Consider the following 124,905-nt stretch of genomic DNA (forward strand, 5'->3'; position numbering starts at 1 on the left):
TCTGATAACCTTTGGCCTCAGGCTACTTCCTAATGATCTCTGATCCCTCAGGGTCGCACAAACTCCTTCATTACTCTTAAGCTACTCAAAGTAAAATCAGTTGCTGGATCCACATTTAATCTGTAAATATCTCCCATATTTCTGAGAGCTCTTTCACTTCACATGGCGAAAAGCCAAGTTAACCCTGCACTCAATAAAACAAATGCAGGTTTGATTTCCCACTAGAAAATGTTTTTGTTGTATATTCATGCATCATCAGCCTACTGGCAGCATAAGAACAGTCATGGACACTCCTTCAAGGTAAACTGTATAGATGCAGATAAACAGATTAGAAAGGAAAACATTTGAGTATAAAATGAACAATATCACAGACCACTTGTCATTGATTGTAAACATCAAGACATTTGAGAAGAGTTTCCACTTGAGAAGAAAATAATACAATTAAATGTTCACTTTTCCAATCTGACAAGCAGGGTTTTTATACAGCGAGATGTAAGAGCTTTATAAAAAGATCGGACCTCTAAGCAGACATTGTTTTTCTCTTTTGGGTGAAAGTAACGTGTTTGACTCCATTTGGTCCGGTTCCAACTGAGTGTCCAAGATTTCCCTGTTCACCCGTCAACACTTAAGCCGTGCAACGCACCCAGAGGGAAATATTTTCCAAGAGGCCTTACCCGATGAATTCAGTACCGTGAGTTTCATTAAAAAAAACAGCTAGCTTATTATTTATAGATGAAGGGTTACAACATGCAGATCCTTTAATGCAGCAGCTGAGCAACCGTAAACTCACTCTTTTTGCAATTTTCCCTCTACTCTACCTTTGCATTTGTATTTCTGTATCCCTAGCACGCCTAATTAAAATTGTGGAGCCGAGCGCGGAAGGAAATTACACTGATAAGCCTCTAATGGGCACGCAAGCAGCATGTTAGTACAAAGATACATCTCCCCAGATTATAATGTGCTTCTGGGAACCACAGCGTGGCATTTAAAATAGACTCAGAGTGTGTATTCACTAGAGGTCCCTTTGTGCAATGTGGTGGAGCGCAATCCACTGACAAAGTCCCTTCCAAATCCTCTAATTTTGTTGGCTTTATTGTAGATTGAGCAGTATTTAACCTCCCTGATATAATCTATGCATTGTGTGTGTGTGTGTTTGTGTGTGTGCTGATGACAGCTCGGATGCTTAGACTGCGCATTCTTTCCTTTTACTGTGACAACCCATTAATTCTTCTGTGTATTTATAACGTTTAATTTAAGCATATCAGCCTTCTCATCAAATATTAATTTGAGGGGCGATTGCCTGTTTCTCCCCCTCCATTCTCCCCTCCTTCATCCCATCACCCCTTCCTTTTTTAATGTGTGTCTTTAAATGCAACTTTGCAGTGGGACACTAATTATTATCTTTTGTTTAGTCCCTAACAGCCAGTGCCAGCTCACCTGTGCTTCTGTGTGTGTGTGTGTTATCACCGCTCCACACGCGCATAACTACAGGCATCAATCACAGCTCCTTATTGGTTATCTGTCGGCTACACTTCCCTCCCTGCAGCCACGGTAAACTTCTTTGTGAACCCCCGAGAGATAAACACCATCAATACTGTGAGATTTAGCCGTCCCAAGGCAGGCGATATATTCAAATACCTCTCCACTGCGTTCCATCTGTCTTCTCTTTCCCTTCTGAGTTTATTTCCCTTTCAGATGCACCACCATCCCTCTTTGATTTTTCGCACTTCGCTGGGCCTCTTTTGGTGTTCTCGTTCGCCTTTTTTCTCTCCTCTTCATCGGTCTCCTGAGAGACAACGTGATCATCCCTCACTCGCCTGCCGGTCTTAAAGAAAGCTCCATCACACTGTTTGTCCCCCAACAAACACCATTTAACTCCTCTGGGCAGAAGGAGTTCTGGATTTTTCCGATAACATTTGATGAGAGTTAACGTTTGTTGGCGCCCACACAATGATTCTGATTATTTTGGGTTTTATTGTCAATCCGTCCAAAATTGTGGGATAAAAATGGAATTCTTAAAAAAAGATTAGCAATAAAAAGTCTGTATTGGATTTTGAAGTGGGATTAGAGGGGGGTATTAGACTGATTTTACATGTCAAAAATCATTTTTTCTAATCATGAGATTTTTAGAACCAGCTGTATTATAATATAATAACTCCTGTGGCTCTAATGGAGATTTGTAAAGCCTGAGAAATCACATCATTTGTGTAATCCCATGTTTGGCTTGGAGCAGTTTAAAAGAATACTTGTGTGTCTGTACTGGTGGCACCGGGCCTCTGTGGGTGGCAGGTTGGTCAGACTGAAAAGTCTCCACAACTATCGGATGGATTCCCCTGACATTTCCTACAGATGTTCATGGTCCCCAGAGAAGGAATCCTGACTCTACTGCTCTCCTGGTTTTTCCTAAAACTCAACCAGCAGCTCAAAGCTTTCACTAAGAACTTTTCACTAATAACTCGACATGAATTAGCCAAACATTTTAAGTACACATTCATGTTCCCCAGATGATTAATCCCAAAGGCTTTGGTGATCTTCTGATGTTTGAACGTCTTCCAGGCTTTTATTTATTTACTTAAAATCGCTTCAATGACTAAATAAAATATAAAATAATATATATATATATATTTCTGTGTATTTTTATTCCATCTCTAATCTTTGTAATGTTTCTGTGTAATACACAGACACACATGTGCCTCTGCTTGCTTTTTTTTTTTCCATCACCACACTTCCACTGCTAACCCCGTTAATAACATTTCAGTAAATTATGAGTTATTCCCTCTGGCAATGTTTGCATCTAATGCTGACTTACGGAAGGATTCAGGGCTAATCAAAACACTTGATGATTCGAGAGTGGGACAGAACCAAACCCTCACCCTAACCCCCCCTCAAGTTATTTCAGCTTGTGATTCTTGTGAGTTTTCCATTTCACTAAAACATGTTTTCTTTCATAAAAAATCTAGAGTAAGATCATGGTCATTAACCCCACCTCCTGGACCCCCTGCAGTTCGCCTAGAGAGCCAACAGGTCTGTAGGCGATGCTGTCAACATGGCCCTCCACTTCATCCTCCCCAGGAACCTACGCCAGGAGGTTTGTGGACTTCTGCTCTGCCTTCAACACCATCACCCCATCTCTGCTGCAGGACAAACTCGGCCAACTCCACCTGCAAGTGGATCACTGACTTCCTGTCTGACAGGAAGCAGCACGCAAAGCTGGGGAAACACGTCTCTGCCTCTCGGTCCATCAGCACCGGTTCCCCCCAAGGCTGCGTTCTTTCCCCTTTGCTCTTCTCCCTGTACACCAACAGCTGCACCTCCAGCCATCAGTCCGTCAAGCTCCTGAATTTTGCGGTTGACACCACCCTCATTGGACTGGTGGGGACGAGTCTGCCTACAGGTGGGAGTCTGACCACCTGGTGACGTAGTGCAGCCAGAACAACCTGGAGCTTAACGCCCTAAAGACAGTGGAGATGGTCGTGGACTTCAGGAAGAACGCAACCCCACCTTCCCCCCTCACCTTGTGTGACTCCCACGTCACCACTGTGGACTCCTTCCGTTTCCTGGGCGCCATCATCACCCAGGACCTCAAGTGGGAGCTGAACATAAGCAGCTGAAGAAATTCAACCTGCCAAAGACGATGATTGTGCACTTCTACACGGCCATCAACCATGAAACCTACTAGTCTTCATTACCGTTAATTTTCTCTGCATCTTGAGACGTTATGAGCTTCAAAGAAATATGTAGAAACTTCAATGGAATTCTTAAGCGAATTCAACATTTGACTAAAAAGTTGGTGATGCCCAGAGGCTCAAAGTATTATATCACAGGCTCTAAATAGTTTTGTGATGATGGGAAACAAAGCAGTGGATGTGAAGTTTATCTCATAAATCCACTTGGCTTACACTGTGTATTCATGGATTTAATATTTAAATGATTTTGCTTCGCCCTACCGAGCCAGAGATGCTCAAATCCAGAGTCAAGGTGAGGACATCATCAAAAGGGCACAGAACCTATCCCCCACAGGACAGACGCTCCAGCTGACAGTCGACCCTCTTTGTCCTCTCGACAATCAGCTCGAGTAGAGCCATCACACTTGACCTTTGAACCCACATTAACTGATGCTGAGCAGTAGACTTTGGATAGAGAGGCACACCCCCCCCCCCCCTTCCCTCTGTCAGCGAGCAGTTGGCACCACACACACACACACACACACACACACACACACACACACACACACACACACACACACACACACACACACGCACGCACACACAGACCCGCACGCACGCACACGTGCAGAAACGCTCGTGGAGGCGGGACATGCAAACAGGAGGTCGCAGATGAGCGGCTGCTGCGACGCACGCACAGATCCTGCGGGTCCGGATCGGCGGTTCCGGTAAAAACGGAGGAGAAGCATGAAGTCCAGGAGTCAGGACCAGAGTCTGTCTGACTCCAGGGAACTGGACCGTTCTTACGACCCGCTGACAGGTATGAGTCTTCGTCATCTTTTTTTCTTCTTCCGGGAAACATGAATCTATTGGTTCATGCTGAGCTGCTGAGCTTTCCACGGACGTGCGCTCGTGAAAGTTTGCTTTGTTTTTTCTAAAGTAGTAAACCAATGGAATGTTATCTATGGCTGAAAGACAAACAAACTCATGTTTCATCATTTGCTACCAGCTGCTGCGTGAATGTGACCATCAAGTTGCCGCATTTTCAGAGCTCAGTGAATCTATTGTTTATGAGGCTTCATCTCCAGATGGAATGTACAGTGATGCCAGTCGGTCATATTTTGCACGACTCCTCCTCCGTATTGATCATGGATAATAACGCGGACATGAACTGATTGGAAGTTCATCAAGAAATACAAAAACAAATCACTTCCAGTTCAAGATGATCAAATCTGAGTATCAATCTTTTTCAGTGCAGTTTGCATAAATTGTGTCCTACAAATTTTCAGAATTTCCAACCAAATTACTGAAGTAGTTTGAAAAACAATTCAACAGATTGATCGAAGAAAGAGAATAATTGTCCCAGGCCTTAATAATCCATACATGCTATTCATGTTGTTTATTTTTTATTCACATGTCTTGATTTCATGAAATGTCCTAAAAATGCAGCACAAGGGATTATTGATGATGTCATTTTAATGCGCTCTCTCAAATTAAAGATGAACATCAATAGTGTCCGGTGGTGGCAAAACCATGGAAATATATCAGATAAACGCACTGATGAGTTCTGAAGTAGAGCGGAGAGAGAACAAAAAGAAAAAGTTGGTTTCTTGTCATCTAAAATTACACTTGTGAGTATGTTTGTGTGTAATAAGATTAGTGAAGCTCCTCTGTTTGTCAGCTTTAATCTTCCTTGTGAGAGCTTGCAAAGACAAATGTCTCTAGAGATTAGAAAGCACATCGCTGTTAGTTTCTTGCTCACACACAGACACACACAAACACAGACACACACGATTGTTGCTGTCTTTCTTGTGACAACTTTCCCAAAATAGCCTTTGTCTTTAAAACTATTTTCTTTGCCTCCAAAGGGGCAGATGGTAGGAATACGAATGTTTATTCACTGGCTGATAGTTGTAGCCGGCACAATAGCCAGTGTGGTATCCATTCAGCAGCAGGTAAACCAAACAGTGAACAGGTGCATGAACACAGAGGCTGTGAGGGGCGTTCACGACACACACGAACCAGCGTTTTTTAAAAGGAAGACTGGAGCGTATGATGCACACACTGTGTGACTGCAACCATTACGGTTCAACTCTATTGAGTCTGTCAAGTAAGAGGCACAGGTGTAAACTCCACAAATGCATTCAAAGGACTTAGGTTATTTCAAAGACTGTTCAAATGTAGCTGCTCGACACATTGAAATATGCTTATTTGTCATTCTTGCAGAGAAAGATGTTGAATCTGCATTGTTTATACAAAGCTTGAGTGAGCAGCAAGTAAGCTTAGCTTAGCATCACAGCCTAGGAGCAGGGAAGCAGGAATTGGTCCCCGTCCACCTAAAAGTCTCCTGCTAAAAATTTGTAAAGATAATTTATTATTATTCACCTCATTGTCAACAAGAAAACAAAGTGTTAATGCACTTCCTAAAAACTGTCCCTTTAAGATCACATGACTAAATTTGGAACACATCAATGAATCTGTTGGCTTGGTTAATGGAATAACATTGCATTGTGTGTTTTGTCAGTTCCAACATATTTCTTTTTCATAATGAAGAAGCTTGATTTATTTTCTACACTCATACGATCAATGATAAAAGACATTTCGCATTTTCATAACATAGTTACATCGCAGATTTATGATGAGTATTAAGATCCACGTTGTATAACAAAAATTCAAAGCTGATCCTGCGTAACTGAAGGGGACGTGTGCTTCTGTGTGAGGACACGTGGTAAAATGATTAGACAAAAAACCTCTGTTACAACCACTGGGGAGCTCAAGATGTGAGTGGAAGAGAAAGAGTGTGCATGTGATTGTTTGTGTCTGTGTGTATGTGTATCCATAGTATGTATTAGAGGAATGTTCATAAGCTGAACCATGTCCTTTCTACGGATTATGTTAAGCTTTCCATGCCCAGGCAACATTTGGGGTATGAACGTCCGTTGAGTGCTTCATGGACCTACTGGAGCTGCCGCAACCATCTAAGTGACCTTAGGAGTTTAGGTCTACGTCCCCAGTATTTTAAATGTATTTATTCATTCACTCCTTTTACAAATCACCTAATCATTAAAAATGAAGTATCAATATTACGTGGCCTTCCCACTTATTCTTTGCTCACAGTTGCTTACTTGAAGAAAAATAATTGTTTGGTTGTTCACATGGCCATGTAGACATAACCTGTATGTGTGTATTTGGGTCATTTTTAAAGAAAATTCCATCATAAAATGAAGATTAATTAATTCATATTGTTTTTTTTCCCCTCCCACTTAACTATTATGAACTTCTTATTGACAGAAACTTAACTGATTGAAACCAATTGATTAAAACTACTTCAAAGTTTTGGGAATACCGGCAAATATTCAGACTTATTCTCTCTGACCTTAATATAAAGTGAAATTAAGGCTGTGGTAAGAAAAGGACTTTACAAGTTCTCAACAAACCACGTTCAATTTCTTTAAACGTACAAGTTGTTCTAATGATGAAAGAAAAGAGGTGATTACTTATCTTCAAAGCTTCGCTGTCGTCCCTATTTTATGAAGTCTCTTAATTTCCTTTAGTGTCGCTTAATAATAGTTTGTAAAAGGCTCTTTAGATGGGTTGAATCTTTAAAACATACAGCAGGAAAGCGTTCACTGGTCTGTCAGAAGCCTGTTTTTGTTTGATTTGAAGTGATTTACAGCATTAAAGTCAAAACTGAGGAAAGGCTCCAAGGATCCAAGCACATCCAGAAGTATCTGAGTCAGGCTCAAACAGGTCCAGTTTTTGTCTCCGAATAGCAGTGGGAGTGAAGGTGTATCATCTTTTCTACTTTAAAACCTGTGGTCTCCTGCAGGGCTCACAGTCCCCTCCTGTCTGGGGTTTTCCTTTCTCTGACTTTCTGGCCTTAAACGTTTGTGTATAATCTGGATGTAGTTCAACACTTCCCTCTAGTGGCAGGAACAACAGGGCTGGAGATGCAAAGTCAACAATTGTTTGTGTGAGCTTCTGTCATCATAGTTGCTCGTCAGTATCTCTCTACTCGGGTTTGGTGACTGATTTGGGAAGAGAAAGTCTCCGAGATGCCCTCAGACACCGAGAGACAAGCAAGAGAGACCATTAAAGGCAACACAAGGAATTTGGAAGCAGACAAAGCTGCAGAACAGAAGCTCGGATAAATATGATGTTTTTGGCAGGTGCATCAACCATTTGGTGCTCCTGGGATGGGAAAAGGAAGGCATACAAATGTTCTGTTCAATGATCAGCTTAATGAAGATGATTGCTGTTCATTGAATCACATGAAGCTTCGGAGCAAGTTATCAGATGAGTACAATTATTACTTGGGTTTAAAAAAGTGAGGAAGACAGCAAACAACAAACAGAGCTCAAAGTCACTGCGAGTGTGAACATTTTGCAGGTTCTCGATACAACATTAAGACATTAACACGTCAGTAAAGTCAAGCGCCCTCGGTGTGTGTTGTAATCTGACCTTCTGTGCGTTGACCTGCCCGGCCTAGCCACGCAGGTCTTTCAGTGCACATGACGGTTGCCTTTGTCAGCGGCGTTAGCTTATCTGGCGCATCATGTTGGGAGCTCTGTGGAGGCACCAGGTATCCTCTGATTTTTAATTTCATCCCCTTTGAATGAATGCACTGAGTTCTGATGTGTCCATGTGACATGTGTAGTATGTGTTGTGGACTCAAATGTTTGATTTTAACATCTCAGCAAAGAGAACACCATACCTGCCATTCATCGGCACGTTTTGTCATTTATTTATCAGTAACCAGGTCCTTCGTGTTTAAGATTTCATATTATATACACTATATAGAATAGAATAGTTTTGGACATTTCGAACACTCTCTGTATGACCTCTGTGCATCAGACCCCAGCTTTGATCCGTCACACTGGTTCAAAGGCAGGTCAGCAGACTAACTTGTGCGCTCTGAGTTCTATGAAAAAGTGATTGAACGAATTTGAGCATAATTATGTCTGTGGCTTAGCTGTCTCACACGGTGTTCCCGAAGCGCCTCTAATCTCCGCTGTGATTGGTTGTTTCCAGGTAATCCTCCATCCAAACCCAATAAAAAGACCATAAAGCAGCGGCTTCTCAAACTTCTCCCCTGCTTCCGCTCCGGCTCCAGCCTCTCGGTGGCTCAAAGCAAGTGTCAGGACACACAGTCCGTCTTCACTCGGACTTCATGTCAGGTTACTCGTTGTGAAGACAACACTCTGGTGTGTTTTAGGGAGTAACTTCTTCCCGTTTCTCTGCATCCGTACACGCAGGTAGCATAGCTGATGATGAGGAACTGTCGACGGTGCGTTACCGACCGGAGGGACTCGAACCCCTCGTACAAAAGACCAACTTCAGCAAGAGAGAGCTGCAGGTCCTCTACCGCGGATTCAAAAATGTCAGTCGAAGAGCCCTCTGTTCAATTTGTCAACTCTCTTTCTAATGTTTTCACTGACCAAATCTAATTGAATGTGGGATCTGCGTCCCTGTGTGTTTTTTAAATGTCCTCAGGAGTGTCCCAGTGGTGTGGTGAACGAGGAGACCTTTAAAAGCATTTACTCCCAGTTCTTTCCTCATGGAGGTCAGTCAGATGCTCGTTCAACTCATCCAGAATATTAACATCTTGTGCTTTTCTTCTTTATTGTCGAGGAGTTTGCAGGTTCTGGAACCACATTATATCCCTGATTCAGTTCATACTCTCAACTTTATCATCATAAAAATATGAACAACATTGAGCTTAATCTGTCATTTTAAATGATTTAAAACATTTAAAAAAGGGTGACATGAAACAAGAAGCTTTAAGATTATATCTGTTCATAGTTTCACTAAAACCTTCTGACTCTTCTGTAATTTGAGTGGTCACTTCATTTTTCTTTTCTCCAGATTCAAGTATGTACGCACATTTCCTCTTTGAAGCATTTGACACCCGAAACAATGGCTCGGTCACCTTTGAGGTGATTTTTTTTGTCCTTCCCTTCTGTCTTCTCACATTCACTCTATACATTTCCTTCCCTTGTGCTCCATTGTGGCAACTCAGTAAAAGACACAAATATATACAGTCAGTACTAGTAAACTACTCATTAATCCTGACTACCATCTTAGTCATTTCTTTGTTTTCTTCTTATTGCTGTAGGACTTTGTTGTAAGTTTGTCCATCATCTTGAGAGGCTCCATAACTGATAAACTCAACTGGGCCTTCAATCTGTACGACCTTAACAAAGACGGCTGCATCACCAGAGAGGTGCTTGATTCGTTCTCTCTATCTCTCCGTCTTTGTGTCTTTAGTCGTCTCGGCAGCTGTTGGTGGCGCTTCATTTGCCTTTAATTATTTTCCTTTTCCTTCGGTCTGTTCAGGAGATGACGGAAATCATGCACTCCATATACGACATGATGGGAAAGTATACCAACCCCTGCATGGGGGACAATGCTCCCAAGGAGCATGTGGACAACTTCTTCCAGGTAAAACACTGAAATATTCAAAATAATCAACCCCACAGGCTACAAAACTCAACTTCACTTGTTTTATCTTTGTTTTTTTAAACAATTATATATCTCGCCAGAACTATAATGTACTGGTATAAAATGTTTTGTGTGCAATGCATTGGGAAGTCCAGCTCATTTAGAGCACAGGACACGTGTAGATAGAAAACAGAAACCTAAAGAAATTAAGGTTTATTTGTTTTTCTTCTCTAAAGGTTCACTGTAGGGTTTTTAACCCAAGTAGTGCTAGAGAGCATCATGCACAAGCTGTATCGATGCAATACACTTCTCCTGCCACCAGTTTCAGGTGGTTCCACTGATCTTTTTACACGCTGATGTTAACACGCCAAGAAAACTCCTTCTCCTTTATTTCCAACTTTTACACATCCTTGTGTGTTGCATTTCCCAGAAAATGGACAAGAACAACGACGGCGTCGTCACCATCGAGGAGTTCCTGGAGACATGCCAAAAGGTATTTGTCTAATTGAATTAACAAAATAACCTTTTCCATCCGCGGCTTCTTCAGTAACCTGTTTTCGTGTGTCCCTCCAGGATGAGAGCATCATGCAGTCGATGCACATGTTTGATAGTGTGATCTAAAGCTTGGTGGACACGGATATTAAATGTCTGCCGCCTTCCTGGAGCAGCGAGGGTGGACGGGGATTCTGCCCCCCCGACCGGAGAGGAGCAGGATGCAAACAGCCTCCCCCCCCCCCCAAAACCACCTCTTCTTGTAAAATGCTTTTATTTTATTAAGAGTGTTCAGACATTAAAAGCAGCATTCATGGTTTAGATCTTCTGCGCAAACCAAATTGAAGAATCTAGTAAATGCCATTGAAAATAAGCTTTGATGAACAGCAGCAACCAACTGTCGTGACCTCAACCTTTAACTTTTGTCTGTTGCATGAATGAATGTGCAGACTAACAGAACAATGCTCATGAAGTTGGAGCGTTTCACTCATTGTCTGAACTCACAAATACACTTCAATGAAGGACGGACGAAATGAATGGACCAAGTTTGAACCCAAGCAATAATCTTAAAACAGGTTTTCAATTTTGTTCTCATGAAGCCAACCAGTATACATATACTATAATATGTTGTGACTGCATGATGTGTCCCGTTTTGCCACTGGAATATTTAAGTGTTGATATATTTTCTATATGGACGTGGCAACAACAGCGATGAAGTTGAATAAAAGAACACAACTGTTATGCAGAATTGGGAATATTACATCTAGTAAATGACTGATCTGGAACTTCTTTGTTGCAGGTTTTCAGAAGTAATCTAATTAAACAGTTTTCTCTTTTGCAAAATGGGGGATAGAAAGATTTAGAGAAGCATTTGAATAATAAATAAATTTAAAAACACACCCAGAGGACACAGCAGCAGTGACCGGAACACTTTCACAACGTGAAAATGAACTGCCATTAGAGAAATATACTAGTTTGACTTTCTCCAAAGAAATATTAATGCTCAGCATTTCTGTGGTTTTACATGTGACTATATACACAGGTCCAAAGAAGCCATTGTGACCCTGATTGATCAGATGAATTTTTTAAGTGTACGACGGGCACAATGAGTCCAGCAGGTGTCCCCCTTCTGCTTTGATGTTGGTAGGAACTTTCTGCTAATGGACCTCTATGTTTGTTTTCATGGTGAATAGTTTGGCCGTAAAGAGATTTCTGCATTATAGTTCTGCATGTGGTTGAAAACCTTGTGCAGTGACCAACTTGAAAATCAAGAATTTTCACAACTGAGCTTTTCAGCTTCAAAGAATTGGATAACATTGCAAACCATTTGGGGTTTAATATATCCTTTATTTTTATTAAACAAAATTTCAGTAAAAACTCTTATTAAGTAGAAAGACAAATTTCCCTGTCAGTAGTTTGCTCCAGCTGTGGGGCGGCCCCCAACTATACCATCACACCTGTTGAATCTGTTAAACTACTAGATCCCTGTCATTTCTGAAATGATTCCACAGTCAATCTTTCCTCTAAACTCCATTCTTAACAAAATACATCGTCGCTGATATTCTGGTTGTGAATAACTTGTAAATGAGGCACAACCATCTGGTTCACCTACCATGATTACATGGCTGGGGTGGGGTGGGGGGGGGTGGGCGGTCAGCCCTGCACTGCTCTCAGGGGTCCGTCAAAGAACCTCCATCTCTCCTCGTTCGCTCACACCTACTAAATTAGCGCTACGAGAGCAACTCCTCTAAACGGAAGGACTGACAGCGTATATTGTCCGAGCTAGATGGCAGACAGCAGTGACAGTTACAAAGGCGTTAAGAAAGAAACGAGCGGCGAGCAGGTGCACCGAGCACGTTGAGCCTCCTCTGGCAGTGTTTAACTATTACTCTCGTCGGGGTTTTTTTTTCCCCCCATTCTTCTTTAGAAAATAAAAATAAAAGAAAGAAAAAGAAAATAAGGAAGCTACACGATTATCATCACAAAATAAAATCTCTTTGGCATAGAATACCCACCCAAAAGCGTAAACACACAGACCACACGCATACGCACACACATACACTCCTAAAAAGGTTTTCTAACAGAAACCTACAAGCATCGTCAAAGTTATAATCAGTAAAATTATGCTTTAAAACAAAGTTGAGCCCTGTTAAGATTATGAGTCCCGTACTCAGTGATAATTGCATATATTACATCAGGCAGAGAGCAGAGGGAATAATCTCTACCCACGCCTTTATTCTCTTCTTTGTCCCAGTACGTCCTGTGTCAGCTCCTTTTCCACATGTGTCTCCTCTAGTTCTTTAAGAGAAAAAAAAGTCACAATATCAGGCTTAGTTGCTTCTTCTACAGACGTGTTGTTGAAGTTATGTTGTAGAGCCACAAAATAGTCAGCCCATGTTCACAAGAGAGATCTCTGTATTCAGGTGCAGGAAGCATTTGTTACGACTATTAGCAACACGTATCATTTTTCAAATGATATTTTAAGGGATCAAATCCGATTGAAATGATCTCACACACACTAACAGGTTCTTAAAAAAATCAAGTCATGTTAAACCTTTCATTAAAGGATACCTACGGTTTTATTCTTTAGTTTTTAATGTTAATGGGAAAAAGGTAAAATGCAAATGCAAGACGACTGAGCCAGATTGGCTACGGTAACGTTTGCACATACCGACCTTTGATATTCAGTATGCTTGTCTGTCGTAGGTCACGCTGCCCGGGTAATTGTCCTGCATCAGTACGCCATCCATGCCGTCCATGGGCATGTCAGCGGCATACCCTCCATAGCCTGCGAATCCAGCATCCAGCTCTGCAAAGAGATTACAACGTTCATGGCTGTCGTTTTTACCTTTTCCACACTGGACTAACATCTTATGACAATCAGATCAGTCTTGTCAAAAAAAAGTTCCATCTCCTGTCACGACAGCAGGATCAGCAGCACAGATAATACGAGCTAGTGGAAAATGATTTAATGTTTTCCACATTTGGCAGTCTTTCAGCTCTGAGAGGACACAGAAAAATACCACAGCCAAACAAGGAGAAGTAAAAGGATGGGAATTAAGAGAAAAGACCCAAACATATATATAAGGAAACACTGGGAAGGAGAAAATATTTTAAACTGAAAAGATGTGGTTCAAGTAGATGTGTATTAATAGAAAGCCTCCAGTCCCTTTAACTTCTACTAAAGTAAATGGAATCTGTTAACTGCAGCAGGGGAAGCAACCTGTTAGCAGATTTCAGTATTTTAACGCTTTGGTTGCTGCCTGTGGTGGACTGACCCGGCGCTGAGGAATGTGCTGCACGTGCACATTTCAGAAATAGTTACTCACCATCTGCATAGGGTCCTTCCATGGGGACGCTGTTGTGGGCCTGCAGAGTTCACGAGAAGGCAAATTTAAAATAAAATCAACACTTACATATATTATTAAAGTGGCTTTAACCCTGGCAACCAAGGGTGCCAGACACTCACCATCTCCCAGGAAGTGGGGTCGTGTTTGAACAGAGAGTGAGTCAGCTCCACAGACACTCGCTTCTTGTAGTCGGAGTTCTTGTCCTCGGAGATGCGGAAGAGCACAGCTGCAGCGTAGGTTGCTGTGGGGGGAGAGACAATTGGGACAGAAAACGGTTTAGGACAACGCAATCCTAATCAATAATGTTTTATCTCGATTGTTTAAGCCGTAAATATTTGTCTAAATCAAGCTGAGCTGACTAGTTTCTGGCGAGCGCTTTCAATTGATCATACAAAAAGAGAACACTCCTCTCATCCAACTCCTGGCAAGAAACAAACCGTATCACAAGATAATATCATCAGGTTAACAATAAATACCTTTCTGAAAGATACTTATGCACCAACTTAAGAATCCTAAAGATATTCTTACACAACCCTATGGGTCGTAAATATATAACGTTTTCTTTCTTGCTTTCTGCAGATGTGTTTAGGTATATTCATTTTTACCATATGACCACTTTATGAAATGCAGTGGCGTAAAAGGTGTACAGGCACCAAAATGGACAGGGGCATGGAGAGTTAAGTACCAGGAAATGGCACCTCGAGTACAGCACTTGAGTAAATTGCCTTTGTTCCTTTGTCTAAATGCCACATTACGGTAAGCTAATGGTGGTGCATTATCCGTCCTACCGATGCCCTCGTTGTTGGAGTGCAGCAGGTCCATCAGCGGTGCAGACGCTCCCTCGCTGTCGATGTGCTCTGCTGACGGTTTGTCCAGTGCCAGCTCGCACAGGACACCCGCCGCCACGCGCTTTACGTTGTCCACGGGAGAGTAGAGCAGCTGAGGGAAGAAGAGCGAGCGAGGAGACACAAATGAGGAAGATAAAAACATACCAAACAAAGTAAATGAATCATCACAATAGCGGTGCGAGAGAGCTCAAGGTTCCTTTGCTACCTGAACAAACAGAGGGATGGTCTGCAGGTTGGCGATCTCTGCTCTGTTGATGGGATCTCTTGCCAGGATGTGCAGAGCTCCTGTGGAGCCCTCCACAATCTCCTCCATTCTCACTCCATCCTGAAGAGCACAGTGAAGAGAAGACACGTTACTCAGGGATAAAAGAAATTTAAAAAAAAAAATAGATTTCCACAACCCCTTAAAAGGCACACGTAGTTGACCAGTACCTGGTAGGACTGTTGGGAGGATGAACCATGTTTCTGGGCGTCCTGGTGGGCTTTGAGCAGCAGGTTGACCAGGCGGGGGATTGCTCCAGCGTCCCTCAGGGGGGCCTGGTTCTCCTGGCACAGGGCCAGATTGCGGATCAGGCCGACCACGGCCTTAAAGAGGGTGGAAAAGACAACGTCATGATGCTATCCAGAAACACTGGTAAGCAACTAAAACACGACTGACAAAGACTACTTCATTCAAAAGCTACAATCAATTGATCGCGACCCATCCCCCGATAAAGCCTGGTCTCCTACAACACTGTTCCCGCTGTCATGTCATTTCGTACTCGTTCCGGTTGATTGAGACCATCTGTCAGCGTTTCCCACAGGCCTGAACCACCTGCTTTGAGTCAACCCCTCTCAGTGACCAATTTAATGTATAAATAATTATACCACTGCCACTTTCTAGACTGACGTACGGCCTCTAAAAAGGGTTATTTTATTGACCCTCATTTGGGCCCTTTCCGTCCCCTCCAGCCTTCCCTCTGCTCTACCTTGATGACGGGCCAGTAGTAGGGTTGGTTGAGGAGCTTGACGATGGCGGGGATGCCGTAGTGTCTCCTCACAGCATTCTGAGCCACCTCGGCCTGCTGGTGGCGGGATGTCAGGTGGCGCAGAGCGCAAACGGCCGGTTCAGTCACATCCTCCTTCTCACTAGCACGCAATATTGCGTGAATCAGCGCCTCCACACCGTTGCCCTGGGTGACCTGAGTCTTATTGTTGGCGTTGTTGCATGTGAGATTTGACAGGATGCCAGTGGCGCAGGTGAGCATGTTGAGGTCGTCTGAACTGAGCAGGCCCACCAGCACCTGCAGAAGGCTGTCCATGCCCTCCTGGGAACCAGAAGTGAGAGAATTCAGAAAAGGTCCTCGTATGTCAAATGATGTTGAACGGACCGATGGCCACGGAGGGGAGTAGACGAGAGGGAAAGACAGTGGAGACAGACCTGCTTTGTGGCAGCATCAGAGAGGTTCCTCAGGGTCCACAGACAGTTCTGCATCAGACGCTGGCTGGAGCCTGTGAGGTGCTGCCCCAGAGCCTGCATCCCACCTGCAGAGAGATGTTAGATCACTCAACTCATCTCAGTAATTGTGCTGTCATGTAGCACTGTGGAACTAAGAAAGAACATGCATTACATACCGGCCTCTACAATGGCGAGTTTGTTGCTGGGGCACACAGAGAGAACTTTGAGCACACGGCTTGTGGTCCACAGCAGCTTCTCATAGCTGTAGCTTCTCATGATGTGAACAAGTCCCTCGGGACCCCCGTTGGAAAGGATGATCAGCTGCAAGAGAGACGGACTGTGTGAGTATACAACGTGCCGGTGGCGTAAAAATATTTTTTGCAGGATCCCTTTGTAAAAGGGAATTTTTTTGACTGTTTACAAAAAGGACAAATCGTGCAAATTGGTGACGTGGGCTGGCAAATCAAAACCAGTTCAACTGCAACCATTGTACCACTTAATAACCACACCCTCACCGTGTCAGCAGCTGAATAAGCGTGCTCCCACGCCACACCCAAAACAAAAAACATGTGTAAACACAAGCACAATTACAGCAGAGTGCTGGCGTGAGGTGAAGCAGCAATTACATGTACCGACCTTGCTCTCCTGGTTGCCATAAGACAGCAGCTGAAGGCAGTCCGTGGTGATGGCCAGGAACTTGGAGTTGCTCTTCTTCAGCAGGGGAACCATCTTCTGCAGGCCGTCAGCCAGACGAACGGCCATCTTAGCTCCTTCCTGGTGCAGCAGCAGGTTGTGGAGCGTGGTGATGGCGTAGAAGAGCACAGACTCCATGGGAGAGCTGTGGGAGAGAAACAGGTGAACGAAGGGCACAAAAAAGTTGCCATACATTCATGGAAAATGTCTCACCGTGAGATTAAAACATCACATGAAGTGTCCCAGGCAATTGCATGGTTTTCTTCAAAAAGGCAGACGACAATGACTAACGATAAGGTGCACGCATACAGATATGAAAGTGTCCATTTTCCCGATAAATGCAACAAACAGCAGTGGGCGAAGTCTGCCTGACTCTCAGCGAGTGTGTACCTGAGCATGCGGACCAAAGCTGGAATGCCTCCAGACTTGAAGATGGAGAGCAGGCCCTCCCTCTGGTGGGACAGGTTGTGGAGGATGCTGGCCGTGGCCCGTGCCGTCTCCATGTCACTGGTGTTCTGCATCGCCCGCACCACCGCCGCCACCATCTGAGGGGACTGCATCAGCGCACGCCGCGACGCCTCCTTTTTGGTAAGCTGGTTGACAATCTGGGCTGCCTTGCTGACCACCACCTGACGCAAGAAGAAAAGTTCAATTTACTGGTGGAAAATGTAGGGGTTAAAACAAGGAAAAGCAGCACTTTTTTTTTTTCACGCTCCGGCGCCGCTCACCTGGTCTTCGTCATTGAGCAGTTTGGTGAGCTCAGGCACGGCGCGCGTGGCCAGCTCCGCGTCGTCCTGGTAGTTGATCAGATGGACGATTGCGGTCTTTAGCATCTGGGAGGGCTCTGCCAGCCGCTGGACGTTGGTCATCTGGGACGGGTCCGTCTGAGTCGAAATGATGGTGGTGCCGCTCTCCAGCGTCTCTGGGAACATGGCGGCCCGCACCCGCTGGGCTCTGGTGTAGTGGGCGTCCACATCTGCCGAGAAATAATGAAATAGATGACATCACGGGGGGGGGGGGGGGGGTAGTTTGGGTAGTCACGTGATAGTTTGGTCTGGGCTTCGTTGTCTTACCGGGCTGCTCAGACGTCACCGTGGTCACGGTGTAGTGCTTGGAGCTGGTGTATTCGTCGCCGTCGTCTCTGAACGTGGTGGCTCCGGACTGGATGCCCGAGTCGATGCCGTACATCGTCCCTTGCCAGTTTTCAACCTTCACCCTGCCACTTTCGGCCTCAGCCACTGCCAGGCACAAAGAGAAGCGTTACGGGACGTCAAAAGTGTTGAACCAAAGCCATTTAGTTGCCAGCCGACCAGAGTTTTACTCGTGAGAGGAACACTGTTACAGAAATTACCTTTAGTTGTTGAAAGTATCATAAATACATGAAAACAATTGTTGGAAGTAGGAAAGATTGTAATCATATAAACAGTGTCCTTTGAAAGCACAGTGGAACGAGGCTATTAATACAAAAGTGAACCTAAAAATGCAGAAGCTAGTGGCACATTTAGTGATTTATTAATGTGCACTGTACATAATGGTAATTTAATGTTTGAAAACTTAATAACCAAACTTACTTTGCATTGCCATCCTTGCCTCCCGATATGAAAACTACGATGGAGAAAACCTACAAAACAACAACAACAAAAAAGTAAAGATCTACGCTGGAGATAAACTTCCCAGCATGAATTAATATTCTAGTGTGTCTGCTCCGGCCCACAGGACTGTCAGTTTTTATATGCAACACAAATATGACAGTTCACAAGATGACCCCCACCCGTCACCCGCCCAGCCGTGCACCCCGGCCTGAAAACATCAACGCAGAGCCGCAGCAAAGGCTCATGGGGGAGGGAGGGCAAAGAGACAGCTGTAAGTCAGGAATGCTAGCCGGCACATGTGACCTTTCACCCAGGGCCCCCGCCCCATGCTGCTATGGGAGCGGCCTGCTGCTGACACACGGCTATCAACAAACCTGCTCGTCAGGTTTCCATTTGCCATCCCACTCTCACTGAATGTGTTCAGAAATGTATTTTACTATTGTATCAGTGCTCTGGATTGCTTAGCGACCATGCTACTTGTTTGCTATACGCCGACATTACAATACAAAAATACATTTGCTCAGGTAATTCTCAATCCTCATATCTTACTGCATCTCATAGTATATTAAATCATTCTTATACGTGCTTGAATATGGCAGAGTTGTCCATGGGAATTCAACATTTTAAATTATTTTTTAAGACAAAGCACGCAACGTCTCGATTCCTGTCAAAAAACAGTAATAATGCCGCGAATGTCTTCGATGTCAGACAATGCATTGGATGTTTTCCCATCTCTGCAGCTTATAAACCCCCCACCACAGAAACCCTCCTCATCACTGAAGAATCTTCATACGAGCGACACAATGCGTTCACTGTGCTGCTCACAAGGGTTTTCAGATGTTTCGTTTGTTATTGACCAGATTCCTTGCAGAGGACGTTGCAGGAGTGCGTCGGGTATCTGTAAATGAAAGAGGATGGTCGTGCTGTTCTGCAGCAAATATATTTAAAAAAAGCTCTATGTAGTTCCATGTATTGAGCGCCTACACTGATCTTCCATCTTTGCACCTAATAAAACATGTTGGTGCTAAAAGTCAGTACGTAACGCTGCTGTGTCGGCACAGCCTTAATAAACCCCCAAATGACCATTTTCCCCTCTACTTGCATTCAAATTCATGCAACGCAGTCGCACAACGAAACAATCTACTGTGGCGAGTACTGCAGAGTTCAGTGATGGATTGATGATGGACTTGAAGGAAAGGAATTGCTACAGAGCTCATCTACTGTGTCTCTCTGCCTACGACACGGGAGCCGTCCGCGCTGTGAAGCACCACTCCCTCGCCTCCTCGCCCTCGGGCTTTGCATAAGGATGTGTCGTGTTAGGTTTCAGTCCCTTGGCCCACTTTTTCCTCACCCAGGCATCAAACCGTGTTAGTTCTGTGTGTGTTAGCTTAATGTCTGCAGGAGGTTTTGTTTTCCCTTCCAGTTTGTATGATGAAGTAAAACCAACCAAAGTGTGTGTGTGTGTGTGTGGCATGTTCTCGATGGGACCGTCCTCATTTCTCTCTCTGTGGCACTTTAAATGGGCTGGTAACTCCCATGCAAGTCCGCACATGTTTTCTGCACCCTGCATGTGTTAATTCCCATGGATACGCAGGTGCTCACAACACGCCCAACTGAACCTGATGTTCACGTCAACATGTGCCTCCATCTCAGGTTCAGGTGGGCCCGTTTCCCCAGAGGACTGTGTGTGCATGCAGATACATGCTGCCTCACACTCATGCCACAGAAACTAGGAGTACTATTCCAGTGTTTCCTACTGTTCTAACGAACGGTGTGGGCTCTTTTTAAGAAGGAGGACTGCTGCGTCAAGACAATAGAAAACTTCCTGTCAGACACAATGTGGCAACGTATCGGACTGACCCAAGATGTTCCGCCGATGACAAGATTTTTTTTTGTTGGGCCAAAATTTTTTTAATTGATCTACTGCTGGAGACAGATAGACATTTTGTTTTAAGCACAGCTCCAGCTTTTTTTCACCACGTCCACACACAACTTTGCTATTCTCTGTAAATCAGCAACTGTGTTTGTGTAGTCTTTGTTTTCTTGGGCGAGGCAGTGGGTTCAGCCAACTGTTGCAAATGCTGCAACACGCCCCGCACATCTCCTAGGTTACCAAAAATCCTGCTTAGCCACTGTACAGTGGGGGTTTTATCCACTGACCCATCGGATGTTTGAAGCTAGGCTCGCTTGCTGATAAGTGTTGTTCCCTCTTGGGTTTTCTCAATCATTTGTTTGTTTTTTAGCTTTCTTCCCAACGTCGCCCTTGGCGTTGGTGCAAGCCTAAGGAAACCATTTAAAGTTTAGATTTGAAACATGACACGGAATGTAAATTAAAGCTAGGCAACAAAACAAAAACTTTTATATTATGGTGAGTAAAACAGAGTGGCGGCTTATCTGCTGATCCCTCCCCCTTTATCACTTCTGCTGTTTGCATTACGTACTTCTGACTGGACTTTGTGCTTTTCCAGTTAATGAGTGATGGATCTTTACGCTCTCACTGTACCTTGCTCTGTCATTGCCTGTACCACCATCAGGCCGCACATACATCCACCCACACAACAAGGGGCCACATGTTTTGTTTTTTTTCCTCTCAGGAAAGGCACGCCTCACACCCATCACTTCCAGCGATCTTGTGACGCAACGGCCTCCAGGGTGACTTCATTTAGGCCACTAATAACCCATGTGCGCTAAACACAGCCCTCCGTGGTGAGACACTGGTGTGACATTCAACACTATTGTAGTACAATTCAGCCTGGTGTCCTCGTGTGAATCTTGTGCTTTCTGTACTCTTTTAAAACCATTCTAAACTTCTCACTGACCCCCCCCCTAAGGATGGCTGAAACTAACAGACACCATAAAGCATATTGCTGCCGAGACAATGGATCCGTACACCCCCCCCCCCCCCACCCACACACTTGAGCGATGACAGGCTCTGTGGAAGGGTGTGGCAGCAGTGTGTGTGTGTGTGTGTGTGTGGGCGGGGGAGTTTACTGGGTGAGGCTGAACACACCTCATTGCTAAAGGGGATGAACTGCGTATCCTTTATACTGTGCTTTAAAAACCCACGATAATCAAGACGTTATGTGACAAACTCTGTATCGAACCGAAGGACATTCCAGTGCTCCAGATTTTTGACTTGGCTGGCCAAAGCTCCTCTTTGTATCACAGCGGGAATGAATCAGGTCAGGGAAGGAGCCCAGGGGGCTGGAGATGTTCTCTGGTCCTATTCCAGAGGGGCTCCTAATGCATATTACAGAGTTCGCAGGGATTTTGGAGTTTACTCATGCATGTTTGGCAGGCAGGGGTGTGAATAACATGCTACAAAGATTGGGCCGTGTGCTCTTTTGGGCTTTTACACGCATGGTTGAGAAGAGGAAGATAAATGTAGTCTGTTAGACATTTCTGTCAACAGGCTTTTTCACCTTCCTGCGGAAGAGAAAGGTGAGCAGATTATGCCTGTTAATTTGGTATGAAACCAGAGCAATCAGCCAGTGAGCTTCCTCTGAAGACTCGAGGTCGCCTGGCTTTGTGGTCACCTGGCTTTTTGACAAAACAATAGGAAAACTTAATGAGTATTATACAGGCATGAGACAGACAATCTGTTCACTTTCAGTCAAAAGAAATTTTAATCCCTTTAATTCCCTTCTAAAAATGCCTTAAAGGTTGTCAGAACCGTGCAGCTTTGATGTACAATGCTCATCTAATGCAAAGATCATGTTTAGGCTGAAAAGCAAATAAAGCACATTTATGTTCCCACACATCTGTAAAGCTTGCTGTACCATCTGCCAGATCAAATGTTCCACTTGTGGACTGAACGGAGACACGTCCCCTGACATGCGACACACACTCTCTTACATACACCATTTCTCAAATGCCCTTAACACAAAACCCAATCCTCCCGGCCAGCTGAGCCTCCATCATCCCATCTCCACAGAGTTGGTGGGGGGGTGTTCAGATGCCCTGATGGGATACAGCTTAACAACCCCCACTAATCATCCAGGTCACCCCCCTCGTCCAATAATAACCATCATGGCCCTGGGACGGAGGCAGCAGGGGCTAACCGGGGATAGTCGTTTCTTAGAAATCAATACGAGAGGATGTGAAGTCGTGCACAGCTAATTGATGTATTGTGGTGGGTGACAGGAAGTGGTGGTCAACACTATCTGACTCACCAACTGCTGGGCTGTCTGGTCAGAGAGGGGAAGTTCATCTACTTTCCCAACTGTTTGCTCGTACTGTGGATGCAAAACTACGCTGACACACTTCTGCAGGCTGTTATTACGCCAAGCACATAGTTCAGGGGGAACACAGCTTCGTGTTCACATTTCCAGCCGGCGCATTTTGTCAATTGACTGTAACAGGCGGATGATAAAATCCAGACCATACCAGCGCCAGCATGCCAAAGGCCCAAGGAGAAGGAACAGACAACAAAAGATACTGCTGGTGAGCAACACACGAACCGACTCAGAGTGGCAGAGCACAGTCCACTCCCCTTCTTTGTCCAGACTGGAAGCCATTCCCCAACAACACAGTAGACCACAATCAGCACGCCAATGAATTAAAAGGCAGCAGAATGAATAACTGCTTTAGATCCGCCAGCCAAGGCACTGCAGCTACTTCAATGAGTTGAATTAAGCCAGGGGATGCAGTGTGGTGGCTGTAAACTGTTGTTTACTCCCTGTGGGATCCCGCAGCCAATCAAAAGGAAATGTGAGCAGTCTTGGAGGAGGTGCAGAGCAGAGTCAGATTACACAAAGCTGATAAAAAGGGGGGAATAAGTAAGAAGGGAAAATAAGGGGGCGGGGGGGGGGTGCACAGTTAACCATTCCATCCTTGACAAAACGATAAATACTCTATTTTCATAGATTCTATGGCTGGACTTGAAGTCTACTTTCCAGCATTTGAAACTTCAGAAGCCAGGTTGTACCATGATCTTGTCTTTGGTCTAGAGTAAGCAGGATGTGCGGTTTAGTTGGCGGTAGGAAGGAAGAGGATGAACTCTGCCTATGATACAACACAGAGAGCCACTGTTTTACTGGGTTTGGTATAAAGGAGGACAAGATTAGCCGCATTGTCCCACCGAGTGGCGTCACTGTGAAAAGGAAACAGGGTTTGAATGCGGCCAAAAAGACTGAAGCACTTCACGATGGCTGTGTGTGTTCACTGGCCGATGGGGGCTGCATGAGGAAAGCCTGCTCCAAAGGCCTGACGGGGAGCTATTTTCTCTCTTTTCCCTTGGACTGCCAGAGCCACGCATCAGTGTGCGGCTGAGCACTGAGGCGATGTGACAGATGATTAATTTTTCAGGGAGATTAGAGGCACGAGGGAGAGGTTGGTTGCAGAGGAGGGCAAAAGTCTAGAGGGGGCCGTAAAGAATATAACACCGAAGTGAAGTGAAGTTTGTTCTTCTTTAAGAAAACAAAACCATTTAATGGGAATATTTCAAGGTTGAAAAATAACACATTAAAAAAAAAAAAAAACGTAGTGAGTGAAAACAGGAATTTATCAATCTTTAAAAATGTCAATACTTAAAGAAGACATTAAAAAGGAGAGGAACAGCCGTAATCATCTAACCCTTGGGCTCCCCTTGCATTTCTCAGTATTTTGTCAAGTATGCACAGGCCCCAGAGTTGCACAACTTTCTCAACCCAAGAGAGATCCCTCAAAAGAAAAATCACAAAACGAGTTATCACGCAACACTGAGTGACAATATGCACAACAGTGACTAACTTCATGTGAGACACACATGTTCTTCATACTGCATATTTGACAACCCTTGGTTTTAACCACACCCTCACCGTCAGCGCGTTCCTCAATCTCTCGCAGCAGTGTGATCAAGAGACGGGAAAAAAAACAAAAAACGTTATCACAGGACTCAAGAGTCACTATGCTGAGAGGTAACAAGTCATCCAACTGAAAACTTTTGAGTCAGTACTGGAGTCTAGTCCTCCCTTGACGCTTGGCTACGCAGTCAGTAATGAAAAAGAAGTGATCAAAAGTAATGCATGAAGAAACAAGCAGGGTTTCCAGCAGGCTGCTGGACTGATGCGTGGGTGTCTCTGATAGGCGCTGACTTACAACTTGGCAGACATTTAAATAGCTCCTAAGTGTATGTGATGGGGGGCCAGGAGGGGACAGCCATTAGGCCCTTGACATTTTAAGTAAGGGACATTTTCTTGTCCTTGTTTTCCAACCAGGAGAACCGTTGAAGGTCAATTATTATTTTGGGTATGGTTCATCTGGGCACTGCCAGTCCTACTTGCTGAGCTTTAACCCATTGAGCTCCGCTTAAAGCTTCCGTTTTCCCTTTTCATCAATGACAGCAAAAATGACATTGAATGTTTTTTGGCTTAAATGATTCAACCTCATTTTGTGAAGTCTAGTGGTGCGTTGCAGCAGCCTGGTTCACCTGCACAGTTTAAAAGGGGAGCCTCGTTCCGTGGGTAACGAGCACGGCGTCCACAGGGCTCAGCGACAGCGCCACCCGATGAAGATTTACGGAAGTTGATCCGGCCTAAATTTCGATGCCGTCACACTACAAAGACTCCTTTCTTAGCTGGAGGAAGACGTTATCCCTCTGCGTCCCCTTCTCCATGGGAACAGTAAAACACAGAGGCAGGGTGCTGTGAAAAACACACAGCGGGGGGGGAGGCTGTAAAGGAGCCCCCCTGGAAGTACTCTGCCAGGCACCAGTGAGCGCACAGAGATGACACTCCATAGAAAAATAAATCAATAAACAAAAGGTTAGGATATGACATATACAGTAATTCCTTTTGCCATTTGTAAACCTATTCATATGCCGAAGGATCTCGTGGCCTCTTGCTCTGATAATGTAGGACATTAACAGGGAATTAAGCAGGAGGGAGGGTGAAGGGGGGGGGGGGATTAGCATGTGCCACCACAGCTGTAGCAGCAACATCTACAGTAAGTCAGTCCCCCCCCTCCTCCCCATGTCGCAGTCTCCCCCCACCAATACACCCTCTTCCCTGGGGGCAGACAGGAAGAGCTTTCCAACCAGGGTGCTGTGTGACGCTGCACTGCCTGATGACACGGAGCCAGATCATGCCGCTCACGCCTTTGCCAGGCAAAGGGGTCTTCAGCACTGCTGTGTGCTGCGTGGTGTTATGTGTTGATACTTCAAACATCGCAAACGACTCAATGGCCTAAGAAACAAGCGGATAAGACATGTTATTTTACATGTCTTATCCTTATCGGCAAATTTCAGGAGATTTACTCGCTCACTTCTGTTAGAAATGCAATTAAAGCCTGGTGTGCTCCCGCGGCCAAAAAGCAGGTCTGACAGCCTGCTGTCTTGTTGAGTCTTGAGCACGATTAGAACTAAGGTTATGAGGGCCAAGGAAGGCTTGGCAACACCTGGAGACGTCACCGCCGGAATGTGAACAGCGGTGTGGGAGAGCATGGGGGCTTTAGAAACAGCACAACACATTTTAGAGATATGATTCATTATTCAATGCAACACATTACTGATGCATGTGACAGACGAGTTAGTCACCCATTCCAAAACTGCCCATTGTGTAATTAACTGTTGGATCAGTGCATTTTAATTCAGGGCCGCAACTAACACTTATTGTCAGGGAATCTGCTGATGCACTTCTTGATTAAAGTCCATTTTGCTGAGCTCACTGAGCAAACAGATTGGACACAAATAGCTGCCATCTCACTTTCCGTGGCTGATTGTCCTCATCTCTAGTAGTTTATATTTAGGAGTTAGCCGGAAGGATAAATACTGTGTTGTTGCAGTCTTGCCACCGTGTTGGACCCGAATTTCCCGTAAAATGCTACGCCGGAGATGGTCACGGATTGCTCGCTTTCTGTAGTAATACATGTCTGACATTAGCTCGGGGAAAGCCTGGTTCTCTTTACCTGCCTCTCTTGCATACCCACAAAGACACGCGCCCCCGCGAGTGTGCGCGTACATGCTCAGCACCAATGACACGTTAGGACACTATTGACAAGTGACTTCGGGCTGATTGATCGATACTGGGGCAAAAGGCGGCGACATAACTAGTCAGAACGAGCTCTTTGCCACTTCGTAAATGTAAACGCATTTAACGTAAGAAGGGAAACTTTTGGGGACCGAGGAGCTCGCGTTTTACTCTACAGAAAGCAGGCGGTTTGAGGCATGCGGAAATGAAACTTCAAACACAAGATTCACACCCAGGTAAGAAGAGAGGAACGATGGGACCAAACATCGACTACACGAACATACACGCGATTTTATAAGGCAGGTGCTACAGGCCACGGTGCGTAGAAAAATACATTAAAAAACGAGAAAGCAAATACGTGTCGGTGACAAAGACATCGAGCAGTTGGAGAAAGTGAACACAACGGTGTATCGATTGAAGTCGTACCTGTCGAGACACGCGGGCGCGTTCTAGATTAATCCAGATCACCGAGGGTTTCTCCGGGATTTCACAGTTCTGCGTTTTTTGTCCTCACTTCTCTCTCCACTTTCTCCGTTGCTGCTGCTGCTGCTGCTGACCGACAGTCCACCGAACAAAAATGAGCAAATGAAGCATCAGCTCGGCACAGGCCCCGCCCCTCTTATCAGGCCCCGCCCCCCCCCCCCTCGACCCCGCCCTGCCACAGCTCAGCATACTGCTACACGCGTCACCGCGTCTCCCATTGTCCATCATACAAACAACGAAATTAAGTTTACTCCTTTTGGAATTGCCTTTGGAAACATTGATTCATGTGGACACAGTAGTAATTAGTTTGTTAACAATTTGTTGTAGTAATTAAAACAAGATTATCTCAAGGTGTTGTATCGTATCGTATTACTACCGAATTGAAGATTTAAAATTCTGTAAACCGTCGTAAATGTGTTTTTTTTCTTCAATAAATTCATAGGTACATGCGTGGAAACCATTTCGATTGAAGGCATTCGCTGAAGAAAGGTCCAGAAGAGCAAAAAACAAAGTTTAGTGCAAACCTTTGACTTACAAGAACGTGCCTGATTACAGCAGACAACACAACAGTTTACGTGTACAGTGGGCTACTATAAAACTTCACTAGAGGCTCTGTGTGCTTTTATTACTCTTTATATGCCCTTGTTTTCATTCGTATTTGTTAGAGACTACAACGACGGCGTGTGCTAGCAGCCGATTTGCGCACCTGCAGGAGAAACTGACCACACCTTGATTACAACACGAAACCAGACGACGCGATGAGTCACTGCGGCTGGGAATCGATGCCCATCAGAGGAGCAGCTCACGCGAATTACACGTGTATTGTTCGTGTGACTGCATCGTGTATCTGACAATAGTTGCATTGGAGGTGTTTGTGTGGAGGAAAAGAAAACGAGGCATTAATAGGAAATTCCTATGACATGAACAGAAGATAGATACAGGTGACTTTTGTTGCATTTTAACCGACTGTGTTATGAAATGTAAAATCAGTGGAATCATACAAATAAAAGACAACATTTATGGGGATCACTTTATTTAATTGGTCTATAAAGAAAATGTCTACTGCGATTGAATGATTAATTAAATCATTACATCATTGAGATACTCCAAATGCTTGTTTTGTCCAATTGTCAGTCCCACAACTGATACATTGATAAGAATCAGTACAACTTGTCCATTTGATCAGTATTGACTGTGAATGTTTCTTGGCACCACTGGGACCATGTCAGTGCACAGTCAATTACGTGAACTAAAAATAACAGTTTCTTTGCCAATTCATTTTAAACAAAACTTCTCCACCTAAAAATACTTATAGCGCATTGAAAGGTCCCCGGCTTTGTGACATCACGCACGCTGGATGCTACACGCAGATAGGTCAGGCTGTATACGATGTGCTGCCACGGGGCAGATTTTTGCTCTCTCCTTTGTGGCCTTTGTGGCAGTCCTCATGTGCGTCCTCAAATGAAAGGGCCCGGGACAGAGGAGGGACATGGCCTGCTCAGCCACTGCTGTTATATAGGCCATTATATCTGTCAGAGTGAATGTGTGGACTGGCCGCCTTCTTTTTAAAAATAGCTTCAGGCCCAATCAACATTCCTGGGTTATCTTGAGCTGCTTGAGGGGCCAAATGTTTATTGGACGGGTTCATTAAATTGGACCGTAGCTTCATAACTTCATACTCTCACAGCTGAAACTCGTCCTCATATGTTCCATGTCTTTGACTTGTTTTGGCTTTCTCCGATATCCCTTAATAGGGCAGCAGTGACATGAATGGAGCCATTGTTCTAAACACAGTAGTCTTCTTTATTTTGAAAGTCAGCCAGGAATTAAAGGAGTGGGACACATGTGAGACTTGAGCTCTTAATTCTGCCAAAGACACCTGGCGTTTAAGTTTTATGCACTAATTAAATATTGAGCTTTTCATGTCCATTTATTTTGTAAAACCGCCTTTCAATATAGAGACATTTTCAACTGTTTGTTAATAATTTGGAGGCGGCCTGCTTCATATGTCAGATGAATATGTCACATGTTAGATCTTAGATGTATTTACAAAGTCAGCCAGTTTCCTGTGTATCCTGTGGGCGGGTTAAAAAGAAATGTCTGTTGGCCATGGCTCAAGGTCGTGCTCTGTGACCTCCGAGACCATGAATCTCACTAGACGCTTGAATCTGTCTGTTTCTCCGAGGGAGACCGGCCCGATATGATGTCCCTGCTTCACAATACTCGCCTGTATCGCTCGCTGTGTTCCTCTCCGTCTCACCCAACAGGAAATGGCCCCATTGTCCTTGGGAGAGGAAGCGGCCTGTAGCAGACCACTAGCTTGTTGGATTGATGGAGACTCTGGTAATTTATTAATCATCCCTTGCTGCAGATAGTGTAGCGCTGGCTGACTACGGAGGAATGTTTGGGAACAATGGACAGTAGAGCTGCAGCTGACCACCTGTACCGGAGAGTTATACTTTGAGTACAAAGACGTGCCTAATGTTAAACTGAGCCCAATAGTTACAGGATTTGCCAGAACTAGAAACATGATGAGCTCATTTTTTATCGTTGAAACAATATGTGACAAAACTAATTTCCCTCAAATTTCTGGAGCCTTTGAACTCGTCAAACATTCTTCAGGAGTTTGCTCACCCCTGATGGAACTGAAGAAACACTTCAAGGACTTCTTGTTTTTGGGACTTCTTGTTTAAAAGTAAAGCTTAGAGTCAACAAGCAGAACGATTTCCACTCAAGATCTACTTTTTAGTTTGTTTATTAGTTGGCAACCGAAACAGGCAACCATGTTTTGTCTGTGGTGTACACATTTTTTGTTACTCTGTGAAAAAGTCCTATTAACTTGATTTTAAATGTGCACTAGAAAAAAGCTGAAAGAATCACAATCAATTTTAATGAATGATTTGTTTGGAGATCCACACAAAAATATAAATTGGAGCAAGAGGTCTTTCAACCACATGTTTATTAAACTAACTTGTTGTTCACTCGTTTTACCACTAGAGGTAGACAGAGAACCACACAATCACAATGTCATCACATTTCCAACCATAGGCCCAATCCAAATCCCTATCCCCACAGTCATGGACTCAGGCTTTAATGAATGTTTCCCCTCATGATCCCTGAGGGGTCAGGGTATGAGGCTTTAGGGGTGGGGGGGTCATTGGGATTGTGCCTTAGTGTGAATGTCTGAGGGTGCTGCTGCATGTCTGCACATTCTCATTGAGGGGCTCTCAGGGTTAAAATAGCTCAGCGTTGAGAGTTCTTTGTAGTTTAGCAAAAATAAATGAAGGGAGGCAGCTGAAAATAACCACGAATGTTTTTTTAATGGTACACATAATCAGACAGATGTGAAGCTTAGGCAGCTTGTTGCTGGTGATGATGGTTGCAGGGGGAGCCGCTCGATGTAAGCGTGTCATAAACACTTCTATCTGGCACGGGTGCTGCATCGTGTAAATGTTGGCTGTTTATTTATTTGCAGAGCAGCCATCAATCTACTGATAGTGGCTAGGTATTTGCACAGCGGCTAGCATCACTTGTCGCAACTATGGAAGTAAATCTGTGCCATCGGGGGTTGAAATAAAAAGGTGATTGAATTTCTAGCACTGAATATTTAGGGCCTGAGCTGACTGAAAGTCGGGCGAAAGCCCTATTGATATTGCAAGAATTATTATTATTATTATTTCGCCACTTCGATCGGACTTTTGGGGACTTCATGTTCAAAAACTCTTGAATTTTTGCACGTGCTTCAGATGTGCGAAAAATTTAGATATTTTGAATTTTGTGAAAAACACGTTTTTGCAAACTCCTCCCAGACGCTTGGTCCGATTCTTACGAAATCTTCGGCAAAATGATCATTGGCTCAATGCCATCAAAAGTTATTGAAAGAATGTTGATATCTCATTTTTCAATAAAGTTATGGACCAATGAAGTTTGTAGGGGTGTGTCCTGAAAATTGAAAGGCCTATAACTTTTTTTTTTCTAACGTCGATTCTCACTAAATCTTTAGGACATGTTCACATTGAGTCTTAGAACATCCCCAAATTTTCTCAGAATATTTGAACATTAGGGGGCGCTATAGTGGTTCTCTGTATTTTTGGCACTTTCCTTCATTTTTTGCATTTACAAACGAACGTTTGAGAGTTTAAATCCGATCCATTTCAAAATCTGGCAAGTTGATCCTGACAACCGTGGGGTCAAAAGTTATTAAAATCAAGAGTTTTCATAAAACTACCTGGGCGTGACTGTGCGTCCAGTTTGGACAATATTGGACATAATGTAAAATGATATAACTCCAAGGAACATTGATATTTCTGGCTAGAAATGTTTATTCATGATGCTTGTGTAGGCCTATACGTATTTCCATGCAGTAATTTTCGAAAAAGTATAGCGCCACCCATTGGCTTAGGTCAATGTAAATTTCTACAGTTAGATGTTCCTCTCCTCGCCCTTTAATCTGATCCACTTCAAATCTGGGAATATAAGCCGTAAGACTGTGACGATAGGTTACAGTGAATATTGGGAGTTTTGGACCAACTTTGTTGCCGTGACGACGCCATATTTGCATGAAAGTTCAAGCACATCTTCTGAGCCTCGGCACACTCCAAAACTCTTGAAAACCTCTGTGAGTGTCCTGCGTGATGACCCTTAAAGACCTGATGTGGGGTTTTGGATCAAAAGTGAAAAATTGCCCTCACAGCGCCCCCTGGAAGATTTTGACGAAGCGGCGCCGGCACCCTGTTTGACCTACAAGTATGGAGATTTTTTTAACAAATGTATTACAGGGAGACTTAAAAAAGTCTCTGAGGACTATGCTCTAAAACAAGGAAGTCAATTTTTTTAGTGTGAATATTCCCTGTAATACGCAACCCCTCTGTGCAGGATCAGTCAGATAGGGCGCTATGAATATCAACAGGATGTGATTTGAGTTCTCTGGCTTAAAATACTTTGCATTGCACCGGCTGTTAATAATAAAGAGCATTGCTTTATTCCCTCATAAGTCCGTCACCCTTACTTATATAACACAACAGGTTAAAAGGTCAGCCATATCTTCTGTTCATGTCATAAGAATATATACATGTGTTAAAATAGCTAGATAGGAAATAGGAGGAGGAGATAAGAGTAAATACATATCTGCCTGTAAACCTGAAATTTGTGTCACATATTTTGTGGATTAAAAAAACGGTTTTAGTGGTAAGCTTTCGTAAATTATTCAACTCTGGAAAATGTAAACGTAGTTGAAAAAAACCGTGTTTCGCCGAAGAACTACATGTCCCATGATGCCTCGCGCTCTAGATGACCAAATGGAACACGGAGCGGACCAGACGTTGTGACAGCTGAGGGAAACTTTAACGCCTCTTCGACCTCGTTCAGACACGAATGAAATGAGCCTGTGAGTTGAATCTGGTCCCCTTACACCTTCTGTTGTGGTTCCTTACACATGTTTGTTGTCCACTTGTCGCGTTGCTGTGGGTTTCTTAAACTGTCAAAACTTATTAGGAGGAAATTACGGTAACGGAGGGTGGGATCACAGTTTACATTTTCCTGCTTTTTACATTTTTAAACACCCCCCGTATTTTAACGCTTAACTATCTTTTGACAGACTCTTAAACAATTTGAGAGGTTTTCGTCCGTCGCGATGAAGCAGTTAACGGGTGTAATTCACTTTATTTGAAGCTACGCTGGCTAACGTTCTATGCTAATGTCTGTCTGTGATATCGCATCTACGAATCAGCTGTCCACGCTCTGCCCTTTTTAAATATAGTTCTAGTTACTTTATAGCAATCTGTGCAACACAGTTACTTTATATAGCAACCCATACAGGACCACCGGACCCCTGTGTGAGGCGGGGAAACTCTAAAGGGGTCCTTTGTAATCCTTCAGGTGGAGAGCTTCCAGTAATGATGTCTTCTGTATACCTTTAGCTTGAAGCTTAACCTGTAGACTCTAAGAAGGTGCAGCCTCTCTGCACATGTGCACAGGTGCGATATGAATGGCACCTTTGTGTGTACACCACACATTATTCACTGTATGCACAGTGAGGCGGGTTAGGAATCAATCTGTCTGTCACCGTCACACAAAAAAAAATGAATTGATGACATCAAAATGCAATGCACCATACTTGGAAGTACTTTAACTAATTTGATTGTTATCAACAGAACTTGATATTGAACAGTGTGTATAAAAAAATCAAATACTGTGCTGTCTCCAGCACAGCTCATTCATTCATCTCTTACCTTTGCTGATGTTAGACTGTGTTATATTTATGGAAAGTTTGTTCTTTTATGAGGACATTAAATAATGTTTTTGTTTTGAAACCTGTTAATATTCCTCAAGTATAAATTAATGTATTAAAAACAGAATCATTAGGCATTCGCTACAAAGGGCAGAAAAACGTATTTTATTATAAACGTATAATATCTATTTCAGGTTTGTTTGACTAATTACTATAAAAGCTGCTCAAATGGCATATTTTACCTTTAAATGGCACTTAAAAAACAGAGAGCATCATAGTTGATTGATTTAAGCTTCTTCATATTCCCTCCTAACCTTGTGTGATGTAATTGAATACTTTACATGTTAGATAACACAGTTTGGAGGGTTTGCAGCTGTTTTTGAACCCACTACAATACCCTTTTTTGGTAAACATGAAATCCTTAAATAAGACTCTACTAAATGAAAACAATTTGACCAGAATCCACCAACAACTATTCAGGGTTGAAAAGTATTTAGATCAAATTTTCCCACAATCAATGTTTAATTGTTATGATGCTCAGAGCACAGAAGAAGGTAAAGTAGTAGGAACAGTTTTTTTTCTTTAACTTGTCTGTACACTATACTTTGTGTTTTTGTTATCTGAACTAGTATAGTAGTAGAATATTATGTTAGATTTGATGAACAATTACGCTGTATGAACTTCATGTTAAACAGCATTACTAATGTTATCCAAAAGTAAGCGCCTTTGGATTTAACCTAAACCTTTCCTGAAGGTTCATCTTACTTAAAAAATAACATGCAAGATAATTTCAGGTCCTTATCCGATAAAGGAAGACCGTATGATGCAGTTTAATGTTGAACAGAAGAAACCCATTTACAAAGAGGGTAAAGCATCCACCTTTCAGTCTTACACAGCTAGTAACTAATCACGGTTTATTGCCTGTAAATCATTGATCAGTACTGCTGGGAACCGACATTGTGTTATCGCTGAACTACCAGCGCACATCTAGTTTGGATAGCAAAAGCTTTTCAGGGTTTGGCTCATGCAAATGACTTCAACTATGACGAGGTGGGACCTGCTGACCTGCGCAGTGGTACAATAATGTGGACCTTTTTGGTCTTCTTTAGGTTCCCCTGTCCATCTGCCAGCCGTGTCTCAGGCACAAACGTGATTGATACAGCAGCACGCCTTTTCTCTGTGTGTCCCTCCTCCTCCTCGCTCATTTCCCCCCTTCAGCCCCACCTCCACACCCCGCCTCACTGCCTTCCCTCGCCCTCCGACAGGACACACTCGGGACAGGACAGAAGCCGGCCGGTCCAGCAGCCCAGAGAGCCTTTAATTTGATGGACGAGCTGTATAATGAGACGGCACATCGGTGACACACAACAGCACGCGCTCAGCTAACTGGTGCGGAGTCGCTGTAAGTCTTTTGCAGTTCTTCTATACATTCTGTGGCTTACTGGCTTGTCCCAGTGTTGTTAGCATTTAGCTAATTCATTAGCTTTCATCCAGAAGGCGTTCTTTGGTTGGAAGATTGTGTCAATCGGGACAATGCTTTGTGTGTGTAAGTTTATCAGTGATTTACTACCATATGCTATTTTAAAGTCTTCTCTGCACTTTTGAACCGACCATGCTGATTAGATGTAGCCATGAACATATAAATGAACCGGAGTGGTTAGAACTGTTAACTTAAGACACTGACGGTTTACTTCTCTTTGATCCCTTACCAAGTAAAGATGGGAAAGGTGAGAAATGTGTACTGGGCTTTTCTCTATAGTAAAGAGTTATTCATTTTGCGCCCTCCTTTAAGTGACTTTTTGAAGCTAAGATGGAAAATGTTAGGGCGTCTGTTGCATTTCAGCGTCTCAAAGATACTAAACTGTAACACTGCTGAGCAGCGGTTTAATATTGAATATTCAAATGAGACAAATATATATTTGTCTCATTTCATTTTTAAGAAATCTTTTCATCTGACCCCAGCTGCATTTTGTGCTCTACATTGCCCAAAATCTTCTGATCATGTCTGACATAATCTGCTGTTTAAGCAACATAATAGCAGTCTTTCAAGTCTAATTCCTGCTCACCGATCAAGGACACATGTGACCTTTTGATGGTACTAATGGAGATCTGCAGAATGGGATCATCATGTCAACTTTGCTTCTTGATCTGTTATTCACCTGTCTGTTTTAAATGTCAGGGCAGTCAGTAACAGCAGGCTGGCTTCCACTGGCGTAATCTTTAACTCTGAGTAACACAAGTTGGGATTCTTTCCCAAATCACAGTGAGCCAGTTGGAGTGTGGGTCTGATGTTTTGAACCAAAGTTTTGTCTTTAAATCGAGTGAACAGAGCAGATTGCCCTTTGGAGAGTGAGTGATTGGTATTTGGGTTCTCTTCACCACTTTCATTTCTTGTGGATGTGCTGTCCACATATAGCTCTCCCAGTTGTCAGGGTGACATTCTTGCTCACATTAAGGGCCTCTGTGCACCGGCCTGTCGTCTGTTCCACATGCTCTTTTACTCCTCTTTGTCTATTTGATCTCTATGTCTGATGCTGTCCAGCTTTCGAACCATCTTTCTATACTTTCCTCACCCACTCATCTGAAGATAGTAAACAGTCAAATCATTACATGAAATAATCATCAGTTGCTGCCCTTAATCTTGGCAGCCTGTCCATTTCCCAAATCTCTTCCAGCTCTCTCTTCTCGTGACAAACTTCAATATTTGCTTCCTATCATTTCCTGTTTTATGTGATGATGTAGGCTTTGTGTTTGCATTGTGCTCACCGGATACATATAAAATGACGTTAATATCAGTTATAAGCATAGATATTCTACAATATATCTTGTATTCTTATATATAATGTAAAATATAAGATGTATAATATATTGGTGATATACGATATACAATAATGGATGCATGATGCCATTCATGGGGTTATAATGGTCAAGGCCGCATGTAGCTGGTTTGTGTTATCAAGCTTTGTGGTGACGATAACCTGCCCAATGCATCGTTTTTGATTCACAGCTGAAAAATAGACTTGACTATTGCTTGATGGACATTGTGACACTGCTTAGAAATGTTTACGTTTCTGTATTTCAATGTTTTGCTGGAATATAGAACAGAAGATGAAGGAATGCATCTGCAATGAGCTATGTTAGGGGAATGTTTTATTAGATCTAAACATATCAAACATACGGTTTTAAAATAAGTTTCTACACACATTACATTTCACAGAAATAGTTCTGGATATTCGGTAACTGGTCAAATAATGCGTGTGTGATGACCAGTACCAAAGCATTGTTTTAATAACATTTGGAATTATCAGTTTGATGACACACAAAGCTGTTAATTCTGCATCGTTTGTCCATTTCGTTGATTCTGGTCAGCTATATTTTGCCTTATGTGGATTGAAATAGAATAAAGGATCAATGTGATTGTTCAGTCTTGTATGAGCCACAGATCCTGTAACCTGAGCAGCGGAATATCGCACTGGTTGGCGACACGGATGGAGACAATTTACTCGTTAAACATCTGTTTGCTCCATAAACGTCTTGTGATGCAGATTGTGTATGTGCGTGTTAGTTTGTGTGCAAGCAGTTTGCATTGTAAATTTTTTGTGGACTTAATAGTGCGCTCACATCATGAACAAATGCACGTCCGCTTATCTCTGGACTGTAACATACTGATGCACTTCGGCCGTATCTTCGATGATTAGCGTTGAATATCTAATCCAGTGTGATCATTTTCATAGAAGTCACGTGACTGTGCTGAATTACTGGATGTGGAGTTTTTGAAGAACAGTGTGCTGGCTTTTCATTCTCACACAGCATTGTAAGATGGTTAACGTATATTATGCCATGAATTATTCTACTTCATTTATCATAAACTGAAGGTAATCATCCGGGCCATATGTGCATTACTCTGCTAACGTACCAGAGCTTCATGCTGCTGTTAAGCGAGTTAATTTGCCCTGAACGCTTTATAAAGAAACTTTGTTTGTTACTCTTACAGATCTGCTTGAAATCTAATTTTCTCGTTCCCAACTTTCCTATTATATTAATAACCTTTGAGAAGGTATGCAGACTCCTCTGGATAGTTATGAATTCAAGCATTGACTGCTTTTAGAGACAATCTTATTCTATTATTTTGCATCAGGCAGAGCTCACCTTGCTCACCTGTCGTAATTTGGGTCAAAGACTAATAAAAGGTCATTTGAGGCTCGGTCACATGAGCAGGTAAGAACCAAGGTCATGCCAGAGGTATGTTAATGAAAGGTTCCTTGTGATGGCCCTCCCTTTAAACTTATTTTATATTTTTATTTTGTTACAGAAGAGATCAAGAACAAAAGTGCTGTTTTGCTTGTGTGCAGAATGCAACTTGCTACCTGCTGGTGTGCTTTTTACTATCCAAATGTACTCTCATTTGGCCCCTTTAGTGGGGGTGTCCTGTCTCTCTCTCGCTCCCTCTCCCGCTCTCCTGTGTGCCTCTGCTCACGTAGACGCACCCTCCTGGAAGGGCATTGTTTACACAGAGTACCAACGTATAGCTTTTCAAACGTCCTTTACCTCTGTTTGGCACAGGTCAGATCCAAGGCCAAGACTTAAAGCAAGTAAGCAGAACGACAGCCTGTAGTTAACTACTAAAAGAACAGTTTTAATCTACCGGTACTCCATTAATTTAGTTAATGTTCTATTTGATTAATGTAACATTGATTCTGGTTAAAGTTCACTTCCAAGGACCCGTGATGGCTTTTTACATTTGGCTTTGGCCAGTTATTCCGGTTTTGTCCAGTTATTCGTGTTTCCACGAGGCTCTGTTCTTCACTGCAGCTCCATTAAGCTTCGTATGAATGCTGCTCCAGTTTTTTTTCTTCTTCTCTCTGTCATTCCGCCAAGCACACTAAAGGGGATGAGAACACAAAGGAGGGAGAGATAGCTAATAACAATGTTCCCGAGGTTCAAACCCCAAGTGGCTGACAGGGCCTCGCTTGGCTACATTGTTAACAAACCAACAGTGTGTTTCACTGGCTGAGCGCTGATGTGAAAAGCTTGGACGGGCCTGTTTTTATTTCTAGACCTGAGTACATAACTTGTGAAATTACGATGATACTGTTCCCACAGTGTGTCAAATCAAAGTGATTTTGTTGTGGATGAGTGAGGACATTCACTCTACTCACACCACACACACTGCAGATCACAGCCAGTGATGTGGGTTAGTGGCTGAAGTGTGTGCAGGTGGTGGCACTCCTCAGACATCCACATGAGACAGAGGATTGATGAGGACGTGATGGCCACTAACCAAAACCAGCTGGTTGGATGAACCGTGCGTTGGCAACCAGAGGAGGGGAGTAGACCCACAAAGAGAAAGAGCTTCAGGTGGTGGTGTCCCACTGGTCCTACACATACAAGTGTACTGCTGTGTGTGTGTGTGTGTGTCATGTGCACATGATGGCCCTGTACTTGGACTAGTAGTTGTTGCTTTAATTTGGCTCAACCCTCTAGCATATTTTATTGACCGCAATAACTGGGTCGAGGTATCAAGTGACCTTTTGTTATCGATGTGGATAAAGCGTGACACAGTTTAGACCATTGTTCTAGCTTTGTTACGCAGATTTTTAAACTCTATGATACTTTTTAAAATATCTATAGAAAAATATGTCTGGTTCCTCTTATAAAAATCTGTGTCATTAACACAACCTTGTATATTTTGACTTTTTATACACACTATGTGGTACAGGAGCACTTCTTATTTGAAACATTAGGTTGGGGCTGCTTTTCAGACAGTGTGGACCCGTACAGTGCTGTGCTGGCACTGGCAGATGATATATAACCGAAAGTTAAAGAAGCAACTACATACGTTATACAGTCAGTTGCTAGATCATTATGCATAGCTAGTTAAACCTAATGCCCTTAAGTAAAACAGTCCAATAATTCATTCTATTCTCATTTTTGGAGGAAGTGGCTTGAATGTTTCTAATATTTAATTGGATTGCAATAGTTAAAGTTGTAAAGGGCCAACTGATGACGCAGAGATAAACCGTAGTCAAATAGGTGGCAGATCATATCAGAGACAATATTGAATCAGTCTCAGATCAATAAGACTCCAGTCCTTAGAGGTTCTGTTCTGTGTGTGATGCACAGAGCGTGTACTCCCTCATGCTGTGTGTGTGTGTGTGTGTGTGTGTGTTTTTGAAAGAGGGGTTTTACTTATGAGGAACCTGATCAGTGTGTAGCTCCAGGCACAGGGTAACTCTATCTTTTTGACCCTTTAACACAGACGGAAGTCCGGGCACATTTTGGCTTCTACTGAAAAGCTCTTTGAATCACACGGAAGGTTTGATGCCCGGAAAGTTCACAGCTTTTGAAAAAAATATGAGTCTCAGTCACTCACTTAATTAGAAGTATTAGATGTTGATGAAAGTGATGAAAGTATTTCATGATTTATTGATTAATCCTTCGCTGGTTACTGTTTCATACCACAGATGTGTAGTATTTAGATTAGCTGCTGAAAAAAAGGTTATTCAAGGTATATTCAAAACATACCTGCACTTGGTTCCTTTTAACATTCTGAGGTTTTTCGGCTCTTTTTGTCCCGCTCTCTTTGTGTTTTCTCTCTCTCTCGTCAGTACCTCCTCAGCCCGTCGGAGCCCGATGCCGCGGCAGCCTGTGCCGTCTCCCTGAGACACCAGAGGGCCTCAGTCCCACCGCGGGGCACCAAGCGCTGGGTTCACTTTCACCCTGAACCCTCCGGCTCCAGTCAAGCTGTCCCACCCTGCCTCCTCCTCCTCCTCCTCCAATCATCCTGCTACTCCTCTCTCCTGGTCCCCACAGGCCCACCTGGCCTCCCCTTCAGCTTTCTCCCTCGATGAGGGGTGGGGGCAGGCAACGGGGGGCCTGGATGTGGACCCCCACACCCTTCATTTTGATTCAACCGAAAACCTAAGATACTTGGGAAAAAGATTCCACGATGTGTCGACTTTGACGGGTGAGTCAAAAGGAGGAATATCATCTCATCATTCTGCAAATTTGTTAAATATTTTGATGATAGCACGCACCAACAGTTATTAAATTATATTTGAAACAGTGTAATCTTAAATTAACAATATGAGTTCATAGATTCATCACTAGAGGGCAGTGTGCCACTGTAGGTGACGCTTCATGTAAAGTGCTGCTTCCTTAATGTGTCTTTCTATTCTTCTCCTCATAAATAAATCCATTCACTCACAAATCTTTACACAATCACCCATGTACAAACCAACAATTCCTCCCCTCACTCAGACCTTTCTTCAGACCTGCCTGAGTTGGAGATAGTGAGCCTCCTATCAGAGGGTCGGCCCAACTACACTCTTCGAGCAGACGGTGTGTTTGGATACGACAATGACGACTGGCTGCACACCCCTCTGCTGCCGCCGGCCGTCGTTTTGGGGCTCACCCACGAGCAGATCGAAGAGACTCTCAAGTACTTCTGTGAGTGCTGCTTTGTGTACACTTTGCACCGTTTAGTGAGGGTTTTGCCAGCGACCGGCTCCGCTTCAGTGAAGTATTTTGAGATGGCATGGTGTATTGTTTTTAAAAGTTAACATCCATATTATTCACCCCGCATCCTATATTCTCACGATGTCCAAGTGAAACCGCAAAATTGGTTAATTACTGAGGTTGTAAGCTGCAGGCGGTCGCTGATTTAGTGACTCCTCCTTCAATGTGCTTTTTTTGCCTATGACCGGCTGCGACGGTTTATGCCAGTGTGTCTAACAGCATTACACATTATGACACACATTATGAAAGTGCTCTGCACAGATGTAAAAATGTCTTTTTTACTGCATTGTCTAACACTGCATGTCTTATTCTGCATTGTCTTTGGGAGCCAGAGGGAGCCCACGCTGCCAAATGAAGAACATGCAAACTCCACTTTACAGTCCCATGCAGCCATTGGAACACAATTTAAAAACCTAATATGGTTTTGATTATGACCTGGATTAACATCTGGTAATATTTTATTGGAAGACAAAACCAGAATAAACAAGGAAGCACTTGACTGAAATGTTTTACCTAACATTAATGTCATGTAAACCAGGGAAAACACCCATGGATCAGCTGAGACACGAGGTGCAGCAGAGGGGGGGGGGGTCACTTGTCTGCTTAAATGATAAACCTTCAGCAACCTTCAACATGTAGTTAGGCATGGGCAGACTGTGAGGGCATTCTGGATTTTTAATACGTTTTGATTGTTGATATATTAGAGCAGACATTTTAGTTCTCTGTGATAGTTGTGCAGTTTTGCTTTGAATCAAATTAATGTGGCAAATGACCTTGTGGTGTGTTTCCTTGTGCACATATTGACTAGTGATATCAGCTCTAAGTTTGCAGAGACTTGTACCGGTGCTTTTGATATACTCCCATTGAATTATAGCATTGTGCTGAGCTGACTTAATGAAGATTTTATTCTATTGTCTTGTTAATTCCCTGGTTTCTCAAAAATTTATAAAATATGGTTATTCTCTCACTTGTCATGCTGATACAATGACTGTAGATCGTTGAATAAAAGTTCATTGTTACTTTATTAGAGAAAGGCGACTCCAGGAAGAAAAATGTAATCCACAAGCCATTCCTTTCCTTGTGCCTCTGTGGGCAAAGTACTGGAAACCTTACTTCCTTATGACCCATGTTCTATCGCAGCTTTTTTAGTTGTGTTGTTGTTGCACTGGCCTGTTAAATGCAACCAGTTGAGCGATTCTTGTGGAGAGCGGCCCACTTAAACCGTACACATTTCAGTTAGATGTGCTACCCTTGTAGATTTGACTTTGCAAAGAAAGAGTGCATGGATAGGATATCACAGGTCGTGAAATGTGTGTCTCTATGGCCCCCGGGTGCTGCTTTTGACCTGGAAAAAGCAGGTTTGAGTTTGAAAAATGTATGAGTTGGTTAATATTTGATTGAAGTGTCTTGGGTAGTAACTGAAGGGCATGCTGCCGAGAGTGATGAAGCAGTGAAGATAAGTGACTGTGGATCAATGAAGCACAATGGGGAGCATGAGAAAACAAACTTTGGTTTGCATTCCATCTTGTATCAGATGAAACAAAATCTGATACAAGATGGAAAGTTATCTTTGTGGTTCCCTTAATAATCTTTCCAACCAAAGCTTTCTCACTATCTGCTCATAAAAAAACAACGCTCTAACGCTCAGTATGACATATCAATTGGGATTTTTCTATTGAATGTATTATTATTTATTACTCAAATAGTATATTGCTCATATCATTGTTTTAATATTGGGAGAAATAGATATCTTAACAGAATAACCAAATGCATATTTAGTCTCTGTACATCACCGTTGGAAGCCCTTACATCTCAGGCTCTATTCACTCTGCTGCTCCCATCGGACCCCTGTGGGGGGCGTTTTACGCAGATTTACGCCAGAGCCCTCTCTGCATCTGGTATTACGTATGTGTACTGAACATCCATTGGCAGGGGCGGAACCTACCATCTCGCTCAATGCCACAGGGGTGGGTGGGATTAATACTGCATCCTTTTAACGGCATGAGCATCCCCATCCTGAATTATCTTTTTAATAATAGCTAACAATCCTGATCTTTTTGTGCTTGGAGAAGGTCGACGTGACCGCTTTCAGATTTTGGGGCTTGTGGTTCAGATTCCTCTTCCTCCTTCATCCCTCCTTCTCTTCCTCCCCTCTTTTCCTACCCGGTAGTCCAACGTGGCCAGGTGTACGGAGGCACGCGTGACGACAGAAGGCTCTTACAGTCTGAGGGATTATTTATTAACACCAAGCAGCTCAGATTCTCTTGCGCACACAGGAACACAGACAGGTGGATACACCCACTCACGTAGGCTGGTGGCTGTTTTTTTTCCAATCACACAGGCCAGCAGAATGAAGCCAGACGCACATTTGAGGTTTTACAGCAGAGCACCCCCACAGTAGGATCAGAAGAAGAAGAAGGTAGAGGAGGGCTTTAACCGAGGGGCCAAGGACGGTTTTCCTCCGGTTACCATGGAGGTGTGGAGCTTCTCTGCATCTGAGGAGGAGGAAGAAGAGAAGAGCTCTTCGAGTCTTGTGATGGATGAAGTGGTGAAGGAGGAAAAGAAATGCCTCAACTGCAATAACAATAATAATAATAATAACAACAACAACCCCAAGAAGGAAAGCCTTTGCCAGGAGGTGACACAAGGTGAGATGAGTGTGGGGAGGCAGAGGATAGGACAACGCAGGAGCATGCACAGGAGGCTGCTCCATGTTTTGGAGAGTTGAGACAAATTGCATGAAGCATGAAGTTGCGCTTAATGGTTACTCTGCCCTGCAAATATTGTCGTCTGTGTGTTTTGTTGCACATTGTGTCTCAAAGGTCTTATCTCACAGCTCGTATACTTTACAGTGCGATTCGGGTACTGCAGGGTTCAGTGATGTCACTGCATCATATACAATGATTATTACCAGTCAACAAAATGCTGCTTGATCTTGAAGATGTTGTCATTAAACTCCTTCAGTTCAACCTGATTGTGGCCCGAGGCGTGTAAAGTTTTGTAAATATATTTAGTTTTCTCTTATTGGTGTGAAGGTCATTGTGTGCGTGCGTCACTGCACACTGCAGCGGTGTATCAGGCCCTGTGTTTATCATCGGCTGCACTCTGAGTCAGTGTTTTATTAAATGGACGTCAGAGCCATAGAATTAGGTAATAGTAATTCAATTTAACTGTTAACATTTTCTTTGTCCACGATTGCTTCTTCTCTACCGTGGTTTGATTCATAGAGTGGAGTTTTTTTTCAGAAACAGACTTAAATATGTGGAATGAGATTCTGGGAATGTCCTGAATGCTCCTCCTGAGACTTCCGTTACCTTTTTGTCTGTGTTCCACGGACTACGGGTGTATTAACTGTGTCGCTGCTTCGGCTTCCGTTCAGTATTGGCAGCCGCCTTCACATTTTATGTGACGCGTGCCAAAAATAATATCATTTGAGGAGGTTTGCTTGGCTGGTAGTGAAGAGAAGTTTGTATTGGCATAAGCTGTTTGTGTTACAGTGTTTTTAAAATAGGTGCCGGTTGTGCATCTGAGATTAAAAAATGTGATTTCTGCTTAAACGGATCAGTGAATGCAAGCAGGAACTCTCCTCTAGTCCTCCGCTGTCGGGCGTTCTTTGTCTTAATGGACATGTGACTGGCACCACGCTGCGACACGGATACCCTTCCAAAAAAACAGGCACTCAAACAAATGCATTTCTAGCCACTCTTTAATTTAACAGTATAAACCAGATTGCTATTTTTTGGGTGCATGTACAAAAACGTTTTTATTGAACACATTATGGGTGTGAAGTGTATTATTGATATTTCTTTATATATATATATATATTAGGGCCGGGACTCAATTAAAAATATTAATCTAATTAATTAGAGGCTTTGTAATTAATTAATCGAAATGAATCGCATTTCAATTGCATAAATATTTGACCTGAGAACAGTGAGAAGTAATTTTTTTCACATGGATTTTTATTTTTGTATATATATATATATTAGGGCCGGGACTCAATTAAAAATATTAATCTAATTAATTAGAGGCTTTGTAATTAATTAATCGAAATGAATCGCATTTCAATTGCATAAATATTTGACCTGAGAACAGTGAGAAGTAATTTTTTTCACATGGATTTTTATTTTTGTTCAACCAATTCCAGCAGACAAGTGTAGCAATAGCATATTTAGATATATAGTACTTTCAGAAATTCAGGTAGCCTAAAGGTAAGTAGACCTTCTGTAAACTATGTTTTTTTAAATAGACCAATACTTTCAAGTACATTCAGAACATTGGTTATTTTTTCAGACGTGGACTTAGTTACCCTGGTCCTTAATTCATTCAAGTCATCTGGTGCAGTGTGGGTTGGGTGTGGGTCCTTGTTCTCGGAGTCGGGCTAACGTCTACGCCAGCTGCTAATTGTTTTGCATTGTTTTAAGTTGATACTTAAGGCTCGATGTGCTGCGGTGATATGCAAATTCCTTGTTGCATAGCTTGCACACAACCATGCTGTAATCCACGCTTCCATCCATGTGTTTATTATAATAAGATTTCCCATTCACTCGACACGGTCTCGTCAGCTTCTTCGTTCATGTTCACTGTGGTTTGTTGTTGTCTGAAGTCATGAACGCTAGTTGGTGCTCCAGTATAATCGGTTTGCCGAAACTCATCCAGTGAGAAACTTTCCGCGGTGCAAATAATAAGTGTAAAAATGCGTGAAAAATGTTTAATGTGTTATTTTTTGTGTAATTAATTAATCTTAATTCACATTGTAATTAATTAATCGTAATTAACGCGCTAAAGTCCCGGCCCTAATATATATATATATATTTTAGGCTAAATCCAGCTGTAGTTTTTAATCTGATAGTATCTAATTGTGTTGTTTTTACGTTCAATTCTCCATAGCGAGGGTGTTGTTACTCTTCCATCAATCGAGGATAAATGATTGTTATCTTTTGGTGCTCATTCAGGCCTGTCTGACCCCCACAGCATGACAGACATCACAAGCATAAGTTTGCAACGTTCATCCATTAGATACAGCATTAGCACGCAAGCAGCAGGTCAGGTCGGCTGCCTGGATTTAAGTCTACACAAACCCTAAAACCTCCAGCTGGCAGCAGCATATCTTTCCTTGATCTGTTCCACGCCGCGGCCGTCAGGTCAAGCTGAAACGGAGCCAACACGTGAGACGTTATCGGAGTACAGTTCGCTCGCTTGCTGAAGGATGCATTCGTTCAAATAAGCCATTAAATGAACTTCATTTGACATTCTGGAGATAGATTGATGTGAAATAATGAAAGTACTGCAGATGAAAATGCCTGCAGAAGCCTCATTGCCTTCTTTTGTGCATGTGCACACGGGACAGTATCTGAAGCCCACTTACACTCCGGCTGCAGACTTATCTTTTAGCACAAGGGTTGCAATCCATTCCTAAGTACATTAGGATTTGAGGAAGTTGAACTATTATGGGATTAACCCTTGTTAATTTACTGAATACATTTAGGTAATTACATGATTAATGGAATCAATCATTACATGATCAATGTAATTGTGCGCAATTTAGGCAGAAGTTTAGTAAATTGATTATTTAGTGAACCCGCAGATTCAAAGTAATATAGTAAGTGCTGTACTGACCAGGCAGCAACATCTTGTTATCAGACATGTTGACAATGTTGTGGAAGAGTATGGCTTCTAAGGTGGATGTGAGTACTGTATTTCTGTTTCTCTAGGCGTTTTTCCGAGCAACACCCTCAAACCTCTTTCAGAGGATAAGGGCCCTCTCTCATTCTGACCAATAAGACCAGCAGGGTGCAGATGTTGATCTTCAGACTGCTGTGTGAGTCACGCCGTCGCTCCGTTCCACAGAACTCGGGTGTTTTCCTCGCAGCGCCGCGTGTCGGGAGGCTCGTACACGCCTCATTCCTTGGGATTCTAAAGACGCTTCATTCTTCTTGCGCTGGTTTGTCGACAGCTCTCCTGCATGCCGCATCCAACGTAGTCTGCTGAAGTGCGCAGTAGTGTTAATGCGAAAGAAAATTGTGTTAACAGCATTTAGTGTACATATGTATATAGCCCTAGTATATGTATATATATGTGTGTATACGTGTTTGTGTGTGTATATCAGATAGAGGACTAGTGCTCAGAGTATTTACGTGCTTATATGTGCTATGTGCCCTACCTACTTAGCATCCCAAATTAGATTACATTCTACTTCTGCAGGTGTGGCTTTGACACATTATTTCCTTATCCTTTGTCTGGTAAAGCTTTGTTATTTTTCTAGGTAAAATGGCATCCAGTTTCCCGGCGCAGAACCTTTTCATCTGTTGTGTTTGCACTACTCTTCAATCTACTTGGTTAACTGGAAAACATGACCTCTATTTTACAATGAATCAGCTCAGACTGATGAATTCACATGAATTATAATAAATAAGTCACAGTTCTTTGCATTAGCCTCATTAGACACTGATAACGCTGCCACATTCTGCAACCTCTATCTAATTGCTTTGCTGTTGGCAACTTCTCATCTCTATGATCACACGACTGACTTTGTTTTTGAGTTATGCAGTTTCATTTAGAAACCTTCAACAGGCGAGTCACGTGTTGAAAGATGGTTTCTAAAGAAGTTCTGCTACAAAAGCACAAAGCCGAAAAGGGCCGTTCAAAGGAAACACCAACTTTTACAGTGTTTGGCTCACCACCAGAATACTAATTATGTCAATTAATAACCACATCGATGACTCAAGTGACTCTTTCCCCGCACACACTGCGACACCCGTATTATCTTTTAACTCAGAACACAAACAAAGAATTCCTTGGGATGTAAACAAAGTTTCAGGTCAATAGGCAGTCAGTCTTATCCCTCCCATCCTGCACATGTCCTGTTGGTCTGACCGCTTTGTCAGTTTAGCCCTGGCCATCTCTCCCCATGAGCTATATTGGTGTCCGGGAGAACGAGGTCTTTACAGCCGTCTTATCTGGGCTGAAAAGGATCAAGCTAAGAGGATCAGTATCTAGACGTTGGGGTCTGTAGCTGTGGAGACTTCAAGAAGAAAATAGGTGGACTCGAGTATCTCATTCTCACTAAGACAACTGTCGGCGGTCTGGCTTTGCCCACTGCTGTTTTCTCAGGTCAATATTTAATAATGAAAAATGTAACCAGGATTTGTTCATGTGTGCCTTTCCCTCATTTTATTTCACACTCCAATGATCCATTTCCTCCTGAGAAGTGTCTCCAGAAAGGCCAAAGAAAAGCAGAACCTCAAATAGAAAGTAACTAAACAGTACTGGACATTTTATTTAGTGGCCAAGAAGCAACATTATCACCAGGGCTGTCTCTATTGCCGCTCTCTTCCCTTTTACCTCTTCCTTCCTGCCTAGTTAACACAAATGTTCGGTTTTTACTTGATACACATTTACTGTGGTCCTTAATACTGTTTTTTTCCTTGTAATTTGTCCACTCCAGGCGTTTTGTATCTTCTTCTTGGTTGGTTGGTTCCTTTTTGGGTGGGGGGTAGTTCTAATACATACACACAATACAATTTTGTAGGTGAAATAAGTTTACCCGAAGACCTAGAAACATTTAGCAATCCCTCCGTTGGAGGATCAGGGTTTTCTCATCTACCGACTACTTGAAGCCTTTTTCGCTGTCGTCATTCACACATTCACACGCATTCGTACACTGATCGCAGAGGCCACAGTGGAGGCCCATCAGGGCTCTGACTGACGTTCACCCTGCTCTGCCACTGAGTCTTCATTAATTAAACCATTCTCTCCTTCCTCCCTCAGTGCTGTGTTCAGACAGAGTGGGCCAGGTCACCAAGACGTATCATGACATCAAGGCAGTCACCCACCTTCTGGAGGAGGTGAGAGACACGCAGCAGATGAGCCTTACTGAACATTCCTGTTTGTAAACCTTGACGGCATTAGTATTTCATTATATTTGGTAAAAAGACATACCAGCAGTTTCATTTAAATTGTGATTATATAATATTTTTACAACATATAGCTAACTATACTACATAATTATGCATATTCCTATATAAATGTAAAATGTTTGCCTTTACTTTGCAGAAAGAGCGGGATCTGGAGTTAGCAGCGCGAATCGGTCAATCTCTCCTGAAGCAGAACCAAGAAATAACCGCACGCAATGAGATGCTGGATGAGCAGCTTGAGATTGCAAAGGAAGAGGTACAAAAAAGCCCCATGTCACCGTTGTCTCACTGAAATAACTTGTCTGTGTTTCATTGTCCATGTGTTGCTAAAGAGATGTTGTTCACTGCATCTTCCAGATTGCTCAACTACGTCATGAGCTCTCAATGCGAGACGACCTCCTTCAGTTCTACGCCAGCACCGAGGAGATCGAGAACGCTGAATCACAATCCCCGTGGGTTTGCACAAACAAACACGCACGCATCAACACACACACACACACACACACACACACACACACACACACACACACACACACACACACACACACACACACACACACACCCATGGACACTAGCCCACAGACACTGGCTGTTTCAAAAAGGCCTAATGTACCTAATATCTGTTGTATCACCACAAATGAAGAGAAAACACACATTTTGTTTACGGTTAATCTGATGTGGAGCAAAATCTTAGCATTACGTACTTTACTACATGATCCCATAGTACCACTCAATTAGTTAGAAAGTAGTTTGATGAAATAAACATGTTGTTTGGTTCTGCAAGCTCAGTTTTGTTTTGTCTTAGTGAGAGAAACATTTCTAATGCTAACAATTCATCTTCACTTGTAGAATAAAAAGGAACGAATCATGCAGTTCACTCCTCAACTTCGTCCATCACGACTTCATGCAGCAGAAACTCAAGGGTTTAGAGGACGAGAACCGCAAACTGCGTTTAGAGGTACGCAACACGTGAAATTAACGGAATGTTTATCATAATTATTGGATGAAATGAGACACATCACTTTCTTTAAAAAACAATCAAGCTCTTGATATTGTACTGTACCCTCAAATACCATTTTAATTTTTTTAATGCCTCCAGCACTAAAAGTGTGACATTTTGACATTGCTTCTGCAGGCCAATGACCTCACAACAGAGACGGCCAATTACGAGGAGCAAGAGCAGGAGCTTATGATGGTGTGTGTGGAAGAACTCTGTAAGTTGTACAGTCAAATGTCAGTATATGAAAGCAACGCAGAGATGATCGGCCACAGGTGTATTTACCACGACTCTTGTGTCTCAGCGTCTGTGAATAAGCGGGTCGTCGACCTGTCAGATGAGCTGGCGCGAAAAATAGAAGACTGTCTCCGGCAACAGGAGGAGATCAGCTCACTGCTCGCACAGATTGTTGACCTGCAGGCCCGTTGCAAAGGGGTGAGAAAACGTTTGCATGATGTCTTCAAAAGGACACTCTGCGAGTGCCGCAGTGAAACGCTTCTCACGGTCTTCTCACAGTCTTCTCACGGTCTTCTCCCGATCTTCTCCCTGTCCCCTCTAGCTCACACATGAGAACGAGGAGCTGAACCAACACCTGAGTGCCTCCCGTGAGAGCCAGCTAAATCTTCAGTCAGAGGCAAGACAAGTACAATTCATTTGACAAAATATACTCACTTGGAATCAATATGAGATTCTTTCGCATCCAGCACCTGTGGATGTGTAGCGGATGCTTTTCTGCTTGTGGCCTTCATTAGTTTAATTTTTACTTGGGTAATAACTGCTTCTGGATTAAAATTATATTAAATTATTTTAATCCACACAGCACTGCACCTACAATCAATATTTTCTTAAAATGCATATATAATTTTCTACCCTAAGTCGCTTCTCTTCTCGCCTTACACACACAGTTTATATATGTCTTTGCAAATGCTTATACAATTTATTCTTTATTTAATACAATTTGACGGGTATGTCCCCCTTTGTCTGCAGCTGAAGGACCTGCGGGACAAGTACTCTCAGTGTGAGGACATGCTCCGTGAGGCCCGAGAGGACATTAAGAACTTGCGTAATAAGAGCCTTCCCAACAGCACGGTGCAGCGCTACACTGCGCTAGCCTCTGTCCTCCCCATGGACTCGCTGGCAGCCGAGATAGAGGGCACCTTCCGCAAAGGCCGGGACAACTCGGCACCCTCAGAGTACAAGTGAGTCCGTGGTTTTGTTCTTCTGTGCTGCTGCAACTGCTTTAATAAGTAAAGATTATGATTCATATATATAGATTTTTTTTGTAGAATTTTAAATAAAAACCAAAGTTTCATACTTTCCGCCACTGTACACCAAGCATTCAAAAGACATTTGTGTCCATCCATCATCTATTAGCGCTAGCTTACAAATAAATAAACGTAAATCTACAGTGTCACTTCAGCCAGGTTTCTGTTGCTCTAAAGATCCACTGCAACAAATATATGGAGATATTTTAAAAGACAGATTTGAATGATTGTATGCAGGGGTCCAAAAGGGTTGATAGCGTACGTTCCGTCCCTCCTATATCTTGTGTTGAGCTGGGATTCAGTAGTTTTTAATTGAAAGACGCTACATTACAATTGACCATTTCTAGCTCCTAGATAATTTATACAATTTGCTTCATCTTCAAAAATCCAGTGATTGGATTTTGGGTTGTACTTTTTTCTATTTTGCAAAGAGGCCTGCAACCGAGGCGAATAATGTAAATTGCGTGTCGGCTATTTATGTCCACTCACGACCCGGCTCTCCCTGCAGGAACCATCCCTGGCGTGTGTTTGAAACGGTGAAGGTGGTGAACAAGGCTGTGAGGCTGCGGTCCGGGTGTCACTCCCCCGGGCTGCCAGGCTCCAGCCCAGCGTCAACTCAATCCAGTTGCACGAGTACCCCCCGAACCAGCTACTATGGCTCAGACAATGCTAGCCTTACTTTGGAGGACAAGCCCAGCTTCAATAATGCTCAGAAAGAAGACAACAGGTGTGTTTGAGTGTGCATCCTTTCACATACAGTACGTGCAGTATAAAAACAAAAAGAAATTTGCAGATCTATTTTTTTAGGCATCGTTTAAAGTTAAAATGTTTTTGCAACATGATCAACCCATTACAGTTTTGACACCGCTAAATCCACATCTATTCACCACAGGCTCAGTGGGCCGAAGCGTCTGGGCCAGCCAGGCACACCAGGGGGCCAGGACCTGGAAGCCGCCTTGCACAGCCTGTCAGCCCGCCAGCAGAACCATTCCTCCGAGCGGCCTTTCTTCGAGGTTGAGCGCGAGCGTAAACTTCACGCCTTGGCAGCAGACTGCGAAGAGGGCGAGGGCTCCAGTGGCTTCCTGACGCCAAATGACAGCCTGGTCTCCAGCGCGGCAGCATCAACGGGGACCAACTACTCCAACGCCAGCTCGCGGGCCTCCTGTGGCTCCTCAGGGGGATCCAGGTCCTACCTGCCCGACCGCCTGCAGATTGTCAAACCTCTGGAAGGTAGGAGTCTCACTGCATGCCGTGTCTCATCAATTCACAGGCGCTTGTCCAAGTTGAAGTGCCCTCACAAACAGCACAATTGTGCAGATCCATGTTGACAGCAGTCTGTGATCCTAATTAAATAGAACTGCTGCTTTTGTTTTTGGGACAAATTCTTTTACCGCAATTGTAAGTCAACTGTTTAATTTTCACCTTTATTGTCTGCAATGTCCCTTTTTTGTGGGCACAAGCAGCTGTATCATTCCTTTTTGTGGAGAAATTAGATCACATGTTAATGAATCAAATAACTTCATACCATACTTGGTTTGAGAGAAAAAACTTGTCATTTTGCACTGTATGAATACCAAGTAACTGCATCGTATTTCTGTAACCTGAGTTCCCTCCGACCCGTCAGGCTCTGTGACTCTGCACCAGTGGCAGCAGTTGGCCAAACCCAACCTGGGAGGCATCCTGCATCCACGTCCAGGCGTCCTGACTAAAGACTTCAGGGAGCTCGAGGTCGACTTACAGCACGTCTACAGTCTGAACGACCTGGAGGAGGACGAGCCTGACCTGTCTGGAGCACATGGCATGGGTAGGAGACACACTGACCTCATGCCACACACTTCCAGTAGCGTCGTCCTTTTCTTCCTCTAAAATCCACGTTACCTCTTTTTTTCTCTCCTCGGTGTTACTCCTGTTAGCAGCTTCATTAGGTCTTGTAGGTCCTCATTGAATATAACTTTTAGTTTAATGTGCGTTTTTCTCCGTCCGTGATCTTGCAGTCTCTCCACCTGGTCCCAAACTCCCTCAGACCTCTCCCATTAAAACCTGCCAGGTCCTGCAACCCTCCCTTCTCATCCCATCCTTATCCACTAGGTAAGAATGTACATGTTGTGTTTTAGCAGGCTGTTTGTGTTTACTGATATTGTTGTGATGTACATGAGTTACTGCAAACTCCTGTAAAAAGTTGGTTCATTTATCCACAAGTTAGGATGTTCCAGATTTCTTGTCTTCCGTGATCTTTTTCTCTCTTAATCTTCGACTCTTTACGCTTTACAGTGGAAGAAAACGTCTGTCGAGGCTCTTCCTCCAACTCTAGTAGGCTCCTTCGGGGCAAAGTAAGAGTCGAGGGTTATGGATACATTATGAATGCTGGATTTTATTGTTAATGACAGAGGCACGGGACTAATGTTCGTTAACCAAGTGACACCCTGGTTAATCACTTCAGAAGAGGATCGTAGAGATATTGTACATTCGCTGTGACCCAACTGAAAAGATCATCACAACTAAAGGGGGAATCCTGCATTGTGCTTCAGTCCCCTCCTAACCACACTAACTTGTTTGTACTCCGCCACACACTCTCGGTTTGCTATGTTTTATGTCTCTTGACCTTTCTAGGTTTTCATCTTGGCAAACCACCAGATCCTGTTTTATCTCTGCTGCCCCATCAACATCTTGTTCATTCATCTTGAGCAGAAATGATGACACTAACAAATTAACCAACTCTAACTGTTTCATTGTTGTTTTCCATTATTTGTAAATGAGCTTGCATGTTCGTTTGAGAAGAAACCTCTTTGTTTTATTCTATTTTGTGTTTTTATTTTTAATAGTTGTATTTTCTTTCCATTAGCAGCCTGCAGTCTTTCGGCCTGCCATCTTGTCGGAACTGTGAGCTCATGAACACTTCATCGCCATCCAACCAGTGGCCCTTTGGCCAAGAAGGCCGGGCCCCCACCACCCCCACCTCAAATGTAAACACTTCCTCACTGGGTCTTGTGCAGCTGCTTCAAGAGCGCGGCATCTCAGCCTCTGCTGTTCCACACGACCACCTGCACCACAACCGTAGTAATAAACATTCACCCTCCAAAATAAAAGACAATTGTGGGGTCTCCCCACTGGAAAAAGAGGGTCGACGGTACATTTTCAGTTTAAACTTGGTTGAGAAGCTTCAAGGTCTGGGGCTGCACAGAGTGGCAGCCTGGGGTATGAAGCGCCGCGTGGAAGAGAGAAGCGGTCGGACATCCTCCGAAAGTGTGATGAGGACATTTCATCCGTCCGTGGTGACTTGACCTCCAACCATGTGATCCATCCTGTGCAGTACAGGGCCCCACAGCTCCGCTGTCTTGGAAGCATACGCCACAGAATGTGCTAGAGCCATCTTTAAGTTGGTAGTGGCCAGTGATGTTCTTTTTTTAAGTCAGTAGGTGTGTGTTTTTGTGTGCGTGAGTGACATCTTCATCTTATGAAAACCACCTAATTATCAACAGTTTGTTAGACTTTTTACACAAAAAAGAAACATTTTTTTTACCGTGTTACCTTTCTCACATTTGCTTGTTTAGAAAAAAAACAATCCTGCAGTTTCCCAAGCGGAACATCACTTATGTGTATATAAAAATGTTGTCTTTTAGGGGAAAAAAGAGACTACTAAGTAAATTATTGTTAGTTGGAACCACAAACTGAACCTATGCTGTCACACTGAAGAACTTTCAAATGCACTAAAACGCACTCTGGTCTTGCTGCTTATTAGCTGCTAAATTGAGATTATCATTTTGTAAATAAGATGGTCAGTTATACGAAGTGAAACACTTGAGACGTTGATCTAGGAGCACAGCACGATGCGTGACTAAATGCGGATGGCATTGACATCCTGCAGCTGTCTACCCTGAAGATCCCCTCTTTCAGGGAAAACAGGGGGTTTGGGCTGTATTTCTGTATTTTGCCCTCATTGGTTTTCCATGTTGCATCAAGAAGATGAATAGGCTTTTTACAAGTCATATGTAAATTTACTGCACTGTTTTCACTGAAAATCATGCTTGTATAAAATCTGCTGAATTTTACTTCAATCAGGAGTTTTTCAATTGCTGGGAGGTTAATTAAATCAAAATAGTTTTAGACATGCAAAGTGAGTCTGCATTCATGCACGAGCAGAAGAGGTCCTAATTATTTAAACAGCATGTTTCCTTGAAATTTGTTGAGCCAATCAACTGTAGCAAAAAGGCATAGGATACTGTGGATTAAAAAGGGAATATGTCATAAACACAGGTTTCCTCATTTGTGTTTTGACTTAAATCAACCAAACAACTGTTTCTCTGCACCGCTGTTTGCTCTGTTCTGTGTTTAAATTGTACCACCTGTCAATAAAACGTTGCATTTCCATCCAGCACAGTCTTACATTTATTTTATTTCCCTCATGGCAGCGAAGAAGAAGAATATTACTACCGTGATGGTTCTGCAAAATAGTTTTATTTATAAAGTACACATGGGAGGAACATGGGCTTTCAATAAAACGTGAGCAAAAAGCAGGAATCCTGAGCTCTCAGGTCGCTGTGACTCATTCTGCGTCCCGGCGTCCAAAGTCCACCCAGCCCTGGTAGTCCCGATCTGACATGCACTCCGAGTTCCTCATCTCTGTGAACAAACCATTCCTATGAACATGAAGCACACACACAAGTGTTCAGCACACAGATCTGAGCGTCTCCTTGGATCCCTGCCGACTCAAATCACTCATTGCACTTTCGCGTCAACAATCATAGCCTTTTCACACGCCAACCCACATCATACCTGAGATTGCTTGCATTATTTGTTTTGTCATAATCTCCCGTTCGTCCTCCGATAGGTGTGCCCGTCTCTCCGTCCGTGCCAAAGGGGCCCGAGGCACCGCCTCCATTCCGCCTGCCGAGCCTCTCGCCGTCTCCGTCTTGGCTAGAAGCTGCCGCAGTAGATGAGTGTCTGTGGCGTCTCCGGCTGCAGAGGGTGGCAGCAGTGCAACCAGCAGTGCAAACACCACAATAACTTTCCTTGACATGACTTTGAAAAAGGAGACAAAAACAGTTCTATTTAATTGAAGGGACAAAATAATTCTGTAACAGAACAATAAAGAAGTTACCTGTTACCTGTGAAAACTTTTTCAACCACGTGTACAACAAAATCCAACAAGTGTTTTGCTTCTGGTCCAAAAGGAGCCGATCGTCTCCTTTTATACCACAAGTATGGTGTCCACGATTGATTTGTAGACAGATGCATTGGGAGGATGTGCGTAGAGGAAACCATCCACCACGACTTCCACAAATCCATTATCATGCTTTTCACTCTCCTGGGAAGGTCTAATTTGCACTGCAATAACAGTAAAACGAGTCAATGTGTTTACAGAAAAAATCCAATGCTCCCATAGCTCTATTTTTTTGTTACCTACATAGGATCCGATGTTAACATGTAGTCGCTGAAAACGTGTTTCTGGTGTTCTTACCTAGCTTCCTTTTTTAAGATATTTTTGGTCTAAACATTTATAGTTAATTTTATTCCAACTGTTGGAAGGAAAGACAGACAAATGTATTATTTACTATTCTTATGTATCATCTAAGTGCCTAATTTTCTGTATGGGCTGTCGACAGATGTTTTTACATTTCATTTTACGTAACGCTGGATGATGTGTTTCAAAATTGACAAAAAAAAGTAGTATGTAGGATCTATTGATTTCTCGGCGGTATTGATTCCCATCACCGTGTCACGTTGTGGCCTGGACTTTCCAGATGACGTACACTCGACCCTTTTAGTGAAAAAACTACAAGGCGCGTTTACAGGCTTCACTCGGTTATTGTGTTTGCAAACAAAACCTCGGGATGTAAATCTAAGCAGCCTTACAGTAAATTAAACTGAGATATCATCCTATTTAGTATACTAAATAGTTGGAAAGGGGTTTGTGAACGTTGTTAGATATCAGTCAATATTTCTAATAATCCAATCCAATAAACATTTACTAGTCTTGTATCTGGCATTAATGCACGCAGTGCACCGGCGGAACACACCTACTGAAATATGATAGACAAATAACACATACTTGAAACACCTCGTGCCTTTGACTTGATCCCAAGATTGGACTCCACGTTGTGAGGCGTGGCTGCAGCAGATACTCATCACGGTAAAAGGTTATGCTGAATAAATTACTTAGTGAGAATACATTCTTGGCCGTGTAATAGTGTCAGTCAGACCACAATTTAATCATTTTAGGTGCTACTTTGGGCTGCTAAGCTCTCTGGCATGACTTTAGTTAAAAAGAAATTACATGTTTTTCATTCTAAGTTGGAAAATCCACAATATTGCCCTCAAAAGTGAAATGGATTAAATGAATACACATAACCTACTGAGCATGTGATAAATCCTTGTTAATCATACAGATGTATAATTTATATTTGCCTAACTTAGTGTCATTTTAACTGGTATCGTAGTTGTATTTGTAATGGAGTGTTTTTTACCGTAATGGTTTGTAATGAATGTGAAAGTAACAAAAGTCATTAAATAGTGCTGTGCAAAGTGTCACCTGTTACTTCAACCGAGAGGGCGTGGGCAACAGCAGATTAAATAGTTTTTCAGATTCTCATGTCAAACTGTTCAGATCATTTCCTTCTCACCTGATGGTAGATAACTCGAAAAGGTGTGACACAGCATTGCATCTTTGGGTTTGTGTATTTTGGGCATTGATCTCAAAGTTATGCTTGAAAAGACGTATAGTTCATGAGAAAGACCTACCAATTAACTGGTTTGTCCACCCCCTTCTTAGACAAAGATTCAAATATGGTGCAGGTACAGGTAACTGCAGACAGAGGCTGTTATGAAGCCGTCATTGTCTGTCTCTTTAATCATGTTGTTCATGCTGCTTACAGTACAGTATATCAACTGTGTACACTCTCACAGTAGTTGAAATGCAGTCAGAAAACTGTAATAGAACATGTTATTACTGCTCCTCGTACAATTGATTAATGGATTTACATGTAGTTGCATATTTGCAATTCATGTAAAAACATAGCAGTAGCAAACCAGACTTGCTACTGGGGTGATGCTGCAGCAAAATCCATTACAGCAGGACAGTGCATTACAGTGAGGCTTAGTTTTCTTTATTTTAACTTCAACACTTCATTTGTAAAAGGTGGATTATGTGTCTTCTATATCAAAAGGGACAGTTGTGAACACTCTGCCTGTTCCAAATACCTGAGCAGATTTTCTGAAACAGCTTAACTATTTTTGACAGCTGAAGAAAAACAATTATCTTCATGCCTCGCTTACTGTCAGTCTGCTTATCAGCCATCCATCAAGTTGCCTAACTTGACGTTCAACCCATCTTTTACACCACACCTTAACACATGTATGATGCGATTTGCATGCCACACACTATTGTGGCGGGGACCAGTTTGCGCTTCCTCCTTCCAGACTATAAAATGTCCCGCTGTCTCAGGTAGAGTTACTCCTCGCTGGACTCTCCATCCCTACTCGTCGCCTCTAGGCCACCTCACCTCCGCCTGTCATCATGTCCACCGCCGTCATGCGCCAAAGCCGCAGCTTCGGCTCCCGCAGCATCTCCAGCAGCAGCACCACCAGCAGCGTGAGCAGAGAGATGCAGCTTGTCGCAAGCGGCAAGACCAGAGTGTCCGTGGCGGCCCCGTGGAGCCGTGCGCCCAGCGTGTACGGGGCCCGGGGGGGTTCGGGACTCGCATCTCGGAGTCAGTCTACTCCTCCGGTGGCCTGGCCCAATTCGGCGGGACTGCCATGGTCCACGATGAGAAGCTGACCATGCAGAACCTCAACGACCGCTTGGCCAGCTACCTGGAGAAGGTAAGAACGGACGAGCACAATGCTTTCTGTCTAAGACCTGCATTTTGACTATGGACAAAAACCCTATACATGGGGGTTTTATCAGAAATGAATTATGTTTATATGTGATCAACTTATTTGAGAATATTAGAATAATAACATTGTGTTGAAGATTCTCTCTGATTCATCATACAGTTTATATGATAAAAGTGGTCTCTTTTCTTCATACAATCACAGAATGGAGCATTTTTTGAACATATTCATAAAATTCCATCTCATCACCGATCTCTACTGACACCAAGAATAAGCTGAATCCTCACAGCGGCATGCTGTGCACCTTAAACTCATCCATGGGAATGTTTATATGTCACATTTAAAGCATGATAGATTTTATAAACAGGATAATTTGTGCACTGCATGTGTGCTCTAACACTGGATGAGAATGAATGCATCACTTATACATGTACGCTTTTACATTCTGTTGATTTGAAATACTTTGACAACTAAAGAATTAAAAAGCATTTGAATAATTGTTTCATCAATTCATGAAAATACATGTGATGATTATTTAGTTTGAGTAGGTCTACAAATTGCCTTTTTGATGCATCTTTAACCACAACAAACCCAGGAAACAGGCTCCAAGCCCCAACCAGGAGTTACGAAGCGTTTCATAAATAGACGTATCTGTCATGTCTAATATGTTCTGGCATGATGTGTCACCCTGCGGTTGTGTGTGCAGGTGCGCTCACTGGAGTCAGCCAACGGGAAGCTGGAGCTGCAGATCAGAGAGTTCTATGAGAAGAGAAACGTTCTCTCCCATGACTTCACCGACTACTTTGCCACAATCACTAATCTCCGAGCTCAGGTAAACTATTCACATTTTACAGAAACGATATAACACACAACATTGTACTACAACACAATAAACTACAAGCACAGCACGAGTGTAGTGTCCAAACAAGGATGGATCACTAACGCAGGCAGCCAGTGTTATGGCTTTGAGTGAAAAAACATTTAAATATACGATGATATTTTCTTCTCATTTAGATCTCACAGAAACATTCTGAGAATCAACGTGTGGTCCTGCAGTTGGACAATGCTCAACTGGCTGCAGATGACTTTGCAATGAAGTAGGTCTACCTCTCTTTCATGCTAAAATCCAACAATCCAACTCCAATTAATTTCACTTGGATGAACATCAAACACATTTGAAGACCTTATAGAGAAATGATGTGGCCCATTCATACCTCAATACTGTAGGATTATACTTAGTGATTTTTGATGAATTACCATCAGTACTGAGGACATAATTAATCAAAGTGTAAACGCAAATAATAGTCATTATGTTCCGAAAATGACTTACTGTAATGGAGAATTTAATAATAGGTAAAAAAATACACTATTATACAAAGTTCTGATATTAGAAATGTTTCTCATCTGATAGCATGATAGCAATATTATATCCATGTATTGCCCCGCTCATTAGCATTTACATCTAATGGAGAAGACTGGAGACTATAGAAATCATTATTGTTTTCACTCATTTTATTCAACTTCACCTGGCTTCGTCCTGCAGGTTGGAGATGGAGACTAACATGCGTACGACGGCGGAGGCGGACGTGTCGCGTATCCGAGGGGCCAGGGATGTACTAACTCTTTCTATCAGTGACCTGGAGATACAGGTAGAAGGTCTGAACGAAGAGATGATGTTCATGAAGAACAGCCATCAGGAGGTGAGATCCACTCATGTGCTATGGCGCCATCTAGTGGTCGTGACAGCAACAACTCAAACACCTGTAGAGGGGCAAGAGAGCAACATGTCAATGTTACAGGACCTGCGTCTGCTGAGGACCGAGCGGACTGGCGGGGTCCATGTGGAGGTGGACAGCGCAAAGTCCGTCGATCTGAATGTGGTCCTGCAGGAGACGAGGGACCAGTATGAGGCGGTGGTGCTGAAGAACAAGGAGGAGCTCGAGAAATGGTTCAACTCTAAGGTGAGACACCAGAGCCACGTGCCTGAAATGTTACAATGTTGAAACGATGATGCTGATTATAATTTTCTATGTGTGTGTTTAAAAAAAATAAAAGGTGGAGACTCTCCAGACGCAAATTGTGACGTCTTCACAAGAGGTGAAGACATATTACAAAGAGCTTTCAGAGCTGAAGAGGAGCTACCAGAGTTTGGAGATTACTTATCAAAGCATCGTCACAGAGGTAGGCCATAGCCAAATTGACTGGATGTAAAAGCACACCTTCGCTGTGCAGGGGGGTGCATGATCAGCTAACTTTCCTAAAGCATCACTCCCATGTGCATATTTACATGGAAACCGTCCTCTTGATATTAATGGTTATCACAAAGTCCTTTCCTGACGCTCTCCCATTGCTAGTGGCATGGGTGTCCTGAAGGGATAAAAGGCTTGTGCAGTCTGGGTCTAAAACAATGCTGTGTTATTGGGGGCATGTTGTTTAAAACCATGAATTATGATCCAGGAAGTTAGATAGATTATAATAGATAACAGATTAATATAATAGATTTGCTGTTTAAAGGCTCACAAGACTCCAAAACACTGCACAATGGGCTTTAATAGTAACAGACAGGATCTGACCATTTTATCTGTTGCCATGAAGGATATCAAGGTAAACACTACAACGATACATCGTTAAACTGTCATAATAACGTCCGTTTGTGCTGCAGTTTCAGTGCCGGAAACAGAACTTGGAAGAAGTGAATGGCCGATACAGTGCACAGCTCAGCCAGCTGCAGCTGACCATCAACACTCTGGAGATCGAGCTCCAGCAGCTGAAAATCTCCATCGAGCAGCAGCAGGCCGAGTACAACCAGCTGCTCGATATCAAGATGAGGCTGGAGATGGAGATCGCTGAGTACAGGAGACTGCTGGACGGAGACCTGAGTGAGACAAAGACGTGAGTGTTTTATTTGGTCAAAGTGAAAGCAGCGGGCCAACGGATAAATTCATCAGATAGGTTCTAACAATCATCTTTGACTCTCTCCACAGGGTTGTGGTCATCAGCAAGACTGTGGAAGTGGAAGGTACGGATCCAAATCATGACACAAACCAATGTTCTGACCTCGTAGCAGTGCCTCTGACTGAGGCTTGTTTGACGACTGCAGTCTCATGATGTATTATATTTGTTGTCCACCTCTACAGAGCATAAGCCCCACGTGGAGAGAAGAACGAAGATCATCGTGGAAGAGATTGTTGATGGAGAGGTTGTGTCCTCCTCCGTTGACACCAAAGTGGAGGACATTCAGTGATACTGCGGTTCACTTCTGCTGCCAAACTTGTTACTTACTCACAGAATAATTGTGTAGTAAATGATTCAGTGGGTTACTTGAAATTTCCAGTTGACTGTAGACAAAGAAAGTGGTTTAAGGGAGTTAACTTGGGTCTTTTTCCTTCTCCTGGTGCAATGATATAGCAGAGTAGCAGAAAGTGATATTTTGCTGTGAGACTTAAATATGGTTGCAGCAAAAAAAGAGGATACATTTTCCTGATAACAGACATGTATTCAAATCCAGATGGTTTATTATAGTTTATAAATGGGGTCTTTCATTGGAAGAATTTATATATCCGAAAAACAAAGGAGCAGTTAAAGGGTTAATATAATGAAAGTCGTTTTAGGCCATGAAAATAAAATGATAAAAAGTCAATAACTTTTTTGTTGCCTGAGGTCAGCTCTTGTTGTTGCATCCTGTATTTTCTTGGTGTAGACAGTCTGCCAAAAATCACAGCAATACACCAAAATAAAACCAAGTCAGGCATTGATTCTAAGGGAAAATGTGTTGGGTGTAATTTCTCTCTACACCGCTAGATGTCACCTCTGTCTTTCTCTTCTAAGTCCTTTCTCAACTTCAGTAGATTGCTTGATCTTGTTTTTCTCAAGAGAAAACGGATTCTTGGACAACAAACAATAGTGTGAAGATAACAAAAATGTATGTTATTACATAACAATGCTATGTCGCAGATTTTATGAAATATCGAAAAAGAACCCAGAAGCACATTTTGCTTCAATGAGGTTAACATTTGGCTGGGGTAGAATCAAGCAAAGGCTTTATCCAACTTTTGATGTGTCAATCTGTGGTTAAAATGACTCACTATTAACAACTTCCTTCCTTTCACTGCTTTTGTGTGGCAATGTATGAACACATGTAATTGGAGGCATTCATCCTGCAGCTCTGTTCAGCACAACAAGTTCAGGCAGAGAAAGCTGGATTAATGTCTAGACATTACAACTTAAATTATTCTGTATGACTCAACTTCAAAACCAAATCAATTGAAAAAACATCAAATGTGCACTAGAGAGATAAAATTGCCACCAATCTTACATACAGAAATGTTATTCCAAATTTGAGACTAAACGGTTGTTATACCCCGGCACATCTGCCTTTTTCTGGTGTACTAAGTCTATTTACAGAAACTACAATACTACATGTTTGTGTGCCCCTCACGAGGAAGGTTTTTTTTACTGAAATATCTTTAGCAAAAGCATGTATGCACCTCATTTGATGCAGTCAGGCTTTGCAGTTCCCTGACAGTGTGAAAAAGGAAATGTTAAATGACTCTCGCTCATGCTGTTGTAAATTTCCAGAACTCTCAGTGTGTCTGCACACCATGTGCCGTTGCATGCTATACTGCTTTAAAAAGGGTGCGGTTGATACCGGCGGGCTATTGCAAGATGCAACAGAAACCTGTCCGGGCCTGAAGCAGAGTAAACATTGAGACAGAGGAACATTGTTAAAAGACACACCTCAATCTCTCTGCAGCATGACACAGAGAGGCGTACATTGTCTTACTTTTGCTTAAATGAGAGAGTCACACACCCAGGACACAGCGCTACAGGCTCTTCCTCATTTTACAGCACATTTTGAGCATTCTGTTCTTGCACACAACATACTAGTTGCAGGTATTCGTGTCAGGGAAGGGCTCAATGAGTTGAGGTCATTGCAGGTCACATGAAAAGTGGATGGGGTGTGACACACTGACTGTGCCAAAGAGAATTATTGTTGTGTTTTTTGGCAGGAGCCCTGCAGGTCGAAGTCCGAGAACCCGCCACACAAGCATTGCGTAGACAACTGTGAACCACTAGATACAGGGAGTACAAAGCAGTCTGCTTTGAGGTTTAACTATAGTTTCATTTATCTTCTGAAACGCTAAGAAAAAAACTGGAATACGGAGTGCATCAGTTTGCAAGTCTCAATTATAAGCATGTATAACTTTTTGTACTTCACACAGGAATCACACCTTGCCACACCGCCCCACATACCATTGGCATTATTCACTCAGCCTGCAGAAACAACAACTCTCTGTTCTTTGTCACAGTAGAAGAGTCTGATTCTCATGGAACATTGTATTACATTGTCATATCTTACTATTGGTCTCAACTTCAATCTATTACATTCTAATTAAAGAATCATCAGGGTCATTTAATGGTCACAAGTTTTCTGCATATTGGCAGACCACTGCTGCCTAAAAAGCAGCTCAACGTGATATTACCAAACAATCACTAAGTATGGAGCATTGTACAATCCCAGGTACATTCTCCAAATGATCCAACGGCAGAGCAGTGTGTGAATAGTCTCTGATAGTGAACAATATTTGGGTTGCATGACAACAGCAAGATATATCTTCTGTGTGCATATAGTTTTTGATCATATTGATTAATATATTTGCAAGTTGTTAAATGTGTGCCAATATTTTTTATTTTCACAACATTAGTTAATCTAATGAATACAGATTGGTTCACAGATAGAGTCATGCATACCTGTTTATTATAGGGAAGCATATGCCGTAGTGTCAAACACATTCACACACTTTTCATAAACCTGCTCATGCTATTGCTCAACCAGAAAGTTCTCATAGTACGCGGTTTAAAACCTCTGCACTGCCACACCCCGATGTTATTCTAAAAGCAATATGTATATATATCGCTTTTCTTCTGGGCTGTAGAATACTTGCAGGGAAACTCAACAGTTCAAGCTTCTGCAAAGTAGCAGTGAAACCCTGAATGAAGTGCACAGGTTGGTGAGAAAATGCCGTCTCCAGAGAGAGAAATATCTTCAAACATATTTTACTACGGTTTCTATCTACTATACATTGGACATTATTCAAATCCAATCAGCACATGCATGAGATGAGTTTGAAACTTCAAAATGGAAAGCAGTAGTGAAAAGAAACATCTGGCTTTGATTACTTTAAAGATGTAAAAAGTCAACAGTAGGTATTTGTTAAGTAGAAATGCTGTGGTAAAATTGAAAGGAGCAGGCAAGTAACAACTTGTTCTTCTTCTTCTACCACAATGCCAAGAAACAGTCGCATAAGGTTGAATATTAACTTACATCATGGAGTCTATAAAAACTGCTTCTAGCTGGCAAACCTGCAGGCTACTGCAAAAACATTAAAAAAAAAAAAATGTCATTCGTAAAATAAGAATCTAATGCAAGATACAGAAAACACAGAAACAAAAAAGAGGTGTGTGAGAAAAGGTGTGCTGACAGGAAGTCAAGTACTAAAAAAATGACTGAACTGATCTATTTCACAATGTTTGTACGTGCAGTGTTTGTTGCCGTGGTAACATGACAGGTTTGTCCAGCAGTCTTGCTCAAGAATCTGTAAAAAAGTAGAGTCAACTGTTGAAGTTTAACAACAATTTGACAGAATACCCGCTTGAGGCTGACAGTTTTACATTTATAGTAAAAGACAAAACTTCACACAGCTTCATGCATATTAATGTGGTGCATGAGAAACTAGGTTTACCGATGGCTCTGAGGCTTCGATGAATTGAGTCTTTCGTTTTTTCATATTATAGGATTAAGTTTAATCCCCCTTCTCCTTCTTGTCACAATGAACCTGAAGGGTGTGTGTAACCGGTGGGGCAGAGCAACCTTTTTAGGTAATGCTCCTCCCTTCAGTTCTGGACATACCCTCCCACACCGGAGTATAAAAAGGGTACAGAGGAAGGGCTGTGCATCTTGCTCCATCTCATTTTCTCCCAGGCAGACCTCCTGAGCAGTCTTCACAATGTCCAGATCCAGCACCTATTCCAGCTCCAGTTCCTTTGGCGGAGGCTCTGGTAGAGTATCTGGTAGATCCATGGGTGGAGGCTTTTTTGGAAGCCAGCAGCAACGGCCTTCTTATGCTACCAGCATGCATGGCGGTGCAGGTGGCTCCAGAATCTCTGTTTCCTCCAGTCATCTGCTTTCATCCGGTTATGGCGGTGGAAGCGGCTTTGGCATGGGAGGGGGAGCAGGTTCAGGCTTCGGTGGAGGTGCTGGCGGCGGCATGGACCTCCATGTTGGAGCCAACGAGAAGGCCACCATGCAGAACCTGAACGACCGTCTGTCCAACTACCTGGAGAAGGTGCGCAGCCTTGAGCAGGCCAACGCAGACTTGGAGATCAAGATCCGCAAGTTCCTGGAGAGCAAGACCTCCCCTCACGCTCGTGACTACTCTGCTTTTGAGGCCACCATTGCTGACCTGCATGGAAAGGTATGTTACGTGACCTCTAATTCCTGAATGAAAAACTAAAGATTGCCACACTATAATTTATCATGTAATGCAACTAATGGATGAATCTGTAAAAAATGATGCACCGGAGGAGTTTGAAGTTAGAATTGCACTAATTATGTCAAATGAAACCTTGTTTTGTCGCACAGATCCAGGATGCCACCCGTACCAATGGAGGCATCTATCTGTCCATTGACAATGCAAAACTGGCAGCAGACGACTTCAGAACAAAGTAAGTATCAGATATAAGAGACACAAACTGACTAAAACATAGATTGAAAATCACTGTGGACCAATGCATGGTAGACGCTTACGATGATTTTAAATATCCAATCTTTTGCTACCACACAGGTTTGAAAATGAGCTGGCTATGCGTCAATCAGTAGAGGCAGACATCGCCGGTCTCAAGAGACTGTTGGATGAGCTGACACTGGGCAGATCAGACCTGGAGATGCAGATTGAGGGCCTGAGGGAGGAGCTGATCTACCTCAAAAAGAACCACGAGGAGGTTGGTAGCAAATGCATGTCAGCAAGAATCTGAGGGGGTTGCAATTTAATTTTGCTTTATTGAATGTATAAAGAAATCTACTTAAACAAATCAGGAAACCCTTTAACCCGTGTCCTCTTCAACAGGAATTGGCAGCCATGAGAAGCCAGATGAGTGGACAGATCAACGTGGAGGTGGACGCAAAACAACAGCCAGACCTAAGCAGCATTATGGATGAAATGCGCACGCAGTATGAGGCTGTGGCCGCCAAGAACCAAAGAGAGCTTGAGCTCTGGTTCCAAACACAGGTAAGACCAAAACCCCGGTGGTGATATTAATTGCCTAAGTAACCTCTCATTACATGTTTTAACTGGTACATATAAGGTTTTACATGCAACCGATTTTGTCCATTGTCCACTCAAGTCAGAATCGCTGAACAAGGAGGTCGCAGCCAGCACAGAAGGTCTCCAAACATCCAAGTCAGAAATCACAGAGCTCCGTCGCTCCCTGCAGGGCCTGGAGATCGAGCTACAGTCCCAACTTAGCATGGTAACAGGGAGTGATCTCACATACAACTTAATGCAACCACAGTAGTTTTTCGCTTTATTCACGTCTTCATCCCTCTTCTCTTAAACTTCCTCCTCCAGAAAGCGTCCGTGGAAGGCACCATCCATGAAACAGAGCAACGGTACGCCTTCCAGCTCCAGGGTCTCCAGGCGCAGGTGACCAGCCTGGAGGCACAGCTGACGCAGCTGCGCTGTGACATGGAACGACAGGGCCAAGAATACAAAATGCTGCTCGACATCAAGACACGGCTGGAGATGGAGATTGCAGAATACAGGAGGCTGATGGACGGAGAGGCCAGGTAATTTTGTCTGCAAACGGCACTTCAGTCCTTTCATTGTCAATTAATAACTAACTCTGTAAATTGAGGCAATAAACTGATATCAAACGCAATTCTCCACCTCCACAGTTCCAGCATTTCAAAGTCCTCGTCTGGCAAGACTGTAATCATCACACAGGAACTGCACAATGGCAAGGTGGTGTCCTCCTCTAAAAGCTCCACCTAATTGTACTGCTGTCCCTTGACAACCACAAGAAACATATGAAAATAATCTAACTTCATATACACATGTGAATGAAATAAAAGGCTGTGGTTTGCTCACAATCATTTGTCTGAATTTTTTGTGTCTTGGTCCCACCTAGAGTCCCCAGTGGTGTACTTTGTAGAGTTATTTTAAAGTTTAAGATATGATTATTTTAAATGATATGTTTGAAAAATATGAACAATGAAAGCAGTGAGAAATATTATATTAGGGATCTCAAATGAAAGAGAAATTTGGGCTTTGAATATAAAGTTTCCAATATCTCTGCAGAGCGTAGTATGGAAATTCTAAGCAGAGTAGCAACATCTTCTCTTTGTCCAAGACTTTAACCCTAGAAACCACACAACGTACAGCAGTGCAGAACCAGACTCGCAGCTCTACTGCAACATGCTGGACGAGCGTTGGATCTGGTAGTTGATCTGCAGTAGGAGGCATCACCTTGGTGGCCTTGGTTATATAGCTGCCTCAAACGCAGTAAAGTGGGAAGGTCTGGGAGGGTAAATGAAAGGTAAGAATGTGACTTACAGGCAACCCACCCACCTCTTTGCAATCTCCCCATCAGCACGGGTGTGGTTATCGGTGGGCAGGGGTTCCTCCGCTTCCTTTCAGGTCAAACCCGTAGTACCACATTTTATCGTTTTTAATGAAACAGCATTGGATTGTTTTTTTTCAGAATCTTTGTAATCAGTTTGTAATTGCAGCCTTCCCTATATTCAAGGCATATTTTAAAATAGTGCATTCTAACAGAAGAAAAAGATATGGTTAATTATCTTATAAAATATTCACTCAGAGCCGTGACAGAAATGGCACATGCGAGCGACAATTCCACCTCAGTGAAACTTGGGCCAAAAGGTTGAGGCAGGGCAGTTCACAATAATTATTGTGTCCAAAACTTCCTCATTGTTTGACACGCCATAGCAGGTGTATTTAATTGTCAGACAGCATGCATGGTACCATAGATCAATGTTATTAGTTAAACCTCTACTTCTCCTGTTGGGACTCCAGACTCACAGCTCTACTGCAAACAGCATGCAGGCTCCAAAACACTTTTTTTAAGAGGAACAATATAACTAAGTAAATGTATAACTTTAATATTTTAATGGGATTCGATAATATAAGTATATATGTACAGTGTAACGCTCTGAAAATATGGTATAATCATTTGTACCAATAGTACAACAACTGCATATACAATATACATTTATATATACACTCACCTAAAGAATTATTAGGAACACCTGTTCAATTTCTCATTAATGCAATTATCTAATCAACCAATCACATGGCAGTTGCTTCAATGCATTAAGGGGTGTGGTCCTGGTCAAGACAATCTCCTGAATTTCAAACTGAATGTCAGAATGGGAAAGAAAGGTGATTTAATCAATTTTGAGCATGACGTGGTTGTTGGTGCCAAACGGGTCGGTCTGAGTATTTCACAATCTGCTCAGTTACTGGGATTTTCACACACAACCATTTCTAGGGTTTCCAATGAATGGTGTGAAAAGGGAAAAACATCCAGTATGCGGCAGTCCTGTGGGCGAAAATGCCTTGTTGATGCTAGAGGTCAGAGGAGAATGGGCCGACTGATTCAAGCTGATAGAAGAGCAACTTTGTCTGAAATAACCACTCTGTCGGGGTCCCACCATCACAGACACTCACTCCTCCCACTCATTCACATTCCTCATCACCCAACCCTCTCTGCCGTTCACTATCGCCTCAGTACTGATTACACGCACCTGCAGGTCATTACGCCATGTCACCAGTTCACCACCTGCACCTCATCAGTCACCACCTTTATAAACAGCACAGGCACATTCACTCCTTGTCTCGTCTTGTTTGATGCATGGTGCTTAGACTCACGCTCTTCTTTAGAAAGTCTTGGCCTACTCGTTGAACAACCTTCTCACCTGTTGAAGTCCTGCTCTGCTCTCTGTTGGAATTTTGCTAAATAAACTCAGTTCCACTAACTCCAGTTGGTCTCCTGGTCATTGCTTGACACACTTGTTACAACCGAGGTTTGCAGCAAAGCATTTGTGAAGCCACAACACGCAAAACCTTGAGGTGGATGGGCTACAACAGCAGAAGACCCCACCGGGTACCACTTGTTACGTTCTGCCTCCCCAGGAGGGGAGTGGGATCCACGCCACTGCCTGACGGCACCCTGTTTATTGGCCACAGGACGTGGTGTCGAAGGTGTAAGAATTAGACATGGGCTTGAAGTTGAGGTAAACAGGCTGGTTTTTATTTATAGCACTGTTAACAGGGGAAATGAGGAGAGCTGGCGGTACCAAAGAAAAGAAAAGAACAAAATGCTTCCCACCCACTTACCTGTCCTATCTCCCAACGAAAATCACAACCTAACTGGCACACTACCAAGGCGCCCTAACAAAACTTACATTAGGTGGCCCAGCCAGGTGTAGCTAGTGTTGTTAGACAGGGGAGTAACACTACGTGCAGATATGTAAACTCCGGAGCGGGGCTAAACTACTCCTCACCCCCCCCCGTAATAAAGATAACAAAGAAACAAAAAGAACACTTATTAATTGCATACACACTGTACCAAATCATCAGAAATACAAATATTCTACCATACACCAGCACTCACGTATACACAACCAGAGTGCCACCCACCTAGGTGAAACAAACACAGGGGTACATATACTGACAGAAGGGCATGATGGGATTGGAGATGAGTGGAAACAGCTGAACCGGGTAACGAGCGGGGGTGGAGTCAAGATGAATGGAGATCATGGATGATCAGTACCACCTGTATGCACACACACAGAACACAGAACACATACACAAACCTATACACAGAACAGGGGACGTAACACCACTCATCTCCACTACAAATAGGAAAAAGGCTACAATTTTGAGAGCTCACCAAAATTGCACAGTTAAAGACTGGAAAAATGTTGCCTGGTCTGATGAGTCTTGATTTCTGTTGAGACATTCAGATGGTAGAGTCTTTGGCGTAAACAGAATGAGGACATGGATCCATCATGCCTTGTTACCACTGTGCAGGCTGGTGGTGTAATGATGTAGGGGATGTTTTCTTGGCACACTTTAGCATTGTTTCTGACCATGTCCATCCCTTTATGGCCACCATATACCCATCCTCTGATGGCTACTTCCAGCAGGATAATGCACCATGTCACAAAGCTCGAATCATTTCAAATTGGTTTCTTGAACATGACAATGAGTCCACTGTACTAAAATGTCCCCCACAGTCACCAGATCTCAACCCAATAGAGCATCTTTGGGATGTGGTGGAACGGGAGCTTCGTGCCCTGGATGTGCATCCCACAAATCTCCATCAACTGCAAGATGCTATCCTATCAATATAGGCCAACATTTCTAAAGGATGCTTTCAGCACCTTGTTGAATCAATGCGTAGAATTAAGGCAGTTCTGAAGGCGAAAGGGGGTCAAACACAGTATTAGTATGGTGTTCCTAATAATCCTTTAGGTGAGTGTATATACACTCACCGGCCACTTTATTAGGTACACCTGTCCAACTGCTTGTTAACACTTAATTTCTAAGCAGCCAATCACATGGCGGCAACTCAGTGCATTTAGGCATGTAGACATTGTCAAGACAATCTCCTGCAGTTCAAACCGAGCATCAGTATGGGGAAGAAAGGTGATTTGAGTGACTTTGAACGTGGCATGATTGTTGGTGCCAGAAGGGCTGGTCTGAGTATTTCAGAAACTGCTAATCTACTGGGATTTTCACGCACAACCATCTCTAGGGTTTACAGAGAATGGTCCGAAAAAGAAAAAACATCCAGTGAGCGGCAGTTCTGTGGGCGGAAATGCCTTGTTGATGCCAGAGGTCAGAGGAGAATGGCCAGACTGGTTCGAGCTGATAGAAGGGCAACAGTGACTCAAATAACCACCCGTTACAACCAAGGTGGGCATAAGAGCATCTCTGAACGCACAGTACGTCGAACTTTGAGGCAGATGGGCTACAGCAGCAGAAGACCACACCGGGTGCCACTCCTTTCAGCTAAGAACAGGAAACTGAGGCTACAATTTGCACAAGCTCATCGAAATTGGACAATAGAAGATTGGAAAAACGTTGCCTGGTCTGATGAGTCTCGATTTCTGCTGCGACATTCGGATGGTAGGGTCAGAATTTGGCGTCTACAACATGAAAGCATGGATCCATCCTGCCTTGTATCAACGGTTCAGGCTGGTGGTGGTGGTGTCATGGTGTGGGGAATATTTTCTTGGCACTCTTTGGGCCCCTTGGTACCAATTGAGCATCGTTGCAACGCCACAGCCTACCTGAGTATTGTTGCTGACCATGTCCATCCCTTTATGACCACAATGTACCCAACTTCTGATGGCTACTTTCAGCAGGATAAAGCGCCATGTCATAAAGCTGGAATCATCTCAGACTGGTTTCTTGAACATGACAATGAGTTCGCTGTACTCAAATGGCCTCCACAATCACCAGATCTCAATCCAATAGAGCATCTTTGGGATGTGGTGGAACGGGAGATTCGCATCATGGATGTGCAGCCGACAAATCTGCGGCAACTGTGTGATGCCATCATGTCAATATGGACCAAACTCCCTGAGGAATGCTTCCAGCACCTTGTTGAATCTATGCAACGAAGAATTGAGGCAGTTCTGAAGGCAAAAGGGGGTCCAACCCGTTACTAGCATGGGGTACCTAATAAAGTGGCCGGTGAGTGTATATATATGTGTGATTATGGTATTCACCTTCTCTCAACAGTTTCACTTCTGTATCATTTATGATTATGATTGTGGCCTATGGGGACATTTTTAGAGTTGTACTATGACAGTTGACCACTGAAACATACATTGGGTTTACTATAGCTTGTTTGCTAAACATACAACTTGTAGAGAGTTGGGGTACGAAGTCTTAAAACAATTATCCAAAACACTGACTGAATGCTTGGTGAGGTTAAGCTATTAGCAGCCTTATGGGATTTTTAGAAATAAAAAGGTGGAATTCCCATTCATTACAAAATATATGAAATGCAAAGAAACCTTCAATTTCACTTTTTGATCTTTATTGATTTGCAATAATCCATCGTCGTCACTTAATCTCATCCACATCCACACCAACAGTCTTGCTGCTCCCGACCACCCTTCCATCCACAACTGTTTCCACCACTGTGATTGTTTTTGTGACCACTGTTGGAAAATTAGAAGAAACAACAATCACAATCACAACACAGTCCTTCAACCCTGTTAAAACCTATGTCACTTTTAATGGTAAAATAGAAATTGCATTTTTTTTAAATGCTTACCTTTTTTTGAGCTGGTAGTGGAGAGGAAGAGAAAGCATACAACATTAGTCAGGAGAACATGTCTACTCTACATCATGGTATAATCAACCTGGATCAGAATATGTTTCCTATGTAATCTAATTTGGTCCTCTCTCTTAATGGAGTCTCACCTCTCATCCTCCCCATCCAGCAACCTTCTGTACTCTGCGATCTCCATCTCCAGCCGAGTCTTGAGGTCCAGCAGCATGTCGTACTCCTGCTTGTTGCTGGTGATGTTGGCGTGGAGCTGAGACAGCTGAGCCTCCAGGCTTGTGACTGTGTTCTGGAGGCCTGTCAGCTGACAAGCGTAACGCTCCTGGGTCTCTTTCAGGGTGCCCTCCAGAGACCCTTTCTGTTGTGGTTGCGGGAATAAGTTCTTAAGTAAGTCACCAGTCACTGAGATTACGGAATTACGCATAGCAGCATCTTTAAAGCTCCAAAATTCACAAAATAGAGTTTTAGTGCCATTTAAAAGCAACACATTTTGGACCCCCGTCAGCTATTGTCTTTATGCTAACTGCTAAACGGAGCTATAGAGCTCCAAGAGATTTTCTTTAAACATTTACAGTGTTATAATTTGTAGCGTCCATTGGATAATCATATTTGTTGTTAATGTTGACCTACCATGCTCAGACTGGACTGCAGTTCAATCTTAAGCCTCTCGAGGTTGCTCTTCAGTTCTTTAATCTCTGTGCGAGACGTCAACAGAATCTCTGTGTGAGTGACCACGTCCTGCTCCACTGATGTGATCTAGGCAGATGAAAGAAACAACGTTCTTTGTCACTCAACAATTACTGCCAGATTTTGAAGATAAACCACCCCTATTGAATAAAGGTAACCGCAGTATTCTGAGCAGTTGTAACTTTTCACCTTGTTCTGGTACCACGCCTCGAGCTCCTTGCTGTTCTTGATGATCATACTCTCGTAGTGTTCCCTAATCTCTGACATAACCTTGGTCAGGTCTGGAGAGGGAGAAGCGTTCACGGCCACATTGACCTGTCCGCTCATCTGACTCCTTAGCAGGACCAGATCCTGCAGGTGTCAAAGTTTATTAAATTCACATAATTCCTTGTTTTTTATTATGGCAACAGGAGCACACAATGGATTCTTTGTGAGCTGTATTTCCATGGCGGTTTAGGTGGATTTTGATCTGAGTGTGACAAACAATAGCAGTGAACTAATGGAGGGAGAGAAGAATACAAGGAAGTGTGCAGAAGGAAAAGGGGCAGCGCTGGGAGAAGGAAGAGGGCGACAGACCTGTTTATAAAAACACTACCCTAACATGGAATTTCCTTTGTGTTATTAGAGGTAAGACAGAGGTAACATGAGCTTTGCTTAGAGCGTTGCTCAGACCACAGTAGATTTAAAAAAAACGTTCAACTTTGTCTCACAGTGAATGGCTGCTGAATAGATGGTTTAATCAATCACCAGTGTAGTTGGACACTTTCATGCTGTGCACATAGACAGAGGGGGTGTTGGCCCGTGTGCAGGAATGCATCAAGTATGTGGACCTGCATTTGGCTGCATGTGAATCACCAAACCAACCTTTGATCGATTTAAAAACAACCACCTTACCTCTTCGTGATTCTTCTTGAGCTGGATGAGGTCTTCCTTTAGGGCTTCGTACTGGCTCTCAAGGTCCATTCTGGCATAGTTCATCTCATCCAGAACTCTCTTCAGTCCAGCGATGTCCGCCTCCACGGCCAACCTCATGGCCAGCTCGTTCTCATACCTGAAGGAGGCGGGGGGGTCACAGAAGAACAAACAAAACGCTCAGATGGGTTTTATAGGGTAGTTAACATTAGAAGTTTTCAGTGAACCTTCAGTTCACAATTGAATGTGTATGTGAGGTTTCACTTGTGTGCCATTGCAGAGAAGAACAGGGCAATATACTCACTTCATTTTGAAATCGTCGGCAGCCAGTTTTGCATTGTCAATGTCCAGGATTGTCTTGGCATTAAGTCTAGAGGCAACACAAATCTGAGGAGAAAAAACAGGAAATAAGTTAGAAAGAGTACAAACAAGTTTGTACAGTATGCCATCTATTGGAATCATTTTTGGGAAAGGACCCTTGGGCCCTAAAGTACTGGAATGTAAGGGTTTTTAAGCTCACAGTGAGGATAAATGTGTATGCTGCCTGTGCAAAATGTTTTCTGGTCCTCTAACTCACATGTCATCTGTCTCAACCCCACACACAGTTCATTCCAACACACTCCCTGAAAAAGATAAGGAGGGAAAGACAACGGGAAACGCACAGGTCGGATGTCATCTTCATACCTTGTCCTTCAGGTCTTCGATGACGGCAAAGTAGCTGCTGTAGTCGTGGCTGATGACCGTTTTGTTGAGGTACCATTCTCTGATCTGCTTGTCAAGGCGGTCGTTCTCCTTCTCCAGGGTGCGCACCTTCTCCAGGTAGGAGGCCAGGCGGTCGTTCAGGTTCTGCATGGTGGCCTTCTCGTTCGCCCCGACGTGGAGGTCCAGGCCGTCAGCCAGGTGGAAGCCTCCGGAGGACTGTCCATGGTACTGCTGGGCCGAGGAGATGCGCGTGCCACGGCCGCCTGCTCCTCCGTAGACACTCATGGTGTTCTGGCTGTACATTTTGCTGCTGAAAGACATGCTGGACGAGCGTTAGATCTGGATCAGGTAGTTGATCTGCAGTAGGAGGCATCACATTGGTGGCCTTGGTTATATAGCTGCCTCAAACGCAGTAAAGTGGGAAGGGCTGGGAGGGTAAATGAAAGGTAAGAATGTGACTTACAGGCAACCCACCCACCTCATTGCAATCTCCCCATCAGCACGGGTGTGGTTATCGGTGGGCAGGGGTTCCTCCACCTCTTTTCAGGTCAAACCCGTAGTACCACATTTTATCATTTTTAATGAAACAGCATTCTTTGGATTGTTTTTTCCAGAATCTTTGTAATCCGTTTGTAATTGCAGCCTTCCCTATATTCAAGGCATATTTTAAAATAGTGCATTCTAACAGAAGAAAAAGATATAGTTAATTGCCTTGTAAAATATTCACTCACAGCCGTGACAGAAATGGCACATGTGAGCGACAATTCCACCTCAGTCAAACGGGCCAAAAGGTTGAGGCAGGGCAGTTCACAATAATTATTGTGTCCAAAACTTGTAAATCACTTTTATTAGCAAGAGTTGAACATTTCGTCGTGAACATATTTTAAATCACACAATGACACTTTCTATCCTCTGGGACGGCGATTTTGAACAATCTTAAAAATGTACCAGCTAGTTTAATGCGTTTATCACCTTAACAGACGCACATACCCATGTGCCACTTGGAAAGCATCACGTCTTTGTTTTCTTTTGTTATCTCATCAACAGAGAGCCATGCGGCCCGCCTGCATCAATCAGCAGTCACGCTGGGGTTTTCGTAAAACATTGCACAGTGTTGAAAATTAGTATAATGGCACATAATACTCCAGTTACAATGATTAATGTGGGATGATGCCTGGTTTCATTCTTTGAAGACAAGATACCAAATTATCCTTATTTATGGAGAAAAACCCCCCAGCTATTTTGATTGGAAGAGGGGAATTGGACATTCTGACGCTAACACGTTGATAATCCCTCATCTTTTGACACACCATAGCAGGTGTATTTGATTGTCAGACATCATACATGATACCATAGATCAGTGGTATTAGTTAAACCTCTACTTTTCCTGTTGTGACTTGTCAAAGCTCTCTAAGAAATCCCAATTATCTTGTAAAACTAAGCATTGACTCATGTCGAGTTCTCTCAGTCTTCCATTCTTCCCACCCAAGACCAAATCTGATTTCATATCAACAACTATAGCTTAAATCATCCAAGCAATGTGTTTCTTTAGAACTCAATCTTTTCTTTCTTCAATCTCTTTTTGATGATTATTATTTTGTTTTTTAATATTAGAAGCTTTTCAGTGCTAGAATCAACAGGATTGGCTTGTACAACAACTTTTAAATGTCACCTTTACCCACATTTATCATCAATGAAAAGATCTTTTGTTCCTTCAAACACTGGAGACTGAAAAATGTAGCACACCCTAAAGATCTTCCTTCAAGATATTTAACGTTTGCATTAGCTGAAGGCTCACTAAAACACGTTAAGTTACATTTCAGTTGCAGCAGCAACTAAAACACACATGCATGCTTGTGCAAACAGTTTTCTTTGACTAACATATTTCATAGACTTCATAAAAGTGACATGGTAGTTTGATCAATTGACTCAAAGAAACACACATTGACAAAGTAGCAGTATTCACTCTGCTTTTCCTTGTTTTTCATTTTTAACTTTGCACCATAGTCAATAATTGCATTGACTATGGTGCGATTAGGAGCTTTTACACGGACGAGAGAAAGATATACTTTAATGTTAATAAATTAAATCATGTTTACTAATGGACCAAAAGGAATACTATATAGACAGCTTTGCCTTTTACACAAAAGCCATAGTTTTTCCCAAAGCATTAGAGAAATCTCAACTTTGAAAAGTATGAGTCAGAATAATTTCCAAGACATTTGGTACATGGAACACAGTGAAGACAGTCATCATCAAGGGGAGAAAATATGGCACAACAGTGTCATTACAAAGAACTGGACGTCCCTCCAAAATTGATCAAAAGACAAGAAGGAAACTGGTCAGGGAAGAGGCCGACAGCAACATTCAAGGAGCTGCAGGAATTGGCAAGTACTGGCTGTGTACATGTGACAACATTCTCTCGTATCCTTCATACGTTTGTACTACGGAGTGGAGTGGCAGAACAGAAGCCTTTTCTTACATACGAGCCCGGCGAAATTTAGCAAAAGCATTGATGAAGACTACCAAATACCAAATATATATTTAAATATATGCAGGGAAATGAAAGTGGCCACAATTTGAAGTGATACTTGTGCTCGCTGCATCAGTCCAGAGTCTTTCAGTCACTCTCCGTTCTGCAGCGGTTTGCTGTCATGTCTGTGCATGTGTTTGTGTTTTGAAAACAGAGTCTGTGTAAAACAGAGAGAAATAGTTGGCAAGCCTTTGTGTGGAGTCATTCTGCTCAACCATCTACAGACATTTTATTCATTTAATTCTTCTTCAGAGTATAACTTTGGGTTTCAAACTCCATTCTGGGAGAATATCTGTTGCATCTCTAAAGCAGCTCTTTTGTTTAATGGCGTTCACTAGATGGTGCACTTCAGCTGTGAGTCTCACCTCTACAGCTCAGAGGTCTGTTGTACAGGAAGGGCGCGGCCCTTTGAAAAACTGTTTCAGAACCATCAACCCCTGAAGACCTTTTCACAAAGTCTTTTTCTCTTTTCCTCATACATTTTTATCACACTATCAGAACTTGATTCAGTATTTACAGCAAAAGCTTCCCATATAAAGTAGACTTCCTGATATATTTCTTCCAGGTTAATGTACCATAGGTCTGTTGACAACAAACTTTTATTTATCCAAGCTCCCATGGATGAATGAAAGAGTCTATGCACAACTGGTAATTCAGTGTGCAGGTGAGTATTTTATTGTCTACTGTTCCCACAGAGACAGGAGGAACACACCAAGCTCTTCACATATCTCACACAAACACACAGACACGTACACACACAAGTAATCCAACCCTCGGCACATTTCCCTGCGGTTGATCAGTCAATGATTCACTCCAGAACCTTCGTTAGAAATGTTTGCATGCTATTTGTTGCACAGTGCATGCCGATTCAATGAGCAGGATTTGGTAATGCCTGGGGAGGGGTGTGGTACCTCGAGAGGAGGCTCCATGGGCCCTGTTGCTCCATAACCGGCTCACATCTGTGATTCCTAGTTACTGACTAAGCACAGAGCTGTTCTTGCTGCCTTTTGTGCACCATTATATTGATACGTAGTATATATGCATATACAGTATATACAGGACAGGTCACATTTTCTCTTTCAATTCAATGAGTGAAAACTTTTGACTGATACTGTATATATCACCATTACTTTTGTTTCTTTTCAGTTTCCGAAATATTTTTAGATCAGGCAAGAAAGAACTGATTGACTTTTCAAACCTTCTGAAAGTGGTTTATCACTTAAGATCATATAACTGATTCACAGAACAAAGATGGTGGCGAACCCTCTAATATTGGCTCAGACAAATACAGAGGTCAGTCCTCGTTAGCTTCTGTGGCAATTGTTCCATAACGTGGTGTAATGGGCTGCACAGTTTCTGCACAAAGACAGAGCTGTTCATCATTAATTCACACATAAACTAAATAGGAGCATGGCTTTCTTGGAGGAATCAGAATGTTTATTTCATTACTTTTATATGACTATTTGATTGTATCTTTAAAATTGATGAGTGGTGCTTTGAGCTATATGCTATTATCACAATGCTAACATGCTCACGACAGCAATGCAGACATGCTGATACGATGCCGGTTAACATTATATTGTACATCTACATCGTTAAGAGTGTGTTTTCTAAGTGACAATTCAACATGTGAAATCAACACCTGATTATTATTGTTCCAAATCTCAATGTGCTATAAGAAGAACAAACATGCATTGGTTTGTCATATTGACATGATATGAACAAGCAAGTTTTCCAAAAGGATGGGGCCCATTTGTTAAATGCCAGAGAAGTCACACATACACTCTGCCAATCCCAGTTGCTATGCTACAGACAAACTGAATCATTTGAACAACGTTTTGCGACCACGGTAACATGAACGTGAACATGAAATGTTTTGTTTTAAAACAGTAGACTCTTGATCTTTGCATAGAAAGTGTCCCTCTATTCTTTTCGCCTTGAAGAAGGAAACTCAGGACAGAACATGATGGATTGATTGCTGAAGAAAACATCCCTGTTTGAGTTCAGTCGGCTTCACCGAACCCCAGTGCCAACAATGGCGATTTGGTACAGATTTATAATATACAAATGAAATTCGCTCCGACATTTCCGGTCTAACTATAATTATTCCTTTATATCATGACATAGAGGTCACATGGGAATGAACAAGTTGCAGAAAGGGAAAATCCATGCAACCGGTGCCTGGCAAGGGATTGTCCCGCCTCCCCCGCCAAAGTTCAAGTAGCCTCCCATATCGACTATTTTACTCAGGAATCTTATCTTCTGTTTTACTCAATCGGTTTCAGTAAGCAGGATTAGAGAAGTACTGGGTGTGATAGTATTTATACAGAGTCATGCAGTTAATTACTCATAGTGCTTTAAAAGTGCAGACAAGTGCAGACAATCTAATATTTATATAACTAGAAGAAAAGCTCTCTGAGAATTATATGATTGAACAGACCTAATCAGTGGTTAGATGTTAGGTTGTATGTGTTTAATTTGAGCTTTGCTGTTACCGTAGATTGTGTGAGCCCTTTGAGTAAATATTGAGTATGAGACTATAATCTTTAACCTGTTGAGGTTTGACCTGGGTTTGATGATCACATGAGAAACTGTAAAAACTCTTCTTTTGTATCTCACTGGTTCAAAATAGTAATTACAATATTACCAAAAATGATTGCGTTGAGACTACAGATCAAATATATGAAAAACAGTGTAAGTTTCGTGTAAGATTGTACAGGTAATTTCAGACAATTTTATTTTTCTAGTTCTCAGTTTGTGTCTCAGTTTTGTTAAGTCATATCTCTCTCTCTGTTTACGTGTAATGACTGGTCCACTAAGATTATACATAACAATGATTAAGGTCTAGACAAATAAAGTTCACATGACTTGTTTTGACTCCTGTAAGGCAAGATAAACCTGCGACCCACATAATGAACATTTTGGTCTTTGAGCCATAGCGCATAAAATAATGAAACGCCCCAATCCTCAAGAGGCTTCTACAATAATTCATTTCATGTCATAAATGTTTTCCCTTTAAAAATACACTTTCAGCACAAACTATGCACTGAAGTCTAAATTTCCCAAGGATAATAAAGACACGAATGAACTTTTATGTGTGTGGGTCACTTACAAGAAGGGATTAGTTGACACGATGCCCACATGCTAACATAACGACGATTGTTCCAAATTCTTGGACAGGTCCTAAACAACGAGAGGTTTCTTAAAACCAAGCTTTTAGAACAATAAAAAAGTTGCTCCAGTCCAAATATGCCAAATGTAATGCAGGAGAGTGAACACAGTCCATAAGAGGCATGACTCTCTTCCTTTGAGGGTTGAGAGGTGACTCCATGTGCCTCCCTCACCTCCCCCCAGCTGACACGAGATGTTGTGCTACGGGAACAAGGAAATTAGCCAGAGCCGCACTTTGAGATGAGGAGGACACACACACACACACACATGCATGCACCCCCAGCCACACATTTGCACACGCAAATGAACACAGAACCACACAGAATCCCATGAGGCACTGTTTCTGATCCCTCACAAAGCCCATGACAGAGGACAAAACCAGCTAAATGTACTGTTGCACATGCACACACACACACACATGCACGCACACACGCATGCACACACACACGCACACACGCACACACACACACACACACACACACACACACACACACACACACACACACACACACACACACACACAGGATACAGGACTTAGGGGGGATGTTGTGTGTGATATGATGAACAATGGAGTCTGACAAATTCCCCTAAATGGGTTTGACTGAAAATATGAAAAACAATCCCGGATTGTGGTTCAAGGCTGTTCATGCAGCTATCAATCAGTAATAACATTCAGATACAATTAGCATTTAATGCTATTTAAAAGTATTCGGTCTATTAAAAATGTAATTGTTATGTACATGCTGTATGCATGCTATAATTTATTAATAATGCTAGATTACATTTTTACATGACATGTCATTTAGCTGACGCTTTTATCCAAAGCAACTTACATTATAAGACAATCATAGCAGTATGTCCTAAATGTTTTTCGAAGACTGAAACACAGTCTTATCATCATGGGTTTCAAAGACAAAACATATTATTTGCAAATAAATGTTTACTCAGGGTGGACAGTAAAGCAATAACACTCCTTTCTATTTGCATGAAGACAAATGACTCGAGATCAACACCAGACTAGAATGAAGGTATACACAAAAGCAAATGCAAGTCATACATGCAGATGGAGACACAAACACACATTATCAGACACACACTCCAGATCCCTATGGACCCACAGATCCTCACACACAGACACACACAGCATTCCATAACAGTTTCCTCATAGGAGTGGAAAGAAACCGTACCCTGGTCCTTAAAGGAAAACAAATGGAAGTTCGGCCAAACCCCCGGTTGAACTATGGAGGAAAACTCCCAGCGAGCCTCCCCACCTCCCTCCTCCCAGCGAGACCCGCCCCTGGTCAAGCACTATATCAAGAGCCTGCCTGCTTCTAACAAACTCTGCAGTCCTGCTACAATCTTCAGCTGTGTAACAGTCCTCTCTCCTCGTGTTCTCTCTTGACCAGCAGACAGTCCGCCATCATGTTTTACAGCCAAAGCAGCGGTCCCCAAACGATCCTCAGGCAGAGCCGCAGCTACACGTCAAGTTCTGCTCCCCACAAGGCTCACAGTGTGTCTGGGTACAGCTTCAGAGGGAACCCGCGCATCGCCTCCACCAGCGTGCGCACCGTCTCCTCCGGGTATGGAGGTGGCATGGGCGGGTTCGACCTGTCCAACGCACTGGACCAGAGCTCCGTGCACATGAACGAGAAGGCCACCATGCAGAACCTGAACGATCGCCTGGCCAGCTACCTGGACAAGGTCCGCTCTCTGGAGACCGCCAACTCTAAGCTGGAGGTGCAGATCAGAGAGTACTACGAGCAGAAGGGGCCAGCAGCCGAGAGGGACTACAGCAACTACTGGGCCATTATCAATGACCTGAAGGACAAGGTATGGTGTGTGCCAAATGTTTGCTGTGCTGTTAATGATTATTTAAAACAGTTGGGTAAAGTCAAATATGAAGGCAATATGCTTGACAATGTAACCCAGTGTTGTAGCTGTGTGGACTGAGAGGCACTGCATGCGGAATGAACTGATGTACATGTGTGTGTAGTTTAGAGCAAACCAGTCCCTGCTGTGTGCAATTGCACAATGAACTATTCATTTCAGACTCCAATTGTGCTTCTTTTCCCAAGATTGCCGCCGCCAACGTCGGCAATGCCAGCATCCTGCTCCAGATTGACAACTCTAAACTGGCTGCTGATGACTTCAGAACCAAGTAAGCAGGAACCTTCATACGCCGAGGTCCTCATCCTCGTTAATCACGTTAATGGCAACCTGGGTGGGGGGGCTTCAGGGTCATAGGCGTCTCATATCTATTTGCCCCACTCTCAAAAAAACACACCAGGTTTGAGCATGAGCTGATGATGCGCCAGTCAGTTGAGGCTGACATCGCAAACCTGCGGCGTCTGCTGGACCAGACCACCCTGACGAAAGCCGACCTGGAGATGCAGATCGAGAGCCTGCAGGATGAGCTGGCCTACCTCAAGAAGAACCACGCCGAGGTGATTTTCGCACACCCTGTAGCTATAACGACCAATGCTCACTGTGAGCAGGCGTCACCCAACCCTGGGCCAAAACTGTTTGAGATTCAGCCAATAGATCTCAAAGCTGACCTCTTTTTATCTTTCTTTCTGTCCAGGAGCTGGCAGCGATGCGCTCTCAGCTCACTGGCACAGTCAATGTGGAGGTGGATGCCGCGCCCCAGGCAGACCTCAACAAAGCCCTGGACGAGATCCGCGCCCAGTACGAGGCCATCACCGACAAACATCGGCGCGACCAGGAGTGCTGGTTTAATGAGAAGGTGAAAAGACTTTTCCATAAACAATCCCGTCCCACACCTTGCAAATGACTGGGTTCACTCCCTCAACTATCCCATAATGACACACAATGATTGGTGTTATCACCTCACCAAGCCTCCTTTTACGTTTTTTTTTTCTTGCTCTAGTCCACAGCCCTGTCCAAGGAGGTGGCCTACAGCACTGAGACAATCCAGACGTCCAAGACAGAGATCGGTGACCTGCGGCGCACACTGCAGGGCCTGGAGATTGAACTGCAGTCTCAGCTCAGCATGGTGAGACACCCCCCCCCACCCCCCCCACCCCCTCCAATCTGTTCTCATCCCACTGATCTTGCCTTATATGAGCAGAAATCCCAGGTTGCAGTCTTGCCTGGAATTGCAGAAACAGACAGTGACAGAGGGTAAAAGAGCGGAGGGAGGGGAACACAGAGAGGCTTCATTAAAAGGGTGAGGGGAGGCAGAGAAAGATATACACACAATGGGATCTGTGGGGAAGGGAGGGAAGGGCTCCAATTCTGAAAGGCATAAAAGAGCTTGAAGAAAGCCGAAGGAATGCTGAACTGGATGACCCAAAACGTCTCACTCCCGTGGATTATCTGTGCCCAGCTGGAGTAGATCAACTCTCCCTGCCAGCACAGAGCACTGCTCCTGTCGAGGAGCATATATGCCTCTGCTAAGCATTTCCTTATTAAGAAGGGATATTGCTTTGCAAAAACAGACCTGCTTTTGTGTCTGTCAGACCTATAATCCAAGGCGTGGCTGCGGGTTGCAGACTATAGTTAGTTATGGGTTCCAACGTGTGTATCAACTGCTTTTTATCTTTGCATCTCTTAACAGAAAGGAGCTTTAGAAAACACACTGGGAGAGACGGACGCTCGTTACAGCTCCATGCTTTCCGCCTTCCAAAGCACAATCAACATGCTTGAACAAGAACTCGGCAACGTGCGCTCAAGCATCGAGCAGCAGGGCCAGGAATACAGGATGCTGCTGGACATCAAGACCAGACTGGAGCAGGAGATCACAACCTACAGGAGCCTGCTGGAAACCGAGGAGTCCAGGTAGGCCCAGTGAAACAGAAGAATGGAGTTATGACGTCATTTCAAAGTGCTTTAACTCTTGGAGAAAATAATGCACCAATTTACTCAAAGTTTCCCCCTACCTTTCTCTTCCCTCTGCCTCTATTCTAGACCTAAAGGTGAGTGACGCATGTTTTAACAAGGCATTAAAAAACAACAGTAGGGTCAGTGTAATACAAGCTTGAAGCACTGCCATCATGAGCTTTTCCCTTCTGTTTCACAGGAGGCTCAAAGACCACAGTCACAACCACCGTGCGGAGTTCCAGCTAGGAGGTCCAATTGGCAGGACAAGCTGTACTCAGACCTACAAACACACACACACACACACACGCACACACACACATTAATAAAACTGTACTGAAGAAAATGCAGATATTTTGAAAGTGATTTGGTGTTTTAAAGTCTAAAACATTTGCAATTCAAAAGGAATGTGCGTGTGTGATTGTGTATTTGTGTGTTTCACCTTTCTGATAATAAATCGGCTAGTTGATACAAAGTGTGTTGTTTCGTGACTTTAATGGTCTTTCAGAAAAAACATACATTCTACATCCTCTCAACAACATTGCTCTGTTGGTGCAGTCGTCATGGCAACAGCATTACAACCTAGGAGGTAGCATGCAGAACTCTTTGCTCCATGAGCTGCTGTCAGGAAAGCGAGAACAATGGTTTACAGCTCCAGTGTGGAAGGCATTAGGATTTAGAGACCAATTAAAGTGAATGTCTGGACTTTGCCCAAAACAAGACACACCCCAATGGTTGACCAATCTTTTCCATGGAGGCCTCCAAGGCAGCGCTACATGAAGTATTTGTGACTCACGTTTCCTAGTGACAAGAACACACACTCAGGATAGAAATACTGAGTGGCAACGCAAACACTGGCTGACTGAACAAATAGTCATTTTGGAAACAGATGCTATCAGTGCTGCACTTTGGCCATTCCTACAATAGGATGATTGATTGAAAATGACTAATGAGCTGCAGTGTTCAAATGTATCTTGGAGGGTGCGGCAACTTGTATGATGGGGACCTAATACATATGTGTTTGGTTTTGTGTCCTGTTTAGTGTGGAACATTATATTGGTGTCGAGTGTGGGGAGGAGTGAGGGAGCCACAGTATCATGTGAGCCTTTACACTCAGTCAGCAGTCACAGCTTCCAAAAATGAAATCCTGTCAAGAGTTCATCATTCTCAAATGATGTTGTAATGTTGGTTTTGGAGAAGGGGGAGATTAAAGAGAGGATCACATTGCAAACCTCCTCCCCCCCCTCTGAGGAGCTTCACAGCCATATTTGGATCTGTCCTGTTGCATATCTGCGTCTTCTCCACGCTGATATAATGATATGTCATGACGAAGCCCTTGCAGAAATGCTTGTAACTTGAACATCCCAAAGCAGAGGTTGTGAAAAGATGTAACATCAGTCCATTTTCCCCTGACAAAGGTTTTAACGCGGCCTACATGGCGAGAGCTTATCGCATATAACTAAGCTTATCTTTACGACAAAACTAACGCCAAAGCACTAAAGTTCTTCAATGGTGACACTCCTGACATTATTGATGCTGGATGTTGTGCATTTTTGTTTTTCTAAATCTTTTCCTATGTTTAAAATGTGCCACAATATGCTGTGATGGTACTGGTTTTAGTTCTTCCTGTATGAGGCACAGTACAAAATGTTGAAGTTTGTATACACAGCATGTTCATGAACAATATTATATACATTAAAAAACAAATATAGCATCTGAAGTTTGTCATCATGCAATCAAAAAATGAAAAATGAAAAGAACTGTTTTGCAGTAACTAAGGAAGATATTAACACTACAAACAACACCGCTCCCATTTAATTGGAAGGATTTCCTTCAATTTGTTCAGGAGCCTCTGGGTGTAATAATGAGTTGTCAGCATGAACAAAGTTCCGTTGACGATGTATATAATAGACAAGGAGATCAGGGGAAGATGTAAAAGAAGCCGACATTGAGTAGTAGTTAGTCTGTCTATTCATGTTGTAAATAATAAACTATCTACACGTGGCTGCACAAAAGAAAATTCTAGGGAGCGGCAGTTATTTCAGTTTTATTTCCCTGTCATGGCTGCCTGCCATCTAACGCCAGCCTGAGGGTAGCAGAGCGTGAGTTTAGACAGAAGAAGGGGCTCCTCACATGGATTGTTGAAATACCGGCTTGAAGACATAGTTTGTTTTTTTCTTTCTGTTTTCTGCTTTCTACTGAAACTGTTGAAACAACACTTTTCCATAATGTGCGTAACATTCATTTGTCCAGTACCTAAATCTGCATGTCACAGTGTGGTTTTATCAGTTTATTTAGTGCATAGCGCTTTTCATTTTTCACCAAGAAAATAGCATTACTGCGTAAATTAAATTAACAGTTTTGTGAAGAGCTTGTACTTATATCTCATTAACTATCTCGGTTCTACATAGTAAATATGAAGACAGTTTGTGCTTGTTTTAGCACAAACACATCAAACAATTGGCTTATTGGCTTCATCGTGTAACATAATTCTGATTAATTTGACTTGAAATGAAAAGTACAATTAGCAAAGATTACTTAGATGTGGGCCGGTTGTATTTCCATGTAATCAAATCACAGTAAGCTTTCAAATCAGTAAAATGTTGAGTTGAGTATTTGTCTTATCTGCAACGGTGATATTGCGACACACCCGTATCAGCAGGAATGTCGAAGCAGCATTCTCCACCTGACTGATGCACTTTATACTGGAGCAGTGTTAGGTTTGACACACACGCTGAGAGAAATGCCTAACCTCTTTGCTAAAGTTCTGAGACACAGTACAACATCAAACCTTACTGCGAAAGTTTTCAGAGGCATAAGAACAGTTGCGAGGTAGAAAGTGGAACAACACCAAATACACTTGAGGGGCTTTCAGGCACTGCCAAGCATGAGATAGCTGTGCCTTTTGTCCATTTTGTCTGGCTTTGAGTTTGGTTCTCCTGTGAGTCCATTCCCTCCATAGAAACAAAGCATTGTGTATATTTTAATAAGAAAGCATGCAGCTACGAAACGGGGAAAGGTGGAATGAAACAGGCAGGGTTGGTTTGACAAACCACACCGTACATAAAATGGTAAAATTGTGAAGACGGGACGGACTTACCTGGTCTCAACTTAGTAGCTTTCTAAATACAACGTGAAAGAGAGAGTTCATTATAAGAGTTTTGATGGTATTGCATTTTTCTGTGCTACTTTAAAATGAATTATACATCCACTTTTTAAAGCTGTTTGTACTGGATCATATCCCAGCATTAATTTGGTGTATACATATATTGTGTGTTTAAGAAATGCCTTCTTTTAAAATCCTCATTAATATCATGCGCAAAACCCAGAGAGAAATACCCAATGAAACAACTGCTGATCTGATGTTTAGAGGCAGAGTGAGGCGCATTTTCTGTACAAAACTGTTACAGACTGTAAAAACCTACTGTATGAATCTGTTTTTCCAAACCCTGCAAGTTTGTGGGAATGTGTCCAAAAATGCCTTAAAAAGGCATAAACGTGATGTTCCATATTTACCACCAGTTAGAAAGGTGCAAAAGCTCAGCAAGGTACATGTATGAGTGATAAAAAATAACTACACAATAAATTCAAACAAATAGGACAGAAATGTTTATTACAATACATATTGCCATAGAATAATGGGCTTTAGTTCATTTTGGCTACAGACTGGGCAACTACCTTTTCATTTCAAAGCTAATGCACTACTGCCACCTAGTGCTGGTTTCCTATATGAATCCGTTTGTGACAATGAACAAGACTCATTTGAGACAGAGTGGACTCCTTATCAAACCCATAGAAAAATATATTTGGATGAAAATTAACATTATAATCAGGTGCCCAAAATAAGAATAAAACCACTGTTTAGACTTGTCTAATTTGTTGCTGGGCTTTAATCAAGATTACACTAATAGTGCCCTGATGTCCGCTCTACACCTCAACACAGGTCCAGGCCGTCAGAGACTAAAAGTAATTTAGTAAAATTTAGTAAAGCCAAACGTGTAGCGTGAAGAGTAAAATACATTTTCATATCATAATGGATCCAATAATGTGTAACCTTTATACCTCTCAGCTGTCCGTCCATCTTCTTTGACTTTGGACAGCAGGGGGCGTGCTTTCACCTCCTCGCGCAGCACAGAGCTCCGTGTGGTAGAAGGTCAAAGGTCAAGGGGGCGGAGCTGGGAAATTACAGGAAGTAAACATGTGCATGCTGTTTCGCTAACAAATTTAGATCACGGAATATTCCTTTGTGATCTGAATTATTCAGCACAGAAGGAATGTGTTGTTTGGATGTTTGTGCTTTCTCCAAATCCAGACGTTGTGTAGTTACTGAGATGATTGCTTGTGTGTTAATTGGAGAACCTTACGCGAGCTGGGTTTTTGAGTTGCTTTGTAACGTTAGTTTTATTTGATGCATTTAACGATATGGACATATTTATTTTCCTTTCAATCATTCATAAGTTAAATATGCACTAAAACTATTATTTCATTTTAATTCGAACAATATATACTGTATATACTGAAAACCATTTTCCTCGGTGGAGATGAATATGTAATCTTCTTTTACCTTTGAACCAGAATGGATCACACACACGCCTCCATTCATACAGGCTCCCAATGCAGAAATCCAGTTTTTAAATATTTAAATTGTTTCAAATCTTAACGGGCAAAAAATTTCCAAATGTATTTCGTCTTCACCATATGAGCGACAACTGTGCGGACTGCAGCCTAGTGGGCAGTAGCAGTGATTGACTGTTCCTGGGCGGAAAAAAAGTCCTTTTTAAAATAGACCTTCTGATTTCACTCCTGTCCAAAGCTGAAAGTTTTGTTCTCTAGGTGATTGAGAGGAACAAATCTGCAATTCTGTGTATATAATTTTAGTTTCCGTGGCTGAGCGAGATTCTCAATCATCAAAATGTAAGCAAGAATAGGAGATAAAACTTTGTCCCAGCAGGTATATTTCTATATGGATCATAAAAGACGCATCAGAGGCACTCATTTATTATCACTTTAATTTTATAGGGGAACCACAAGTACTTTAAAAGAAGGTTATACAGCGCTGTACATTTTGGAGCAGTACTAACAGACTTGATAGACATATCTTCTCCCGTTAAATACTATTCATTTAAATGTTCTATATTCTTATAATTATACAGTGATACAATAAAAGCTTGTGTAACTGGTCCTGCAGCTTTTCTGATATGTCAATATCATTTTTGTTTGGACTGTTATTTCCTTGTAATTTTTTTCCAAAAAAGGAAAATAAAAGTTATGATCAAAAACCCTATGACAGGCAGAAACTGCCAGGCTGTAATCCTGTATGACTCCCAATTCACTCACACAATAGAGAGAAAGAGAGACAGAAGCGGAGAGGGGGGAGAAAAAAAAGGAGATACAATTTTAATGTTCTGAAGGCTGGTCCGCGATGGAAATGGGCATCAGTTCATACGGAGGTGCAAAGAAGCACAAGATACATTTTGCACTTTCTGCAAACTCGACTTTTACTCTGCCCAACCATTAACTCGCTCGAAGGCTCACTTCCATAGCTGTGTGCTGAGAGTCTGGCCAGATCCTGCGGCGGCCCATCCACCCATAGCTGATGGAGGCTGACTGAAGGCCATCTGGCCACCTGCACCATTCAGAGTCAACCCTGACATCTGCTGGTTCACCTGGGGACGTTAGAGAGATCTATATCAACACCAGAGCATAACATCATGGATGCCTCGAGGGTTCAGGAATCAATTGTTGCTGCTCCATAGTGGCTGCTAGATGCCCTGTTGTGCAAAGCGTCATCGTAGCGGAGTGTGGACACAAGTGAAACTAACCATGGCTGTGCGATTTAGCATATTTCAACGACTATGAAAGAAAAGTTATCGACAAAAGCAGATATTGAGGCGCATCAAGTCGCTCTAGATCGGCTGGAGAAAGGTTGCAACATGGAGGCCGTCTCGTTGACAATGCTTTGTGAGTGGTACTTTTTATTTCTGTTTATATATACACCCACAACAAATGTGTTAAAAAGTTGACTTCTCTACTACTGATGCATTCAACTTTAAGTCAATTTCTATTTGTGTTGAAAAATGATCTCAATATTGACCAAAACAATACAGATTTTTGCCATAATCAAGCAGCCATGCATGCACCCAACCCACAAACCTAGACTTAATGTGGAGTTGCTTGTTAAATACCCTCTTACAACGCTGCAGTAATCAACATGGCTTAATGGCTCTCCATACCTGACCCATGTTCCACTGAGCCTGTTGCCCCGGCTGGATGGCGTACATGCCCTGAGCGGGCAGCATGCCTGCGGGCAACGCACCGCCCTGCGGCCCCATCATGCTCGGTGCCATGCCCATCACACCGGTGGCTGGTGCATTGCCCATGAAGCCATTCGGCATCGTCATCCCAACCATCATGCCCGGACTGGGCCCCATCATGGCCGCCCCGCTCTGCGCCATCATAGCACCCATGACGGTTGTAGGCGGCATGGCCGCGCCCATGCCAGGGAAGGCCTGATAACCGCCGGTGGCCTGGACAGGAAACTGCATCTGGGAGGGGCCCATGAACATACCAGCTGGAAGGTGGAAAGAAGACATGCAAAGCACAGAGGAGAAAGTTACGCAGAGAATGAAGGGTGTTTACCAAAACTAGTTCAATGTTTGGCTGTTTGTTTAACTGCCTGTTAATCAAGTTTCAACAGGTGTGCGGGACATGAAAGCATGAATCTACTTGCTCTTTATGGATTATAGTGGATCAACATTACAGTGGCGGGGAAACGTTAATCTGGTAAATAGGTTTTCAAAATCGGACACAGCGGACCTTCCCGAAGGACAAAATCCAGACAACTGCAATCCCAAATTTGCTAGTATCCAATGCGAATAATTTTGTCATGTAGGGACATTTAATTAGTTGTGGGAAACAACTGGATCCCCGTTTTCTCTGCATAGGGGGAAGTTCTCAGGCAGGTTCTAGTTATTGGAAGTCTCTTTAGCCTTTTTTGGTGATATATTCAATGCTGTAGGTACCGAGAGACGTTATGCAAGATAATCAATGTTTCGCTTACAATTATATAAAAAAATTTCGGGCACGGCCGTTCCACCCCAACATGTTTGCATTTATGTGCGTGTATTTGCAGCTTGTCCGCTGTTGCAGCGCATGTGGCGCTCGCAACAGCAGACAGAGCCCCCCTCTTCCCCCAACGTTGCAGCCTAGGAAACACAAATAATGATCATTTCTGAAAGGAATTGCAATAAAAGAAAATGACAGGTTGTATTTCACATTATTTCAAAAAGGTTTGCGTCCTAACCAGCGGGGGCCTGTTGGGGCATGCTGTTGGTTCCATACAGGGACAGGATGGAGTCCTTGGACAGCGGCTTCTTTGCTGCGTCTTCGGTTTTAGTGGCGCTACCGGTGTCACTGAACAAGTCCAGGTCTCCCTGTCCCGACCCCGAGCTGACGCCGCCCCCTCCTGCCGCCGCAGCGTGTGTCGGAGGGCTGGCTGCGTTACTGGAGCTCACCTGTAGATGAAGGTAACGACTCACATTTAAAACATTAGTAGATTCATTTGAAGCATTTGAAGTCCTGAAAGAACATCCTTCCAATCAAAACAACAAATTATCTGTATTCTGTATGATAATAGCAGCATTTCTAGTGTTGAATGTTGGTGAACGGTTTGTTGGTCTACAGGCCCCCAGAACGAACTAGTTGTTTTACCAGCACTACCTGTACTGTGACACAGCAATAACAAAGTGACATTACAGGGATGTATTCAACATTCGGTTTTTACTGTTTCCATCTCCGGGGTTATGTTGGTTGGCCAAACCAAACTCTCTAATTACTTTGGGTCTTTGAAGACTTTAATAATACTTTGACATTTACCAACCCTTTACAGTGAACAAATAAAGAAAACATAATAATGAAGGAGCCACTGATGTTTCACACACACACAAACACACCAGCTGCGACTATTTAAATGTTAGACAAATGATTCATTCTTTCTCTGCCCTTTTCACTGTCTCTTGGTATTGGTGTTTACGTCTTGTGGGTTATTGATGCTGGTAGTTATTAATTGACTTTTACATTTTCTACTGCAGATTTAGGGTTTACAACTAGACAGCCATTACTGTCAAGGCCTTCTGAGCATCATTCAGAAGTGAGTACTACATCACGACCAGGTAATCCTTCCTACATTTTACCTGTGTAAACTGAGCTGCAGATGAGGTGGAGGGGAGGGGGTTGGATACCATAGGGCCGAATATATCCAGGTCATTGTTGTTCTGGCTTGTGCTACCATTGTTAGTTGATGAAGCTGCCGGTGCATCTGATAGAGATAAAAAAACTGGTTTTACAGGTAAAATTCAGAGCTCACAGTTTGAGACAACAAGTGCTGGACTATTTTCACAATCCTACCACACTGACGACTTCCCAATGACATTCTACATGAATTCACAAGAACTTACTGAAGATTAAATAAATAAAACAGTATAATCTGTATTGCTGTAAAAAGGTGTGTAAAACAAACAGAGCTTATGTTTGCTCATGCGAGAATACGTGTAATCAATTCATTTCACTGCAATGCCCACCCACAGCGGAGCAGTGAGCATAATGGCTACAATAAAAGATTAATCAGCTTACTCTCGATAGCTCACTGACCGCAAAAATGCCCCTCAGTGGCAAGAAAATGTCATCTTACTTTAAACTTTAAATGAAATTGCTGTAATGAAGTGATATCCACATTCAGTCACTAATGTCAGAGCCATGTCATCGAAAGAAAGGCTGGACCAGTACACAAGTCGTGTTCCACCGGATCATTTGACCAAACGAAACAACTCACTTCCTACACATCAGTGCAAAAATAGCCAAATAATTGCACACTGTAAGACCTGCAGCAAGTGAGCCATCAACAGACCCGTGAGCTGCAACCTTTCCATACTGTTGGGATAAATGTGCAGTGAGCAGCTGGTGTAAGGTGTTGCCTCCATTCATCATGTGTCAAACGGTCCCCATTTCACGGTTTTATACTTAAGATGGTCAAAGACAGAATGTCCAAACATACATGGTAAAAAAAATGACTGGTCCGTCGCTGACCAGAGTGACTGTGTCAGCAGCTTTACCGCTTCCTCCTCTCGCTGTCGCTTACTGCCTCAACGCTACTTATAACAACACACTTCATTCAAGTTCTCATCGCGATACACACAACATAGCGTATCCGATGAGTTTGTCTGCTTCTTCTCAGAGGAGTAACAGGGATAGAGTCACAGTAATTGCTAAAAAACAACCCAACATTACTCTCAAGCCCACTGCCTGATGAGCCAAAAGGTTTACAGCGGTGACAACACGAGCTACGGCGACCGTACGTTTTGGCCCTCAGCCTTACAGGACTACAAAGTCTCACTTCAGTTCATTGAAAAAGCATACAATCACAGCCATAACAGAGCAAAGCACGCCACACCAAGCAAGAGCTACAGGCACCCCCTGCACAAATACAGAGTCATTTGATATAAATCAGTATTCAAAATTGACACAGCACTGTTAGCACATTAAACCTCCAAGCTCAGTGAGTCTATGGTCTTCCATGCATTCATTTATTTTGCAGCAACCAAAGAAGACACACTTACCAAGGCCTAGGAGGTTCACAGCGGGTTCTGAAGCCTTAGCAGGGCTGATCTTGGGAGCTGGCCTGGACTCTTCACTCTTTAAAAAAGAAAAAAAAAAAGTAGTTAAAATAAATAATGTTCTTATGGAAAAATCTGTATGGGAAAAAAACAATGCTGAGAAACATTTGTACATCCAACAGCTCCACTCATGAAGGAATGTGCGTGAGACACTTACTTTGGTGTAAGATGACGTCTTGCTACCTTTGTCTGGCTCCCTCTCTTTCTTAACACCTTTTGGCTAACAAAAACAAAAGAAATTCAAAATTAACCCAGAAAACTAATTCAACCATTTGTATGTAAAGGTATGTACAATACTTAAAAAAGCATGTACATTTGAGCTATTCAGAATTAAAAAGTGGATACGTACACTGCTTCCGTTAGTCACATTCTTGCTGTAGTATTTCTTCTTCTCATATTTATCCCTGATGAAGAATTCCACAGCTCTGAGGTCAGAGTTAAGAGACAAACGGGTCAGAAATGAATTCTTTTGTATACACAGTATGGCCCTTTAAAGTGTGTCTGCTGATTGTTAAGGATACTGGTCTGTTTGAGGTCTTCTGAAGCTTTCTGGAAGGTTTGCCTCATAAAGCCTCCTGGCTCTGGTGTTACCCATATCCTGTATACTCTTAAAAAGAAAAGAAAAGTGGAAGAAGTTTACGGATATCAAAAGAATGTCACGGTTGGTTATCATTAGAGGGCAGGGATGCTGGAATAAATGTCTTGAACTACCATACAATTCAACAATTTCAATGCATCGCCAAAACGACTCAAATCGATCGAGTATTGGTGTAATAAAAGCAACGTGTACCTGTAATTGAAGCAAAGTACCAAAAGTATACCTGGATTTGTGCAGAAGTCCACTGGTCCAGGTTGACTGATTTGACCCGGGATATGTGCACTCCGAGGTTCCTGTGGATGCCAGCACATCGGATGCAGATAAATACTCCCAGATTCCAGGATGCCCATCTTGGACCTGATGAAGCGAAAAATTAAAATACAAAAAAAAGTATTGTGATTCGATAATGGCGATAAGTCTGACGAAAATACATAAACGTGCAACTAACGTTAACATCTTGTAGTGACTTGACGTGACAAAAGCAAGCTCTGCATTCTTAACCAATGACCTCAAGTACTTGTAGAGAAAACTGTTCCTGTTCGACGTTTTAAAAAAACAGAAGAGCTGAAGGCAGCGTTTACGGGAGGAGAGAAGCGGGCAGCTTACATTTAGGAAGTTAGCTCGCTAGTTAGCCACTTAGTTTAGCTTCAGGGGAAGATGTCAGCTGACTAGCTTGAGCTAGTTACACACTAGCGAGTTAGCTTAGCTAAGGTAGCGAACCTAGATGCTACTAAGTTAGGGCGGATCCTGCGGGAAAATGTGAACCCCGTGCCGTGGATTTTCTTTTAAGTAGATAGTGTGAAAACTCTACCTTTAGCCTCGCAGTCGGCGCAGTACTTGTTGTCTTCCTCTCTGAGCATTTTGGACAGGATGGCCTGGTGCTGCTCGTTGAGTTTCTGGGCCTTCTCTCTCTCCGAGCGGGTCGCCATAGTCACGGCTTTAGTTGGACTTCTTTAATAAAAATGACTCCGCTTTAATCACTCGTATATTGAAATAGGTTTCTGATAAAAGACCATAATCGTAGAGAGGAACGCCTCAGAGCGAGATGTGAAAACACCCGGAACCGGGATCCCGTCTCCGCCCACAGGAATGCTAAAGCTGACGCGTCGGATGCAGCTCATTGGACGACAGTTCTGACGTCATCTGACGAACAAAGTTTCTTCCAAAAATAAGTTTTACATTTTCATAGAAAGAAAAGATAGTTCAGTGCATTACAAATGTATCCAACAGTTCCCATTAATAGATTTGTCTTGAAAAATGGCCACTAATCGTCCACACTAAACACAATCGATGATCCCTTTTTTCTTTCTAAAAAAGACTCCACATCTGCATTTTTGCAAGTTTATTGAACATTAAAATGTTTAGAGAAAAAACAACAGTTAACCTCAGGGTTTCAAAGTAATTCTATTAGCAATTCAAAAACATTTGAACGAAACCAAAGTTTGTCCTATGTAATAAACTGTACAACTGATCATAAAAAATATACATGTGAACCCTTGTAGGGAAAATTAATAGTTCACACTTTATATCTGTAACCCCAGCAGTTAATCTGCACATGAGTTTACATAATCTACATAAGTATGGCACTATAGGATAAAATTCTGTGCCCTAACAAAAGGTTTCCAGACGGATTTTGAAGTTATTTTCACGGTGCCTCACAGCAATGCCATAGCGCAAGAGCATCTCTACGTATGGTGGCCAGAATGTGTTGTCCACTGTTACATAGGGGTCGTGTGGTGTATTTAGGACCTTGTTCATAAGCACCTGTGGGGGTACAGAGGGAGATTTATTCAGTAAGTGTGCAAGGTGAACTTGCAAAGTATGCAGGTAGGCATTAACAAAGAGAAATGTCAATCATGTTTGTATTTCTTTCTCTATTTCACAATCAAAAGAGATGCAATGAAAGAGAGGACGTGCAAAATTGACTACGGATACTAAAATACCGTTTTTTTTATGCAGTCTATGTACCATGACCTACAAAAGACCATTAAGTTAAGAATCAAAAAATTACAATGATAAAACCACCTTAAAAAATATACATGTGCAGTCCTGAGTATATACATGTATACATTTATATACGCACACATATATACACTCACTGGCCACTTTATTAGGTACACTTATTCAATTGCCAATCACATGGCCGCAACTAAATGCGTTAAGGCACGTAGACGTGGTCAAGACAACTTGAATGGGGAAGTGACTTTGAACGTGCTGTGGTTGTTGGTGGCTGACGGCCTGTAGTGAGTCACAAACTGTGGAGGTACTGAGATTTTTACGCACAACAGTCCCTAGGGTTTACAGAGAATGGTCTAAGAAAGAGTCAAAATATCCAGGATGCGATAGTTGGGTGGACAAAAAGGCCTTTTTGATGATTATGTATATATACAGTATATATATATATATATACATAAATAAATACACATACACACACACGGAAACATAATTGGATATCAAAGCGGTTTATGTGGTGCATCGAAACCCACCTCAAGAATCTCATTAAGTGAAATCAAGTCTTCATCTAACTCCTGGGTAATGTTCTGAAAACAAAAACATAATTTGAATATCTGCACTGCTGTGGTAACAAAACAGGTTTTGCATGTTTAGAGGCTGCGAGAGCACGAACGATGGTCAAACACAGAACAGGCCGCAGCACCTTCTTTTTCTTGTTGGATTCATTGTGAGGGAGAGGGACGTGCTTCTCCAGTATTTCCCCCAAAGACTCCATCAACCTTTCATGGTAGACCTTCATTTTATGGATTTTTGCCTTGGTGTCCTGCAATATACTGAGTTCACATGTTCCTATTTTAGTTCATACATGCAGTTGTTTAAATTCATACATACAGTTTTCTAAATGAATTGTATGAATCCTTTGGTGCGATTTTTTGTGCTTATGTGCTCTAGTACGTTTTCTTTGAATGCCATCCACCTTCCTATTAGGCTGTAGGTGAACATTTAGCCGGTGGCACATTTACATGATGGACTAAAGTGCTTGTGTTACAATTGTGCATTGTCGCTTCTTTAAAGAAATGCATGTGTTTTACTGCCATCCAGTGGACATAACCCTCAAAAGGTGAGTGGCTTAATGTGACACTCACCTGTGCTCTGATAATTTTCCTTTTTCCGTTTGAAGTCGTTTGACATGGTCATTGGCAGCGTCCAGCGCCTGTTTCTTCTCCTCCAACCACTTCTGTTCACTAAATTAGACGCATTTTCAGAATAGACTGGAAAAAACATATTTAAAGTATCTTCCGTTCACTTCTGAGAAACATGTATATGCTCTAAGGAAAGACTTAAAATCTGCACTATACGCACACTTTTTTAGTTTCTCTTAATTGGTCTCTCCTGGCTTCATGGCAAGAAACAACCATCTCAAGTTCAGAGCACAGCTTGAGCATCTGTGGAAAACAAAGTGGAAAAAGTATATTGCAAGAATATAAACAAGACGCATTCTTCAGTGTTGCATTTCACATGCAGCATACCTCCTCTTTTCCAGCTTGAAGTAAAACTTCTGAATTTGATGCTAGCACTGGATAGAGAAAAAACATATAAACAAATACTATAAATATATTTATATAAAAATTGTGTAATAGCAAACAGCATATGAAACATGAGGAAAAATATAAAACACTAAAAATATATATAGAGCAGGTATAAAAATGTAACTGTGTAAAAGCCTGTAATCACAATTTAATAAAGTAATAAAGTCTGAAAAGAAATATTGATTTAAGAGTATGTTTGTCTTCACCTTCACACTAGTTTAAATAGTTTAATTTTCATTTGAAATAAATTATGTTAACTGTAATGGTGGCATACAACTGTGGTACTGATTATTGATGTTCGTATTTCAGTTGTAAACACACATTTCCTCATTGTGGCAGCTTATATCAGTGTGAGCAGGGGACTTACATTCTGGCTCCATAGTCAGCCACTGCTTCAGTTCAGCTTCTGTTGCCATCAGTCGATTAACTGCCTATTGAAGTAGAATATTCACACATGCTATCACATTTACAAATGCTAATGATTAGTTATTAAGTTATTTATGGACATCAAAACAAATAAACCAGCAATAATATAGTAAAATGTGACTTATAATGTAACTAAACAATGGTTTTGGGTTAACTGATTGTAAAGCTTCTAATGAACATCAATCATCACAGTTTGACTTGCTGGATTACGCTGACACTGAATATTGAAAAAGGCATGGAAAGATTTTGGATATTTTATGTGGTATTTGTTTTTAAATGTCATACCTTTAGGGTAAAACCCACTGAAATACTGACATTTGTAAACGTATATTGTCCAAGCAGTTCTTTCATTAGCCCAATTCTGTCATTCTTTTTTTGAGTGATTGATTTTCGACTACTCGATAATATTGTTATTTTGCTTGCTTTTATATAGTAATTTAGGTCAACACCACCTTCAAGGTTTTCCACGCAGTCATCAGCAAATATTATATATGACTTTAAAAGTACAGCAATGAACATGCACAATCATCTCACCTGCTCCGGGGGATTCTCACAGAAATCTGGTTCACACAGCATAATCTTATTCTGAAGCTGAAAAAGAAAGGGACACATCCTGCAGTTTGTACATCGTTCGCACGGCCATTGACTGGTTGGAAAGGTCAGCCTGGCAAAACATCAGTTTACCGTTTCCAGCTTAGCAAACTGCTCCTCACAGCGGAGCATCAGCTCGCTCTGAGCAGCCTCCGACAGCCCCGCAGCCTGCACACGGACACACGAAATGCACAGACAGTGTCGATTTGCACAACGATCTTATTTTCAAAACTGAGTTTTCATACTTAAAACTGCACGGACACATTCCCCCAGTCCACGGGTGAGGATTAATGTAAATAAACTGTCGGCTACTGTGGCGCGTGATGCATTATTGGAAAGTCGGCTGGTTCACATTAGCTGGGCCGATAATCTCCAATGTGAATACATCCCAGATTACATTGCTCTGTACATGAGCTACAAAAATTACAAGAAGGACGTCCAATCTTACCATAGTATGTGAATTTCACTCGTCTATTCTCCACAACACGGAAGCCAACAACAGCCGCTGCTTTTTCAAAATACCGCCAACACTGATGACGTAGTGTCTGCGACAAAGCACGGTGCTGAGGAGCGTCATCGCTGCGCCGGTCTGCGCATGATCAGTGCGATCTTCATAGATAGGAGCCACAGATATGCAGATAAGACCAATTTTTCAGAGAAAATTGGTAAGTGAGTAAACTTTTGCAATAATGCAATGCGTAGTGCATGACGCAAAGACCCAGCAGCAGATCCTCAGCACAGAGGGATTTATTGTGCTTTCTCAAAAAAATTCGGCTTATTACTTTAAAATTAAGGCGTAAAGGCTAATCGTATGTAGTTTAAATAGCACAAGTATGTTCAATACTTAAATACTATGACCTACTTCAGAATAACGTAGTAGGTACTTAACATGAGTATTTTCTTTTCAAGCTAGTTCAGTTATGACATTTATCCCCACTACCAGGTAACTTTTTTTTTTTTTTTACAAAACGTTATTCTCGTTCAGTTGATGCTTTAGTAATTACATTTTATTAATGTAAAAACAGAGGGTAAATGCATTTGTATATCCCTTAACTACTCTCTGGAGAAACTCTGGAGATAATACATCTTGAATCTTGAATCTGCACGTTCACTTTCAACGTTCAAGTCTTTTAAAAGCTGTTGTCATTTCAGGTATTCTGCCTTAAGGTCTAAACACCCACGGCTTTGTATTACACACAGGCTAGAACATGGACATATGCTGCTTTCCCCCATTTAATTACACTTAACTTGTCAAAGGACATGTCCAAATTAGGTTATTTATGTCCGTTTATGTAAATAAACATTTTATTCAGACACTATTTTCAAAAAAGCCACACACACACATGCACGCTGGCGCACACACACACCATGGTTAACTGCTCAGTGGACACTGTGCTGTGAGCACCAGCAGGTGTCTCGCTGTCTCCTCAGTGGCCGCGCAGCACACTGGAGTCTGAACCTCATCAACATCTGCATTGTCTCTTGCACCTTTTTTGTCTTTCAAAGTCACGGTTTGACAATTAACCTTTTTTTATGACAAGCATGCTGTTTATTATTTTTAATGGCGAATCCCCTTTTCCAGATCAGGCCAATAGACACCACTTTGCTATAAAACATCTTGCTTAGAAAATCTTTTAATTTTCCCCCAGAGGTCATGTTTGTAAAATCTTTATTTTTTTCCCCTGAAATGTTAAACCCATAAAATGGATAATACATTGTGTTCATGTGCTGCTATTTCTTTTTATTTGGTGTAATTTCTTTGCATCATTGCTGAAAAATACGAAATTCTTAATGTTGATGCAGGTTTGACCATTTAACCAGCAAAAGACGTTGTGTTTATCATCGACCAACAATATAAAATCAATATATGTATTATGTATTAAGAGATACAATCTAACCAAGGTCAAAATGACAAAATGAACAATTCAGTGCAGATGGTGGTATGGACTTTTTACTATTTGACCATTTGGACGTGCTGCACCAGCATCAGTAGTCTACATATTTACTGATTTTATATGTTAAGCTACATCCCCAAAGAACCCATAGCCTGGATTATTTGAATGATCAACTAGAATTTGATTAATATGCAAATTTCCAAACAAACTGTTCCATTTGAGCCTTCAGCGCAGCCTAATTAATCAACAGTTAAAGGAAATTAATACATACATCAATTCTGTCAGGAACATGCTTAGTTCAATCGCCCGTAAAATTGAAGTTTGAAGTATTAACTGGCTCCACAGGAAGGCTATGATTAAAACTCCAATACAGGCTATCCAGGCAAACATAAGGACATCTTCTTTTTAGTACTTATATTTAAAAACAACCACATTAATAATAATAATAATACAAATAACAATAATAATGATACTTTGATGGGTGGTGACAATTTCATTCTCCTAATTTTGATGAGTCTAAATAGAAATATTGAACAAATAATTGCATTTTTAATCCTGTCATGGGGCAGTGTTTCAAATACTAGTTCATATTTTGCACCTGAGACTCTTTTCCACAAGGGTGCAAATAATAATAAAGTAAAGAGAGGGAGGGAGAGAGAGAGAGAGAGAGAGAGAGAGAGAGAGGGGAGGGAAGATGAAAAGAGAGAGGGCTGTTCTATTGTTTCAGTAGGGACTCATGCATCAAACTTCAATTTTCCGGACGATTGAAGTAGTGATTTTTTCCATCTTGAAGTGAAATACTGAAATACACTTAAGACCTCCAGATTAATTACCACGAAGTGGTCCCACAGACTGTAGTATTACTTATCACCGTGCCTCCTGACAAGCCCTCATAAAATAAGCAAGTGAAATCCATAAACTTAGCCTGCCTTAACACTCTCTCCCTTCATAAATATGCTTGATTCAGAATATGCTGACACACAAAAATGCACGTACACACAGACACGCGCGCGCCCGCGCGCTCACGCAGACCCACGTACACACACACACACACATGCAAACAACCACACGGTGTAATGCCTCAAAACACAGGATTCGTTTTTAGAAATAGGTTTGAGATTAGCATTATCATATTTGTAAGTCATTTTAAGAAATGTAGCCAATATCCATTTTTCTTTGGAGGTACCTTTAAAATCAAGGGTTACTTTTGATGAACAAAACATTAATACAAATGAACTAAATGCAACATCCTCTATTTAGCATTAATTGGCATATGGCAAATGGTTTATGACAGACTATAATGCAGTTGTAAATATTTAAAATGTATATTTATGGTCAGTATTTATTAACTCCAACTTCTAGGAAAGCAAAATTTACATTATTACAATTGCGTTTATGATATTGTCAATAATTATTTGTGGAGTCCAAATGGGGTTTATTTGTTTGTAAATACATTAATCAATGCTTAAATCGGCTTACAACTATATATTATAATGTGTTATAAACAATCAAAAAGGAACTAAAAAATGCCAAGGGGGTTTAAAGTAAAGTGTAACTGAATTAAACATTTTATAGAAGTAATTTGTCTAGAGAATTGACAATAGCTTCAGTCATAAGTGCTTGAAGGTCTACAAACTCTTTCTGTCCTGATTTGAAAGAAAAAAATAAACTAAAATAGAAGAAAGCCAACACAACAAGTCACTATAGAGGACAACCCTACTTATCATTTCGTTGAACAAAGCGAGTTAAACGGGCGGTAGCCTTTAGAGTTCCTCTTTGGACACCCTCTCTTTCTCACATCATGTTTTCAGCTTCATTAAACTCCTTAAAGACAAAAGAAATAAAGAATCAGAAGAACAAAAAGCGAAATGAGAAGAAAACAAACAAAAGACTCCCTAACCAGACTTTGGCATAAATGTCACAGTCTAAACTCTTTATGGCTCCCTACTTAACATTAAAAACACTTCCAACAAAATCCATTTCTTGTTTAGAAAACGTTCTTGGACAGAAGTCAAACATATTATTCCAGAGCTAAAAAGCAGAGAAAGACAAGTGGCCCACAAAAAGGGGCAGTTTCATTGTAATTCATTGACTTGTTCAAAACGCCCGCCGAAGAAAGGGGCTAGACATTAATAGCCGCAGATGCCCTCATGAAGGGAGAGTCTATGTAGGCATTATGGCCTTTGTTCGCAGCCAGTTAAACTGTTTAAAAGGAGGGTTAACTCAATCCATCAAATTGTCTGAAATTGTGAGGAAATTTCAAAAACCATATGGCCTCCAAACGTTTGCGTCCTTTTTGTGCGGTGGGACACACTTGTTTCAGTATTGCTGCCTGCGGGGGACCGGCCCTGCTCCTTTGTGGCTCGTCCCATCAGGGAACGCGGCTCATTTGTCCCCACTTTTCATGCTTTACGCTCAAAATTACGGCCCAGTCTCAAAGAACAAAAAAGGTCTATAAAGGCCGGGAGAAACTGGCCCAAAACTTTGTGGTTTTGTGGCATCCTAGTCTTTTTTTCCGCCGCACCAGATTTGTGTTTCTCACATAAATTTTTGCAGCGAATGGAGAAACACGTCTGCGGGTCAAGAAGCCATGATACGCATTTAGGATGTGAAAGGAGATGTGAGATTCCAGGCCACAAAATGTTTAGAGCATCTTAGTAAAAAAGGACACAAAGGGACAAATAGCTGAGTATAATCACTCTAAATAGGTCCCTTTGATACTCGCCCAGATTTGGCAGAGAGCGTGTTTCTTAAATGATTTTTCTTTTCGTCCATGCTAGAGAAAAAAGTCACCCTATTATATCCATGATTTAAAAAAACTCGATATTAATTCAAGAATTACAAGATAAAATATATATTCAGAAAAGCCATTTTATTCCCATAGTATAGCCTATATACATTACAGTCTGTGCATTGGTTTTTCAAATAATGTCCTGATTTTAGAAAGGCACTTACAGGTGTACAAAACATAACAAATTTATAACTGTAAATCTATTGTATCCAAACAATAAATCTAAAAAGTAGCATATAGCTTGTCAAAATCACCGCAATATTATTTTTTGTTTCTCGCCGTCGCGTGAGCATTCCCATTAAACGCATAACAGGGAATGTCCGAGTTTGCCTTCCCAAATATAATCATCAACATCATCATCATCATCATCATCATGCACTGCAGCATCGGGACGTCAGATATGAACAGAAGTCAAGGTGTCCAGTGAGATGAGGAGGAGGAGGAGGAGGAGGAGATGAGGAAGAACCGGCAGTAAAAAGGTGACTCAATTGCGATTTGGCTCACACAAAACACAAAACGATTAAATAAAAAAAAAAGAAGTTAAAATAAATATATATGATCACAAATCAAATCATGCACTTACATGCAAAAATATGACAAACTGGAGCTCTTTCATTCTGGTGTTTGAGGAAATAGGCCTTAGCAAAAGCGATTAGAACAGGTGTGTGTGTGTGTGTGTGTGTGTGTGTGTGTGTGTGTGTGTGTGTGTGTGTGTGTGTGTGTGTGTGTGTGTGTGGGCCTATAGTGTAAAAAAATAACAAGTTACTCATGTCATTACAGACCATATTGCTTCGATTGCAAGAAGTAACAGTTTTCTAATGGATACATTGTAAAATACCACTGCATATTTCTTGTTGTGTGTTCATGCTTCACGGTGAATAGCTCTGTCTGCGTCAATAAAAAAGTAATTACATTTTGGTACATGTTCTGAGATATGGTATACAATATAAGCAGTAAGTTACAAGTCCTCGGGTAGGATTTATTTTCATCGTCTCTCCGCGTTTCTCCACCGTCGAGCCGCACGCTGCGCCATCAGTCATCCACGTCAATCTCCACGTCGTCGTCCTCTGAGCACTCCTTACTGGTCGTGTGGTCCGAGAACGGAGACAGCGGCGAGTCCCGCAGTTTCTGAACGAGCTCGAGCTCCTGCTGGCCGCCCCGCGCGGGGGACTCGGCTCGTGGGTGGCCCAGCGTGCCGTTCGCACATTTCTCCAGGTCCGCCAGCTTGGCGAGCTTCTCCAAGGGTACCTGGCCGATGGCCTTGGCCGACTCCACGTCGGCCTTCATCTCCTCCAGATCCCGTTTTAGTTTAGCCCTCCGGTTCTGAAACCACGTGATGACCTGCGCGTTCGTCAGGCCCAGCTGCTGCGCTATCTGGTCCCGGTCGGCCGGGGACAGGTACTTCTGGTACAGGAAGCGCTTCTCTAGCTCGTAGATTTGGTGGTTGGTGAAGGCCGTCCGGGACTTCCGACGCTTCTTCGGGGTGCTTCTCTGGCCGAACAGAGTCATCCCGTCCCGGCCTGTGAGGGAGAAGACAGAGGCCGAGTTAAAACCACTGAGTGCTTCAGGTGCGGTGCTTCCTCTGCACCCGCTGCTGTGTGTGACCGTAACGCCCAAAATAGCGATGAACGTGCTGCTTCATGCGAAGCAGTAAAAACCTTCGGCTCTTATGGGTACGGCTTATTACAAGGAATATTACACAGACGCCTCTGGGAAATGTTGAGCACCGGTCGCACGAGACCATTCTTATAAAATAAAAATAAAAAATAAGCGGTTGCGATTTATTTCGCAAAAGAGAATTATACACGCCTTTGTCGATCAGATCATTTCTAGAGAAAAATATGCATTCGCGAAATTTAAATGCTTTAGATATACACATGAACGTATTTAGTGAACGAATTCTATTACAGGTACAAAATGCAAGGTGTAACCAAACGGTTTTTCGTCTCCGATGCAGGCCATTGAATATGAGAAAAAGAAAAAAAAAATACACAGTACCGCCCAACACTACAACGGTGAGTTTGAGCGAAGATTTACCTTCTGCAGCCTGTAAAACGCTGACTTCCAGCCCCTTGAACGTCTTGCTGGCCAGCTCCTCTAAGGCGCAGAGCGGGGAGGTTTGGTTGAGGAGAGCCCGGCTGGACAGAGGGATGCTGGACGGACGGTGCTTCTCGGAGGACGAAATTAGATGAGCGGTTCCACAAATCGTGTAACTTCGTTTCACGGACGGTTTGTTGAGGATATCCTCGATGCTGAAGGGGGTCAGGGGCTTGTTGGAGTTGGCAGGAGGCGGCAAGTGGTCCAGTGGACTTCGCCTCCTGTTCTCCACTGCATCACATTTGGCCACTTCTTTGGATGTCATCATTGGTTGTGCGCAGAGTTTGTGAAGGACTTCGTTGAAATATGCGTCGGTTAAAAACGAGCGATACTATTGAGGGGGGGAAAAGTCACATAACAGTTTGGGATGTAAAAAAAATACAGCAACGAGAAAGACACCGTGGAGAGAATGAAGAAAAGAAAATCTTATTCCAAAATGGGGAGTCTTCAGAGTCTCGATCCTCCGGAGCAGCGAGTCCGCAGGAGTGAGATGCCTCCCTGAAAATGACGAGGTCCAAAAGGTTGACGATCACTAACAAGTTATCATTGATTGGTAGGTAATCAATTATCTCCAGTGGCACTTTCGCCCTCTTCCCCTTCACTCTTTGACTATGTTGCAGTCCAGTGCGGGGCTTTTTGCGACTGGGGGTGTCCCATTAATTAGGGCGCATGGGAGGAAGGAGGAGGAGCCCGGCGGAATTATTATAATGCTTTGTGCTCTTATCATCTTTGGTCTAATTTAGTCGTGCGGTGAGGTACCAGAATAGGTTTATGGGATAAATGAGAGGAGGCAGAGAGAGAGGGAGAGAGATAGAGGGAGAGAGAGAAAGAAAAGCGCAGAGATCAGAATCTTTGGTATTTTTAAGCGAGTTTATGAGTACGACTTTGTTTTTAGTTGGGTAGGAGTTTCTGAGATGTATTTTAAACCATTGCATTGCTACCAAACGACAAGTCGACTCAGGCGTTATCTTAGCTGTTGCAGATAGTCAGAAGGATTTTGTTTCCCCAACCCAAAGCGTGGATGATCCTTTGTTTTGTAAAGGTAATGTAGAGCTGGGCCATATATCAGCTCTGACGATACCTCCTCCGGGGCAGGAGAGAAGGAGCAGCGTGCATCGCTCTCAGCGTCGCCAAATCCCGGCCGTAACTCAGGCGGAAGCGCTCGTTTTATATCATCCGAGAAATATTTCATCTCCTCTCAATTTTCCCCGCATCCTCCAGGTTTGACATGATGAGTTTATTTGTAGTGCTCCTCTGAAGAATTGGCGACAGGCTGCATGAGAAAACAAATGCGCGCAGCAGGAAAATATGCATTTTCAAAGCTAAAACAATTTAAACTGCGATCAGAACAAAGAAAATGGTGTTTTTTTATCGTGACATTTCAGTTTCGTATTCTTTTTAAATTGACATTATTTACTGCATACATATCTATTTTAACCAATTTATTAACACCACCACTCTTGTTATTATTTAATCCACATTCTTCTGAACACGTGTGTTCATGGTGCTTTTAAGCCAATACTGTAATGATTAGCTTCATGTAAAAATAAACACCAATGATGGTTAAATCTACGTATACGGTTGCATTTTAATATTTGTATTCAGCCTGGCGGGTTATTTATATATTCCTATTCTTATACTACTGTATATTATTTTCGTAGGTGACTGTATTCAATAAGCGCTTAGCTAAAGCCATTTAGCCGCAACATCACATGGACATTTTAATTGGCTCTGCCATCCACCTTTATCGCAATTTTTTGTTAAAACAGACGAAATTATTCTTGTCAAATTTTTCTTTTATTCATCATGTTTTTTTTCTTCATATATTATATCAGAAAGAAGTTTTTTACTTTGACTGCCAATTTGCTTGTTAAGTTATTTGTCCAGTTGAACTTATGAGAGAGATTTGGCGTGTCTCTAAATGTCTAAATGTATCCAGCTTTTAAACATAGAGCTCAACAAGAGTTTTAAAATAAAAATGTAATTATATATTGCAGACTATTAAAAAGATCCCCATTAAATTTATTTTAATTAATGCATAAAGTGCAGTTAAAAGGGCAAACAAATGTAGCTGTAAACCTAATCTCTAGGAATTAATATGTTTAAAGTATACACACGTATACATAAGTATACACACACAACAAACAAATTATTATTGAAATCATACATTGCAAACCTTAACCCCATTTGCATTATCCAACTCATCAAATGGATTGAAAGCACACATTGCATTAAGGGAGCAATGTTAAGAGTCATTTCACATCAAATGTGTGCGTTTCCAGCCAGCTGAGCCGCATTTCAGCCTGGTGTTCGGTGCCTGTTTGTAAAGACAGATATTTGTCGGGGTGTGTCATCATCCCTGTCTGGCTTGCCAAGGTCAACGACACGGCCTGCCTCTCAGCTCTCCTTTAGACACAGAACTTAATCTCTTAAAGACTATGCGGGGAACAGTACAAACCACACCACTGACTGGGTGGAAAACTCCTCATTCGCTATCCACTCGTTTCAGTCTGTTGGCTTTGAACGGTGCGGGTGTCTTAGATGAATGGGTTTGTAATAAACCCCCCCAAAAAGCTAGTTATCATAAGTAGAATTAGTGTAGAAAATGTTCAGAACACTCCTGTAATCTGCCACTTAAAGGTATTTACAGAACACAAGCCCCCCTTTTTATTCCCAACCAGGTGTTGATTTAGGCCTTCCACACTGCGGTCTGTTAGCTTGGCACCCTGCGATATGTGTTAGTGACTTCATGCAGGAGGAGACACAGCCCTCACTGCAGGCTTAGACTGCGATTAGACAGCTGCAGGGAAAGTATACACATTGTGGCCATTTTATGAGACCCCAAAGATGGGTGTCATGTCTTCTCTTTCCCGAAGGCCCGTCTGTTATCTCACATGACACCAGATATAGAAACCAAGAGGGAGCGACACAGCCTGGTTTGGGTGTGCCCTCTCGGTTTAAAACGTGTACTGTATAAATCACATGTCATTACTAGAGGTCACTGGATGAGGTACACAATTGGATGGTTTCATCGCGAGGGCCAGTTGGAGGAGAGTGGATTTATCTAGCAGGGGGATCTCTGGAGAGGCAGCCATATTTTATGTGACCGGAGACGTAATAACAGGCCTCTGACAAATCCCTGACGGCCCGGCTTCCTCGCAGTGCAGTTCCAGTGCTGCAGGAATAGAGGATCATGAGCTGCGCTATAAATGTTATACACCAGAACTGTACCGCTCAGCAAATGGTTTTCTGGGGCTTTCACAAGGGTCTCCTTAAAGTTTGACCTAATGAACGCATGGTCATTTACCTCTAGCGGTAATCTGGGTTTCATGTGCTCAAATATCCACAAGACTTCAGATTCAGAACCAGATTTATATTCAGTTAAGCCCACATTTACAGGGGTTGGAATACACACCATTTGCAGTGATGACCAGCATGAACTTAGTCTAAAATCAAATACTTTTCAGAAAGATAACTGTGATTTAACTTTTTAAAGAAGAAATAACCAATTTTTCATCCAAAAAAGCAATTTGAACACATATAATACAGCCATATTTGATCTGGTAAAGTAGAGCGATTCCCTGTGACAAAATTTAGTCAGTATGTTGGATTACTAATTCGTATGTTCAGGTCTTAAAATATTTAGATTATGTGTCATCATGTTACATGTGGCACTGCTTAGCTTGCTTTATAAGCGGTGAAAACGTAACTCAGCAACACAGTCAGATCAGGATGTAAACTATTTGACTGGTGTTTTTGAAAATTTGAAATAATGCTTATATATTGAGAGAATATATGTATAAGCAGTATGCATATATTTTGTCGATAGCATGCCTTTCATGGTATTAAATAAGAAGCAGAAGCCTTTTCAGACATTCCCCCCGAGCTAAATGCCTTAATGCACAATCCATTGCATTAAAATTATTCTGAAACAATGTAGGCGTGTTTAGCAAATTAAGTATAAAATGCTTGGTACTGCACTCAAATAGAATAAGCATTTTAGTCTTTTAGCAGGTACAACTCATGCTTTGTTGGTTATTTTGTCTTTAAAAATGCTTCATGTTTTATAACCTATAATCATTTCTTTGTTCATGGAATCTTAATCTGCAACAAACAGCAACTTCAACCGTCAAATAAATGTAGTGTAGAAATACGTTTAATATATCTCTGTGAAATGGAGTAGTTTCTTTGCAGAAGGAAATAGAAAATTATTATTAAGAATACTCCTTGAGTAAAGTTTATCTTATTTGGGGTGAAATATCCCTTTAAAGGTAAAATCTCACCTCCATTCCATCTCTCACTGAACTATATTGTTGTATTTGTAACAAATTGACAGGCTAACTAACTGCACAATGCTTCCAATGCCCCAACGACCTGCAAAGAGAAATAAAAAGAAACCCCAAAACCCAGTCAAACACAAGAGTCAATAAATTAATGACACAATCCCAATGCCGGGAAAAGCAAAAACAGGTGCTTAAGCTCCCAAGAAATACAAGAAGAGCTGAAGTTACCCCATGGGGAGTATATGATGCAGAGCTGCTCTCTCCCTCAAGGAACCTTTTCATGGGTCTCTGGCTGAAGTAATACACATTTTCCCTCACTACTATGGAAACTATAAAGAACCATTCACTCAATAAATAGTTTGACTCCAATGGTGTGCAATGCTGAGAGGGTGACAACGTTGTTTCTTTGCCTGTTAATGAGCCATAAAACCTGCAGCTGAACCCCATGAGACGTGATGGCTGAGTGTTACCTGGTGGAGCAGTTGCTCCTCTCATACTCGTCTTCTGCCAGCCAGCAAACAGACCTGGCCGCCCCGCCCCCTGATTACGCCGCTGTGGTTTGGGGCCTGTTCACTTGTTGTTGGCGCAGCCTGAACATTAGCGATTCCCAACCTACAGAAAGCGCACACTTTGTGACGCCAGGCGAGAGGCCCGGTTCAGTTTGAACCAATCGCCAGAGCGGTTTCACCTGGTTTTCCCTCACCCTCTCACAATCTGTCCAGGAGTCACTTCCACGTGTTCTCCGTGAACGGGGGCTCTCTGCGCTTCCATGTACGTTCACATGATGAATCCCTCGCATGCTCTTTGAACGTCACAGCGCAGCGCAACACATTCAAATGAAGCAGTGCTTCATTTGAATGTTCTTCCTTTCTCATTCACGCCTCACAATAAAACACAGTAAGCAGTGATGCTGAAGGATTGTAATATTTAGGGTGGCCAGCGTGGAAAAAAAAAAGATTATTCACCACCTTTGGTAATAAAAACTACCAGAGGAGAACCCCCCGAGAATTATGACAGCATTCCTCATGTTTTTTGTTTTTGAAGGCTGTTTTTGTATTTCCTTTATTTTTTGAATGCAAAGAGGATGAAGAGACCTTGAGGTGAAAACACAAAATCCATTTTTTGTGTAAACAGCTCCATTTTCGTTAATTACTTTATATGTCAAATTTTAGATCAAACTTGATTTTATTACTTATTATTTACTGAGCTTCAACTGTTTATCGACTCTGCGCCGGTATGTCTCGAGTCCGCTTTTTTGAAGCCAAATTGCAGCCTGTATAATTCAAACATGTACTTAAAATAAGATCAGACCACCAGGCCACGCAAATTACATGAAGTGGGTTTGGTTTGTGTTCATTTAACGCCCGTAGGGGCTTCTCCAATATGGCCGCATGGGAACAAATGCTGACAGGTCAGCTGTTCTCTCTGTGAGGAGAGGAATGCCTCCCTTTCTCCTCCTCACTCCCTTTTCTTCATTCTCTCCATCTTTTGTCGATTATTTTCCTCCATTTTCTTTTACTTCTTTCGCTCTGCTTCCTGTCAAGTCTCCCCTTTCCAACACACACATACACACACACACACACACACACACACACACACACACACACAAACATTGTCTTTGAGAGATGGCCTCTGTCTTTCAATTAGCCTGCAATGGCCCTCTTACAAGGCTGGCGTCTGGCGAGTTAGGCCCGCAGCAGATGCTGCTGTGGATTGGCCGTTCATCTGCAGCCTGCAGACTGTATTGAATAGTCATTAGGGTGGAGCTGACTATTCATGACAGAAGAAGTGGCTTTGTGTGGGAGGGGACGCTACTACACCAGGTTATCTTTATTCTCTTGTTCTCTGCGGGGCTTTTACAGAGTTCAAAGCAGGAGGCTGCGATAGGGAGGAACAGATAATGAACCTTGACACTATTTTTGACAGTGTCTCAAGTGTTTTAATTGGTTGTTGTGTTTTGTTGAATAGTGTTTTAGCAAAGATATGGAGGAGAAATCAGGGAAAGAGAAATAAGGAGGCCGTTAGCCCCAGAGAAACCCCCTGCGGGCGGAAGAGCCACAGGCCAGTCTGCTGCATTTGTGTATGATTTGTCGACTCCCAGTGGGTCCGTTCATGAAACACCTGGCAACCCTGCACAGAGGAATATGGTGGCTGCCATGACCATACCCCAACACACACACAACCATATGCCCCCATTGTCATTCCAATGAGCTCGGACAACATTCACTTTCCCGTCCTTTCAGCAGACGCTATCAATACAAACCCCATGCGGAGGGGCCCGGGTCAAGAGGAAGACTCACTACAAAGTGGCCGCTGACACACAGAGCGCCAGGAGCGCACACACATGCATGCCACACACACACACACCATGCTGCCTCCCTCCGCTCCTCCTCCCCCTCCTCTCATGAACCCCCGTAGGCTGGACTGAGGAAATGTGAATTAGCTTCATCAATGCAGAGGTTAACATTGCGCAAAGACGAAGTTGACCTCTCGTTGTATTCTTGGTTTGATGTCTTTCTTAGGGCCAAATACTTATGAATAAAAATGACAAGGGGAGAGGTTGACAAAGGGATTTGTCTGACTAATGCCAAGGGAAAACCCCTCAGGGAAAGCCTGGTTAAGCCCAACGCCAGCGAATCCCCCCCCCCCCCCCCCACCCCCCGTATTATTATCAATCATTGAGTGGCTCATACGGCGCTGTTATTGTTTTTGCCGTAATTGTGTCAGAATAGCTTCAATCTGTCTCTAATGAAAAGTGTCTGCATTCATCATGACAATGCACTGACAGCATAAATATCACAGGAGGCAACATATAGCACTGTCTTAAACATGTTCCATTTAAAATGTGCCAGAAACATATGTGCTGCCTGCGTGTGTCCATGTGACAGAAAATCATTCCATTTCACTTCATTGTGTGAGCAAATAATGGCCTGGTTTACCCAAATTACAAAAATCATATTTTCTTAATTATGGTATCTATACGCAGGGATATATAGTTTTTTATTTTTCCAGGTTTACACATGTTCATTCATGGTCACGGCACCATTCAGGATGAATAGAACTTTCATTGTGATGCTCACGGCGTAGAAAAATTGCAACAGCAATATATGAATCTTAAAAAACGGTCCTGTCATGGTACCCTGACGGGGCGAACCCAGGTGCTGGAACCCAGAGAAAAGACAGGTAAGTCGTGGGAGAGTGTACAGGTTTATTGTGTCGGTGCGGCAGACAGGGACTTGGCTTGGACGAGGTCCGGGCTCGAGGATGGGTGATACCGCTTGGCTGGAGGTCCCCCCTGGCGTGCTCCTGAAGCAGTTTCCTGAGGCACGAGAACAATGGTTAGTTTAAATAGAAAAGGCAAGGCAGGACAAGACAAAGCTTGGCTGGGGCCTGGCGAGTCGACGTTGAATGGCAACGAACTGACGACGGCACAGGGTTTTGCAGCTCCTTAAGAGGAGGTGAGGTGACGAGGGTGATTGACTGCAGCTGGTGGGAAGAGTGGAGCAGAGCTGGCGGGGGAGGAGTCCGACAGGGGCAACATGACAGTACCCCCCCCTCAACGACCGCCTCCAGGCGGTCCTGGACGCCGATCCGGGTTGGCACGGTAGAAGTCCTCGATGAGGGTACGGTCCAGGATGAGGGAGCGAGAGATCCAGGCACGTTCCTCTGGACCGTACCCCTCCCAATCCACCAGGAATTGGTGGCCACGACCCCGTCGTCGGACGTCCAGGATGCGATTGACCGTGTAGGCCGGCGCACCGTCAATGAGCCGGGCGGGTGGTGGGGGTGCGGAAGGCGGGAAAAGAGCGCTGTCTCGAACAGGTTTGATCTGGGAGATATGGAATGACGGGTGGACCTTGAGGGCAGCGGGCAACCGGAGGCGGACACAGGAGGGATTGATGACCTTCTCAATCTTGTACGGACCGATGTAGCGGGGAGCGAGTTTCCGTGACGTGGCTTGGATGGGAATGTTCCGTGAGGACAACCAAACCCTCTGACCTGGCTGGTAGGTGGGTCCCACCACCCTGTGGCGGTTGGCGGAACGGCAGTTGCTCTCCTTGGTGCGGAGGAGAGCAGCCCTGGTTTGGTGCCAGATGTCTTGGCACCGACGAAGATGTTCCTGAACCGAGGGCACTGCCAAGTCCAGTTCCTGGGATGGAAACAGTGGTGGTGGGTACCCGAGGGCGGCCTCGAACGGGGACAGTCCTGTGGCAGAGGAAGGGTGAGAATTATGAGCATATTCGGCCCATACCAGATATTTCGCCCAGTCCGTAGTGTCCTGAGAGGCCAGGCAGCGAAGGGTGGTCTCCAGCTCCTGATTAGCCCTCTCAGCCTGCCCGTTGGATTGAGGGTGGTATCCGGAGGTGAGGCTTACAGTGGCGCCCAGCGCTGAGCAGAATGCTCTCCAAACTTGGGAAATGAATTGAGGCCCTCGGTCCGAGACGATATCAGAGGGGATGCCATGGTGTCGGAAAACCTGTTGGACCAGGATATCTGCAGTCTCGGTGGCTGTGGGTAACTGTGGAAGCGGGATAAAATGGGCAAACTTGGAGAACCGGTCAATGACTGTAAATACCACAGAGTTGCCTTGAGAGGTGGGGAGACCAGTAACAAAATCCACCGCAATGTGTGACCATGGCCGGCTGGGGGTAGACAGAGGATGAAGTAGTCCGGATGGTGGAGCGTTGGAGGTCTTGGAGCGTGCACAAGTTGGACAGGCGGCAACATACTCCTTGACGTCTTTACTCATCGATGGCCAGAAGAAACGTCTGCGGAGGAGGTTGAGGGATCTGGTGACACCTCCGTGACATGCGATACGGGAGGAGTGGGCCCAGGTTATGGCGTCAGATCTGAGAGAGGATGGAACATAGAGTGTGCCGTTAGGAGGATTGGGGTGGTCCGGTTCCTCACCTTGGGCTTGAAGGACTTTTGTTTCGATGTCCCAGGTGAGGTTTCCAACGATGCAGGATTGCGGGATGATGGTAGTTTTGGCGCTGTCCTGGTCCTCCGAGGAGCAATATTTACGGGAGAGGGCATCTGGCTTGACGTTACGGCTGCCTGGTCTGTAGGTTATTGAAAAGTTGAAACGGTCAAAGAACAGACACCAACGGGCTTGACGTGAGTTTAACCTTTTAGCAGAGCGTAGGTACGAGAGGTTTTTATGGTCGGTCCAAACGATGAATGGTTGGACCGCTCCCTCCAGCCAATGTCGCCACTCTTCTACCGCCAACTTGATAGCGAGGAGTTCACGGTTGCCAACATCATAGTTGCGTTCTGCGGGAGTGAGTTTCCTGGAAAAGTAGGCACAAGGTTTTAGTTTGCCGGACTTCTCTTCTCGTTGCGAGAGCACTGCCCCAACGCCAGAGTCCGAAGCGTCTACCTCGACAACGAATTGTCTGGCGGGATCCGGTTGGATAAGGATGGGGGCAGAGACGAAAAGTCTTTTGAGGGTGTCAAAGGCATCTTGAGCAGCCGGGTTCCACTGGAAGGTTCTGAGGGTGGATGTTAATTGAGTGAGGGGGGCGGCGATAGAGCTATAGTTTCTGATGAATCGTCTGTAGAAATTAGCGAAGCCGAGGAATTGCTGAAGTTTTTTACGTGAAGTGGGGGTTTCCCACTGAGCGACGGCTTCGAGCTTGGCGGGATCAGGTCGGATACTGCCGGCCTCAAAAATGTACCCCAGGAAGGGGATAACGGTGGTGTGAAACTGGCATTTCTCGGCTTTAACGAAGAGCTGGTTTTCGGAGAGTCTTAGAAGTACACGACGGACCTGTTCCTGATGTTGAGTGGGGTCTTTAGAATAAATAAGTATATCGTCAAGATAGACGAACACAAATCGATTCATAAAGTCCCTAAGAACGTCATTAACTAAACGCTGGAAGACGGCAGGCGCGTTGGTCAGGCCAAAAGGCATGACCGAATACTCGTAATGCCCCAAGGGTGTATTAAAGGCCGTCTTCCATTCATCCCCCTCTTTGACCCGGACAAGATGATAAGCATTGCGAAGATCTAATTTGGAGAAAATACGAGCCTCCTGAATAGAGTCAAAGACGGAACTTATAAGAGGGAGAGAATACTTGTCTTTAATCGTGATTTGGTTTAGTTCGCGGTAGTCAATGCACGGCCTAAGTGTCTTGTCCTTCTTTTCGACAAAGAAAAACCCAGCACCAACAGGAGAGGACGAGGGACGAATGTGTCCCGAAGAAAGTGCCTCTTGGATGTACTTCTCCATAGCTGCTTTCTCGGGACCTGAAAGATTAAATAACCTTCCTTTAGGAAGCGTGGCACCATCGAGCAGACGAATAGAGCAATCATAGGGTCTGTGTGGCGGGAGAGAGCTAGCTTTGGCCTTACTGAAAACGGTTCTTAAGTCATGATAGCAGTCGGGCACGTTGGATAGGTCGACCTCTTCAAGACTAGGGCTGGAGGAGCCCTTAACGGGAGGCACAGCGGACTGCAGACAGTTGGCTAGGCAAAACACACTCCAATTGGTGATGTGACGGTGAACCCAGTCACACTGGGGGTTATGGCGCTGGAGCCAAGAAAAACCTAACACGACCGGGTTCTGGGGGGTGTGAGTGATGAAAAATCGTATGAATTCCCGATGATTACCGGAGGTGACTAGCAATACAGGCTTGGTGCGGTGAGTTATTAACGAGAGAGGTTGTCCTCCTAAACCAGCAGCTTTAACAGGAGCTTCTAGTTTTTCTGTGGGTAGCGAGAGACGAGAAACCACACTGTGGTCGATAAGGCTTTGTTCAGCCCCGGAGTCAATGAGCGCTTGGTGTTCAGAGATCTTAGACTGATGACATAGTTTGACAGGAACGACAAGAAAAGCTTTAGAAGAGGGTGTCGAGTCACCCACCCGCGGCCTGTCGTCTAGCGGGGGGTTCTGGAGTTTAAACGGGCCGTACACTGATTTACTTGGTGGCCCTGCTGGCCGCAGTAGAAGCATGCCCCCTCATCGCGTCGGCGTTGGCGTTCTTCGGCGGATAGTTTCGAGTGGCCGATCTGCATGGGTTCTTCTTGCGACGTAAGGGGCCGTTCAGACGAGGAAATGAGTGGAGAGTGGTGTGTCGTACCTTGAGTGGTCTTTACTGGGCTCTTGCGGGACGGAAAAGGGTTCTCATGCCGACGTTCACGTAGTCGGGTGTCCGAGCGGAGAGCAGCGCTGACGAGCTCCTCAAAAGAGTGGGTTTCTGGTTGTGTACATAAATGGTCCTTAATGGGGTCATTCAATGACTGGTAAAAGACCCCTTTTAATGCTGGGTCCGACCATCCTGCCTCCACCGCCAGGATCCTGAAATCGATCACATGATCATTAACGGGACGGTTGCGTTGTCGCAGGGCTAATAACTTACGGCCGGCTTCTTCTTGTCTTTGAGGGCGGTCAAACACCAACTGGAACTCCCCGATGAAGTGGTCAAAGGATAGGTGAGAGACGGGGTTGACAGCCAGAAACGCTTGAGCCCATTGTAGAGCCTTGTTACGCAGTGAATTGATGATGAGCGTAATTTTGCTGTGATCGGACTGATAATACCTCGGGGCTTGTTGAAACAGCAAACGGCACTGAAGGAGGAAACCGCCGCAGGCTTCGACGTCCCCATAGAACGGTTCGGGCAGTAGGCGGACGTTCTCCGGGTTCATGGCGGAAGGAGGGGCGGAAGCGTTGCTGGGAACCGGAAGTGAAGCTGCGGTGGGGGAAGTGGACATTTGACCAGTTAGATCCATTAAGGTTTGTGTCAACCCATCTAGGCGTCGGAAGAGCTCTTGTTGGGCAGATGCAATCTGGGACAGAGCGTCGGCTTGGCGGCCCAGGGCGACGCCTTGTAGGTTGACGGCAAGACGGAGTCCTTCTGGGTCAGCTGGGTCCGGAGTATGGTCAGTTCGTTCTGTCATGGTACCCTGACGGGGCGAACCCAGGTGCTGGAACCCAGAGAAAAGACAGGTAAGTCGTGGGAGAGTGTACAGGTTTATTGTGTCGGTGCGGCAGACAGGGACTTGGCTTGGACGAGGTCCGGGCTCGAGGATGGGTGATACCGCTTGGCTGGAGGTCCCCCCTGGCGTGCTCCTGAAGCAGTTTCCTGAGGCACGAGAACAATGGTTAGTTTAAATAGAAAAGGCAAGGCAGGACAAGACAAAGCTTGGCTGGGGCCTGGCGAGTCGACGTTGAATGGCAACGAACTGACGACGGCACAGGGTTTTGCAGCTCCTTAAGAGGAGGTGAGGTGACGAGGGTGATTGACTGCAGCTGGTGGGAAGAGTGGAGCAGAGCTGGCGGGGGAGGAGTCCGACAGGGGCAACATGACAGGTCCGTTCGTTTCCTTCAAATAATCTGCCAGATGAAGTCAGTCTTTAGAGACACTATTTATTTGGTGGAAAACAGTTGCAATGAAAGTTGTTCGCAGGTCGGGATTATCCAGAACTAGAAAATGCTTTAAGCCCAGCAATCTAAATTCTACAACTTGTAATTTTATTGATGTGGATGCCAGAAAGAGAAATTGAATTACAAAATGTGAATGAATAAAACCATTTTTGATTCCACTACCGGAATCAAAAATGTTCATTTATCTTCTAATTTGTGAACCAAGCATTTAAGTAATTAAAGGCAAATATACTAATATTTCATCTAATTTGAAAATCCAAATCTGATTTCTGTGAAATGACACCATGCCACGACAGATTAAAACCGAATCAGCACTTCATTTTACAACCAATTAAAAAAGGGTTGGATGGCATCCTCCATAAAAGTGTTGATGGTAATAACCATTGATAAGAACATAAACTACAGAAAACCTGCAGGCAAGAGGGGTCTGACCTTTCACCCCGATGTAATTGAAAAACATGTCCTTGTTGATTGGTTAAACAATAATTCAAAGTGGTTTGTTTTAGAGATACAAACATATATAGCCAGAGTAAAAAGACATACAAAACCGAGAGCTCAATCCAAATTCCCTTTTTGTGGCTTTTCGAGTGTGGGACAGAAGTTGCACGTTTTTATCTCTGTGTGCAAACAAATTAAAGACTGCACACTCCCACATGCTCCACAGGGCCTGGCCTTGTCTTTATGAGTTTATTAAAAGTGTCTTGTTTTGTATCAAGCTCTCCCAGAAAAGAACCACATATTCAATATATATATCACACTACTACTGTGGGTAATTAAGTCCACAACGTGGTGTATGGTGCCTTTTGCGCCTAATCAAAATGGACCATTTTAATTGCAAAGGAAATACAGTATTTGCTCGCACCTTATCTAGCGTGAAAGATAGTATTACTCTTTTTAATATTGAAGGAGGAGGACCATTGAAGATAGCACAAGCATTCATTATACTAACAGTCCTCTTTAAAAATGAATGGTAATGAGACACAACAGCTATTTACTTTGCTAGTAGTAGCAAGCATGACCCCACGCCCCCCTCCTGCTCACACACCCGCTGCTGCTCAGTGCTTTTTAAATCTTCTGACTTGTTACACTGCAAAAAACAACATTGCATTAAACATTTAAGAGGAATGAGTTGATCCCAGATGAGTTCAGATGATTATACTGCTAATCGGCGCGGCGCAGCATCTGCTTTCTACTGCCGCTGTTGACACGCAAACCTCGCTCTTTCTTTTAATCATTAATACGAAACATACGTCGTCGCCCACCAATCATCATTATGAATCTCACGTCCTTTCCTTCTTCGCTTCTCCCTGCTTTTTGTGTCCTCGTCTTCGTCTCCGCTGTGCAGTATATTTTTTTTGCAGGCGAGCTAACTGGCTTCTCTTTCTCTCTCTCGCTTTCTCCCCAACAGATAAGTGTGGCCTGAAGGAAGAGGGCCGCCATTCATCCAGATCTGTGCCTGTTCCTGCCGTTTAAACCCGAGCAGCCTCGACTAATGCCCCTGTCTCACTTCTCCGCTGCGCTGCTGCTTTATAGGCTTTGTTCCAGGCAGCTTCTTTATTTCCCTCTTTCCCTTTTTTTTTCTTCATATTTCTGAACTCCTACCCCCCCCGCCCCCCACCCCCCTTCTCTCTTCACCGTGATCTCTCATCACCTACGCTTACCTTTCTCACCCTTCTTTTGTGCTCTCTTTTACTTCTGATATTCCCTCCTTTTGCTTTCTCCGTTTCCTTCTCCTCCTCCTGTGTTAAAGGGGGGAGCAGGGGGAAGTGGGGGCTTCGCCGAGAAGTCAGTGGCGTTGAGCCGAGGAGGACACACTCCACTTAGATAAATATCCCCATCGCTCTGAGCAGAGCCAGGGAGATTTATTCATCCGCCGAGCTGGCAGAAAATTGACTTGTTTCATGGGGGCAGGCTGGTGACGCATCGCCATGAGAGGCAAAGAGACAGAAGGGAGGGAGGGAAGGAGAAATAAAGAATGATAAAGAGAGAAAGCACATGGAGAGGGAGAGAGAAAAGAAGGAAAAGAACTCAGCGGAGAGAAAGGGGGGGGGCGGGGGGGAGTGAAGCGATTTAGGGAGTGGGGAGGGAGAAAAACGATAAAGAGAGATGAGAGAGTGATGTTTCTCCCCTTGTACCAGAGGATAAAGCCAGTGGGGTGGTGAAACAGTGATGAGGGAAAGGGTACAGCTGACATTTATATAAGAGGATATTGATGAAGCAGAGACAATAGCAGACTCAATCCACTCCTCCTCTTTTGCCTCCTTTCTCTTGTTTACTACTTTTCACTCTTCCTCTACTTGTCTGTTCTCTGCCGTCTCCCTCAACTCTCTCTGTCTTCAGAATGACAACGTGCTGTTATTGGCCACTACATCCTCATTGAGAGAGAAGGGCCACAACCTTGGGTGACTCAAGACTTCAGCCAACAATGCATCACAGTGATAATCTCTTATTTCCTCACTACCACACACACACACACACACACACACACACACACACACACACACACACCCACACACACACACACACACACACACACTAACATAAAAACTACGGCGTTCCTGTGTTTCATATCCCCTCCATGCTAACACAGCAAATAGCAGAGAGACGAATGCTGCCTCCCCTCGGCTTTTCTGAAGAGCTATAGAGCGAATGGAGGTGTGTGTTTGTGTGTGTGTGTGAGTGTATTTGCGTGTGCTTATTTTGTATGTGTGCTAGTGTGTGTGTGTGTAAGTGCGTATGTGTTCTGGGAGCGATGGGGCGTGGAGGATTTTTTGCTTGTATCAGCACCTGGGCTGCACTGAGAGAGAAGTATACAGGGGAGAAAGATGGGGGAACTGGGAGTCTGTGAGTGTGTGTGTGTGTGAGTGTGTGTGAGTGTGTGTTAGAGAATACGAGAGAGAACGAGAGGGAGAGGGAGAATGGGGCAGGGGGTATAATTTAATTCTCACCAAAGCTCAAGGCTCATGTCAACCTAGGGACCCAGGATGATAATTTGAATGGGGAATTAAATCACCAATCAATGGTTATACTTATGCCGAATCAGTGGTTTATTAAGGGAAGAGAACAATCATTGTATTGAGTGTGTATGAGTGTTCTGCGCATTTGTAAACCAGCCATGCATCTGTTAATCTGAGAACTTATGCATTTATTCTGTATGCAAACAGATGTTTTGTATCCTGTGTGTTTGAAAGCACGATATTATTCAAGTGATACTACGTGAACCTCTGTCTGTGGGCTATGAAGGTGGCTCTAAGGGTTGTAGGTTTTTTGTTTGTAGCTCAACTTGTATTCAGTTTAGCAACCTTATTTCCGTGTGAAGTATGTAATAAAATGTTCACAGAATTGATTCAAACAGCCACATTATTCACTTTTATCCACTCTCCTGGCAGAAGCCTCTTATGTTCCAAACTTATGTCAGCCAAAGAATTGCTTCATAAAACATCGCTGCACTTTAGTGGTTAGTCCAGAGTCCAGATAGTATCACATTGAAAACAAAAGGTCATTTGTATTATTGCCTGTTATCAACAAAATAATTATTAAAAAAGTATTCTGTCGCTGCAACAAACAACTGGCTGATTATTCCACAAAATTACACCTGGAGATAATGGAGATAACAGGAAAAATGTCTGACTTGGAAGAGTTAACGCATTATTACACAGCTGCTACTCTGTAGTCACTCAATGTAACATACTTTATTATTTGATTTATTTTAGGTTTTATCTAAAAGCCAGCAGAGGCTTTGCAGCCATTTGTTGGAACTTGACGATGCCTTTGACTCAGAATTAAAACTAGCAAACTGACATTATCAGTTTATTCAGCGGCGATTGATGTTCAATTTGACGTAAAGCAATAATACAATAAACTGATTATAGAGGCCATTGAAATTTGAAAAGATTGTGTGAAAAGTGTGATTTCACTCATTGACAACAGATGCCTTTCCTACTAGCACACTTAACGATCGAATCAAAGAAGTATACACAAGAAGACTACGTGTCTGATTATACATTTGAAGCCTTATTGTTGTGGATAAATGACACAATGCAAATGTTTAAGGCAGTTAATGTACTGAGGCTTTAATAATAAACTTTAATACTCTACTCTGATTTAACATGGCAGAATTGTAAAACACCCCCAAACCAACAACATATACACAAACACCAGTTCCAAATGACCTCAGGTTTACTTGAGGGATTGTAAGGTGCGTGTGCAATTTCCACATGTGAGAGTGTTTGTACCTCAGGAGTCCGAGCGAATGTGAGTGGCAGCCGCGTTGGAGAGGCACCGTGACCTTCTCTCTCTGGACTGTAACTCAATCAGAGCTCAAGGCGTGACACCGTAACCCTGCATGGCAGGAAGAGGCCTGGCTGCACCACTCTGCTAATGCCTTCACTAATGTCCATGACCGCAGCGCCCTCATATCCCCCCGGAAAACAAAGCGGCTCCACTGCCAGTTCCTTACGAATGAGAGATAAGCCTGGTTTTTGTGAATCACCGCAAAATGTGTGTTGAGGATGACAAGTTCACAGGTTAACTTTTCTCAGGTTACAGGTTCATTAAAGGAATTAACGATGCTCCTGTGGCAGCTGGATTAAGAGCGTATCTGCTTTCCTCCCAGGCATGCTATCCAAAAAGTCCTTTGCAAACAAGGTATATTAACTATGATTATTTCAAATGGCCTGCAAATGGACAATGGCCACTTTCAAGAACATCAGCCCGGGTGTTGTTCTCACAGGCTATTAGGTGGCATTAGTTTAGTCAGTAACACTTGTAGATGTTTAGATAACGGAAGCTAGCTTTCCGGATTATGTGGAGTTCATCACTGACTCTAAAAGGTGGAGGCTCACTGTTTCGACAGCTGCTGAGACGAACCACAGCTAGTGTTGCTATGCTTACACCTGCATACTCACTAAGTGGGTTTTGCCAGAAAGTGTGTGTGTGTGTACGTGCGAGTCTGTGTGCATGCGTGTGTTTTGCTGCGTGACATATTATTTATCCTGATTCCTGATTGGGATTTTTTTAAAGGTATAAAATGACATAATCGAATGGTAAATAAATGTGGGGAAATGATATTGTTTTTAAATATTAATATTTCATTATTAAAAATGAATAAAAGTCTCATTTTGGTTCCCTTTGGCTGTTAGAAAGACCTCTTCTGGTCAATTTAGCTTGAAACAAGCTGCAGTGCTTACAACAAGAAAAACACAACTATATTCCAAAGACTAAATCATTTCCCAGAACTGCTGGGCATTTAGAAAATACTCATACTCACAGAAGTGAGTGCAAATTTACTCAAAATTAACAGTAGTGTCCATCTTGATGATGAAAAATGTCCCCTCAATGTGGCTCATTCAGGCGTCCTTGGACACATGGACAGTACTCAAGAATTCATTGGTATTTTGGGTCTTTTCATGGGATTTGTTAACAGTAAGAAAAACACTGAATATAACCATGCGTATCTTTTAATAACTCATCAAGTGCCAACCTAATTGGTCATCAAAGGGAAAACAATCACAAGCCTTTATCAATCCTTAATTCACTATAATAAACCATTACGTTCCGTTAATAGCTCCTAGCTTCAATTGCATTAAACCTTTAAGTTGCCTTAATCTAAGGAAGTGCCAAGAAATCAATTATATTAGTGCATGGTTTCCTGTTCATTTCATTATTAACAGTAAAACCGAGACATTTAAAAGAAGAC

The 124,905-nt window shown here is 43.0% G+C and overlaps 9 protein-coding genes, 1 long non-coding RNA gene and 2 pseudogenes across 11 annotated transcripts; 6 read left to right on the forward strand and 6 right to left on the reverse strand.

Annotated features, from left to right (window-relative positions):
* The first annotated feature begins 4,317 nt into the window (after positions 1–4,317).
* LOC119218104 (Kv channel-interacting protein 2-like) lies at positions 4,318–11,771 on the forward strand (annotated as a pseudogene).
* A 153-nt stretch (positions 11,772–11,924) lies between these two features.
* jupa (junction plakoglobin a) lies at positions 11,925–27,039 on the reverse strand. The gene is made up of 16 exons (XM_037472236.2): positions 26,892–27,039; positions 18,499–18,548; positions 18,001–18,165; positions 17,656–17,903; positions 17,318–17,556; positions 16,871–17,072; positions 16,411–16,555; positions 16,217–16,320; positions 15,765–16,103; positions 15,229–15,381; positions 15,002–15,121; positions 14,737–14,887; positions 14,068–14,189; positions 13,928–13,967; positions 13,274–13,407; positions 11,925–12,896 (listed from the first exon to the last, which is right to left on the reverse strand). Exons 2-15 carry the CDS (start codon positions 18,509–18,511, stop codon positions 13,283–13,285), a joined length of 2,166 nt encoding a protein of 721 aa, XP_037328133.1. The 5' UTR covers positions 18,512–18,548; positions 26,892–27,039; the 3' UTR covers positions 11,925–12,896; positions 13,274–13,282.
* Positions 27,040–27,176: 137 nt separating this feature from the next.
* On the forward strand, positions 27,177–27,967 carry LOC119218105 (uncharacterized). Its single transcript, XR_005120344.2, has 3 exons — positions 27,177–27,299; positions 27,391–27,459; positions 27,614–27,967. It is a non-coding gene; the product is annotated as an uncharacterized LOC119218105 (long non-coding RNA).
* An 8,132-nt stretch (positions 27,968–36,099) lies between these two features.
* hap1 (huntingtin associated protein 1) lies at positions 36,100–55,245 on the forward strand. The gene is made up of 16 exons (XM_062564361.1): positions 36,100–36,115; positions 39,842–40,144; positions 40,438–40,626; positions 48,466–48,542; positions 48,751–48,867; positions 48,969–49,063; positions 49,461–49,569; positions 49,747–49,825; positions 49,913–50,043; positions 50,168–50,242; positions 50,596–50,807; positions 51,382–51,600; positions 51,766–52,103; positions 52,498–52,677; positions 52,868–52,961; positions 53,716–55,245. The coding sequence occupies exons 1-16, from the start codon at positions 36,100–36,102 to the stop codon at positions 54,152–54,154; spliced, it is 2,673 nt and encodes an 890-aa protein (XP_062420345.1). The 3' UTR covers positions 54,155–55,245.
* Positions 55,246–55,300: 55 nt separating this feature from the next.
* LOC119218135 (gastrin/cholecystokinin-like peptide) lies at positions 55,301–56,069 on the reverse strand. Its single transcript, XM_037472315.2, has 3 exons — positions 55,979–56,069; positions 55,647–55,892; positions 55,301–55,493 (listed from the first exon to the last, which is right to left on the reverse strand). Exons 2-3 carry the CDS (start codon positions 55,888–55,890, stop codon positions 55,417–55,419), a joined length of 321 nt encoding a protein of 106 aa, XP_037328212.1. The 5' UTR covers positions 55,891–55,892; positions 55,979–56,069; the 3' UTR covers positions 55,301–55,416.
* A 2,244-nt stretch (positions 56,070–58,313) lies between these two features.
* LOC119218459 (keratin, type I cytoskeletal 20-like) lies at positions 58,314–62,294 on the forward strand (annotated as a pseudogene).
* Positions 62,295–65,647: 3,353 nt separating this feature from the next.
* krt15 (keratin 15) lies at positions 65,648–67,851 on the forward strand. Its single transcript, XM_037472911.2, has 7 exons — positions 65,648–66,178; positions 66,346–66,428; positions 66,548–66,704; positions 66,830–66,991; positions 67,107–67,232; positions 67,331–67,548; positions 67,657–67,851. The coding sequence occupies exons 1-7, from the start codon at positions 65,711–65,713 to the stop codon at positions 67,751–67,753; spliced, it is 1,311 nt and encodes a 436-aa protein (XP_037328808.1). The 5' UTR covers positions 65,648–65,710; the 3' UTR covers positions 67,754–67,851.
* Positions 67,852–72,828: 4,977 nt separating this feature from the next.
* Positions 72,829–76,021, reverse strand: LOC119218263 (keratin, type I cytoskeletal 13-like). The gene is made up of 8 exons (XM_037472553.2): positions 75,369–76,021; positions 74,989–75,071; positions 74,667–74,823; positions 73,962–74,123; positions 73,716–73,841; positions 73,223–73,443; positions 73,074–73,084; positions 72,829–72,957 (listed from the first exon to the last, which is right to left on the reverse strand). The coding sequence occupies exons 1-8, from the start codon at positions 75,705–75,707 to the stop codon at positions 72,860–72,862; spliced, it is 1,197 nt and encodes a 398-aa protein (XP_037328450.1). The 5' UTR covers positions 75,708–76,021; the 3' UTR covers positions 72,829–72,859.
* Positions 76,022–82,416: 6,395 nt separating this feature from the next.
* krt94 (keratin 94) lies at positions 82,417–85,402 on the forward strand. Of its 2 annotated transcripts, XM_062564477.1 has the most exons (8): positions 82,417–82,920; positions 83,166–83,248; positions 83,378–83,534; positions 83,672–83,833; positions 83,978–84,103; positions 84,668–84,888; positions 85,018–85,025; positions 85,109–85,402. In XM_062564477.1, exons 1-8 carry the CDS (start codon positions 82,513–82,515, stop codon positions 85,174–85,176), a joined length of 1,233 nt encoding a protein of 410 aa, XP_062420461.1. In that variant the 5' UTR covers positions 82,417–82,512; the 3' UTR covers positions 85,177–85,402. The 2 variants fall into 2 exon arrangements, with proteins under 2 accessions (XP_062420461.1, XP_062420460.1); XM_062564476.1 differs by having other exon boundaries at positions 85,018–85,402.
* A 4,517-nt stretch (positions 85,403–89,919) lies between these two features.
* Positions 89,920–96,303, reverse strand: LOC119218415 (stromal membrane-associated protein 1-like). Its single transcript, XM_037472827.2, has 10 exons — positions 96,008–96,303; positions 95,420–95,553; positions 95,120–95,205; positions 94,948–95,023; positions 94,756–94,818; positions 94,542–94,617; positions 93,120–93,244; positions 92,231–92,441; positions 91,161–91,498; positions 89,920–90,593 (listed from the first exon to the last, which is right to left on the reverse strand). Exons 1-10 carry the CDS (start codon positions 96,123–96,125, stop codon positions 90,459–90,461), a joined length of 1,362 nt encoding a protein of 453 aa, XP_037328724.1. The 5' UTR covers positions 96,126–96,303; the 3' UTR covers positions 89,920–90,458.
* Positions 96,304–96,528: 225 nt separating this feature from the next.
* cenpk (centromere protein K) lies at positions 96,529–100,335 on the reverse strand. Its single transcript, XM_037470827.2, has 10 exons — positions 100,204–100,335; positions 99,849–99,923; positions 99,699–99,755; positions 99,106–99,169; positions 98,679–98,725; positions 98,512–98,594; positions 98,295–98,393; positions 97,853–97,982; positions 97,683–97,736; positions 96,529–96,960 (listed from the first exon to the last, which is right to left on the reverse strand). The coding sequence occupies exons 1-10, from the start codon at positions 100,204–100,206 to the stop codon at positions 96,805–96,807; spliced, it is 768 nt and encodes a 255-aa protein (XP_037326724.1). The 5' UTR covers positions 100,207–100,335; the 3' UTR covers positions 96,529–96,804.
* A 4,168-nt stretch (positions 100,336–104,503) lies between these two features.
* On the reverse strand, positions 104,504–107,129 carry lbx1b (ladybird homeobox 1b). The gene is made up of 2 exons (XM_037472567.2): positions 106,479–107,129; positions 104,504–105,961 (listed from the first exon to the last, which is right to left on the reverse strand). The coding sequence occupies exons 1-2, from the start codon at positions 106,804–106,806 to the stop codon at positions 105,474–105,476; spliced, it is 816 nt and encodes a 271-aa protein (XP_037328464.1). The 5' UTR covers positions 106,807–107,129; the 3' UTR covers positions 104,504–105,473.
* Positions 107,130–124,905: the final 17,776 nt, after the last annotated feature.

Source organism: Pungitius pungitius, chromosome 9 (genome assembly GCF_949316345.1).
Source record: "Pungitius pungitius chromosome 9, fPunPun2.1, whole genome shotgun sequence".
NCBI lineage: Eukaryota > Metazoa > Chordata > Actinopteri > Perciformes > Gasterosteidae > Pungitius > Pungitius pungitius.

What these genes read in the sequence shown, in the direction of transcription:
- jupa (XM_037472236.2), bottom strand. An exon ending in GGTGACGTCTGAGCAGCCCG is followed by an intron (nt 17,904 to 18,000) that starts GTAAGACAACGA and finishes ATTTCTCGGCAG; the next exon opens with ATGTGGACGCCCACTACACC. An exon ending in ACCCCACTTCCTGGGAGATG is followed by an intron (nt 13,968 to 14,067) that starts GTGAGTGTCTGG and finishes TGAACTCTGCAG; the next exon opens with GCCCACAACAGCGTCCCCAT.
- hap1 (XM_062564361.1), top strand. An exon ending in CGATGTGTCGACTTTGACGG is followed by an intron (nt 40,145 to 40,437) that starts GTGAGTCAAAAG and finishes CCCCTCACTCAG; the next exon opens with ACCTTTCTTCAGACCTGCCT. An exon ending in ATCCCATCCTTATCCACTAG is followed by an intron (nt 52,962 to 53,715) that starts GTAAGAATGTAC and finishes TCTTTCCATTAG; the next exon opens with CAGCCTGCAGTCTTTCGGCC.
- LOC119218135 (XM_037472315.2), bottom strand. Translation starts at nt 55,890, where the DNA reads ATGTCAAGGAAAGTTATTGTGGTGTTTGCACTGCTGGTTGCACTGCTG. An exon ending in AATAATGCAAGCAATCTCAG is followed by an intron (nt 55,494 to 55,646) that starts GTATGATGTGGG and finishes GTTTGTTCACAG; the next exon opens with AGATGAGGAACTCGGAGTGC.
- krt15 (XM_037472911.2), top strand. Translation starts at nt 65,711, where the DNA reads ATGTCCAGATCCAGCACCTATTCCAGCTCCAGTTCCTTTGGCGGAGGC. An exon ending in GCAGACGACTTCAGAACAAA is followed by an intron (nt 66,429 to 66,547) that starts GTAAGTATCAGA and finishes GCTACCACACAG; the next exon opens with GTTTGAAAATGAGCTGGCTA. An exon ending in TACAGTCCCAACTTAGCATG is followed by an intron (nt 67,233 to 67,330) that starts GTAACAGGGAGT and finishes TTCCTCCTCCAG; the next exon opens with AAAGCGTCCGTGGAAGGCAC.
- LOC119218263 (XM_037472553.2), bottom strand. Translation starts at nt 75,707, where the DNA reads ATGTCTTTCAGCAGCAAAATGTACAGCCAGAACACCATGAGTGTCTAC. An exon ending in GCCGACGATTTCAAAATGAA is followed by an intron (nt 74,824 to 74,988) that starts GTGAGTATATTG and finishes CGCCTCCTTCAG; the next exon opens with GTATGAGAACGAGCTGGCCA. An exon ending in TCAAGAAGAATCACGAAGAG is followed by an intron (nt 74,124 to 74,666) that starts GTAAGGTGGTTG and finishes TGACACCTGCAG; the next exon opens with GATCTGGTCCTGCTAAGGAG.
- krt94 (XM_062564477.1), top strand. Translation starts at nt 82,513, where the DNA reads ATGTTTTACAGCCAAAGCAGCGGTCCCCAAACGATCCTCAGGCAGAGC. An exon ending in GCTGATGACTTCAGAACCAA is followed by an intron (nt 83,249 to 83,377) that starts GTAAGCAGGAAC and finishes AAAACACACCAG; the next exon opens with GTTTGAGCATGAGCTGATGA. An exon ending in AGTGCTGGTTTAATGAGAAG is followed by an intron (nt 83,834 to 83,977) that starts GTGAAAAGACTT and finishes TTCTTGCTCTAG; the next exon opens with TCCACAGCCCTGTCCAAGGA.
- LOC119218415 (XM_037472827.2), bottom strand. Translation starts at nt 96,125, where the DNA reads ATGGCGACCCGCTCGGAGAGAGAGAAGGCCCAGAAACTCAACGAGCAG. An exon ending in ATGTGACTAACGGAAGCAGT is followed by an intron (nt 94,819 to 94,947) that starts GTACGTATCCAC and finishes TGTTTTTGTTAG; the next exon opens with CCAAAAGGTGTTAAGAAAGA. An exon ending in CTCAGTGGAACATGGGTCAG is followed by an intron (nt 90,594 to 91,160) that starts GTATGGAGAGCC and finishes TAACGTCCCCAG; the next exon opens with GTGAACCAGCAGATGTCAGG.
- cenpk (XM_037470827.2), bottom strand. An exon ending in AGTTTGCTAAGCTGGAAACG is followed by an intron (nt 99,756 to 99,848) that starts GTAAACTGATGT and finishes TTTCTTTTTCAG; the next exon opens with CTTCAGAATAAGATTATGCT. An exon ending in CACTTAATGAGATTCTTGAG is followed by an intron (nt 96,961 to 97,682) that starts GTGGGTTTCGAT and finishes GTACCCCCACAG; the next exon opens with GTGCTTATGAACAAGGTCCT.
- lbx1b (XM_037472567.2), bottom strand. Translation starts at nt 106,806, where the DNA reads ATGATGACATCCAAAGAAGTGGCCAAATGTGATGCAGTGGAGAACAGG. An exon ending in CGTTTTACAGGCTGCAGAAG is followed by an intron (nt 105,962 to 106,478) that starts GTAAATCTTCGC and finishes TCTCCCTCACAG; the next exon opens with GCCGGGACGGGATGACTCTG.